This window comes from Neovison vison, chromosome 8 (assembly GCF_020171115.1).
Source record: "Neovison vison isolate M4711 chromosome 8, ASM_NN_V1, whole genome shotgun sequence".
Classification (NCBI taxonomy): Eukaryota; Metazoa; Chordata; class Mammalia; order Carnivora; family Mustelidae; genus Neogale; species Neogale vison.
The window spans coordinates 123,294,112-123,428,867 of record NC_058098.1 but is presented as its reverse complement, the minus strand read 5'-3'; the positions used below and the strand labels follow the sequence as shown (position 1 = coordinate 123,428,867).

The 134,756-nt window shown below is 47.1% G+C and overlaps 2 protein-coding genes across 2 annotated transcripts; both read left to right on the top strand.

The window, feature by feature from the left end:
- Positions 1 to 24,527: 24,527 nt before the first annotated feature.
- Positions 24,528 to 26,019, top strand: LOC122915487 (NEDD4 family-interacting protein 2-like). The gene is given in 3 exon segments (XM_044262250.1): positions 24,528 to 24,535; positions 24,645 to 24,870; positions 24,872 to 26,019. Coding segments are annotated over 3 exon segments (966 nt in total). The 3' UTR covers positions 25,604 to 26,019.
- A 17,848-nt stretch (positions 26,020 to 43,867) lies between these two features.
- DPYSL5 (dihydropyrimidinase like 5) lies at positions 43,868 to 134,473 on the top strand. Its single transcript, XM_044261923.1, has 13 exons — positions 43,868 to 43,928; positions 85,009 to 85,273; positions 112,124 to 112,282; positions 114,367 to 114,546; positions 115,375 to 115,443; positions 116,907 to 116,951; positions 117,632 to 117,707; positions 118,654 to 118,810; positions 123,429 to 123,570; positions 124,964 to 125,106; positions 126,983 to 127,190; positions 132,018 to 132,186; positions 133,956 to 134,473. Exons 2-13 carry the CDS (start codon positions 85,013 to 85,015, stop codon positions 134,039 to 134,041), a joined length of 1,695 nt encoding a protein of 564 aa, XP_044117858.1. The 5' UTR covers positions 43,868 to 43,928; positions 85,009 to 85,012; the 3' UTR covers positions 134,042 to 134,473.
- Positions 134,474 to 134,756: the final 283 nt, after the last annotated feature.

Genomic DNA, 134,756 nt, shown 5'->3' with positions numbered 1-134,756 from the left:
GAAAAGTTACTTCTCCCTTTACTTTAGGAGGCTGAATTAACCTTGATTCTAGAATCTGATCAAGACATTATTAGAAAGGAAAACTCACAGGTCAGTCTCTTTCAAAGAAACAGACGCAAAATTCCTAAACTTAATATCGGCAAACTTGATCCAACAATGTATAAAAAGGATCATGAACAGTGTCACAGACATGTTATATCTGTTTCTGGAATTCACAGTTGGTTTAATACTTTAAAAATTCATTGTCATTCAGCACTTTAATAGAATAAACAAGAAAAATCATATGAACATCTAAATAGAGGCAGAAAAAGTGCTTGATAAAATTCAACACCCATTCATGCTAAAATTCTTAGCAACCAGAAGTAAAAGGGAGCTTTCTTCATCTGCTATACAATATTTACAAAAACCACACAGCAAACATTATGCATAAATGGTGAGTTAAAGAAAACCTTCCTCTACATAAAGAAAAGATAAAAATCCCCACTATCTACTGAACACAGTACTGGGAATCTGTCTCCATGCAATAAAGCAAGGAAAAGAAATAGAAGTCATAGGATTAGAAAGGAAGAAATAAAGTTATCATATGCAGACAATGGGACTGTGTAGGGAATCACAAAATGCCTTTGGAAAAGCATCTACCGATCCATTTTCATGATTGATAAGCAAATTAAGCAAGATATTTAGATAAAAGGTCAATATAGGAAACCCTTTTTTTTTTTTGAAAAGTCCATTTTATTTTGAGGTATTTATTATTATTTTTTAAAGATTTTATTTATGGGTGCCTGGGTGACTCAGTGGGTTACGCCTCTGCCCTCAGCTCAGGTCATGATCTCAGGATCCTGGGATGGTGGCCCACATCGGGCTCTCTGCTTGGCAGGGAGCCTGCTTCTTCTTTCTCTCCCCCTGCCTGCCTCTCTGCCTACTTGTGATCTCTGTCTGTCAAATAAATGAATAAAAAGAAATCTTTAAAGATTTTATTTATTTATTTCAGATAGAGACAGTGAGAGAGAACATGAGAGGAGAGAAGATCAGAGGGAGAAGCAAACTCCCCGTGGAGCCGGTAGCCTGATGCGGGACTCAATTCCGGAACTCCAGGATCATGACCTGAGCCAAACGCAGTTGCTTAACCAACTGAGCCACCCAGGCACTCTATTTTGAAGTGTTGACATAATTTAGAAAATGACATTTTTTTAAGATTTTTTTTTAAATAATCTCTACACCCAGTGTGGGGCTCAAACTTACTATTCCAAGATCAAGAGTCACATGCTCTACTGACTGAGCCAGGCAGGTGCCCCTAGAAAACGGCATTTAAAAGACCAGACAGAATCTCCACACTGTCAAGAAATTAAAAATAGAGCTTCCCTATGACCCTGCAATTGCACTCCTGGGTATTTACCCCAAAGATACAGATGTCATGAAAAGAAGGGCCATCTGTACCCCAATGTTTATAGCAGCAATGGCCACAGTCGCCAAACTATGGAAAGAACCAAGATGCCCTTCAACGGATGAATGGATAAGGAAGATGTGGTCCATATACACTATGGAGTATTATGCCTCCATCAGAAAGGATGAATACCCAACTTTTGTAGCAACATGGACGGGACTGGAAGAGATTATGCTGAGTGAAATAAGTCAAGCAGAGAGAGTCAATTATCTTATGGTTTCACTTATTTGTGGAGCATAACTAATAGCATGGAGGACAAGGGGCGTTAGAGAGGAGTAGGGAATTTGGGTAAATTGGAAGGGGAGGTGAACCATGAGAGACTATGGACTCTGAAAAACAGTCTGAGGGGTTTGAAGTGGCGGGGCGGGGTGGGAGGTTGGGGTACCAGGTGGTGGGTATTATAGAGGGCACGGCTTGCATGGAGCACTGGGTGTGGTGAAAAAATAATGAATACTGTTTTTCTTAAAATAAATAAATTGGAGGGAAAAAAAAAAAACCAGACGGGGGCGCCTGGGTGGCTCAGTGGGTTAAGGCCTCTGCCTTCAGCTCAGGTCATGGTCCCAGGGGCCTGGGATCGAGCCCCGCATCGGGCTCTCTGCTCAGCAGGGAGCCTGCTTCCTCCTCTCTCTCTCTGCCTGCTTCTCTGCCTACTTGTGATCTCTGTCAAATAGATAAATAAAATCTTAAAAAAAAAAAAAAAAGGCCAGACGTTGGGGCACCTGGGTGGCTCAGTGTGTTAAAGCCTCTGCACCTGGGTGGCTCTGTGTGTTAAAGCCTCTGCCTTTGGCTCAGGTCATGATCCTAGGGTCCTGGGATCGAGCCCCACATTGGGCTCTCTGCTCAGCGGGGACCCTGCTTCCCCCTCTCTCTCTCTGTCTGCCTCTCTGCCTACTTGTGATCTCTGTCTGCCAAATAAATAAATAAAATCTTTAAAAAAGTAATAATAATAATAAAATAAAATACCAGAATTGTGTCCCTCCTAATAATTATCATGACCTTTGAAATTGTCTCCCTTCCCTCCAAAGTAATTCTGATAAGTCTTAGATCCAACTTCCCCGTTTAAAGAAATAGAGAAGAAAAATGGAACATATTAAATAACAATATGGGTATTTAATCAGTAAAATCTTGCCTGCAAAACTCTAGAGGACAAACGATCCATTTCTTTAACATATAAATGGAAAGAATAAAAAGAAAGATATGGAGGTAGGGAATCTACAAATTATAAGGAAATTAAACACACCAACCAATCTCAATATGTGAACCTTATTTAGATCTTGAGTCAAACAGACTGTAAAAAATGATTTTTATCATTTATGATACATTTGGTATTTGAATACTGATGGATATTTGATGGTACTCAAAGATTACTGTTAAATTTTTAGGCATATAATGATACTGTGATTAAGTATTTTCTCTTAAAAGAGTCTTTGCCTTTTAGAAACACATGGTTAGTTAAGAATGAAATTATGTTACCTGACATTTGCCTTGTCAAAACAATGTTAGAGTTGAAGCTGGGTTATGGAATCATGAAGATTCATTATGCACTTTTAAAAAAAAGATTTATTTTTTTATTTATTTGACAGACAGAGATCACAAGTAGGCAGAGAGGCAGGCAGGAGTCAGGGCAGGGGGAGCAGGCTCACTGCTGAGCAGACAGCCCGATGCAAGGTTCGATTCCAGGACCCTAAGATCATGACCTAAGCCGAAGGCAGAGGCTTTAACCCACTGAGCCACCCAGGTGCCCCTGGGCCACCGTTTTTGCCTTCAGATGCCCAAGATGAAAAGCAACAGTTACTCCCATGGTTTAAGAACCTAACCCTCTGGGCACTTGGGTGGGTCAGTTGGTTGAGTGTCTCTTGATTTGGGCTCATGTCCTGATCTGAGAGTCATGGGATCAAGCCCCACATTGGGCTCCATGCTCAGTGGGAAACCGACTTGAGGTTTCTCTCTCTCTCTCCCCCTCACTGCCCCTCCCCACTGCTTGCGCACACGCTCTCTCTAAATAAATAAAAATAAAATCTTTGTTTTTTAAAAAAGGACATGACCTTCCACCATTTGGGATAAACTGCAAAAGCTCCAGAATTCCCATAGAGTACAAAGGTTGGGGGAAGAAAAATGGACCCTGGGCTTTTTAGCCAACCTAGGTCATAGGAGGCTTAAAGCAGATTATACTCGATGTAGACAAGGAACTATATTTGCCCTTTCTTACATCTAAGTGTTCTGGAACAATGCACACCTGTTAAAGTCAATGAACTTTCATGCCTCACCTGTTATAGGGGAAAGTGGGCATTCGTCTCTTCCTCTTAAAGATGTTAAAATGAACTTTGCAACTTTAAAAAACATGCTGCTTTAAAATGAAAATATTATATACCTAATGTCACTTATCATGTATTATGAAAAAGAGATAAAGCGATGTATAAATTCCCAAGGGGTTGACAAATTTTGACAACGAAAGTTTTGAGGGTCCGAACTGGCTGGGAAAAGCTGCTGCAGGTGGTGGGGTGCTGAGAGATTTTGTTTGTTGGTTTGGTCAGTTTTGGCGGAGTGACACAGTCAGCCGTGGGACGCTCTGTGCGTGTGGTTTCTCTTCCATAAAGCCAGGGCTATGTTCTATGCTCTAGGCTGGAAAAAGTTGGTAGGAGACCAGCCAGCATACCATAAATAGGTGAAGTCCTAGTGAGGACAGTAATACGCAAGTGGGATTGCTGTGTTTGAGAGATGTTTCTGAGAAGAAAAAACATTGGAAGGAACTTTGTGGCCAAATATGTTGATAACTAGATCTACCTCCAAGATCTAGAGTATAGGCTAAAGCTGTCCAATAGAATTTTCTATGATGATGGAAATATCCAAGATCTGCTCTGTCCAATGTGATAACCTCTAGCCACATGTGATACTTGAAACGTCCACAGTGCAAGTAAGGAACTGAATTTTAAATTGTATGTAATTTTGGTTAATTTAAATTTGAATAGCCCCACGTGGCCAGTGGATACCGGACTGGCACAGGTCTAGACAATTAATTTGAGCGGCAAGGTGAACATGTCCACATAGATTTTACAAGCACTTCAAATGACATGGTTAATATTCAGCCTCCTACCACACAACTTCTGCCTAATGTTTCCTATGTTGTTCAAAATGCCATCATCTTGTCAGTCGACCAGGGTTAAAATTGAAAAGTCATTTATTCATTTCACAAACATCCAGGGAGCACTTACTAAATGTCAGGCAGGATACTAGGCATAGGGAATACAAAGATGAATATAGTCCTTGTAGGAAAACAGTGATAATATTTATAATGAACTCTTGTATTTGAGGCCCGATCAGGAAAAAAAAAAAAACCAGACTCAGTCCCTTCTCTCTCTTTCTGCTTTACTTTTCACATCCAAACTTGTCACAATAGCCCCCTGAGGGCAAAGATTTTCGTCCCTTCCATTTACCGCTGTATCCATAGAGCCTAAAGGACTGCCTTGTACCGGGTGGTGGTGGCTGGTCAACATCTGAGGAACGAATCCGTGCCTCTCCTACCATCCTGCTTTAATTCCCTTAACCTCCTTCCCACTACCTCGTTAACAGCTCCAACTGGCTTAGCTACCCAGACAACTGCCACAGACTCTTACTGGCGTTATTTTAAAGTTTCACTTTCAAACTGTGGTCCTGGGTCAGTAAGGTAACAGTATATAAAATCAATACACAGAAATTCATTGCATTCCTATATACTAATAATGAAGCCATAGAAAGAGAAATTAAAAAAACAATTCCCTTTACAACTTCGCCAAAAATAATAAAGACCTAGAAATAAACTTAACCTAGGAGTAAACACGGAGGTAGAAGACCTGCTGTACTCAGAAAACTAGAAAAGATTGATGAAAAAAACTGAAGATGGCACAAATGGAAAGATATTCCTTTCTCCTGGCTTGGAACAACAAATATTGTTAAAATACCCATATTACCCAAAGCAATCTACAGATTTAATGTGATCCCTTTCCAGAAAAAATCATCAGCATTGTTCACGGAACTAGAACAATCATAAAATTTGTACAGAACCACAAAAGACCCCAAACTGCCAAAACAATCTTGGGGGAGGAAAAAAACACATCTGGAGGTGTCACAATCCCAGATTTCAAGGTATACTACTACAAAGCTATAACAATCAAAATAGTATGGTACTGGCACAAAAACAGACACACAGATCAATGGAACAGAATAGAAAGTTCAGAAATAAACCCAAGATGATATGGTCAATTAATCTTTGACAAAGGAGGAAAGAATATGTGATGGGAAAAAGTCTCTTCAACAAATGGTGTTGAGAACACTGACTAGCTACATGCAAAAGGAAGAGATTGGACTATTTTCTTACAACATACACAAAAATAAACTCAAAATAGGTAAAGGACCTCTATGTGAGACCTGAAACCATAAAAATCCTGGAAGAGAGCACAGGGAGTAAGATCTCTGACATTGGCCACAGCAACATATTTCTAGATATGTCTCCTGAGGCAAGGGAAGGAAAAGCAGAAATAAACTGTTAGGACTACACCAAAACAAGAAGCTTCTGCACAGCACAGGAAGCAACCAACAAAACTAAACACCAACTTACTGAATGGGAGAAGATATTTGCAAATGACATAACCGATAAAGGGTTAGTATTCAACATAGAGAGAGAAATTACACAATTCAACACCCCAAAAACCAAGTAATCCAATTAGAAATGGGCCGAAGAGAGGTGCCTGGGTGGCTCAGTCAGCTAAGTGTCCGACTCTCTATTTCAGCTCAGGTTGTGATCTCAGTCATGAGATCAAACCCCATGGTGGGCTCCACACTCAGGGCTGAGTCTGCTTGAGATTCTCTCCCTCACCCTCTGCCCATCCCCCACACTCATGTTCTCTCTCTCTTTAAAATAAATAAGTAAAATATTTTTAAATATTTAAAATAGAATTATATTATCCAGTAATTGCATTATTGGATATTTACCCAGAAACTTTGAAAACACTAATTCAAAACGATATAGTACCACTATGTATATAGCAGCATTCTTTTTTTTTAAAGATTTTATTTATTCAATTGAGAGAGAGAGCATGGATGAGTGAGGCGGAGGGTCAGAGGGAGAGAGAGAAGCAGGCTCCCCCTGAGCAGGGAGCCTGCCGCGGGGCTTGATCCAGGACCCCAGATTCATAACCTGAGCCGAAGGCAGACACTTAACCAATTAAGCCACCCAGGTGTCCCCAGAGCAGCATTATTTACAAAAGCCAAATATTGGAAGGACTCCAAGTGTCCGCTGATAGATGAATAAATAAAGAATATGTGATACACACACATACACACACACAAACACACACACACACACACACACACACTGGAATATTATTCAGTCATACAAATGAATGAAATCTTGAAAAAATTGAATGAAACCTTGTCATTTGCAAAAACTAGATAATATAACGCTAGGTGAAATAAGCTGGTCAGAGAAAGACAAATTCCCTGGGATTTCACTCACATGTGGAATTTAAGAAACAAAACAAATGAACAAAGGAAAAATAAAGAGAGAAATCAAAAGAGAGACTCAAGTACGGAGAACAACATGGTTATCAGAGGTGGGGGTGGGGGATGGGGGAACGGGATTAAGAGTACACTTATCTTCATAAGCACTGAGTGATGTATAGAATTGCTGAATTACTATATAGTACACCTGCAACTAATATAACACTGTATGTTAACTATATGGCAATTAAAATTTTAAAATAATAAAATAATATAAAAACTTCCCTTCTTAAAAAAAAATGTGACGGGGCACCTGGGTGGCTCAGTGAGATAAAGCCTCTGCCTTCAGCTCAGGTCATGATCCCAGGATCGGGGGATCGAGCCCCCCATCAGGCTCTGCTCAGCAGGGAGCATGCTTCCCCCTCTATCTCTGCCTGCCTCTCTCCCTGCTTGTGATCTCTGTATGTCAAATAAATAAATAAAATCTTAAAAAAAAAAAAAAAACCTTGGACATCTTTTTTTTCTTTAAGATTTATTTATATTTGAGAGAGAGTGAGAGCGTGGAGCAGGGGGAGGGGAAGGAGAGAGGAGGAAGGGAGAGATCCAGACTCCCTGCTGAGCGCAAAGTAGGACACAGGGCCTGATCTCACAATCCTGAGATTATGACCTGAGCCTAAATCAAGAGTCACAGACCAACAGAGCTACCCAGGAGCCCCTGACATCTTTCCATTGCATATAGAATGAATATATACATATATATGTATGTACAAACGCTTCAGCCTGGCATTGAAAGCCCTCTACAATGTCACCTCTGTCAATTTTCCAGATTTTTCTGTCACTGACCTACCTATACTTCTACATTCCAACCACATAGGTGTCCTCTCTTCAAACATATCCAACACTCTTCAGTTTCCCCTGCTTTTCCCAATCCATTTCTTCCAACTGGAAAGTCTTCCCTACTTTCTTCCATCCACCCTATCCATGTCCAAAGCCCTTCCCTTCTTCTGAAGCACAATTCAATCCTGAGCTCCCCCAGAGGCATTTTCTAGATCCCCCTGCTTCAAAAGACTGCCGTCTTCAGCAGTATTTATACTTCTATTAACTCTTATCATTTTCTCTTTCATTATGTATATAGCCATCTGTCTCCCCAGGTTCGCCTAGAGCTCCTAGAGGGTGGGGTTGGGGTTTTATTTTTCCTCAATGTCTAGTGCGCCACCATATACAATAGGAGCTTAAGGTTTGCTGAAAGAAACAGAAAGGAACAGGACTGAGCATGATTTACACTTATAGGAAGACATCCATAGGCACTGTCTCAACTCCCCTCTTCCCCCACCCAGTTCCTCCCCTGGCCCAAGAGGTAGGCGTTTCCAGTGCTTCAGAGGCAGGGACGGGGAGCAGTGGATTTCCAGGGAAGGTTGCATCACATACCTCTGAGGCTCTCTTGGCTGCCACCTGCTCCCTGCTCTGTCTTCCAGAGAAGAGCAGCCAAAGCCTCCAAAGGAGTAAACCAAGTAGTAGTAGAAGGCTGACACATGACGGAGGAGGTATGGCCACCCCCCACATCGGTGCCATTTCTCAACCCCCTGCCTCTCTCAGCCAAACAATATTACCCCTCAAGGTTGTGACTCCATATGACAGCACAATGGTCATTGCAAGGTCAACCTGACAGGGCCCAGCCAATGTGCGAGCTGCTTGGGTCTCTTCTCTGAGATGTGTCCACCAGAGGCCCCTTCCTGCGGCTGCCCATGGGCTCTGCCTTGGCAGCCAATGCTCAGGGAAGACCTCCTTTAGCATTCTACTAGGATTGGGTTGGCCAAGTTGGCATAGAGAGTATGGAGGGAAGATTTCAAAGGAGCAGTCCCTCCAAAGGGCTTGTCTTGTCCTATAAGCATCTTCTCTGGAACCTTTCACTCTCTAGAGGTCCAGGTCTGCTGTCAGATATTCCCAATCACAAATCAGAATACTGAGGCAAGTACATTTAGGAAAGCTAGGCTATCTTAAGTACAGATACTCTCAGGAAATGTGATTATATATGGTTTCCTAACTCCAAAGTTTGACACATTTCTTAGTTGCTATAGCATTGAAACAGAGATGAGACGTCACTTAGGGAAATTACATGATCTTAGAGGATCACTCAGCTCTAAAAACCATAGTCTGATTTTCTAGAAGATTTATTATGTCATTACACCCAGAGTTAACTGGATTCTCTATGGTTAATTCCCTGTAAACAAAATTTACAAAGAATCAAATTATGCTATACTAAAGATGAATAAAATTGACCAGGGTATTTTTTTTCTTGTAGGAATGTTAATTGGAAGATCAATTCAATTAAATAACTATTGAATAGCAGGCACTGTTTTTGAAAAAGACAATGATGATATCTCACCTCACAGAATTTTCAATCCACTGGGGAAGCCAAAGTACTATTCCCAGTAAGCCCATCATCAAGGAAGTGGTTAAAAAACACATGATATGTCCATATTATGAAAGACTGTGCAGTCATATAAAGATTATAAAGAATGATACTTGATAGGCTGAGCACACCTTCCTTGGCAGATTACTAGTATATGCCAGCCTGGAGTTCTAAGGTTAGGGGTGGAGGTACAGTTTTGGTTCTTAGAACACGTGTGTACAATTTGACAAACACTTTTAAAAAGGATTTTATTTATTTATTGACGGAGTGAGAGAGAGAGAAGTCTCTAAGCAGGGGGAGGGGCAAAGAGAGAGGGTAGAAGCAGGCTTCCCACTGAGCAGAGAGCCAGACACAGGGCTTAATCCCAGGACCCCAGGATGGTGACCTGAGCCAAAGTCAGTCACTTAAGCAACTGAGCCACCCAGGTGCCCCACTTTTTTCCTCTATGTGTTTAAAAATGTATTCTTTCAGGGTATCTGGGTGGCTCAGTGGATTAAGCCTCTGCCTTCAGTTCAGGTCATGATCCCAGGATCGGGGGATCGAGCCCCGCATCGGGCTCTCTGCTCAGCAGGGAGCATGCTTCCCCCTCTATCTCTGCCTGCCTCTCTCCCTGCTTGTGATCTCTGTATGTCAAATAAATAAATAAAATCTTAAAAAAAAAACAAAAACCTTGGACATCTTTTTTTTCTTTAAGATTTATTTATATTTGAGAGAGAGAGAGAGCGTCGAGCAGGGGGAGGGGAGGGAGAAAGGAGGAAGGGAGAGATCCAGACTCCCTGCTGAGGGCAAGGCAGGACACAGGGCTTGATCTCACAATCCTGAGATTATGACCTGAGCCTAAATCAAGAGTCACAGACCAACAGAGCTACCCAGGAGCCCCTGACATCTTTTCATTGCATATAGAATGAATATATATATATGTATGTGTATATATATACACATATATATATGTATGTACAAACGCTTCAGCCTGGCATTGAAAGCCCTCTACAATGTCACCTCTGTCAATTTTCCAGATTTTTCTGTCACTGACCTACCTATACTTCTACATTCCAACCACATAGGTGTCCTCTCTTCAAACATATCCAACACTCTTCAGTTTCCCCTGCTTTTCCCAATCCATTTCTTCCAACTGGAAAGTCTTCCCTACTTTCTTCCACCCACCCTATCCATGTCCAAAGCCCTTCCCTTCTTCTGAAGCACAATTCAATCCTGAGCTCCCCCAGAGGCATTTTCTAGATCCCCCTGCTTCAAAAGACTGCCGTCTTCAGCAGTATTTATACTTCTATTAACTCTTATCATTTTCTCTTTCATTATGTATATAGCCATCTGTCTCCCCAGGTTCGCCTAGAGCTCCTAGAGGGTGGGGTTGGGGTTTTATTTTTCCTCAATGTCTAGTACGCCACCATATATAATAGGAGCTCAAGGTTTGCTGAAAGAAACAGAAAGGAACAGGACTGAGCATGATTTACACTTATAGGAAGACATCCATAGGCACTGCCTCAACTCCCCTCTTCCCCCACCCAGTTCCTCCCCTGGCCCAAGAGGTAGGCGTTTCCAGTGCTTCAGAGGCAGGGACGGGGAGCAGTGGATTTCCAGGGAAGGTTGCATCACATACCTCTGAGGCTCTCTTGGCTGCCACCTGCTCCCTGCTCTGTCTTCCAGAGAAGAGCAGCCAAAGCCTCCAAAGGAGTAAACCAAGTAGTAGTAGAAGGCTGACACATGACGGAGGAGGTATGGCCACCCCCCACATCGGTGCCATTTCTCAACCCCCTGCCTCTCTCAGCCAAACAATATTACCCCTCAAGGTTGTGACTCCATATGACAGCACAATGGTCATTGCAAGGTCAACCTGACAGGGCCCAGCCAATGTGCGAGCTGCTTGGGTCTCTTCTCTGAGATGTGTCCACCAGAGGCCCCTTCCTGCGGCTGCCCATGGGCTCTGCCTTGGCAGCCAATGCTCAGGGAAGACCTCCTTTAGCATTCTACTAGGATTGGGTTGGCCAAGTTGGCATAGAGAGTATGGAGGGAAGATTTCAAAGGAGCAGTCCCTCCAAAGGGCTTGTCTTGTCCTATAAGCATCTTCTCTGGAACCTTTCACTCTCTAGAGGTCCAGGTCTGCTGTCATATGTTCCCAACCACAAATTAGAATACTGAGGCAAGTGCATTTAGGAAAGCTAGGCTATCTTAAGTACAGATACTCTCAGGAAATGTGATTATATATGGTTTCCTAACTCCAAAGTTTCACACATTTCTTAGTTGCTATAGCATTGAAACAGAGATGAGATGTCACTTAGGGAAATTACATGATCTTAGAGGATCACTCAGCTCTAAAATCCAGTCTGATTTTCTAGAAGATTTATTATGTCATTACACCCAGAGTTAACTGGATTCTCTATGGTTAATTCCCTGTAAACAAAATTTACAAAGAATCAAATTATGCTATACTAAAGATGAATAAAATTGACCAGGGTATTTTTTTTCTTGTAGGAATGTTAATTGGAAGATCAATTCAATTAAATAACTATTGAATAGCAGGCACTGTTTTTGAAAAAGACAATGATGATATCTCACCTCACAGAATTTTCAATCCACTGGGGAAGCCAAAGTACTATTCCCAGTAAGCCCATCATCAAGGAAGTGGTTAAAAAACACATGATATGTCCATATTATGAAAGACTGTGCAGTCATATAAAGATTATAAAAAATGATACTTGATAAGCTGAGCACACACCTTCCTTGGCAGATTACTAGTATATGCCAGCCTGGAGTTCTAAGGTTAGGGGTGGAGGTACAGTTTTGGTTCTTAGAACACGTGTGTACAATTTGACAAACACTTTTAAAAAGGTTTTATTTATTTATTGACAGAGTGAGAGAGAGAGAAGTCTCTAAGCAGGGGGAGGGGCAAAGGTAGAGGGAGAAGCAGGCTTCCCACTGAGCAGAGAGCCAGACACAGGGCTTAATCCCAGGACCCCAGGATGGTGACCTGAGCCAAAGTCAGTCACTTAAGCAACTGAGCCACCCAGGTGCCCCACTTTTTTCCTCTATGTGTTTAAAAATATATTCTTTCAGGGTATCTGGGTGGCTCAGTGGATTAAGCTTCTGCCTTCAGCTCAGGTCATGAGCTCAGGGTCCGGGGATTGAGCCCCGCACCAAGCTCCCTGCTCACTGGGGAGCCTACTTCCCTCCCTCTCTCCCTGCCTCTCTGCCTGCTTGCGATCTCTTTCAAATAAAGAAATAAAATCTTTAAAAAAAAAAAAGTATATTCCTTGTGTCTTGAATATTCACTCACCATTATGTTTGAGTTTTGTGATCTCTGTCAAATAAATAAATAAAATCTTTTTTTAAAATGATGATATGGATATATTTGTACCGAAAAGTGTTCTTATTTTTCAGTGAAGAGAAGCAAGTTAAAAACAGCATGGCAAAGAGGGTCCTATTTTTGTATATTTACATACTTAACACATGCATAAAAAAGCCTACAGGGACATTTTCCAAAATCTGTATGTGGTTTTTTGGAAGAAGGGTGGGTTTTTTTGTTTTTTGTTTTAAACAGATTTTATTTATTTGACAGAGAGATCACAAGTATGCAGGGAGACAGGCAGAGAGAGAGACAGGAGGCAGCAGGCTTCCTGTGGAGCAGAGAGCCAGATGCGGGACTCTATCCCAGGACCCTGAGATCATGACCTGAGCCAAAGGCAGAGGCTTTAACCCACTCAGCCACCCAGGCACCCCAGTCTAAGGATATGTTTTTAAAATGGGAAACTGGGTGTTTTGTTTTCATAACATTAAAAAAAAAGGATTTGTATCTGAGGTTTATTCTTCTCCTTGGCACAGTCAAGGTTGAATTTAAGAAATATAAGGGATCCCTTAGAACCTCTAGTCTCCTGAGAACACTGGGGCTCAGTGAGCCTATTGAGCCACCCAGACGCCCCTGGAAGAAGGTTATTATGGATGCTTTTCTCCTTTTGATTTCTGTATTTTCCAAAGTGTTTACAATAAAAATATTGCTACTATAATTATAATTTTCTTTAAAAACACAGATATTTTTCAAAGAACACAGGTTAACATTCCCTACTATATCCCCTATCCCTGGAATAGGACCAGGCATGTGATAGGTACATAATGAATGAATGAGTAAAAGAATCTGGCTCAATTCATGGATGTGGTTGAAATTTGTACTGTAAAGTGAAATAAACCTCAGACTTAGAGTCACAAGGCCAGGGTTCGAGTCCTGGCTCCTGCTTTAGCCGTATGGCTGTCATTACAATGCTTTAATCTCTTAGTTTCAGCTTCCTTATCTGAGATGGGGGGAAAACCTACATCCCTTAGGAACCCATTATGAGAAATGATATTATAAATGAAATAGTTTGTAAAGTACAGAGTCCTACATGTGTATTACGTATCATGACAGCACAGTGGAAGCTGGAAGAGGTATCTCACATCAAGGAGGGTTCTAGACAATGTGGGATTCATTGGAGAAGACTTCTCAGAAGATGTGGGATGTCAAAGGAGACAACGAATGTGGAAAGTACGCCAAAAAAGTAGAGCTGTGACCAATGAACACCATTTGGAAGGGAAGACAAAGGTACGCACTGGAAGGAGCATAGACCCCCTGGCTCAGGGGGAAGGGCTTCCTTTGAGTTCTGAGTGCAGGTAAGAAAGCATGGCAGCTGTTTGGTCAAGTCAGGAAGCTTCCTGGAAGAGGTGATCTGAATAATGGATGAGACCACATCTCTCCAGCGCGACCCTTCAGGGCCCTGGTTGTGCCCTGTGGATGGTGGGCAAGAGTTAGGTGAGAAAACCGAGGAAACACAGATGCAAAACCGCTTTCTTTCTTGGGCCACAAAGCACAGCTGAACTAATATTCAGATGTCCCAATGCCCTCTCCAGACCAAAATGCAAAGTATATCCAAATTGATAATTATTTCTATGATTATTTTCAGTGTTTATACTGATAATGTCTTGCTAAAGCATTATCAGTGCATCAGTAGTGAAATTATAATTAGTCAAATTATAATTACAATTATTATAATCAATTATAATTAGTGAAACTAGTGAAATTATCATTTCATTATATTACAGACAATATCAGTAATTTTGTCTGCAGTGAATTCAGCATAGTGAACTTGCAAGGATATACCTTAAAGACTTTTGTATAGTGAGGATGACTATAACATCAACAATGAACCTGAAACAAGGGACAAATGAGTATCTGTCAGGTGACTGGTGGCCTGGCCTGTCTTTTTCATATATTCCTGGAGAGAACTGAGCCATTACCTTGGAAACACTGACCAGTGACCCGGTAACACAAGAACTTGCCCAGCTGGCTTTCTGGGAGTCCAGCAAAGCTTTCCACCCTCCAGCCTTGAGGTTTGTTTGGTTGGTTTTTTTGTTGTTGTTTTGTTTTGTTTTTAGATTTTATTTATTTATTTGCCAGACAGAGATAGATCACAAGTAGGTAGGGGTAGGGGGCAGCAGGCTCTCTGCTGAGGAGAGAGCCTGATACAGAACTCAATCCCAGGAGCCTGAGATCATGACCTGAGCCAAGGCAGAGGCTTAACCCACCGAGCCACGCAGGCACCCCAGCCTTGACTTTTCTAATTTCTGGAACCCTTCAGCTTCTGAGTCCCTCAGCACAGAGAATACCCTCTCATTCCCCATACCTGGATAAAGTTCCCTTCGTATTCGAAGAAAAGCAGTGGCCACGTGATGCTGATGATGGAGGGAGGAGCTTCCTCAGAGGGGTCTGGAGAAACAGAGAGAGAATGAGCCAGAGCAGCATCCCCAGGAAGGCCTTGCTGTAACTGCCACCCCAGGTTCTGTCCCCAAGGCTGGACCCTCACCGGCAGGGTCTGCCCCACAGTGCTATGCGCCAGGGCCTGGATGTGGGCCGTCTTCTCCTTCACCTGCTCCACCAGCGCCTGCACCTCCGTGAGGTTGTCTAGGAGAGGGGAAGGGCGCCAGAGATGAAAGCTGTTCTTCCTGTTCCCTGCGGTCCAGTCAGGACACGCGCCCCTCTCCCTCCCTCGGAGCAGGTGCTTTAAGACCCAGAAAAATGGCAGCTCCCCCGAGTCACTCCCCTGCCTCCCTCTGCTCACCCCACCACTCCTGCCTTCCCTCTCACCATCCAGGGTGAAAATGAAGACCACGGTGTCGATTTCTGTGAGGGATGGCAAGATGGAAGTCAGGAGGTCCTCTTGGGAGAACTGGGGACCCTGGGCAGGAGAAGATGGGGGGACCCCTCCCATGAAAAACTCCCGCACACAGATCTGGGGACCATAGAGAGCCTCACAGGACCTCTCACACAGCGTGTTTGTACACAGATGGAAGAACCAAGGTTCAACGAGGTCAAGTGTTTTGTCCAAGATGATGCAGCAAGTTGAGGGAAGAGCCCTGGACTAGAGCCAGCTTTAGAGGGAGAATCCAGAGCCTTCCGCCCTCCCTGTGCTACCCCAAAGCCTCCCGACCTCTAACCCATATTCCCTTCCCTGGACTGTCTGCCTGCTCTCCTCCCCCACCTGTCCCCAGCTCCCCTCACCTCCCACTCCCTGCACACCTGTCACCTTTACAACCTCCCCCATATCCCGTCACCCCCCCCCCAGTGGAGGAGCTCAGTCCTCTGGTTAAACATATCACTGTGATCACCAGTGAGAAAGCCGTGGACATCTCGGTAGTCTGGAACGTTTAAGGACAGGGAGAAAGGAGTCATGGGCTTTATAGGAAAGATTGATTCTAGGCTTGGGGGAATGTTCATGGTCTTGGAGGAAAGTGCCAAGAGGGGTGTAGGGTGAGGTGTCACACACATGGGAGGCCACAGCTAAGCGGGGCTGGGAGTTGAGGGACCAAGGCCTGAGTAGGGGTTCACAGCAAGGAGCATTTGACTGAAATGCCTACTCAGAACAGGACAGTCTGGACATCGAATGAGGAACCCCCATGGGCTGGGGATGGGGGGAGGAAATCGGTTTGCATTCAGGAGGAGCCAGGAAGAAAGTCTGGACTGGGGTCCCACCGGCACCAAAGCTGTGGATACACTCCACTCCATCCATGATGGCCATGATGCCCAGGGTCTGCCAGCCAGCCAGGTACACGCGGCTTTTTTTCTCCAGGCTGAGCACGGGCCTGACGTCAGGACACGAGAGGAAATATGGCAGTGAGAAAAGATCAGGGATCAGAGAAAGATGCACACGGCCAAGCACAGGTGCAAACCAACAGAAAGGTTACTGCGCCCTCCACCACGCAGACCTGCTCCCCTCACCGTGTTAAGGAGTCCTGAGGGTCTCCGCTGTTCTCAGGACAGTCCCCCATCCACGCGACTTCCCACTCCTAACACGTTTCCACACACCTGGTATTGGCTTGCTTCGTCAGGGCTAGATCTTCGGGCTTTGACTCTAGGTCACCTGATGAGCCCGCTCTAATGTCCGCAGGATTTCCAGAAGGCACTTGGGAGAAAGGCCACCAGCTCCCGGGGTGGGCCCAGGGCCCCCTCTAGACAGCATGGGTACCCAGCCCTGCCCAGGGGAAGGCACAATTCCCTGGAAACTAAGTTCTGCTGGTCCCTAGCGGAGGTGTGGGGAGTCCTGTCCGAACGCAGGGCAGAGGACAGAAAGGACTTCCATGAACAGAACACAAAGATCCAACAGAGGCCGAAGGACATGAAGAGAGCGGGGCGAGGAGGACGGGATGGGAGCGGATGAGGAGGTCAGTGGGGATTCTGGGAGCCAGGCCATAGACACAGGCCCCCGCAGAAGGAGTTCTTCCTGCACGACCTGGACCCTCCCCAAGCCAAAGACTCGCTGAAACGAGGTGTCCCAGGTGGGCTCAGGGATTAGGTGTCCCAGGTGGGCACAGAGATCAGTGGGACCTGAGGAGCCCAGGGTCCGCTGGAAACAAGTGAGACTTTGTGCGCTAAGAAACCCAGGCCAGCTCATTTCCCACAGGGCCCAGGGTGCGGTGGGGGTGGGACTGGCCCTGAAATTAGCATCCACTGCAGCACTTACATTTTTGGTGAAGGAGAGTCCTCCATTAAAAGGAGCAGGGTTAAAAGTATCTCAGACTCCTTCCTATCGTCACATGAATTACGCTACAAGCCTGGAATCTGGGAGTTGAGAAAAGGACCTCAGAAAGCACCCAGCCGCCCCTCCCCCCAGGACCACCACTGCATGTGCAGAGCGGCTCTTGAGGAATCCACAAGCCTTACCTGGAACATTCCAGCGACAGGAAGCCTTCAGCTTCATCAAGAGGCCCACGCCAATGGTGAAGTCAGCAGAGCTCCCCGCACCTGGCCGGGCACCAGCATCTCCAGGGATGGTCTCAAAAAATAAGGGATTTCAGGGCCTCACCCCAAATGGATAACATCCGAGCTCTCGCACAAGGGCCTACGAATCTACTTTCTTCTTGCTTTAACACTCCTGAGGCTCGACATCCAGGGAACCACACCTGAGCACTAATGGTTTCACATGCTGATCTGGGATCAAAGCGGCCATCTACATAGAGAATAAGGCGGAGGTGATTGGGTGGCACAGAGTCCTCAGGAAAGGGGGCAGGGTGGGGGTTTGAGTAGCCAGAGGGGGACCCAAGGGGAGCCTAGGATGACAAAGGAGAATGGTTGCTACAATAAGGGAGCTGGGCAAAGGGGAATCAGAGGCCACTCAGCTCCTTTGAACAGATGCTTCTCTTTGGAGTACGCATCGTCCAGACCCTATTCTATCTTCTGGCCCTTGTTTTCCTTGTCTCTTCATTCCTGTTTTGAATGTCTGCTTTCTGGTATTTTATATGGCCTTTGTAAGCTGCCTTCAATCCTTCGCGAAACCCGAGACTACATCAACCAGTGGATCAAAAAAACGAAACAAAAACAGAAACAAAACAAAACAATAACCCACCAAAAACAAAATCCTCATAAGCTCAGGGACAGTCCGTATTTACTTTAATGTTCTGAGATGCGGTGAGTAAGACCATAGCCACCATGCCCTCCTCTTCGTGGCTGTACTGTAGATTTTGTTTTTGTTTGTTTGTTTGTTTTGTTTTGTTTTAAAGATTTTTATTTATTTATTTGACAGACAGAGATCACAAGCAGGCAGAGAAGAGAGGGGGACGCAGGCTCTCTGCTGAGCAGAGAGCCCGATGCGGGGCTCATGACCTGAGCCAAAGGCAGAGGCTTTAACCCACTGAGCGAGCCACCCAGGTGCCCCTGTACTGTAGATTTTGACAGGTTTCCTCTCAGCCTCCCCAAGGGGCCTGGCCTGTCACTGCCTTTCATTACCGTGGGCTCACCTGGCCATGTTCACGGGGCTGAAACCAACCAGGACTGGCAAGAAGGTGGCTGGGCTGTCCATGCCAGAGTCCATCTGGCCTGCCACAAAGGGAGCCTGATGGTAGGGGGAGTAAAAGGATATGATGAGAGCGCAGGGGTTATTCTAGTGTTTCCTGAGGCCCAAGAGCATCAGAATCCCCCGGTGTGCTTGTTAGAAATGCACAGTCCCGGGACTCCTGGGTGGCTCAGTTGGTTAAGCAGCTGCCTTCGGCTCAGGTCTGATCCCAGCGTCCTGAGATCGAGTCCTGCATTGGGCTACTTGCTCAGCAGGAAGCCTGCTTCTCCCTCTGCCTCTGCCTGCCTCAGCCTACAACTCTGTCTGCCTGTGCTCACTCTCTGACCAAAAAAAAAAACAAGAAAGAAAGAAAGAAATGCACAGTCCCAGGCCCAGGTAAGATCTACTAGATCTGCCTTGGAAGGGGACAGCCCCAGGCCTGTATTTTTAACAAGTTCCCCCAAGGAAATCCTCTGTATGGTAAAGTTTCAAAACTACTGAACTAAATTGTATGCTCCTTAAGGTCGGTGTCCTGCCCTCCTTGTGTACCTCCTTCCGCATCTAGCATTGCTGGACCTGTTTCTGCTTAGTGAATTGTTAGAATCAGTACACAGCAGTGGTGAGAGAAAATTGGGGTCACCAAATCCAGTGCTTGGAATCTTGTTAAAATGCAGATTCAGACTCAGTAGGTCTTGGTGGGGGATGAGATTCTACATTACTATCAAGTCCTAGGAGATACTCATGTTGCTAAGCAAGGGCAGTTATGCCCCAATAATGGGTCCGTGATTAAAGGAGCGAGACTGATATAAAGCGAAGGTCAAGCAAAGCTTTATTTCGCGCCAAGCATCAAGAATCTAAGCAAACGATCGGGGAGGAACCTCGACCCTTCTCTGTTTCACAGACTAGCTTTTAAGGGCAAAGGCCATGCAGTCGGGCCTGGCCACGCACAAGTGACCAATTAGATTGTAACACACACAGGAAACTCCACAGTGATGCTAGGTGACCAATTGAGTTACAATTTACCCTAGCAGACATTTGAACCAGCCTATTACACCTTGATTAGGACTGGCCCCAAAAATGCTACTAAAGGGCCGGGGTGGGGGTGGGGGGGCAATACTCCTTGGTAGCTAGGGAAACAGTATGCAACCCTCCACTGACTGACGTCTCCACCTAGCTTGACCCACCCTTGTATCTGGGCTTTGTTACCTGGAACGGGTTTCCAGGACTTGTTTGTTTTTTGTTTTTTAAAGATTTTATTTTTATTTGTCAGAGAAAGGGAGGGAGAGAGAGCGAGCACAGGCAGGCAGAGTGGTAGGCAGAGACAGAGGAAGAAGCAGGCTCCCTGCCGAGCAAGGAGCCCGATGTGGGACTCGATCCCAGGATGCTGGGATCATGACCTGAGCCGAAGGCAGCTGCTTAACCAACTGAGCCACCCAGGTGCCCCCCGGGACTTGTTTTTAAGTGAATCCCATGGGAGAAGGGGAACAGGGACAGTTTAAGGGTTAAACAACAAGGTTTCTGTTTAACCTCAATGGAAGCCTCTTGCTAATATATAAAAATATAAAATAGGTCCTTACAAAGGTCAAAATTGTTCAGGGGGGAATGATGAGGGAGCAGGAGGCTGGCTGAGGACAAAGCAAAAGCTGGCACCTTGACCCCCTCTCCACCTGCTCCCCTCCCGTCGGTAATACATGTGACATTCCTCAGGCAGCCCTGACTGCCATAAATGAGAAACAAATAGTTAACTTGTAGTGATCACAATCCTGCCAGACAGGAGTCTCCCTTGGTTTACAAATACCCTAGAGATCTACAAACAAAGAAGTTACCTTATCAATAATAGCACAATTTCCAGAAGCAAATAACTCAGTTCCTCAAACCCTAATGTCCCTTTTCCTCCAAAAACAAAACTGAAGGAGGCTGGGGTAGAAGGAAATGTAAGTAAAGTTAAGTTTCTTCTATACTTAAATCTCACTAACAAAGATGCTTGATAGCAGGGTTGTGACATCCCACTAGGAATCTCCCAACTATCTTGATGTTAATGGATTGCCAAAAGACAACATTGATCAGGCCACAAGACTTCTGGTATCCCTGCACCTAGTAGAGCTCTTTAGCATATGAAAGCTCCATGGAAACCCCCCTTTTCCCTCACCTTCCCCCAACCGCAGGGTACATAACCTGCCATCCTTCACAACCCAGGGCAGCAGCTCTTCCTGCCCACGGGTCCTTTAATAAACCACCATTTTGCACCAAAGACGTCTCAAGAATTCTTTCTTGTTCATCGGCTCCGGACCTCACCCCACCGAACCTCACCTAGATTCTAGAACTTCATCAATTAACATACAGTGTATTATCAGTTTCAGAGGTAGAGTTTAGTGATTCATCAGTTGCATGTAACACCCAGTGCTCATTACATCGCTTGCCCTCCTTAAGGCCCATCCCCCGGTTAACCCTCCTCACCCCATCCCCCTCCTCTTCAGCAATCCTGCATTTGTTTCCTAGAGTTAAGAGTCTCTTATGGTTTGTCTCCCACCAGTAATTAATATTTAAGGCCCAAGCTATTTGCTGAGTTACTTGTGCAATAAAAGATGGTCCGTTGTCTTTGTAGGGACTGAGGGAGTCCAAATCTAAAGATAATTTCCCTTAGCAAAGTTTTTAATACCTTAGTGGCCTTTTCCGTTCTGCAAGGAAAGACCTCTATCCATCCCGTAAAGGTGTCTGTTTAAACCAGGAAGTATTTATATCCTTTCCATGATGGTATCTGCATAAAATCTAATTGCTGTTCCTCCCCAGGATATGTTCCCCACCTTTGGACTGGCCTTAAAAGCCAGGGGGGAAGGGGGAGGCACCAATAGCTCCGTCGGGATTTGGATGTACGCAAATAGCACAGGATTGAGAAACGCATTCAATGGTAGTGATGAAGCAAATCCCATCAAAGTTGTTTTTAACCATTTGTTCCAGGCCTTTCTACCCAAATGAATAGTCTGATGTATACCCTGCATTAATTTCCATTGGTTGTCTTTGAGTATAAAGACTTTCCCTCCGTCAGTTATAAACTAGTCCTGTGCATTTTTTTAAAATCCCCGTTCCTGGGCTACTCAGGTTTCTTGATCTGAATAGACTGTGGATATACATTAGTTGGCAGCAGGACTGGTAGGAGACGCGGTACTAGCAGGCTTTGAGCAGCCTCCCGGGCTGCACGTCTGCTGTGTTACTCCCTTCTGATTCCAGGGACCTGTCCTTTTGATGTCGCCTGAGATGAACTACAGCCACCTCTTTGGGTTCATGCACAGCCTCTAGGACATCTGTTATTTCAGGTCCATATTTAATGGGAGAGTTAGGACTTGATAATAGACCCCTCTCTTTCCAGGTTGCTCCGTGTACCTGTAGGACCAGAAAGGCATATTTAATAGTCAGTATAGATACTGATTCTGAGGTCCTTTGCCAATGGTAAAGCACAAGTGAATGCTACGAACTGTTTTTGGGGCAGATGTATTTGCTGGGAAAGCTTTGGCTTCAGTAGTCTGAGTTAGACTGACGACTGCATACCCAGCTTTTCTTATCCTCTTTTCCATAAAACTACCATCACCACTGAACACTGTCATCTGCTTTATCAAGAGGAGAATATTTTAAATCTGGCTAGAATGAACGAGATCAATAACCCCAGAACAGTTATGTTCTATAGAAAGAAGTACAAGGGTCAGGTCTAGACATAGTGACAAGTTTCTTTTTGTTTTTTCTTTTAAGATTGCATTTATGTATTTGAGAGAGAGAGATAACAAGCAGGGGGAGTAGCAGCAGACGGAGAAGGAGAAGCAGACTGCCCACTGAGCAGAGAGCCTAATGCAGGGCTTAATCCGATGACCTGAGCCAAAGGTAGATGCTTAACTGACTGAGCCACCCAGGAGCCCCTAAGTCTGACAGGTCTTTTTTTTTTTTTTTTTTTTTTTTTTTTGACAGACAGAGATCACAAGTAGGCAGAGAGGCAGGCAGAGAGAGAGGTAGGAAGCAGGCTCCCCGCTGAGCAGAGAGCCCGATGCGGGGCTTGATCCCAGGACCCTGAGATCATGACCTGAGCCAAAGGCAGAGGCTTTAACCCACTGAGCCACCCAGGAGCCACTAAGTCTGACAGGTCTTAAGGACCACTTCAGGTATGTTTAAAAGCACAGCCTGGTGTTTAGTAAGTTGCACACACCCGCACCCCCCCCCCGCTGTCCCAGTCATTCATTGCTAATCTTTAGTTCCTAAAACACTGTGGACCTGGTGTGAGATCATCACAGTTTGGGACTGTCCCATACTAAGGTTTGAGGCTTCCTCTACCAGGAGGGCAGTTGCAGCCACTGCTCGGAGACAAGCTGGCCACCCTCGTGCTACACTGTCCAGTGACTTAGAAAAATAGCCCACTGGTCTTGTTTCACCTCCTATTTTGGGGTGATAACTCCCAAAGCTTGGCCCCTCTGCATGTATAAAGTAAAACATTTTTCTAAATTTGGTAGAACCAAGGCTGGGACTGATAGGAGTTTAGTTTTCTGTTTTTTTTTTTTTTTAAGATTTTATTTATTTATTTGACAGAGAGAGATCACAAGTAGACAGAGAGGCAGACAGAGAGAGGAAGGGAAGCGGGCTCCCCGCTGAGCAGAGAGCCCAATGTGGGGCTCGATCCCAGGACCCTGAGATCATGACCCGAGCTGAAGGCAGAGGCTTTAACCCACTGAGCCACTCAGGCACCCCAGGACTTTAGTTTTTAACGTTCTGAAGGCTGTCTGCTGGGCTTCAGTCCCAAGTAAAGGCTCTTCATCAAGACCTTTAATTGAATCATACAAAGCTTGGCTATGAGCCCCAATCCAGGGATTCCCTAGGCAGCAAATGCCTGCCACGCCCAGGAAAGTTCAGAGTTGTTTCTTAGTAGTTGGGGGCTCAAGATCTAATAGATCAGTAGATAGAGTATAGTGATGTGGTGTTAGTTCATATCCCAAGTATCATACTTTCTGCTCAGATATTTGCACCTTTTTAGGAGAGACATGATACCCTCTGTCTGCCAAGAAATTAAGTAAGGTTATAGAATTTTTATCAGATTTCCTCTGTTGGACCACAGATTAAAATATCCCCCACATACTGAATTACAGGTCTTTGACGCAGAGTGATATCACGGAGGTCTTTGCTAAGTGCAGCCCAGAATAAGTGAGGAGTGTCTTTAAACTCCCATGGCAAGACTGTCCAGGCTCATTCAACAGGCTGGAAGGGGAGGCCCATTCAAAGGGGTGCAAAAGAAGGTGTCTTTTTTTTTTTCCAGATTTTATTTATTTATTTGACAGAGAAAGATCACACGTAGGCAAAGAAGCAGGCAGAGACAGAGGGGGAAGCAGGCTCCCCGCTGAGTGGAGAGCCCCATGCAGCGCTAGATCCCAGGACCCTGAGATCATGACCCCAGCCAAAGGCAGACACTTTAACCCACTGAGCCACCCAGGCGCCCTAAGAAGGGATCTTTTAAGTCAAGTGCAGTAAACCAGCTGGCATCCCCAGGGACCAGGGTGAGAATAGTATATGGGTTTGGCACTCTGGGATGAATACGTATGACTGAGTCATTTATGGCCCTTAGGTCTTGTACCACTCGATATTCTCCATTTGATTTTTCTTTTCTTTTTTAAAGAAATCATTTATTTATTAGAGAGAGATTAAGAGACAGAGACAGAGAACCATCATGAGCAGGGGAGAAGGGCAGAGGGCGAAGCAGGCTCCCCACTGAGCAAGGAACCAGACGTGGGACTCGATCCCAGGACCACACAACCCGAGCCAAAGGCAGACGCTTAACCAACTGAGCCCACCCACTGGCTTTTTTACTGGTAAAACTGGAGTGTTATAAATGGTTTTAAAATACCATGTGTGAGAAATGTATCAGTAAGTGGTTGTAATCCAGCCTTTGTCTCACAGCCTTTGAGGCATACTGTCTTCTATAAGGCATAGCAACTGGGCCTTTTAAGGTCACTTTAACTGGTTGTGCTTTCAGAGCCCTTCTGGGGACGGTTCCGGGGCTTCACCTCGCGGTGGCGGACGCGGAGGTTTCCGCGGCTGCTGCGGGAGCGGCAGGAAGTGAAGCGGCCCGGCCGGGCAACCGCGGCGGCAGAGACAGAGGCGGAAGGGGCGCTGCGGCCACGACGTCGGCGACGGGGCTGGACGAGGGGGTCGAGCACCGAGAGGACTCGCCCGCTCGGAAGCCGGATCCCGAGCCGGGCGGGATTGGATCCTCACCAGCCAGGAACTGGCCGCTACCTGGTGCTTCACGATGAAGAGGATAATTCCGAATCATCTGCTGCAGAGCAACGATCAACGTCAAACGCAGCGCCGCAGAGCGTTCCGACGGCTCCTTCAGCATCAGTCCTTGAAACGGACTCTTCTCCTCCACCTGACAGTAGTATTACTGTGGAAGTACCTACAACTTCAGATACAGAAGTTCACAGTGACTTTTATCCTGTGCCACCTCCCTGCAGTGTTGCTACCTCCCTTCCTACAGACGATGAAGCGGAGAAGGCCAAAGCTGTTGCCATGGCAACCGCCGCCGCAGAGACAGCCCAGAGAATTCAGGAGGAAGAGTGTCGACCGAGAGATGACTTTAGTGATGCAGACCAGCTCAGAGTGGGGAATGTTGCGATTTTCATGCTGGCGTTTTTCATGGCATTTATTTTCAACTGGCTTGGATTTTGTTTATCCTTCTGTGTCGCCAATACCATAGCTGGAAGGTCGGGTGCCATCTGTGGACTTGGACTTTCATTGATCAAATGGATCCTTATTGTTAGGTTTTCTGATTATTTTACTGGCTATTTCAATGGACAGTATTGGCTTTGGTGGATATTTCTTGTACTTGGCCTGCTGCTTTTCTTCAGAGGATTTGCTAATTATCTAAAAGTCAGAAACATGTCTGAAGGTATGACAGCTGCTCATAGAACAAGATATTTCTTCTTATTATAGAGACTGCATCGACCAGACATTCTTATCTTAAACCAATGTGAAAATTCCAAATCATCTGTAAACCTACAACTTTAATAGGATAGAAGGTGACTAAAAGCAGAAGACAAATTAGTGAAGAGAAGATAGATCTTCAGAATTGAATGGTAGGCAGGATGGTTTATGCTTAAAAGCCATTTCTGTTCATTCTCTTAAATATTTAAATTTCATTTGTTTTGCACATTTGCATATGTGCCCATGTAAAAGATTTGCGTATACTTGAAAGAAACTATAAAGTTGTAGCAGTAAAGTCCAGTCATGTTTGCTTAATCAGTGTTTGATATAATTGAAAGGGGTGAATGAGAAACAGTCTTCCAGCATGTAAATGCCATTGACTTCTGACCTGACATTTAGTATAATAAAAATGAAATTATTAACCACGTCAGATGCTTTAGTTTCTGGCTTCTAGAGTCATCTAGTGACTGTACACATGAAATGCCCTTTGTTATATATAGTTTTTTTGAAAACTGCAGTGCTGATTATAGAAAACCTTTGTCAGGTTTTTGAACATGATATTTACATTATTATTTAGCAAACTCTTTCTGTAAATAACCATGCATAAATTACTTTCTGCATTGTTTTCTTAGAAACTATCTTTTCAATTAACTTAAAATTAAGTGAACTTAACATGTAGAGAAAATCTGGATGTTAAAGATAGTTTGTTTTAGGACAGATTTTAAGAAGATATGGATATTCCACATGTCCTTTAAGAGAACATCTTTTTGTTGTTTTCTTTGTTGTTGTTGTTGTTGTTGTTGTTTTCTTTTTAAGGGAAATGCCAGATTTAGGGATTCTCAGTCGAGAACCTTGGTTTTTAAGATTGCCATCTTAGAGAGTCTTGCAGGAAGAGATTGTATTAGATATTATATTTATTTCCTTTAAGACACTTTTGAAAATTAATTTTCTGAATAAGATATTCTCATTGGCATTTGTCTTTTAAAAAGCCAATAAAAGTATCTTTCAATTTTCATTGTAATAATTTTTTCTTTAGATGTTTAGTTTGTTAAATGAAACAAATCAGAACTTGTACTAATAGCTTCTTGCTTTATGATTGTAGAATTAACAAAGTCATATCTTGAATTAAGATATGCAAAATAATCTGTTTTCAAGTTACAGAAATGTGTCTGTGGAATATGGGAGTGTGGTGTGTGTGTGTGCGTGTGGCAAGAGAATGCGTGTATGTGACCATTACTACAGCTGGAATCTACATTCACAAGCTACTACATTTTGCAAATCATTTTATGTCTCATCTGTTTTCTTTTCAGTTCTATTTTTGTTTTTGAATGCCAACATTAAAAATGATGGGAATTACATCATCTTTTAAACTTAAAAATAATTTAATACAGCTATAGAGACATATAAAATTGGTTGGTTGTTTATAATTAGATACTGACTACTACTAAAAGATACATCTAAAACTATTCAGGAACATTGTTCCATCTGAAAAAATAAATTATGCTTTATAACTTCTTCTGTATTTCTCTGTATTTTCTGATTTCATTGTCTTTGATAAATAAAACATGCAGTTTTGTTTTGCTATTAAAAAAAAAAAAAAAGGGACGCCTGGGTGGCTCAGTGGGTTAAGCCGCTGCCTTTGGCTCAGGTCATGATCCCAGGGTTCTGGGATCAAGTCCCACATTGGGCTCCTTGCTCGGCAGGGAGCCTGCTTCTCCTTCTGCCTCTGCCTGCCTCTCTGTCTGCCTGTGCTCACTCGCTCTCTCTCCCTCTGTCTCTGACAAATAAATAAATAAAATATTAAAAAAAAAAAAAAAAAAGGAGCCCTTCTGGGGACATCACAATCCCAGACCTGTGGGTTAACTTCCTTCCAATATCAAAAGGGATATCAGGGTAAGGGTTTTGTACTCCAAGTGTTAAAGAGAACATACCATCCTCTTCTTTTGTAAGAGCAAAACTGCTGGGGCGCCTGGGTGGCTCAGTGGGTTAAAACCTCTGCTTTCGGCTCAGGTCATGATCCCAAGGTCATGGGATTGAGCTCCTCATTGGACTCTCTGCGCAGCAGGGAGCCCGCTTCCTCCTCTCTCTCTCTGGCTGCTTCTCTGCCTACTTGTGATCTCCCTCTGTCAAATAAATAAATAAAATCTTTAAAAAAAAAAAAAAGAGCAAAACTGCTTCCTAATTTATAGGTCAAACCTTGCTCGAGTAATGGAGTGGGACAAGACAGAAGGGCCAGAAAACCATGAGTAAGCAATTGGCTTTTGTATTTACAAATTAGAGTCACAGTCTGATGGCACGTTTCAGTTTCCCCTTCTATACGGACAACTCTATGGCTAGAAAGACAAGTAGGGCCAGAGGGCTGAACAAGGACAGAGTAAGTGGCACCTGTATCCATAAGAAAATTGATAAACTCAACTCCCACTTCTAGGGCAACCCGGGATTCAATCATCTTGACATCAAAAGAGCCAGACCAACCAGCCTCAGGGTCCTGTCATGGAGGACCCTCCAGTTCTGCTTCCTCTCTGGCAGGATGTGAGTGTCTGACCTCCTCTCTCTCTAGAGACAGGACAGTCTCTCTTCCAACGTCCTTCTTTTTTACATTCTGGACGTGGCCCAGGGGTAGAGCCCTTCTTGGGACACTTACTGCTCCAACTGAAGTGGGAGAGCAGGTTCTTGTCACGCAGAGTCAAAGAATGAATCTCACAGACATTCATTCTTGTGAGTAAAGTGATAGAGTTTTTATTAAGCAAGGGCACAGAAAGAAAAGCTCTCAGGAGTGAGAGGGGTCCCGACAGGGGAGCCACTGAGAGCTTTTGGGGTTGGTCTTTTATTGAAACTTAACCAGGGAACCTGTATCTTTTTGACTTCTCTCCTGGCAACTCCATTGATTAAGGGCTAGTGATAACATCTTTAATGGCTTACTTCTTTTCAGGCTTCTGGTTATTTTCTTTTGACCGCAGGATACTGTCATAAATAAAGATTTTAGGGGCGCCTGGGTGGCTCAGTGGGTTAAGCCGCTGCCTTCGGCTCAGGTCATGATCTCAGGGTTCTGGGATCGAGTCCCGCATCGGGCTCTCTGCTCAGCAGGGAGCCTGCTTCCCTCTCTCTCTCTCTGCCTGCCTCTCTGTCTACTTGTAATCTCTCTCTGTCAAATAAATAAATAAAATCTTTTTAAAAAATAAATAAATAAATAAATAAATAAAGATTTTATTCATTTATTTGGCAGAGAGAGAGATCACAAGTAGGCAGAGAGGCAAGTGGGGGGGTAGTGGGCTCCCCACTGAGCAGATAGCCCAATGCGGGGCTTGATGCTAGGACCATGAGATCATGACCTGAGCCATAGGCAGAGGCTTAACCCACTGAGCCACCCAGACGCCCCGAGACCGCCATAAATAAGACTTCCCCCTCGGACACCTAAGGCAGGGTGCTCTGGAGCATTCCCTTGTCTCTGGTTTCCTTACACCTCCGCATTTGGGAGATTTCTATGAACCTGATCATGTAGCCCCTTACCTATCTCTCCCTCCCTAGCCCCGCCTGCCCCTTTCTCACCATGTCCAATCTGGCCGCATCGGAAGCATGGGGTCTCACCCGACCTTTCATCCAGAAGCGGCCCTTGCCTCCTTCTGGGTTAGCCGGGTGTCGTGGGAAGTTCTCAATCCTGGCAGCCAGTATTCGAGCTGGTATCTCACCCTCCAATTTAGCCCTCTGGTCGTTTTCCTGTTTTAATATCATGTCCCGATTACTAAAAACTCCTGTGGCCACCTCCAAGAGATGTTGAGTTGGGTGTTTGAGGGCCTAAAGCCATTTTAGGTAGATGCCCGGTACAGACAGATTTATAAACTGCCTGTTTAAAATAGTTATTCCCTCAGATGTCCCTGCGTCCAGGTTTCCATACTTGCCGAGAGCTTCCTCTACTAGGTGACTCCAAAATTAGAGCAGGATTTTTATCAGCTCTTAGTGTGACTGCCTGAATTTTGTTAAAATGTATACCTTTAGTAAAGCCTTTTCTCGTTTCTTCTCTCAGGCAGGTGATCATACGATCTTGTTCCTCTCTTCCCTGACTAGCCTCCTGATAGTACCAGTGTGACTCAGTGTTTGGGACAGCAGCCCCCCCACCGGATAATGTTCTCTGTCCCTTGTTGTCACCAGCAAACTCTTGGGCGCCTACCCAGATGTGGTTGTTTTTCCCATCAGGGGTGCAGCAGCGAGTTAGTACGATTGAGACAGATAGATAGATAGATGGATGGATGCAATATTATATATATATAAGTATATGTATTTCTATCTTATTATATATGAATTATTATACTATTTATATAATATTTTATATATACACACACATATATATGGCCAGATCAAATCATACATAATGGATATTTGTTGAAAACCCTCAATAAATGGAGAAGGGTTTTCAGAATATTGTCCTAATTGTTGTTTTGACCCTAGTCTGCCCTGGAGAATGGGACGTGGACTCATCTAGTGCCCATTTCTCCGTTGGCAACCTTCCAAGGAGGATATAACGCTGATTCAGGGGGAGCTCCAGGGAGGTAAGGAGTCTGCTCCTCGTGTGCTCAGCTGGGCTGGATAGAGAAGGGCCTTCAGGCTCATAAGGAGAAGTGACAGGACCGAAGTCCTCTTCATTCGGAGAGGCTTGTGCTTCCTCTGACAACTCAGATTCATTAGTGTTCAGACAATCATTATCCAATACATCAGGAGGGGATTTGCTGGTCTGATTAGTGGCCGAACACATTCTGCAACAGGCCCTTAGGTCCGGAACCCAATCTAGAGGCAAGAAAGCCCGAACATAGAGCATCTCTGTCCATTTGCCCTGTTTCTTGAGATAGAGACCTAGATCATGTTAAAGTTTACTGTCCCGTTAATGGGCCATTTTTCCTTGTCTCCTAAGGAGTACCGAGGTCATGCATTGTTACAGAAGAAGATTAGTTTCTTTTTCCTTAGATCTTTTTTTTTTTTTAATATTTTATTTATTTAGGGTGCCTGGGTGGCTCAGTGGGTTAAAGCCTCTGTCTTCGGCTCAGGTCATGATCCCAGGGTGCTGGGATCGAGCCCCGCATCGGGCTCTCTGCTCAGCAGGAAGCCTGCTTCCTCCTCTCTCTCTGCCTGCCTCTCTGCCTACTTGTACTCTCTGTCAAATAAATAAATAAAATCTTCAAAAAAAAATTTTAATTATTTATTTGACAGAGATAGATCACAAGTAGGCAGAGAGGCAGGCAGAGAGAGAGGAAGGGAGCAGGCTCCCCGCTGAGCAGAGAGCCCAATGTGGGACTCGATCCCAGGACCCTGAGATCATGACCTGAGCCGAGAGCAGCAGCTTAACCCACTGAGCCACCCGGGCACCCCACTTTTTCCTTAGATCTTACAATCCAAATTGTTTTCAGTGGGTTAGGCCAACCCAAGGGAGATGAAGCTGAAGAGGAAACGGCCATGTTCCTGGAAAAGTAGAAACGGTTCATTACCAAGAAAATCACTCAAACCCGACTCCTGGGTGCTGTCCCACCCCCACTCCTGTGTGGTGTTCCCACGTGCCTGGAGTCAAGGCAACCAGAGGCATCCCTTGAACGAAATCACTATGATCACTCCCTGCCATAAAAGGCCTGTAGGAGGGAGACCTGCCTTCCCCCAACTTCCCCATAGCATTCTAGGCTATGCAGGGTGCCGGCAGATGAACTGCCTTTTTGCCTTGCTGTGAAGGCCCCATTGTGTCTTGGCTTGCCTTTCCTTGCCATGAAGGCCTTGCCATGAAGGCCACAGAGAACCCACTGTTTTTAACCCATTTATATTAACTAGTAGAAGACATAGGCAGAAAACAGGCTCAGGTGGTTAAGCATCTGCCTTTGGCTCAGGTCATGATCCCACAGTTCTGGGATGGAGCCTTACATGGGGGGTCCCTGTTCCACAGGGAGTCTGCTTCTCTCCCTCTTCTTCTGCTCCTCCCCTCACCCCCACTTGCATTCTCTCTCTAAAAGAAATAAATAAATCTTTTTAAAAAATTTAAAATCATCCCAGTATACAAAATGAGGTTAACCCAGGAAAGGGCCAGGGAAAACCAGAAGCTATGGCATCTTGGGAGCTCCTGAACCTCCCAGCATACGCCAAAAAGCAAAGTGTTGGCCTCACCTCTGCTCAGAGCCTTGATCTTCTCCCAAGTCCAAACACTCTGACAGTGTATAGAACTTAAACCCCTTCCTGAACTGACTTCTCCTGAGTTTCAATTCTCTCATCTGAAAATATAATTAAGTTATTGAAAGGATTAAATGGGGTAATGTGTATAAAGCACTTAGCACACTTCCTGGGACCTCCCTCGGGAAGTGGGGGCCACTGTCTTTACATGAGACCAAAATACACCCCAGCCATGGTCCTTACCCCCTACACCTCCTGCTTCGGCCTGGGAGACTCCTTTGCTGCAGGAAGGGCAGACGTGGCTCCTCAGGAGTCATCAGCGAGGGGAGAGCACGTGACAGAAAGCACGTGCTTTAGGGCGCCTGGGTGGCTCAGTGGGTTAAGCCTCTGCCTTCAGCTCCGGTCATGATCTCAGGGTCTTGGGATCAAGCCCCGCATCAGGCTCTCTGCTCAGCAGGGAGCTTGCTTTCCCCTCTCCCTCTGCCTGATTCTCTGCTTACTCATGATTTCTCTCTCTCTCTCTCTCTCTCTGTCAAATAAATTTAAAAAAAAGAAAGAAACCTTAAGTGTCAAGGGGAGATCAAACACTACTTACGTGGGAGGCAATCCCAGGCAACAGGAGAAGCAGCAAAGCCTCAATCACAGGAGCAGAGAACAGCCCCTTTCTCCTCATGGCTGTGGTGCGGGCTGAACCTGGTGGCTCCCTTTTATATATAGGTTAAAGGGAAGAGTTTGGGGGTGGGGTTTGGCGGGGCAAGTACAGCCTCCCGTGTGAGGAGCTGGACATTTTTCCACCCCGATGCTTTCAGGGGCCCAGCCCTGCCAGGCTCCCTCCTCCTCATCCGAGCTAACTGTGGCCAACCAGTAAGCATCTAGCCTGGATATGAGGACAGGACAGGGCTCACCCCTGGGTGAGAGAGTGACACAGGGCATTTATTCGTGACTGGTTTTCTTTCATTCATTTCATGCTTCAGTTTAATGACATTATTCTAGTGGATATGAGTTAGGAGGAGCTCCAAACTACATAATGAAGAATTACAATGCAACAGTTGATCCGCAAGTCTGGGAGAAAGGGCCAGGGATGGAAGGGAGATAGCATTCCAGCTGGCCTGCACCCACATGCATGCGCGCGCATACACACACACACACACAGAAATGAGTCTTATTAAGATGAATTCTGGGGTAATAAACATGCTGTAGGGAGACGGGCTCATAAACAGACTGCAGGTGAGAATATAATTGGAGGGCTTCAGAATACATCACCCCAAAATATGCCACTTGGACGTATTGATTATTTTGAATTAAAGGTACTTAAGAGGGGTGCCTGGGTGGCTCGGTGGATTAAGCCTCTGCCTTCAGCTCAGGTCAGGATCTCATGGTCTCATGGTCTCAAGGTTTCAGGGTCCTGGGGTCGAGCCCCGCATTGGCTCTCTGCTCAGCGGGGAGTCTGCCTCTCTGCTTACTTGTGATCTCTGTCTGTCAAATAAATAAATCTTTTAAAAAAATAAATAAAGGTACTTAAGAAATAGCAGGTACAAGAAGGATAATCTGACCCTCGTTTACCCTCCTGAAAGCAGCTAAACATCCAATGTGAAAGGGACCTTCCTTGGCCAGAGGGTAGAAGGCATCCTTATCAACAGAGACAGAAAATTTAGGGTGGAGAAGGCTGTATATAAACAAACTTTGTTAAATTAACCCTTATCTTCCTAGTTTCTTCACCATCTCTTACCCCTACCCCCAACCCCTCCATCTTGTCAATACTTCACAAATTTCTTGTTTCTTTGTCTCAAAGGTATAAGAGCTTCCTACTCCGGTCACATCTTAGGGTCTTCGTTCTCTTGTGAAGACCCCCATGTTCATGTAAAACTTCAAATGTGTGTGTTTTTCTCCTGTTCATCTGTCTGGTTATCAGTTTAATCCTTGGGCCCAGCCAGAGACCCAGAGAGTAAAGGAGAATCTTCTCTCCCTTACAATATTTAATATTTTCTGTATCAAAACCCTTAAAAGTATGAGTCCCCCAACAATTCTACCATTTGGTTTTCCTTAATGAGATAATTAGACAAGGATACCAAGTTAGCTCTTTAGATGTGTTTGTTCTGGACTGTTTATAATAACCCAAACCCACAAACAATCTGGAAGTTCGAAAATAGTCTAGTCTAGGATAGACTAGGGTAGGGTCCCTAGTTGCAAGCAACAGAAAGCGTTTCTGACTGATCTAGGTGGGTAAGGGATTTATTAGATTTATTATCATGTAGCTTTAGTTTTGCAGCTGGGAGTGGAGGGTACCTGCGCCATGGGCAGGGCTGGTGCAACGGGCTCACCACCATGTTGGTGTGCACTTCCAACCCCACCAATGCCCAGCGCTAGTCATCACCACCAGCTCCGCCCGGCCGCGGGTTTCTCTAGCAGTGCGCCATCTTGCTGCACCAGCTGCCCCTACCAGAGGGCCTCCAGGGTTTCTCTGCTTTCAGGCCACCAGCTTCTAGCTGGAAACGTGGGGTATGCGGGCCATGGGCAGACTCTGGATCCCATGCCTGTGCCCCACCGTCAAGGGAGCCCAGGAACCGGCTGGGGACTTTTGGTTTCTATAAAGGGAGGCTGGCTCTGCTTCTCCTTGTGCTGGAAGGGAATTTGGATGCTGAGAGGCCAAAAAGATTGTCAAATGTGCACCAGATTAGGAAATAGGTAAAATGAGTGATGATACCTGAATAGAAGCGGGATGCTCTTGTAAGGGGGCTGAATCTGAAACTGTGAACCTGATTTTCCTAGCTGAACTTGATTCTTACCACAAGCGCCCATTCAGCCGGAGGTGGGGTAGCGGGGAGAAGCAGTGGTAAATTAATCTCAGAGAATTTGTGGTTCCTCTCCTGTGGGGTGTATCTAAATTCCGGGGGAGGGGGGTCCTACCTAGAGTAACAGCAAACACTCTCTGCTCTAGATTTCTCTGCCGCTTGGGCAGTCTCTCGTCCCACCCACCACAATTTGGCTCTGGGCAGGGGGAATGGACACAGCTATGTTCAGCCCTCCTCACCCCGCCCTCTGTCACTCTGTTGGGTCCAAGTCTGGAAATATTAATCTGACCTCCAGAGCATCAAAAGACTTTCTCAGGGGCACCTGGGTGGCTCAGTCATTAAGCGTCTGCCTTTGGCTCAGGTCATGATCCCAGGGTCCTGGATTGAATCCCAGGTCGGGCTCCTGGCTACCCCGGAGGTCTGCTTCTTCCTCTCCTACTGCCCCTGCTTGTGTTCCTGCTTTCTCACTCTCTCTCTCTGTCGAATAAACAAATAAAATCTGAAAGAAAAAAAAAAAGACTTAACTCAGATTCCTATATTCTTCCAACTTCCAAATCTATGGATTATGCTTGAGTTCCTTCAGCTCTCCCTAAGGGTTAGGCTTTGAAAACACTGAGGAGAGGAATCAACTCCCTTTTCTCTCTGCTTTCTGCCTCTCCTGAGGCAGTGAATGATGAATACTCTAGCTGACTGAATGGAGAAACAACCAAGGGAAAATGAAGAAATATCAGTAGACATTTCGAAATATTATCCCCTTACACTCTGTACCTAGATGGTATCTTTTTCAGAATAGTAAAGTTAAGGTTTTAAGTTCAAGCCCCATGGTGGGTGTAGAGATCTTAAAAGGGGATCTTAAAAATAAATAAATAGGGTCCCCTGGGTGGCTTAGTGGGTTAAGCTTCTGCCTTCCACTCAGGTCATAATCTCAGGGTCCTGGGATCAAGCCACACATCCAGCTCTCTGCTCAGCAGGGAGCCTGCTCCCCGCTCTCTGCCTGCCTCTCTACCTACTTGTGATCTCTGTCTGTCAAATAAATAAATAAAATCTTAAATAAATAAATAAATAAGTGAAATTGTAAAAAAAAGAAAGAAAGAAATGTAAATTCATGACATGCTAATATAAAATAAAGACATGTTAAAAGTTTTATTTGATTCATTTATTACTGAGAGAACCAGTAAGATATAAAAATTATTAACAAGGAGAATCCAAATAACAAGCACATATACAAACACTCAGGATACTGAGATGAATTTGCTGATCATAGAGGCAAGACTGGTCTCTTTCACCGGATGAAATTAATTGCATCTTTACTGGAGAAAATGCATTTACATGTCTGTAAACAGGAATCATTTACAATTGCCATCAATTCTCCATATTACATTTTATCCTAGAGTTACAACATGATTAAAGATGGTGAAAGACACTGAATAGAGATCAGGTAAGCCCAGGAAGGTGCAAGCTTGGCCTTCCACAGAAAGAGTACCATATTTGTCTCCTAGGGTTGAGGACCACAATACTAAATGGGTGTTATAAAACAATGGAAATGGATATTTTCCCAGTTTTTTTTTTTTAAGATTTTATTTGTTTATTTGACAGAAATCACAAGCAGGCAGAGGCAGGCAGAGAGAGGAAGGGAAGCAGGCCCCCGCCCAGCAGAGAGCCCGATGTGGGGCTTGATGTGGGGCTCGATGCAGGGGCTCGATCCCAGGACCCTGGGATCACGACCTGAGCCAAAGGCAGAGGCTTTAACTCACTGAGCCACCCAGGCGCCCCTTATTTTCCCAGTTTTGAAGCTAAAGGTCCAGATCAAGTTGTCTGTAAGGCTATGTTCTCTGCTACTAGCAAAGAATCCTTCCTTGCCTCTTCCTACTTCTTGCTCCTGGCAAGCCTTGGAGGTCATTGGCTTGTAGACATCCCTCAGCCTCCATTGTCACATGGCATTTTCCCTGTGTATCTGTGCCTAAATTTCTCCCTTCATATGAGGACACCAGTCATATTGGATTAAAGCCTGCCCTAATAGCCTCATCTTAATTTGACTAAATCTGCAAAGTTTCTATTTCTCACCATTCTGGAAATGGGAAGTCCAAGATCAATGTGCCAGTATGGTCATGGTCTAGTGAGGGCCTTTGTCCTGCTGTCCTGGGCCTCTTTTATAAGGTAGTAATCTCATTCATGAAGGCTCTGACCTGATGACTTAATCAGCTCCCAAACACCACACTCCCTAACACCATCACATTGGGCATTAGGATTTCATAATATGAAATTGGGCAAACATTCAGCCTATAGCAGAGCCCAGTCTTAGAAGGGCCCTTATCATTTCTTGGGTTTTCTCTCCAGGAACCCCACCAAGTTCTCAATGGTAAAGACTAAAGAGGATTCCCCTTATGTTTCTGGAATGGTAACCACTTTGAAATAAGTCCAGAGGGTTCTCCAAAATAAGGTCCCTGCAGGGGGCCTCTTCTTTCCTGAAGGAAGAGCTATTAGCCAGTTCTGACACTGTCTTGCCTCTGTGTCTGATGTAAGAGAAGGGAGAAAAAAGGCTGAGAAATGCTTCTAAAGGTCACAGCCCAGGGACATGGGGCTGCTAAAAAATAAGATTTAATCAGAAGATTATGGAACACTTCCCTTCCCAACATCTTTCTACCACATCAATAGGCTCTTAGATAGTAACAGCGGATTATAACTGGGAAAGCTGCAAATCGGAGAGTCTATTTAAGAAGGAATCCTTAGGGAAACCCAAAGATAACAAAGGAAGGAAAAACAAGGAAATTAGAGGAAACAAGACGTTGGCACTCACAGCTATACCAATTATTAAATACAGCCCAGCTGCCACAGATTAACACAAAGCCTTATACTAGACACCTGTTTGCCTCAGTTTTTCTTATCCAATCCATCATGTCTGGCTTTCAACAAAATTTGCAAGGCATGTTAAAAAAGCTCAAAAGAAGGATGCCTGGCTGGCTCTGTTGGTGGAGCATGTGACTCTTGATCTTGAGGTCACGAGTTCAAGCCCCATGATGGGTGCAGAGATTACTTAAATCAATAAAACTTCTTTAAAAAGCATGGAAGAATATTGTCTGAGGAAACAAAGCAAGCATCAGAACTACAATCAGCTATGGCATACATGTGGAATGATGAGATAGGGAATTTGAAAATAACAATGATTGTGATGTTAGGACTCTAATGGAAAAAGTAAACCTGCGGGAACAGACGGGGGCTGCACGTAGAAAATGGAAACTCTAAGAATCAAAAAGAAGTACTAGGAACAAACAGTGCAACAGAAGTGAAGAATATCTTTGATGGGCTCATCAGCAAACCTAACACAGCTGAGGAAAAATCAGTGTGCTTGAAAATATACCAACAGCAATTTCTCAAACTAAATGCAAAGAGAAAAAAAATGAAAAAACAAAACAGAATATGCAAGCATGTGGGACAATTCCAAGTGCTCTGAGACTCTGTGACTTTGACACGTGGCTCTCTGGATCCCTCATAGCACTCCCACATGGGGTTTTCATTGGGAAGGGAAGAAGAGAAACTACTCAAAGTCAATCACAAGCTGGACGGGATGGCCGCCACTCTGAAAATTACGCTATGAATCCCCAAAACCACTACAGATTTGAGAAAAGGGCAAATGTAAATAGTATAATGTTCAAGAACGGACGGTATGGTCTAAATAAACAAATATGGATTCTGGAGTCAGACTTGGGTTTTGACTTGGGCTCTGACCCTTGGAGTTGTTTGACCTTGGGCAAGTTACTTGCCTTTGAGATCCTGTTTCCCTTTTTCATAAAGTGGTTATTATGATAACTTTCTCACACATCTGCTGCGGGAATTAATTGAATCATGTACGTAAAGTATGCAAGAAATAATAAATACTTGCTTTGATTCTTATTGAAATAAATTCTGAGTAATGCAACTAAAGAGGAAAAAATTAGCTGAACTGTAGGGTTGGCTTCATAAAATAATATGAGAAAAAATCAGGTAAAGGCAGTGATGGGTAATTTTCAGTGTTGTGTTTCTTTTCCTTTCTTTTCTTTCTTTCTTTCTTTCTTTTTTTTTTTTTTAAGAGATTTTATTTATTTGACAGACAGAGATCACAAGTAGGCAGAGAGGCAGGTAGAGAGAGGGGGAAGCAGGCTCCCTGCTGAGCAGAGAGCCCAATGCAGTGCTGATCCCTGGACTCTGGGATCATGACCTGAGCCAGAGGCTTTAACCCACTGAGCCACCCAGGCGCCCCTCAGTGTTGTATTTCTTTGGACTCATTTCGTAAATGAAAATCCAGCTTGGTGGCAGGGTGTGGGGATTCTTTCCAATATTCTCAGCTCTTCAGCATTCATCAGGGGTTTAATAAAGCATTGTGCTGTGGAGTGTGACAGGTGGGGAACAAAAAGATGATTTAAAGATCTGGCTCTTAGAGTAACTGTTTTGTTCTCTGAAGGTGGTTCTATATATTTAAGTTGTTCCATGTTGTCACTATTATTCTTGCTAATGCCCAGATTAAGTTGATTTGTTAAAGGAGAATCTGGCTTAAAACAAAACCTCCTTATCCTTCTCTGTATAACCTTGCAGTTCAGAGGTTCCTTCCCTGGGTGTGAAATAAATGTAAATTTCACATTGTAGATTTCTGCTATGGGGCTGGGGTAGCTGGAGTCACCCAGCAATTCTTGCTTTATGTTGGCTTGTGGCTATTCTAGTTCCAAGACAAGACACACTTTTATTTTAAAATTAAACTTTGAAATTTAAAAATAAAAGCAGAAAAAAAATAAGTTTCCTAGACCAAAAGGAAGGATTTAAATTTTTAGAGAGCTCATCAGCATTTCAAGAGCAGTGATAAGCCCCTGGAATTTACTTTGATGTTTTCAGCTCAAACACAGCCACCCCAGTCTGAGGGTGGGGTCCCCTCCCCTGTGTCTCAGTGCCACAGCTCTAGAATGTGACACTCTCTTAGTCTTATTCCCCACTGCCCCTGTTTGTGTATCTATTTAGCCCTATGCCTTTTTTTTTTTTAAAGATTTTATTTATTTATTTGACAGAGAGAAATCACAAGTAGATGGAGAGGCAGGCAGAGAGAGAGAGGGAAGCAGGCTTCCTGCTGAGCAGAGAGCCCGATGCGGGCCTTGATCCCAGGACCCTGAGATCATGACCTGAGCTGAAGGCAGCGGCTTAACCCACTGAGCCACCCAGGCGCCCATCCTTTTTTTTTTTTAAAGATTATTTATTTATTTATTTGACCGAGAGAGAGTGATCACAAGTAGGCAGAGAGGCAGGTAGAGAGAGAGAGGAGGAAGCAAGCTCCCCGCAGACCAGAGAGCCCGATGTGGGGGCTTGATCCCAGGACCCTGAAATCATGACGTGAGCCGAAGGCAGAGGCTTTAACCCACTGAGCCACCCAGGTGGCCCATCACAATTGTTTTAAGGCTAAGCAGACTTCACAATGTGTTCTCCATGCTATGCTACCGCTACCATTGTCATTGACTTATGGAGGATGGGGAAGGTGAAGAGAAGGTCGAGGAAGAAATCTAATACAAACCACCTTGGGAATGCTGGAGAACATCCTTTCTCTGAAGAAACAGGGTGAACCTGCAGAGGAAGGAACATGACTCCTCCTGAGTCATTCTTGGACATCCCAGTCCCTGCACTGGAAAGTCAGCCTTCTGGAAGACTTGGAGGGTAGAGCATGCTGGGGCAGGAAGGGCTCTCTGCTCTGCATCAGGCAGATGTGGTTTGGAGCCCTGGTAATGCCACTGTAGCAGGGTGACTTTCTGGGCAAGTCACTTGACTTCTCTAAGTCTGGACCTCCTCATCGATACAAAATAAGGAAAGCTATCTGTCATGTGGTGTAAGGATCCTATGTCTTCCCAAAACACCTACTAGTCCTACGCCCCTTCCCCACTTTGATACCCCTTTACTCGCCGATTATTCAGAAGCTTGTGGTTAAGGCGATTTGGAACCCCAAACACATTTACTGATAAAAGCCAGTAGCCCTCAGCTTTTATTTATTTATTTATTTTAAATATTTTATTTATTTGACAGAGAGAAATCACAACTAGGCAGAGAGGCAGGCAGAGAGAGAAGGAAGCAGGCCCCCCAGCTAAGCAGAGAGCCCAATGCGGGGCTCAATCCCAGGACCCTGGGATCATGACCCGAGCTGAAGGCAGAGGCTTCAACCCACTGAGCCACCCAGGCGCCTCTAGCCCTCAGCTTTTAAAGAGTGGCCCCAGCACCAGCTTATATACTATCTGCTTTCTCTTCTCACCATCCCCATTCACGGACTTGACTTTCAAGTCATGATGGGTTCCTCTACTGCCTTCCAAACACTTCCCATCTTCCCTACCCACAAACTTTCACTCCTTCATCCTGGAATCTCAAACCTCCTCTTAGAATCATCTAGCAAATCATCTAGCAAATCAATATCCAGTTGAAATCCAAATCCAGCTTCTCTGTTCCATGAAGATCTGCTCAGAATTAACTTCTCTCTCATCTGAATTTCTTGTGTACTTCATCTAAGCTAGTCATATGAGCTTTAAGAGTTTATTTATTTATTTATTTATTTATTTGACAGAGATCACAGGTAGGCAGAAAGGCAGGCAGAGAGAGGAGGAAGCAGGCTCCCCACCTAGCAGAGAGCCCCATGTGGGGCTTGTTCCCAGTACCCTGAGATCATGACCTGAGCTGAAGGCAGGGACTTTAACCCACTGAACTTACCCACACGGAGCCCTGTCATATGAGCTTTATAATAAAAGTCACAACAAAGTGCTTTTTGTAGTTGTTATAATGAGAACGTCTTTTTTTTTTTAAGAGAGAGAACTTATGCACATGTGAGCGGGGGTGGGGGGTGGTGGAGGGAAGCAGAGGGAGAGGGAGAATCTGAAGCAGGCTCCACACCCCGCACAGAGCCAAAGGTTGGGCTCCATCTCACGACCCTGAGATCATGACCCGGCTGAAATCAAGATCTGGACACTTAACTAGCTGAGCCACCTAGATGTCCCAGCAATGTCATATTCTTATATCCCTCACACTGTTCCATAAAAGTTTGTTGTTGAATAAATGAACCATCACAGCTCCATTTGTTGAGTGTGTGCTGTATGCCAGGCAGTGTGCTATGCCCTTTATAGGTATTTCCTTGTGTTATCAACAAGGCAACGTTTTTTAAAAAATGTTATGATCCTTGTGTTCTGAGCTAAGGCTCAGATGGCATAAGTAACTTTCCCAACGTCAGTTACCCAGAAAACAGAGTAATGATTCCAGCATAGAGATGTATGATTCCCTGCCCTATGCCCTTTATGCTTCCCAGGAGAGACAACCTAAAGCTAAAATCACATAGTGAAAAAAAAAAAAATCACATAGTGGGCACATTCTAAACCACAGGTTTGGGTGCGACTTTCATCAATGTCCCAGGCAGACAGATGACCTCAAGGCTGCCCTTTCTCTTACCAGGGCGGGTAGGCCCAGGAAAGGAAAGAAGGAAGAGTCCAAGTTTGAGATCCCCTAAATACTGCAGAAAACGTTTCCTCCACTAGAGGACTCCCTCCCCCTTAGGCAGAAAGTGCAGCTTCCAAGAAGGTGGTAGCCAGGGATCCGCTATTGCCAGCCTGTAGGGGGCTTCAGGCCACCTCCCTGAGGCTCAACCCATTTTGCCTAAATCCCTGGGTCGCTACAGAGCCTGGCCAGTTCGTGAATCCCTAGGGCAGTGCCCCAAGCTGGAGCAGTGGGAGGGACAAGCCACTCTCCCGCGAAGTTTTCACAGGCGCATCCTGGGCTCCCCGATCAGGGATGCTTTGATGTCGCCCCTAGGCTCATTTAGGGGCTCACTGCATAAGTTCAAGATGTTTGGGGCAGAGGGCAGAATAGTAAACCTTCCTCCTCGAAGAAGCAGAGACTCCGCGTGGGTAAGGCAGCAGTAAGCCTTCTCCTACTGGCAGCCTGGCCTGTCCAGACCATGAGCCCACCACAAAGGATGGCAGTGGATGTGCTCCAATGACCCCCGCACTTTGGCAGGTTCTGTGCGTCTGCCACCCGGGTTGGTTTTGCTGAGTGGAGGAGGAGGGCATCCTGGAGGAGTAGTGAAGCACCATTTTGGTTGAAAATAACTTGTGTAGAGGTGTGAACTACCTCTCTGGGCATGGCTGTGCAGCGGAGACAGCTGGGAACTCCCTCACCTTGGCCGCTTCTCTCAGAGAGGGGTTTCTGCAGTAACCCGTAAGCGTTTCCCTAGAGGGACCCTGGGCTGGGGTTGAAGGTGAGGACTCAATGGTGCATTTTAATCAATAGGAATGCCTTTGAAGTGACATTAAGTGAAAAGAGGCAAATTACTAACCGTATCTGAGCTATTATTACCACTACATAAAATATTACAGTAAAGGCTTGAGAGGGTTTTAGGTACTTGGTACAAAGGCCTGACGATCCTCCCTCTCCTCTTTTAGATTTGTTGATTTAAATTGTGTTTAAAACGTGAAGGGAAAAAAAGTGAGTATAAATTGAGTTCTAAAACATTTCCAGAGACTTCACCATGCTCTGAAAGGTGGTGTCAGAAATAGGGCAGGCAGCTGGGTCTGAGGGCTCCGGATGGAGAAGCTCTAGCTCACAGCAGCCCAGAGAATGAACGCCGGGTTCATTGAGGGGACCCAGAGGGCACAGTTGCAAACTTAGTCGGCCCTGAGTGGCCGTCCACTATATAGTGTACGTCAGAACATTTTGCTATAACGACCACCCCGCCCTCCATCCTGCGGTTCCGCCGAGCGCCCACTTCGAAGGCGTCGTACTGGGTCTCGGAGGGAACCAGGCGCAAAGGGCAGGCCCGGGAGCAGCCGGGTGAGGCTGCCGGGGCATTGTTTCAGGCCCTCGGGTGGGGTCCTGCAGGGGGAGGGGAGGCGGTGTGTCCTTGGGACCCGCCCCGTAGCCCTCCCAGGGGACTCGTGCATCCGCGCATCCCAGCGCCGGGGCTTTGTGAAGTGCCGTCAGTCACCAGGGAAACCCAAAGGAACGCGGAGAAGGACGCTAGGGGGGTCGGCGGGTTCTCTGGCCTCTCTCCTTCCCCTCTCGGACCCCAGCCCTACAGCAGGGCCTGTCGGGAGTTGTAGTCCCAAGGCGGCGGCCGCGCGCGGCGGTGAAGATGCGGGGCGCCGCCTGTCCCCGCCTCCCCTTAACCTGCTAGCGAGAGGTGGGGAGCATTGGGGAGGAGGCGTCGGGTCGGTGATTGGCGGAGGCCGCCTCCAGCCCCCACCTACGTCCCCTCCCCAGCTCCCGGCTTCCGACTCCAGCGCCCCGCGCGCCAAGGCGGCGATCGAGCGAGCGCGCGTGCAGCCGCCGCCGCCCCGAGCACCCGCAGCTCCCGCGCCGCGGCGAGACCGAGGAGAGACGGATCGACCGACGGACCCTCGCAGCCGCAGCATCCCGGAGGAGTGCGTGATGGCGGGGTGGGCGGTGGGCTTATTCTCCCCGGGCTGGGACATCGTTCTCATGGCCTCTGTTTCTCTGGGAGGCGCACAAAAGGGCAGGGATAGGGTTGCGCCCAGGGGCCCGGCCTCAGGGGACGCGGCGGGAGGTGTGGTTTGGGACTGGGGCGGCCATCGGGGCTAAACTGGGGCCCGAATCCTGTGCTCTTTGTACGCCCACGGAACGCCGTGCAGTGCCTTGCTCATAGTAGGCGTTTCAGGTGTGCTCGTGGGATTGCAAAGAACTGGGGTGAGGAGATGGCTTGGTCGAAGGGGGTTCACTCTCGGCACACAGTAGGCGCCCGACCTGGCTTGTCGAGGTGCAGTGAATGGCTGGAAGGTTGGGCGGGGGCTTCTCTGGCTAAGGGCCCGTCCTCCCCGAGTCCCTAGATCGTCGCTGCCTCTGGCCTCCCACTCCCACCAGTACACACACCCTGAGTTCGTCTTGGCTTCGGGTTGAGATTTGCCCAGCCTGGACCGGACCCGACGGCCCGTTCCACCGGTCTGGCTAACGCAGCAGTCGCCTAAGGACGATTCGCCTGCAGTCTCCGGGGCACCTGCCTGAACCACAAAGGCCGCCTGTAGCTGCCCGGCCCAGAGCGAGCGCCGAGCTGGGTCCCTTCACTGGAGCCCAGTGCGGGAGCTCTCCCCGCAGCGTAGATCTTGGCGGGCGACAGACACCGACGCCCCAGGCCTGGGGAGGGGCAAGAGCCCAAGCCAGAGAGAAGCTGGGATGGGGAGAGGCAGACGCGAGGTCTGAGCAAAGATGGGGAGATGGGGAAGCTGGGTGGGGACAGGTGGTCTGGGGGTCTGGGTGGAGGGGGAAGTGGAGACCAGGGTTTGAGGAGGAAAGAGAGGGGGCGGGGGGCGGGTCTGAGGAGGGAGGGGAGGAGTGCAGTGCAGGTGGCGCGAGGCGGGGCGAGTCTGGGGCTGATGAAGAATGAGGATGGGAGGAGAGATGCTGGAGGGTGGAGACCGCCGGGGTTTGAGGAGGGTAGACGCCCGGGAGGAGGAGACCCGCGCGGGTTGGGGGAGGGTCTCTCTGGGGAGGGAGGTCTCCCAGGGGAGGGAGGTCTCCAGGCAAGGGAGGGGCGGACGGCTGGGAGGCGGGTCTCGGGCCTGAAGACCCTCGGCTCCAGAGTTGGAGCGTGGCGGTCCAGGTGGCCCGCTGGGCGTGGCCCTCGGACAGGCGACAAACCCGGGGAGGCGGATCCGCGACCGGGCTGCGCTGTCCCCACCAGGAGCTTTGTCTCCCGGCCTGACACAGCCCTTAGGGACTCGCTTCAGGTTTTGCGATAATCCGCAGCGCCGCAGGCACACACCCCTTTCTTCTCGGAGCTGAAAGGCTTGGTCCAGTGGCAGATGCTGGCTGGGAGGCGGGATGGGGGACGTCTCCCGCCGGAGAGACCGGGAGAACAATAGCCGGCACTGGTAGCCACCCGACCCCGAACTAGGGCTGCCCGGCTCCCGAACTCAAGTGTGCGGTTTTCTGGTGCAGAAAAAGCTTCCGTAGAAATCTTAGGGCATGCTCTCGTCTTTTGGGTTCTGTGTTGGGGCATCAAGGCCTGCTGTTAATTCCCTAGTGTGAGTCGCGCGTCCCCCCAGACTGGGGGGCAGGCAGAAAGCCGCGGCCACGGGCTTTGGTGCCTGGTGGCCTCGGCGCCGCCCGTCTCCCGCCCCTTGCTGTTGACCATCAAGCAGCCCAGACGCGGCGGCGTGGTGGCCCGGCGGCGACCTGGAGGTTGCCTCGGTGCAGAGTGGCTCTCTGAGCAGTCGGCTTTGTCTGCCGAGGCTGGTCGCGTCTAAGGGCGGCTGTGTGTTCATAGAGGGAGCAGTCAGGGTTGGTGCGGATTGTGTGCTAAAATCCAGAGAAGTGGTTTTGGAGATTACCCGCCAAGGGTGCGGCTCCTGGCTTTTAGAGCCCGCATCCCGGGGACCAAAGCTTCCCATTGCCAGTGACCACACCCAAGCCAACGTGTCCATCCTTTGCAGATTTTGCCCATATTGTCTACTGACCTAAGATGGGGATGGCTCTGTGATAGGAGGTGGCTGCTTGCCCGTGGAAAGCAGATGAACAGAAATGGAAGCACAAAACAGGGATTCAGCAGAGCTCTCCATGCACTTGCTGGAGTGTAAGCATCTTTCATGCCGGCATCCAGCATCTTGACATGTGAAAAGATTGCCTAATACTCAAATTTGGTTTTCGAGGTTTTCTTTCATCATGGTTTGGGTTATATTAAAGGTGACTCTTCAGCATAAGGTTTATACTTTTAGTATATGTGCTGCCGAAGCGAGCACAGGTTTATACTTTTAAATTGCCATTCATTTAACAGAAAGGTGGGGAGGGAGGGCAAGGCAGAGTGTTTTTATTCCAAGACTGAAGGAAGCGTGGATAAAAGACAGAGCATCACAGGACTAATCATTGTGACTTATATTTGCCAGTAAGTTAACTGGATGAGCCTTTGGCTCTGTCTAGCCTTGAAACCCAGGATTTTCTTTCTTAACCAGGTTGATGCACAAGGCTGTGATGTCACTGTTAGCTCTTGCTCAGAACGTTTGATAGTTGCCGACCTCAAGTCCTCTTATCTGGGCTATACCGAGTGGCCACAGGAAAGCAAGTAGACTGTATCTTGCTGGTTTTCAGGGATGTTGCTTTGAGGCGGTGCCTCTCAGAATTTACAAAACTGGTCTTGAAAGGATTAGCTGGAATGTTGTTCATTGGATGTTTGAAGCTAAGTTAATAGACTAGGCCTATCTCTAGACACAAACCAGGGATCTCCGTATTAGAAAACCCAAAATCTGACGTGAAGGGTTTTTTCTTATGAAAAAACTCCAGTAGAAAATGTTTTTCTGTCATTACCCAAGGGGAAAGTTTCAGAAAGGAATGTTTGTTGGTTTATTCTTTTTGAATGAATTTTATGGATTTGTTTAAGGGTGGGATCCTGTCGAGCCCAGTGTGAACATCCATCCCAATATTTTCCGGTGGGAAATGACTCCAACCTGGGGAGTCCAGAGATGTGGAATGCCAGTATGATCAGCCCTTTCCTACAGGGAAGATGGAGAGAAAGCAGCATCCCCTTCCTACCTCCTCTGAAAATGTCTGGGAGACAGCCCAGAAGGGAGAGGCAGGTGACCCCAGAATTCTGGGGTGCCATTGTTAACTCCCATCTCCCTGACCCTGGCGACCTCAACTAGGTGTATACAAGATGTTCATAGGGGCGCCTGGGTGTCTTAGTTGGTTGAGGATCTGACTTCTACTTTTGCTCAGATCGTGCTCTTCATGGGATCAAGTCCAGCATCAGGCCACATGCTTAGCACAAGTCTGCTTGAGATTCTTTCCCCCACCCTTTTCCTCCCCCTCTTCCATCTCCTACCTGCGCATGCATTCTCTCTCTCTCTTTGTCTCTTTCTAAAATAAATAAAATCTTTTTCTAAAAAATGCTCATAGGACATGAAGACCTGGCTGTTTTCAGCATAGCCTCTCCAAAATGGAGATGTAAGCCAGGATAGTTTCAATATGCTAAATGCCCTGGGAGTTTCCACCTATGGGAACAGCTCCACAGCAAGGCAAGCATACACAACTGGCCACAGTTAAGTTAATGTAGGCTTCATCTGTGGTATTTCCACCTCTCTCTGTTCTTCTACCATGGATGTCTGGGAATTTTCCCTCCTTCATAACAGCTACTCTGACCCAGGATTTAGCATGATCTTACGTAGCTCCAGAGAACTGTAGGCCAAAGGCCATCACAACTAGATACCTCTCAGGGTAAATTGGATTTAGATCATTATACAGAGCCAGAGATGTCAGTATTATTAGAAAAAAAGTATCTAAGAAGTAGTAATAAAGTACTATTAGAAAAAAGTATTTAAGACCCTAGGGTGTCTGGATGGCTCAGTCAGTAGAGCCTGTGACTCTTGAACTTGGGATGAGTTCACTTTGGGTATAATAAAAAATGTAATTTTTAAATTTTTAAATGTAAATTTAATTACATTTAAAAAATCTTAGATTCTATCTTTCTGCTGTAAAAATTAACCAAATTCTTTTTTTTTAAAGAATTTATTTATTTATTTGACAGATAGAGATCACGAGTAGGCAGAGAGGCAGGCAGAGAGAGAGAGAGGAGGAAGCAGGCTCCCTGCCGAGCAGAGAGCCCGATGTGGGGCTAGATCCCAGGACCCTGAGATCATGACCTGAGCCGAAGGCAGAGGCTTAAACCCGCTGAACCACCCAGGCACCCAAAATTAACCAAATTCTGATAGAATCTGATCCTGTTCTTTTTTGTTTTCTGAACTATAAGAAAAGAATTTCAGAAAAGTCTTCTAAGACTTAGTTCACAGGATCCTATAGGAAAACAATAATACAGAAAATCTCTGGCAGGGTGAAAACCTGTAGGAAGAGGTTGACGTAACATGAAATCAAGTGAGAATAACAAGTAAGGTGTTTGATTTTGCACTGCTGGTGAATAAATGAGAAATAACTTCAGGATCACTTTGCCTTAAACGTGTTTGTTTGTTTTTTAAGATTTTATTTATTTATTTGACAGAGACAGAGACCACAAGTAGGCAGAGAGGCAGGCAGAGAGAGAGGAGGAAGCAGGTTCCCCACTGAGCAGAGAGCCCGATGTGGGGCTCGATCCTAGGACCCTGGGATCATGACCTGAGCCCAAGGCAGAGGCTTTAACCCACTGAGCCATCCAGGAGCCCCTGTTTGTTTGTTTGTTTATTTTAAACATACCTTTTTTTTAAGGATTTTATTTATTTGACAGAGAGATTATAAGTAGACAGAGAGGCAGGCAGAGAGAGAGAGAGAGAGAAAGAGAAGCAGGCTCCCCACTGAGCAGAGAGCCCGATGTGGGACTCGATCCCAGGACCCTGAGATCATGACCTGAGCTGAAGGCAGCGGCTTAACCCACTGAGCTACCCAGGCGCCCGTTTGTTTGTTTGTTTTTTATGAATTAATATATATCCAAGAGAGCTTGAGATTGAGTGGGGGAGGAGCAGAGGGAGAGCATCTCAAGCAGAGTCTGTGCTGAGCCCGGAGCCCCAGGCGGGGCAGATCTCACAGCCGTGAGATCAGACCATGACCTGAACCAAAACCAAGAGTTGGTCACTTAACTGACAGAGCCACCACCCAGGCGCAGCTGCCTTAAAGTTTTTATATGAAGATGAAAGAAAGGTTCAAATACTGTGATAGGAATCTTTAATGAAATTTGGTATTTGTGTATAAAGCAAACACATTGTAGAATTTTTTTTTAATGATTTTGTTTATTTATTTGACAGAGAGAGACACAGCGAGAGAGGGAACATAAGCAGGGAGACTGGGAGAGGGAGAAGCAGGCTTCTTGCAGAGCAGGGAGCCCAATGTGGGGCTCGATCCCAGGACTCTGGGATCATGACCTGAGCAGAAGGCAGACATTTAACGACTGAGCCACCCAGGCACCCCATATTATAGACTTTAACAAGAGAAATTCATGAAGGGATATTTACGATTTCTTCTATTTCAGTCTTTGAAACTTGTTTAACTTAAATAAATTTAACTATAGAATCCCCTGAGCCCTCATACCCTCCTGTTTTTAAAAAAGATTGTATTTATTTATTTGAGAGAGAGAGAAAGAGAGCGCTCCCATGCGTAGGAGCCAGGAGGAGGGAGGGATGAGCAGACTCTCCACTGAGCTTGGAGGCCCGAAGCCAGGCTGGATCCCAGGACCTTGAGATGGGGACCTGAACAGAAGTCAGACTGAGCCACTCAGGTGCCCCCCTCATGCCCTGACATCAATCAGCGTAGTTTGATGCTTGCTCCTGTGTTCCTGCCTGGATCCCCTCCTTGTAGTCCAGACTCAGAGGCAATGTGCCCAGGAGGAAGAGCCTGGGTCTGAGCCAGAAATCCAGGGGTCAAATCCCCACTCTGCCACTTTTTGTCTGTCTATCCTTGGGTGAATTACTTTCCTCTTGGGGACTCCGTATCTTCGTCTATACAACAAGCATTATACAAGTCAGTGTTTACCTAGCACTGGGAGTGCCCAGCACCTACCAAATGAACATTGTTATAACAATCATCACAGTCTCCCCCAGAAGATGCCCACAAAAAACAACATTTCGATTCCCCATTTAATCTCTTTTTTTTTTCTGATTTTTTTTTTTTTTTAAGTAATCTCTACCCAACACGGGAGCTCAAATCACAATTCTGAGATTAAGAGTCGCATGCTCTACTGACTGAGCCAGCCAGGTGCCCCTTTTTTTGTTACTTTTTTTCTCCATTTAATCTTTAATTGCAAGGGGCTGGACAGGCTGCTGTAGGGGTATCAACAGTGGGAACCGAAAGAATGATTCGGACCCCTTTACGAACTCCCACCCTTGCAAATAGTAGGAATAGCTCTGTGCTCAATCTGAGCCTCTTTAAGCACAGCTGTCGTCGGCAGCTGAGAACTTGCAGTTAAGAATGTTCCAGAAGTGCTCTGATTCTGACTTTGCCAAATCAGCACCATGTGTGGGGCTGGCCTGGCATCTCACCTGCTCCTACACCATCTAAAAGAATCAGACACCTGTAACTGGTCGGGTGCTGCTGCCTGGAGGTTGTTCTGGTTTTCGTGTGGGAAAGAGCACTCTAAGGTTGATGGCAATTTGTTGGGAATTAAAATAGCTCAGGTTTTTCAGCTAAGAAATAAACTCAGCACCACAGCATCACTTATTTAACAAACACTTTCAAAGCATTTACTCCGTGTTAGGGGTTGTTCTAGTTTCTATGAGTTCAGTGCTATTATTATCCCCAGTTTACAGTTGAAATAACAGAGGCGCAGAAAGGACCCAGCTAGAGAAGTGGCAGAGCCAAGTTTCAAACCCAGGGAGTCTGCTTAGAGTGTGTAAGTCGGGGCTCTCCAGAGAAACAGAACCAGTAAGGATTGGCCTATGTGATTGTGGAGTCTGGCAAATCTGTTACATACACGGTAGGCCAGCCAGCTGGAAACTCTCAGCCAGGAGCTGATGTTGAGGTCTTTTTTTTAAGAAGGAGGGGAGGGGCAGAGGGAGAGAGAGAATCCTAAATAGGTTCCACACTGAGCTCGGAGCCTGATGTGGGGCTCCATCTCACGACCTGAGATCATGACCTGAGCTGAAATCAAGAGTTGGGCTCTTCACTGACTGAGCCATCCAGGTGCCCCTGATGTTGAGGTCTCAAGGCAGAATTTCTTCTTCTTCAGCGAAATCTCAGTTTTTTCTCTTAAGGCCTTTCAACTGATTGTATGAGGCCCACCCATATTAGTAAGAAAAATCTCTTTTACTTAAAGCCAACTGTTTATAGATGTTAACCACATCTACAAAATTGTTCCCAGCAACATCGATAGATGAGTGTTTGATCATATAACCGGGCATTATAGCTGAGCCAACGTGACATAAAAAACAACCATCACAGAGTCTATGCTTTTGTTTTTTAATTTTTTTAAAATATTTTGTTTATTTGACAGAGACACAGGGAGAGAGGGAACACAAGCAGGGGGAGTGGGAGAGGGAGAAGCAGGCTTCCTGTTGAGCAGGGAGCCTGATGTGGGGCTCGATCCCAGGATCCTGGGATCATGACCTGAGCCAAAGGCAGATGCTTAATGACTGAGCCACCCAGGGACCCCTATGCTTTTGAACATGACTCCAAGCTAAGAACCTTACCTGGTGAGTGTACAGTTTCCAGTAAATGAAAGAACTTTTAATGGGCTGTTCCATTATAAATTGGTTCTCCTTACCTTGTTTCAAATAATATTTGGACCTGTTTTTTGGTTCATGTAGCTTCCAGCACGGAGTACTGTTCACAGTAAGCATTCAATAATATTTATAGAACGACTAGATGATTTTGAGGATATTTTACAGGACTTTTCAGTCATTGATACCTCTGGCTACCCATTTACATTTAAAATTATTTGGCTCAAGTGCAGTTGAAGTTCTATGAATGACTAGATTCTCTTGGGAGAAGAAGAGTATCTGCATTCATTCAGCATTGAGCAGGGTGTCACTCCCCACACCCAACACCTGTGCATTCTCATCGGCTCGGCAAAGTTTTTCAAGTCTGTCGCTGCCTTAGTTCCCTGTGAATGTGTCTCCCACACATCAGCAGTGCCCCATACTCAGCTACAGCATCTTTCTGTCCCCTCCCTGTCCATTGATAGGCAGCCCTTTGTTGATTTCAGATCCATCATGGGCTCCCTCTAATTTCTCAGGCTTTGGGTCTTTATTCTCTCTGCTTTTATCTGGTCCTGTCCTTGCCTTTGTCCCTCTGCAGGGCATGACCCACCATTAATGGAGAAGCCCTCTCCTTTCTCATTTTTACTACTTCATCCAGATTTCTGTCTTTGCAGACTGATAGGTTCATTCTGTCATAAAATTCAAACACAGTCTCTGATTTTTTTCATTTAATGTTTCTTAAGCTCTGTTTCCAACACATGGGAAACTCAACTTTAATGAAGTTACTTGGATTATTCTAAGGTTGCCCTATTACCATGTGTGTGAGCAATACATATGCATAAGATGGTGACTTTTGCGGGGGATGGGGGGGATAGGTGAGGGTGTATTTTAAAAATATTTTTATTTTTAAACTCTTTAGTGAAATATAATGGAAATAAAGAAAATATACAAATCATACATGTGTAACTTAATGAATTTTTGCAACTAAACATATCCATGTAATCAGCACTAGACAAGAAACAGATTACCAGTACCCCAAAGCCTCCCCCTCCCCCCTTCAATCTCTGCACCCAACATGGGGCTCAAATCTACAACCCGGAGATTGAGTCGTATGCTCCACCTACTGAGCCAGCCAGGCGCCCCCCCAGAGCAACCCCCTTCAGTCCCCTCCCAGTCACTGATCTTCCTCCAGTGTCAGCAATCACCATCCAGACTTCTACAGCGTAGATAAGCCTTGCCTGTTCTTGAACTTTCATAGATGGATTCATAGTGGATAGTCTTTCGTGAGTGGCTGCTTTTGCTCAATGTTACATTTGTTGGATTTAATCTGCTCATTTTCATGGCTACGTATTGTTGCATTGTACCATACATAGTTCCTTTACCCTTTATGTTGTTCATGGGTGTTTGGGTCGTTTCCAATTTGGGGCTATCCTGAGTAGTGCTGTTGTGTCTATTCCAGTACATGTTTTGTTTGTGAACATATGTGTGTTTCTGTTGGGTATATCCTTAGGGGTAGAATTACTGGGTCAAGGGTTTGCATATGTTTTGGTTTTTTTTTTTTAAGATTTTATTTATTTATTTGAGAGAGAGACCGTGAGAGAGAACATGAGAGGGGAGAAGGTCAGAAGGAGAAGCAGACTCCCCGTGGAGCTGCGAGCCCAATGCGGGACTCGATCCTGGGACTCCGGGATCATGACCTAAGCCGACAGCAGTTGTTCAACCAACTGAGCCACCCAGGCGCCCTGCATATGTTATTTTTTAGTAGACTGTGCCAAATAAGTAAGATTAATGGTGACTTAAAAACATTTTTTAAAAGATTTTTTTAAAAAAAGACACTCTTAGGGATGCACTGCTGTGATTAAACCATTTTTAGAAACCCAAGAGGCTGGCATCATGTCGTGGCTTGATCAGAGATTGGTTTCCAATTCTTATTCTTCAGCAAAAAATAGAACTTGAAGCTGTGTCTGATTCCACAGTAGCTGAAATGAACATTTTTAAACTAATGGTTGTGGTTCAGCCATAGTCTTGCTACAGCAATTTCCTTACTCCTGTTCCTTAAGGAAAAGACGAGAATCAGGTTATAATTGCAACATGGGTCCAAAGTTCATTCCAGAGACGTCCTATCAGCCTTGAACAAGATTAACAAGTGATTTTTTTCTGTTAACTACTTTGCATTTCTTGTATCGAGTCAAATACATCAGTCAAATACATGTAATTTTGCATTGTGTCATTTCTGAGGCTTACAAAAATCTCTCAAAAGGCAGCAGCTTGGAACCACAGAATTAAGATTTCTTATTTGGGGGATTAGAATTATAGCATATATCCTTTTAATTTATTTAATTATTTTTTGCGGGTTTCTAGAAAGATTTTAAATGGACATGATTTTTACAACTGGACTATAATGGAAAAAAGCCTCTGCAACTACTGAAAACCAATAGAGATGAGGCACAAAGAGCAGTAGCCTTCAGATGGTGGAGATAAGGCAAACCCATCTCATCAACAAAGATCCATGAGAGATGGCAGCGTTAAGCATGGCCAGTGTAGATCAGAGGCAGCAGTTTAGGCGTGATGCGGGATGATGATAATGAAGCCTGGACCATAAAGGGAACAGGACAAGGCAGGCATGAATTCCTAACTCCACAGGTTTTTTTCATATGGGACCCATTCAGAGCCCAGGTTGTCCCTAAGAAAGACTTTTTTCCTGTGATGTGACCCACCATGTTTGTATGGGTCCTTATACAAGCAAGTGAATGTGACAAGATTTATCACTGCTTTAAAACCTAGGTTTATTGCTTGGACTCTGAGTCCTTTAAGCCTGGGTGGCACAGTGGGTTAAAGCCTCTGCCTTCGGCTCAGGTCATGATCCCAGCGTGCTGGGATCCCCGCATCGGACTCTCTGCTCAGTGGGGAGCCTGCATCCTTCTCTCTCTGCCTGCCTCTCTGCCTACTAGTGATCTGTGTCAAATAAATAAAATCTTAAAAAAAAAAAAAAGCTCTTAGATATAGTACAGGATTTAATTTGTACTTTAAAAATGTATAATATTCTGGGACACCTGGAGGCTCAGTTGATTAAGCATCTCCCTTTGGCTCAGGTCATGATCTCAGGGTCCTGGGATCAAGCCTCCCGTGGGGCTTCCTGTTCAGCAGGGAGCCTGCTTCTCCCTCTCCAGACTCTGCCTCTCCCCACTGCTCATGCTCTCTTAAAGAAATAAGTAAATAAATAAAGTCTTTTAAAATAAATAAAATGCATAATATTCCAATATTTAATCACCTATAGACCATTTTGCTAATAAAGCTAATGCAATGATTGCTAGTTCCATCAAACCTCTGTCCTTATGTTCACATAATTTTTACCGAGCTGTAACAGCAACATGGATACTATTTCATATTGTTTCTTCATTTGACATTAAAAAAGAACTTTTTTATGTTTCTAATTTAGAAATGTAAACTTTTAAATGGCTGCCTGCCATTCAATTTGAAGGTTCAGTATTGTATTATTATTTTTTTAAGATCTTATTTATTTATTTGATGGACAGAGAAAGCACACGCAGGGGGAGTGGCAGGCAGAGGTAGAGGGAGATGCATGCTCCCCACTGAGCAGGAAGCAAGATGTGGAACTTCATCCCAGGAGCCCAGGATCACGACCCGAGCTAAAGGCAGACCCTTAACCAACTGAGCCACCCAGGCACCTGGGTACACTATTGTATTTAACCATTTACTTATTGGTAAACATTTAGATTATGTCCAATTCTTTTCTATTATTTTAAATACTGTTCACATCTTTGTGAAATCACATACATGATTTTATCACCCAGCTGGTATTTTTTGAGAACTGAAATTCTCATTTTTTTTTTTTTAGATTTTATTTGTTTGCCAGAGAGAGAGAGAGAAAGTGGGAGCACAGGCTGGCAGGGTGGCAGCAGAGGCAGAGGGAGAAACAGGTTCCCTGCCGAGCAAGGAGCCTGATGTGGGACTAGATCCCAGGACGCTGGGATTATGACCTGAACGGAAGGCAGCGGCTTAACCAACTGAGCCTCCCAGGCATCCCAGAACTGAAATTCTCTTAAAGAGTTTTTGGAGTGCCATTTTAAAAATACAATTTAAAAAAATTTTTTTCTAAATATTTTATTTATTTATTTGAGTGAGTGAGAATGAGTATGAGAGAGGAGCTGATCAGAGGGAAAAAGCAGACTCCCCAAGGAGCTAGTAGGCCGAGGCGGGACTCGATCCTCGAAGTCCGGGATCATGACCTGAGCCGAAGGCAGTCGTTCAACCAACTGAGCCACCCAGGCGCCCTTAATAATACAATTTTAATCATAGTACCTGATAGTTTGCCCTTAAAGACAAACGCATAAATGTATGTAAGTCCCTTGATTCAAGGACCAACTTCACAAAGTTCCCCAATTGCTTTCTAATCAGTCTTAGCAAGTTAGCCATCAAAGAATTTGTGTAAATGTAGGCATAAAATCGTCTGAGATGACCGGTCATTAAAAAACAGGACTGCAGTACTAATTTGGGAGGCGAAGGACCCCAAGTAAAGCCGATTTTTATCAATAAATCCTATAGAACTGTGCTGTTTCTTAATAGCAAATAGCACCCATAGTTGGCCACTGCGAAAGACAGGACATGGTCTCCAAGGTCGTGGAGCGATCACACAGTTATAGGGAGCACTCCATACTAAATTAAATTCTAGTTTGGGAGTAGAATGCAGAGACCCAGGAACCGGAAATGAATGTTGGAGCAGCCGGGCAAGCGAGAGGTTTACTAACCTGGGACTACCAGACTCCGCTGGCCCTGAGCTGTTATTCCAGAGGAAGCGCGGACGTCTGATCTCGCGTTATTTCCTGAGTCCGCGCGAGGCTCAGAGCCATTTCCCGGAAGGAGCTCGCCCTGGGGAGAGAGGTGGGTTTGAGTCCCGGCTCTGCTGCTTTCTAGGGGTGAGAGGTAGGCACAGTCAACCTTCCCGAGCCTCGATTTTCTCGTGATTTATTTTTTTTTTTATTTGACAGAGAGAGGTCACAAGTAGGCAGAGAGGCAGGCAGAGAGCCCAATGCGGGCCTTGATCCCAGGACCCTGACCTGAGCCGAAGGCAGAGGCTTAACCCACTGAGCCACTCAGGCACCCCAATTTTCTAGTGATTTAAAAGAGCGTGTGTTTGTGAGGACTAGGGCCTACGTGCCTGGAGTGTGGTGGGTGCGTGGTGAGCACTCAGCAAGCAGAGCTGCTGGAAGTCTCTAGGTGCTGGGTTCGGTGCTCTGAGATATTAAAAAGCATACTCAAAGCTCTGTGCTTGTCACATGAACAGACTGGACGATGTGATCATGGATGCAGAGGTACAAGAAGCCACATAGGAAATCCGTTCAAAATGGTGTGTTCCCAATGTACAGTGAGGACATGGAGCCTAGATGCTGACTGACAGCTTTGATGTTCTGTGACAGCCGTGCTGTGTCTCTGCTGGGAGTGCCATGATGGCTTACCCGCTGAAACCTGCTGGCTGTGGTTGGGCACTATGCAGCAGAATTAAAACAGCACATACCCTTTCACCCGGCGAGACCACTTCTAGGAATTGATCCCAAAGATCTACAAGCATAGGTGCGGGATGAGAACTAAAGAGGACTATTATTGCGGCATTATTTGTACTAGCGAGAAATTAGACCCAACCTCGATTCCCATCATTGGAGTGCTAGTTAAATACATTCCGATACATCCTTACAAAGAAGTATTATGCAGCCATTAAGAAAACAAGGCAGATATTTCTGTTCTCATATACAACCACCTCCAATTTATATCATGATGGAAAGAAAGCAGGCAGAGCAGTATTTAATGAGTGCTGCTTTTTGTGCAAACAAAATAGATACATAGATGCTTAAATATGTATGGATTGTCCGTGCAAAGAAACCTATGATGGTGCTGACCTCTAGAGGAGGGGACTGTTTATATGGTCTTAAATATTTGTCATTATTTTTTACCTGTTCAAACAATAATAATTTGGCAGCCCTTGCTGGCTCTGGCTCACCCTGTTAGGGACTCATGAAAACATGAACAAGTTTTAGTTCTTGGCCCCGTGCTCATGGCTTCTTTTCTCAAATGGGCCCCCATGTGGAGGAGCCCCCCAAAATAAGACACGAGCATGCAGAGTAGGGCTTTCAAGCCACTGAAGAGACAGAATGTGTAACCCTTTCAAAAAAGAGAGGTGCTGGGACCAGGAAGTGAGGATGACCCATTCCTGCAATTAACACGTAGCATTTCTAATATTTCCCCTTTTCATCATTTTTATTCAGGAAAATGTGGTGTAAATCTTAGGACGTTGAAGATGAGAAGCTCTAACTGGGCCTCATGAACCTCCCACCATCATGTGTGCGAGTGCTCATTCCTTCATCCCTTCCTTTATGGAACAGGTGCTATTGAACACCTATAAGGGGCCAGGTGGTATCATAGGACATGGGGGCTGAGAAGAAATTTGGCAGCATTTCATCATTTCACAGAGAAGGAACGTCAGGGCAGTTTAACTTCCAATGAGCTATTTCAGTGCAGAGAGAGCATCTGGTGATTTTTGCCCTCTTTGGTCGCAAATGACAGATTAAGAAGCCCCCAGATCATCCCGTAGAGTTCATTCCATTCTGCTTAATGTTTTGGTTACTTGTGGGGATGTTTTCTCTGTAAGGACTGTGAAGATAGACTCTTGGTGTGTCCCGTCCCAGGATCCCCAACTCCTGGTGTCTGTACCTCTGTGTAATCTCTTCCTACAGCTTGCTTTTAACCGATAGAAGATGGCAAAGGTGATGATGTCATTGCCATGACTATGTAATGTACAAGAACCGGTCTTGCTAGCATACTTACTCTGGAGATTCTCTTTGCTCGCTTGATGAAGTGTATCTGTTGGGGAAGCCCACTTGGCAAGAAATTAGGTGACCTCTCGGAGCTTAGAGTGGCCTTTAGCTGAAAGCCTGCAACCATAAGGAAATGAATTCTGTCAACAACCTGAGGGAGCTCAAGGCAGGTTCCCACATGTCCCCTGAATGTCCCTTTACGTTCACACCAAGCCAGCCACCTGCATTGCCCTTGGCCCATCCCACAGGGATGGCTTTCCCTCTGGAAAGCCACAGCTCTGACAAAGGCTACAGATCGGCTTCCAGAATCAGGCTTTGCACCTTTGATATCTTCCCTGTCCTGGTTGACACTGGTTCAGTTCCAGCTGTTGATCAGGAGCCGTTGGGACACTCTAGATGCCCTCCTGGGAACCTGTTTCTTGACTTGCAGACCAGCCTTGAATTTCCATTCTTCCCCTATTACTGCTTCTTAAAGCTTGTCCTGTGGACTTAGCCTGCAGCTCCGGGATGCAAGTTTGAAATCTTTGAAGGCTTATTGACAGCTTTATTGAGGTAGAATTTACATGCTATAAAGTTCATGCCTGGAAAGGATACAATGCAGCGGTTTTTAGTGTATTCACAGAGTTGTATTCTCACCATGCTCTACCCTTAGAACATTTTCATCGCCCCAGAAAGGACCCCTTACGCATTAGCAGTCACTCCCCATTCCCTCCAACCCCCTGCTCCTGGCAGCCACTAATCCACTTTCTACAGATTTGCCTGTTCCAGATGTTTCAAATGAATGGTATCATGTATGACCTTTTCATGACTGCTCATTTTTTAATCTGAAGAAAAATGGATGCAGTGTCTACACTCTTAATTCACAATATACCCTTTCCTTGTGTTGACATGAAGTTATAAAGAATTTTGGAAATTACATAGTGTTAAAACGTTCAGTCCCACCAAAGCACTCCGGGAAGAGGTGCCCTGTGGGCCCTGGGGCTCACTCATGCTGCTCTCTTTGGGCCCTCATCTGAAAGAGCAGGCCTAGATAATTCTGACCTCATCGAGATCTTTCTGTCTAGAACAGATAAAAATCCCAAAGTTGGATTATTTGGGTAGATGGTTAAAGGGGAAGAGGAACGTTCTCTGTGCCTCTGTACTGTGGGAAGAAAAAGATGGAGGGAGACCGGGGCGCCTGGGTGGCTCAGTGGGTTAAGCCGCTGCCTTCGGCTCAGGTCATGATCTCAGGGTCCTGGGATCGAGTCCCTCGTCGGGCTCTCTGCTCAGCAGGGAGCCTGCTTCCCTCTCTCTCTCTGCCTGCCTCTCCATCTACTTGTGATTTCTCTCTGTCAAATAAATAAATAAAATCTTAAAAAAAAAAAAAAAAAAGATGGAGGGAGACCTGGCCTTGCAGATTGTGTACTGTCTGCGGAAGTGGCAGAGTGTAGCTAACGTCACCCTGGGGCTGAGAGAGTGATCTGGCTGTTAGGTTACATCAAAGACCTTTTCTGACAAGGTGTTGGCGCAGGATTTGGGGAAGAGGTTGGGGCCAAGGAGGTGGAGGGGATGTGTATGGCCGGTATCCCAGGGGAGGCTTGGGCAGCAGGGGGAGGGGCAGACTGAAGGTTGTTTGGGCAACTGAGCACATCCCTACCCCCACACTTCTGTCCCTTACTGGCTCTTCCCTTCTGGGGCACTGTGTGCTCAGGGGAGTGACAAAGAGGGGGCCCAGAGGGTGGAAAATGAGGCCTTTATCTGCCTGAGTTTACACAGTCTGACCAGTTCCCTGGGCCTCCAGACCACCCTCAGCGATTTTTCTTTCCTAATGAAAACCAGTGACAATACAATGATAAGGTTGAAAATATATTACGCTTAATGTGCGTGTTTGTAAAGGAAGAAAATCATGTGAATAAACGCTACGCCTTTTCTCCTCTTAAGGTTGGGTTAAAAGGCCAGTCTCTTGTTCCTCCTTTCTTTGACCACCTTTTGTGTATGTCTTTCATGCTCCAAATAGTCAGTACATAGCACGGAAAATACGCTCTTTTCTCCCAATTGTGGAATCCTCTGTTCTCAGCTAAGATGTGTAAATAGGTTTATGTTTTTCTTTTTAATTTTATGGTGAGCTTGGAGTAATCCCGAGTATTTCCTTATATAAGAATTTAAGGTTGGGGGCACCGGGCTGGCTCAGTCAGTAGAGCATGAGACTTGTGATCTCAGAGTCGCCCCACGTGCGGCGTGAGCCTACTTTAAAAAAAAGAAAAAGAGAATTTAAAGTACTCAGTATGGCCCATGCGGAAGAACCCTGTGGGCAAAGAGAACTTCAAGAGCCTGGATAACATAGCTCAGGGCTTCTCTGTGTTTTTAACTCTTAAGTAGTAGTGAATATGGACAGGGCCTTGTGCCCAGTAGGAACCCGGCTGTTGACATGGAAATATCTGGATTGCCCAGGCCTGGACCCTCCAGCAGCCCCAGGCTGAAATGCTAACACGGAGCTAGACTTGAGACTCTCAGAGGCAGAAATTCTGCTGTGCCCAAGTTGCAGCTGCCCTTGAGGATAGGAGCAAGAGGGTGGGGGGTTGGCACATGCATTGGCCAGACTCCAAGTAGATGTCCTGTGACCCGCAGAGCCCACACTTTGAGTGCAGTGCAGAGGAGGGTGAGAGAACATCTGTGAGTTAAATCTGGGTGCGGATCTTACCTTCCAGACTTGCTGGTGATCTGCGTGATACCAGGCAAGCCTCCCAGCCTTGCCGAGCCCCTTTGTCCTGAGTCCTTGAGTCCTTGCGGTGTGGCTGCGAGGCTTAGACATGAAGGGTCTGGTACAGTGCAGGGCACAGCAGGGGCTCTGTACATTTGACCAGCCTTGAAGGTCAGATAGGTAGGTTCCGCTTCAGTGACGGTGGTTTTATTGCTTTCTTCTCCCCTTGGTTTTCTAAATAATACATATTCACCGTGAAAAATTTAAACAATAATTAAATGTAAGTGAAATAAAGTAAAAGTCACCTGAAGTCCCACCACCTTAAGACAGCCACCGTTCACGTTTTTGGGGACTGTCTTCATCACGCACACACACATCCTGTCTTAATTGTTGACATTTTTTTCTTTCTTCTTTTTTTTATTTTAATAGACTCTTCCCCCTACTCTTTTCCACCCTCTTCAACTAAATGCCACCTTTCACCCTCTCATAATCGGTATAAACAAATGGGTATTTTCACCTGTACTTTGCTCCCTACACATTATTGTGTATAAATAAGATACAAAGATATTTTTTGTTCTTGTACATTTTATCAAAATGGGATCCTATTATGTCTGTGTCTGTGGATGTGGATGTATGGGTACATGCATTGGAGTTCCAGTTTGGTAAATTATATTACCTCTAAGACTTGTCTTATCATTACAATTTGGAAGAAGCTTTTTTTTTTTTTAAAGATTTGATTTTGAAGTAATCTCTGTACCCAACGTGGGCTTGAACTTAAAACCCCAAGATCAAGAGTCACATGCTCTAATGACTGAGCCAGCCACACACCCCTGGGAGAGGGTTTTGGGTTTGTTTTGTCTTGTTTCAATTTTATTTATTTATTTATTTATTTGAGAGAGAACGCAAGCAGGGTGTGGGCAGAGGGGACAGGCAGACTGCACTGGGCGTGGAGCCCGACACTGGGCTTAGTCCTAGGTCCCTGAGATCAAGAGCTAAGATAAAACCAAGAGACGAAACCAAGAGACAAAACCAAGAGTTGGACACTAACCCACTGGGCCTACCTCAGTGCACCAGCCATGGAAGAAGCTTTAAGGCAATTGGTATTGATCTGACTTTTTTAGAGTCGCATGATAGTTAAGGCATGGATGATGTGATCCCGTGATATCATAGGAAATCTGTATTTAGTCTTCATCCCCAGTTCCTGCCCTGGAGCTCCTAAAGCCCTTATAACTTCCTGGGTGACAAGGGTGAAAGGAGCATCTTTTGTTATTCATAATCCCCCTTCCCCAAACCTGAGTTATGCTAATTGAGGCGACTGTGGTGGAGAATGGGCGCTGGTTGCCATGAGAACCAGCAAGGTGATTAGAGGGTTGGAACTTTCAGCCTGCATCCCCTACCCCTCCTCCTGGGAGGGGGAGAAGAGCTGGAGATTGAGTTCCTCACCAATGGCCAATGAATGAACCAAACCTGTCTTTATGTAGTGGAATCCCTATAAAAACCCAAACAGAGGCGTTTGGAGAACTTCCAGATTGGATGCTGGGTGGGTGGTGCCCCTAGGGAGGGCATGGATGCTCGTGCTCTGTCCTTTCCTGGCCCCCATGCATCTCTTCTGGTTGGATGTTCCTGACTTTTTCCAGTCATAGTAAATGAAGTGCTTCTCTGAGCTTTGTGAGCTGTGCTAGCAGGTTTTCAACCTTGAGGATGAAGGGATGGGAACACCCGATTTATAGTCAGGTGGTCAGAAGTACAGGTGACAGTCTGGTCCAGACAACTGGCTTCTGCAGCTGGGAGAGCAGTCTCAGCAGGGACTGAGCCTGCAGCGGGGGAGGGGAGAGAGGGTTTTCTGCCCTAACTCCCGGTGGTTAGACTCCGAAGTGCTCTGGGAGGGGCACCTGAGTGGCTCAGTTGGTTGAGCATCTGACTCTTGATTTCAGCTCAGGTCATCATCTCAGGCTCATGAGATCGAGACCCATGTTCAGCTCTACGGTCAGTGCGGAGTCTGCTTGAGATTCTCTCCCTCTGTGTGTGCCCCCCCAACTCATGTTCTCTAAATAAAAAAATAAATAAATCTTATAAAAAAAAAAAAAGAAGAAGAAATGTTGTGAGTGGAGGAGTAGTCTTCCTTTAGATAGTAACATTCACTGCCCCCTCCCCCCATTGATGGGCATTCAGTTTGTTTCCAGGTTTTTGGCGGCTTCTTGTCCTACCCACATTGCTGCCATGAACCTCTCTCTACCCATCTCCTTATGTTCTCTTGCTTCTATTCTGATGGATAGAGTCCTGGGAATGGAATGGCCAAGTCAGAGAGCTTTTTAAAATTTTAATAAAGAACTTTTCAGACTCTTCTCTAAAAGCCTTGGATAATTCATGTTTTCATTAGCATTTCATTAGCAACACCCTTCTCCCCCCTGCCCCCACCAGTCCTGCCAAGGTCAGATGTCACCCTGGAATTGTTGCCAGCCTGATGGATGTGGAAGCACACCTCGTTGTGACTTTATTTGCATCTTCTTGATCAGTGGAAAGGTTGGGCATCTTTTCCTATGTTGTGGGTCATTTTGATGTGCTCTTCTCTGTAGCACTTAGTGATATTGTGAGCCCCTCTTTCTCTTGGTTGTATTTTTCCTATCAGTTTGTTAGCATTCATTGCTGTCAAGCCCTGCATGTTTTCTCAGAATATTTATTGTTTCTCTATTGACATTTTCTATTTCCGTGGTATCATTTACTTTACCAAATTTTTAATGTGTGTAAAGCCAGAAATGTGATCCTTCTTTTATGACTTTTGGGTTTCCAGACTGAGTTAAAAAAGGGCTCCCCCACTCTTAAATTGTGCATGTCGTTTCCTGGGCTTACTTCTAATATTTTTATTGCTTTATATTTTACATTTAAATAAATTCCAGATGGATTACAGATTACATGCTGGAAGGTAGGGGGCTGTCTTAATTTTCTTCCAGATAAATTGCCACTGATGCCGCCCCATCTATTAAGTAAATCATTTCATCTTCACTGAATTGAAGTATCGCTTTTGTTAGATTTAATTGAAATCGCTACCAAGCATCTTATTCTGCTCCTTTCATTCATTTGTCTAATCATATGCTGACACCATAGTTTTAATTATAGTAATTGCATATAGCATCTTTTAATATTCCTAGGATAGTCCTTTCCCTATCCCACAGTATTCCTTTTCATAATTTTCTTGACTCTCTTCAATTCCATTATTATCCATTTCAAAATAAATACATTAAGAACTCTAATAAGATCTGTATTACATTTCTATATTAATCTTGGGAAAATTCACATTTTATGATATTAGCTTTTCCCATCTAAGAATATATTTATTTCATTTTGTTTAGATCCTATTTTATGTACTGTGAGTGTGTGTGTGTGTGTGTGTGTGTGTGTGTGTGTTTGTGTGTGAGAATGCTATGTATGTATTTTTTTAAGATTTTACATATTTGACAGAGAACACAAGCAGAGGGAACAGAAGAGGAAGAAGCAGGCTCCCCACTAAGCAGGGAACCTGATGTGGCAGCTCAGTGGGGAGGCTGGATCCCAGGACCCTGGATTCATGACCTGAGCTTGAAGGCAGGTGCTTAAACCGACTGAGCCCCCCAGGCGCCCCTGTGAATCTGTATTGAGGTGTAATTTACATACAATGAAATTCATCCACTTTATACAATTCACTGATCATTATTTAAGGAGTTGTGCAATTTAATTTTAGAAAATTTCCACTACCTCAAAAAGAAAACTTAAGCCCATTTACAGTCATTCCCATTGCCAGCCCCAGTTCCAAGCAGCCACTACACAAAATCTATCAAAATAGAGAAAATATTTTATATTTAGATTTGCCTTTTCTGAGCCCTTCTTAGTGTTTTACTGTTTATGCTTAAGTGTTTCATAGTGTTTTTCACTATTGTGAACACATTTTTTTTTCCTGTTTCTATTTCTAGCTGGCTGACTGCTAGTATAGGAAAAAATACTAATTTTATTACATTTATCTTATTACTATTACCTTACCAATTTTCTTGGGTTTTCTAGGTATATCATCATAACACATTTTATGTCCTTTTTTCCCATGTTTATCTTGAGGATTTAATTTTCTTACTGCATTTTTTAAGGAAATTGCAAACACTGCTTAATAATTATGATTAGAGAAGGCATCCATGCTTTATTTCTGATTATGATGACAATGACTTGCATGAAAATGTATTGACAACTCTTCATGAGATGGTAGAGGCAGAGAAAGTAAAAAAAGGTTGAGGGGGAGTTATCTTTCTTTCTTTCTTTTTTTTTTTTTTTAAGATTTTATCCATTTATTTGACAGACAGAGATCACAAGCAGGCAGAAAGGCAGGCAGAGGTGGGGGGTAGGGCTCGATCCCAGGACCCCAGGAACCGGGGGATCATGACCTGAGCTGAAGGCAGAGGCCCAACCCACTGCAGCCACCCAGGCGCACCAGGAGTTAATCTTTCCATTGATGTTTGTCTTTTAAGACTGGAATGGAATATGCACTTCCTTAATCACTGGCTGGAGCTGAACTGTGTAGTGCCTTAACAACTTAAAAATAAAGACATTTAGGGGCACCTGGGTGGCTCAGTCTTTAAGCATCTGCCTTCTTCTCAGGTCATGATCCCAGGGTCCTGAGATCAAGCCCCGCATCGGGCTCCCTGCTTAGCGGGAAGACTGCTTCTCCCTCTACCACTGCCCCTGCTTGTGTTCCCTCTCTTCCTGTGTCTCTATCTGCCAAATAAATAAATAAGATCTTAAAAAAAAATAAATAAAAACAATTAAAACTTCAGTTCCTTAGTCATACTGGCCATGCTCAGTGGCCACACAGAGCTAGTGGCCACCTCATCTGACAACTCAGCTCCAGCATCTGGGTGGGCAAACCCTGATTGTAACCCACAAAGCCTAAAACTTTTACTCTTTGGCCCTTTACAGAAAAAGTTTGGTGACCCTTGGTCAAGGGCATTGTCTCTTCACCTGAGTCATTTACATATACCCTCTTTCCATTTTTCATGCCATCTACAAGCTGATGCTTAATCTTTTTCTTCAAATAGCTCACATTTTTTGCTTACATATTTAAGAGAAACATTATATCAATACCATAAATGGGAACATTTGCCATTAATAAATAGCTAAAAGAGAAATACAATGAAAGCCAATCAATGTTATTAAATTCCAGTAGCAAACTAGACCTTGCTCTTCCCCTTGTTAAAAAAAAGAAAATTAACAAGTGCTAGGTATTAGCAGAGGCACACCCACCCACTGAGAGGTTTTCCTTGATGTAATCAGAATTATAGAAAGAGAACTTGTGATTCAATGCCATTTATGTCCAAGTAGTATACCTCTTAAAGTCACCTGTACACATTTTCCTCAATTTTGGAATATGAGGCTGAGGGGAGAAGAAATCAAGGAGCATGAATTTGGCTTAGGTATGGCTGAGGTTGCGGTGGCCCCACTAGAGGGGTAATTTTTTTTTTAAGGTTTTATTTATTTATTTATTTATTTATTTTTTAAAGATTTTATTTATTTATTTGACAGAGAGAAATCACAAGTAGATGGAGAGGCAGGCAGAGAGAGAGAGAGAGAGGGAAGCAGGCTCCCCGCTGAGCAGAGAGCCCGATGCGGGACTCGATCCCAGGACCCTGAGATCACGACCCGGGCCGAAGGCAGCGGCCTAACCCACTGAGCCACCCAGGTTTTATTTTTATTTTTATTTTTTTTAAGATTTTATTTATTTATTTGACAGAGATCACAAGTAGGCAGAGAGGCAGGTGGAGAGAGAGGAGGAAGCAGGCTCCCCCGCTGAGCAGGGAGCCTGATGTGGGGCTCGATCCCAGGACTCTGGGACCGTGACCTGAGCCGAAGGCAGTTGCTTAACCAACTGAGCCACCCAGGCGCCCCTGTTTCTAAATAATCTGTACACCCAAAGTGGGACTCCTACCCACAACCCTGAGGTCAAGAGTCACACGCTCTACCGACTGAGCCTGCCAGGTGCCCCTAGTGGAGTAATACTGAGATACCTTTCTAACTATTACCAGTTAAAGGATGAACAAGACATATTTGCATTCTCTTTATAGTACAGGTTAGAGCACCAAATATAAACTGATAATTGGACTATATTACTTTAACACCCTGTAGAAATATCATCACTAAGTAAAAATTTAGTGTTATTTCCTCAACCTTTTATTGTTGTTTGCTCTATATTAAAAATAGTCACTGGAGAATATTTCTGCTCCTTCTGCAAAATTGCAGTCAAATATATCTGGCATGTTTCTTACTCCTTAAAAAGTAATCTAGTAAATCCCTTCTGGAATTACCTACTTAGAGAGCAAACCTGCTTTTTCTAAAACATTCTGACTGATGCCTTCTCTTAAATGGTCAGTTGGATGGAGGGCAGTAATGAGTTCTTTGGAATTCAAAAGGCTTTTCCTGGGTAATCAGAGCTTCCCTTTTATCCAGCAATAGGAAGTTGTCCTTCCCAAACCATTTACTCTTCTGCTTGGACTGCCAGGAAGCTTAGTGCTAAATGTAATTCCTACTAAATTCTGTCTCGTTTTTTTTCTGGTCTGCCTTTAGCAATTCTTTTTTGTTGTTGTTGTTAAGATTTTATTTATTTATTTGACATAGAGAGCGAGCACAAGCAGGCAGAGGGAGAACCACGCTCCCCGCTGAGCAGAGAGCCCAGTGGGGGACTGGATCCCAGGATCCTGGGATCATGACTCTAGCGGAAGGCAGATGCGTAACCAATTGAGCCTCCCAGGTGCCTTAGCAATCCTCTTTCTAAAATGTGCTTTGTTTTTTGTTGTTGGTTTTTGTTTGTTTGTTTTAAGATTTTTTAATTCATTTTATTTGACAGAGATCACAAGCGGGCAGAGAGGCAGGCAGAGAGAGAGGAGGAGGCAGGCTCCCTGCTGAGCAGAGAGCCCGACGCAGGGCTCCATCCCAGGACCCTGAGATCATGACCCGAGCCGAAGGCAGCGGCTTAACCCACTGAGCCTCCCAGGCGCCCCTGTTTGTTTTTTTTTAAAGTAAGCTCTACACCCAGTGTGGGGCTTGAACTCACCACCCTCAGATCAAGAGCTGCATGCTCTATGGACTGAGCCCGCCACACACCCCTTTTTTTTGTTGTTAAGTCATTCTTGTTTACATACAGTAGATGCAAGGATTGTCCGTGTACAGCTCAAAAGGGTTTGGACATACTTACATACCCGAGTAACCCAGTGACGGGGGTGTGGGTAAGAGGAGGCAGCTGCTGTCAGGAGAATGTGCCAGCAGGTGGAGAGGCCTCGGATGTGGATGGGCAGGCCTCCACGACCAGGAAGCGTGTGCCAGCCTCCTGGCAAAGAGATAGTAGGCCCTTGATCAAACGAGGTGTGGATGCAGGGCATCAGTTCCCAATGTGGAGTCCGGGGAAGATCTGGAGCACAGTACCAGGTGTCCTAACCTCCAGCTTCAGCATATTGGACTCTAGTCTTTAGATTTGCCTTCAGGGTTAAGTCCCTGGCCTGGGCTGGAGGTGGGGATGAGGCTGCCAGGGACTGCGAACCAAGGGAATCTGGCCAGCTCTTCTGAAAAGTAGAAGGGGAAGAAATCGTATTTATCAGAGTCATTGGTGTCTGTCGTCAGTTCCAACCCCACCTCTCTTCTAGCAAAAGCAGGTGAACAAGAAGAAAAGGAAATACCGGCATCCGGGATGAACTAGGTGGGCAGACGACCATTTACTCCCATTTACTTGTTTCCAGAGAAGCTGACCTTGTCCCTTTTCTTGGCAGTCACTCAGCAAGTGCTCCCTGCCTAGCGAGCGCTCCAGGGAAGGGCTCATTACCTCTTTTTGTTTAAGTGAATGAATTATCTCCCCGTTTTCAGACTCAACTGCCAGGAAGAGCCTTTTGAGCCCAGTCAGTCAATTGCTCCGTGTCTCCAACCATTCATTCAAGGAAGGCAGCAGCCAGATGGGCCGTGGTGAAGGAGGTGTTCTGCCCCTTTATGCAGCCATTTGAGAAGACGCTGCCTGGTCTGGAGCACCAGGGGACAAAGAGGAAGAAGGGGGCTCTATCCTATCGGCAGAGGAGCTATCCCTTGTGCTCCTCATCGGAAATGATGCCCTTGCAGGGCACCTGGGTGGCTCCGTTGGTTAAGTGTCCAACTCCTGGTGTCAGCTCAGGTCATGATCTCAGGGTCGTGGGATCGAGCCCCCTGTCAGGTTGAGATTCTTTCCCCCACCCTCTCCTTCCCCCTGTTACTGCTCCCCTTGCTCCCACTCTTTCTCTCAAATAAATAAATAAAATTTTTTTTAAAAAAGGGAAGGAAGGAAGGAAGGAAGGAGAAAAGAAAAGGAAAGGAAAAAAAGAAAAAGAAAGAAAATGATGCTTGGTCCTGGCGTGGGAGGTAGTGTGTCTTCCACTGAGATGGGGGACAGCAGAAGAGGAGCTGAGTGCAGACGGAGTGTAATGAGGTCAGTTTTAGATGTGATCATTTTGAAGGGCCAGTGAGACGTTAAAGGAGAAGGATCTAATAGGCCATTAGGTATACACATTGATGGTTAAATAAATGGCCAAGTGATGTTAACTTGCTAGTGAATTGCCTGCGCTGGGGCGGGCTTCCTCAGAGTCCACTCTGTGTACTCTGGTGCTCCCGCCCCCCTGACCAGAGCTACTGTGGACTCTACAGCTGGTCTATTATATGCATATTTTTTACAGTCAAACACTGCAGAGAGATTGAGTCCTGCTGCAATTTACAGTTCTTCGAGACTACTGTGGTTAACAGTTTAGAGAATAACCTTCCCAGTGTTTTATGCCAAGACTCATTTTTATATATAAGTGAGTTGTCATATATAGATGAAAGGTTTATATATAAGTGAGATTTCATATTCATATATATTCAGCTATATATATCTCACTTATGTATACAGAAGTAGATACACAACACATACCATGAGTCCCGTTCTGTAATCTGTTTTCTTCACTTAGTACTGTCTGGTGGATAACATCCCATGTCAGTACTTAAAGATCTATGTGAGGGGCCTCTGGGTGGTCAAGCATCTGCCTAGGACTCAGGCTCAGGTCAGGTGGGCTCAGACTCCGGTCAGGTCAGTTCAGGTTATCATCTCCAGGTTCTGGAATCAAAGCCATTAAGTCCAGTCCCCACTCAGCAGGGAGTCTGCCTCTCCTCCTGCCCCTCCCCCCTGTTTGTGCTCTCTCTGTCTCTCTCAAATGAGTAAATAAAAAAATCTTTTAAAAAAGTAAAGATCTACTTTTGCAACGGCTGCATAGCCTTCTATTGTGTGAATATACCGTTATTTATTTAAACAGCCCTCGCACTGACACACCTTAAGCTTGTTCTCAAAGTATTTGCTATTATAAACAACACCGCAACAAAATACCCTCATGATACATTTTCGGGCAATGGTCCAATTATTTCCTAGAAGAAATTCTTAGATGTAAAACCCAGATTTTAAGTTTTCATGTAGATTTGTAGATTTCCTCCCGCTGAGCTTGCATCAGTTCGAACTCCTAGGAACAGGGTATGGGAGGCTTGCTTTTCTCCCTCTGGGCATTGTTCTTTTTTTCTGTGCCATTACATAGGTGAAACATGTAATCTCATTGTTTTCATTTGCGTTTCTTTGATTATTAATAAAGACAAACATCTTTTCATTTGCGTCTTAGCTGTTTGTGTCCTGCCCATCCCCAGGGTTGCCTGTTTACATCCTTTGCCTATTTTTTCTGGAGTCCTTGTCTTTCTCTTAAGATTTATAAACGTTGTTACATACTATAGCTATATAGTCCTTGGTTGGATGCTGTAAGCATGTCCTAACCAGCTTTTGTCTTTATTAAATGTATTTTGCAGCATCTTTGGATATATTACGGTTTTTCTTGGTTAATGTAGTCCTACCCGTACCGATCTTTTCTTTTCTGGTGTCTGGCTTTGGATTATGCTTAAAAAGCCACAACCCATCCAAATTTATAAACATATCTTTCTATGTTTTCTTCTAGTACTTTACCCTTTGAATTTTTATGTAAAATGCAAATCTACTGATGTCACTTCTTGGCTTGCCCTCCTTGCAATCCTTCTGGTCCCTGCTGGGAGCACCTCCCCTCAGGCCTTGAATGGCTTGGGCTCCCTTCAGCTCATCAGACACACCAGCCATCCTGAAGGCCCCCAGCTAGACCACACTGCTCTGCTTCCTGCTTCCGCTTCCTGCTTCCGCTTCCTGCTTCTGGCTTGAATGCTCAGGTGTGACTTCCCTCTCTCCAGCAAGGTAAACTCCTAAACAACTGTCAGGGCTCTTCTCAAAGGCACTTCCTCTGAGAAGCAGTCCTCCATCCCCGTGTGTGTTAAGTGCCGCCCCCTGCCCCCCTTCCTGATACTGACACAGGCTTCTCCTAACTCACAGATTTTGGGTTTATGCCTCTCTTTCCACTCCAACCCTCTGAGCTCCCTAAGGCGTGGTGCGGTATCTGGCGCTTAGTATAGTGCGGGTGCTAAGCCCACCTCTGTGACCCGACTGGTGTCTTAGCAAACTCAAGGATTCCACAGTGTGGAATCTGGGAGACCAGGTAGAAGCCTCCAGGCAAGAGTGATAGCTAAATGCAGGTAGATAGTAAGGCCGGAACTGAGGCAGTCTGTCTGGAGAAAAGAGGGTGGGTAAGAAACAGATTTAGTAAGTAGGACAGATAGTGCTCGAGTAGTGTTTTGTCTGAGGCGTCTCCTAAGTGTTCAACACACAAAATCAGAACATCAGCCTATCAGCACAGTCCAGACCTTTTGATCTTTGTATTATTTGGTGTTTAGAATAAACTGCTGCTGCTGTTCCCTCCCATGAAGCTGTGTGACCTTGGCTGGTCATGACCTCCAGTCATCATCTGTCAAGTAGAGACGGCCCACCATCTCCAAGGGCAATGGTGAGGTGGTTTCAATTAAATGTCACAGTGATAAGAGCCTTCACTGGCCCCTGGCGCTTACTACCATTTAGTAGGTGTTCTCTCTCCAGTCCTGCCATCCCCTTCGTGGGTGACTGGGTCAGTTGCCGTCATCTGACTGATCTGAAGCGTTCCTCAAGAGAGAAGCTGAAATCGGCTTTCATCACTGGGTTTCTGTCAACCCCAGGCATGCCCTGACAGCTGGTCTCCATCTGTCTCCGCCAGCTCTCTGCTCTGCTCACCCGTGCTTCCATTCTTCCCGTCTCTCCCAGTCTGTTTCCCCTTCCTCCAGGCAGCCTACCAGCATTCAGCCTTTTCTCGGCCCTGCCTTCCTCTTCTATTCCCTTGGCACCATCCGTTTAACCCACTGCAGCCTCCTGCCTGGATTACCACCGTGGCTGTTCTCCCAGCCTTCATCCAGCCTGCGTGAGTAAAAAGGCAGGAAGCCCAGCCCCCAGATCATGTGCCCATCCCCTGACCAGCCTCGGGGTCCCTCTCTGAGTGCTCCAGGTCATCCTGTGCCCAGTGGGTCTCATTCAGAGGGCTGGGCCTCTTGCTCTGCACTCCTAGACCTCATATCCTGGCTCCCCAAGCTGCTTGCTCAGTCCATTCTAGTCTCTTGGCCTTTCCCAGCCTGTACCTGCTTATTCTGCCATTTTTTTTTCCAACCCAGACATGCCCAACTTTGATCCTCTGCCCTAGGCTTTGCACCAGACCCTCTCAACAGCCAGCATGGAGCTCTCTTTGGAGAAGCCTTCCGTCCCATTGCTCACAGCCCATTACTATGGCTAACACTCTGTAACACTCTTAGCCTGCTATCTCCTTCGGCCAGTCCTCGCTTCCTTCAGCTAGCATTTTGGGAGCCCCTCTGTGTGCCACGGACTTACAAGGGTAAAATGAAGCCTAGCTCTGCCGTCGAGGAGCCCCAGTCTAATATGGATGGATTCCAACGAAGTTTCCTCAGCCATAAAATGGGGATTATCCTGTCGAACTACCTCACTGGGGTGCTCTAAGCTTTCTTTGAAACTGCATCAGAGTCTGTCACACAGAGCTCAGTGATGACAATGTGGTGTTGATGGTGTTGACATCCACTTGACAGCTGAGAACATGCTGCGTGGGGCAGTCAGTCATGTGGCTAGAGGGGCAAAGCCAAGTTCAGTGCTCAGGGCACTGCTCCTCCCCTCAGCAGCTCCGTATCCTCCCCTTACCCCCTCGCACCCTTTCCTGCCCCATCTGCTCTCTAAAATAGGCCGCTGGGATACAGACACAATCAGGCTAGTGGCCTTACTCCCCAGGTGGAGGAAGCTGCCCATTCTCCCCAAAGGCCTGCCTTCAAGTCTCTGGAGAGTGTCCACTTGATCTGCCACTCCCGGTGAGCACCGTGCTTCTCACATGTGCCTGGGGGGTGTCGCCCATGAGAACGCATCTCCTGTAGGAGGTGACAGAGTTCACAGTGTTCCCCCACTTGGTGCCCAGCTCCCCAAAGCTGGATTCCATCAGTCATGTATTATTGCAAACACTGGTGAGATTTGCTCTTCAGGTTCCAGAATTCTGGGTTAAAGTAAAAATACCTATTTGCTTTAGTGATGGAGGTGAGCCAGGTTCATAAGAAGGCAGCTGGCAGACGCAGGCACAGTAAAGGGGATGACATTGACCAGGCGGAAGCATTCTGGGTATAAAGTCAATGGCAGGTAAAAACACTGCATCTGGGAGGGAGAGGTGGAAACACATTTTTAGCCCAAGATGAGGTGTCCAGAGTCTTACATCACAGGGGAAAAAAAGTCTGTGTCCTTCTGAAATCTATTTGAGTCGAAATAAGGAAGGAAATTAGTTTGTCCTAAAGCCCAGTCCTTTTAGGAAATTTTCCAGGAGATGGCAGGAGGATAGCAAGATTTCCTGAAAAGAAGATAGAACGTTTTCCACCTTATTTCAGTTTTTGTTTTTTTTCCGAACAGGATAAAGCTATTTGGGTGGCTTTAAATTACTGTAGTTATTTTACATTATAAAATCAATATAATATGATACAGAAAATTTTGAAAAATTAGAGGAGTGAAATCACCTATTATCCCAATCAACACAGACCTCATTATTTATTCCCACCTGGTCTGTTCTTTGTGTGCAATGTTTTTACATAATTATAGCAACACCTAGCATATCATTTCCGTGTACTGACATGCAATTCTTCTTTTAAAATTTTTAAGTGTTTTATGAGATACATACAGAAGAGTGCAGAAAGTATGTCTAATTTAAAGAGTAATTTAAAGCAAACACTTGTGTAAGTCCCATCCTTTTCAAGGAAGAGACTTGAATATTTGCCATTCTCAAGAAGCTTCCCACCATGTGCCCCTTCCCAAACACAGCCCTGCCTTGGCCGCCCAGAGATAACCAACCACCCTGACTTCCCTGATTTTCTTGGTTTTTTCTTCCTATGACTATATACCTCCTAAACACTGTAGTTCAGTTTTGCCTGGTTTTGAATGTTCTATGGACCTGTCCTGTATTTACTATTTTGTGACTTCAGTTTTTTGTGAGATGTTATATGTAGCTGTCGTTAGTTCATACTCATTTTTAGTTTAAAAGAGAAAATGTAGAATTTTTATGTATTTCCACTCAGTCTCTATCCCAAATCTTGACCTTATCGGGTAGCCCAGGTATGAGACACTTTTCTTTTGATTTTATTTTTAAGTAACCTCTATACCCAATGTGGGACTCAAACTCACAACCTGAGATCAAGAGTCACGTGCTCCACGACTGAGCCAACCGAGCAGCCCTGGGACACTTCCATAGTCAGTCTCAGTCTCATAGTTAGGACAATGCGTTCTCTTCCCCAAATTGTGACTTTCCCCACCCCCGACCTGAGAATGGGGCTGGGTGGGACGGGGTGGGGGATGGGTCTCAGACCTAGAAGCATGGCTGCCCCTCCCTCTTGCTGGCAGTGGGCGCTGGCCGCTCCGCCCTTTGGCTGGCATTCTACGAAGCAGCCACTCTGGGCCGCCGGAGTCCTGGAGCTGCAGCTGCTGTCCTTCCAAGAGGGCTGACGGAATTATTTCTGGGGCCTACAGACAGCTGGCGAGAGTGGGGAAAGCACAGCGGGGCTGAGGAATCCGCCAGAAGGTCCGTCCGCCTGCGGAAGGGTTATGGTGGTGACAGTGACTACCAGTCCCAAAAGCCTGGTGCTTTCTGGCTGAGGCCTCGGTTGCAGGCCGGGCTTCTCATCTCCAGGGTGTGTACACCTCCCTGCCCTGGGCTTACAGAAAGGGATTTACTCCCCTTGACTGTTTTTTGCTGGTACTCAGTCTCCCCCAGCCTCAAACATAAAGCCTCCAGGGCCGGGGAGCACTTGAAAGGAGCAAAGTTTCTGGCCAGACCCAAAGGCCTCTTCGATCCCGACGCCACACACGCTCGCCCTTACTGTCAGCCTGGCCTTCCCACAGCGGTCGGTTTCTCTCACGGCTAATCTCGAACAGATGGTCTGCGGCTCCATTTCTTACCACTCTCTTGGGCTAATCCCTTGGAATCTCACTCTTCCCCTCTGTGCCCTGTTGGTGGAGTCCCACCAGGCTGGGCCAGGCCAGGCCCGGTGAAGCCATGGGATTAAGACTCTTCTTACTCCGTCTTAGCCTAAGGACTCGGCCCACTTGGGTCCACAGACGCCTTCCCAGAAGCCAGGTCCGCCCGCCTCTCCGGCTTTACTGATAGCAGCTCCTTTGTCCTTGTTTCTTTACGCTTCTTCAAGAACAATCCCTTGTTCTCCACATTCACGTCCATCCCATGGCCAGATCGGGTCACCTTTGCAGGCCGGTCCTCTTAGTGTGGGCTTGGTGCTGGCCCTTGTGGCTTATGGCTGCAGGACGAAGGGTCCAGTGTATCTCCTGGGGGTGTAACATCGACTGACCCCAGCCCGTGGAGCGTCCGCCCCCTCATGTGGGACCCCTTGGCTTGATAGGTGCTTTTTTCTGCCTCTGGATCTTCAGAAGACGCCTGAGCTCCACATGAAAGACAGACCTGCCCTTTTACCTTCCCCAGTTCTCTCCCCACGGCTAGGTTCTACCTCCAGAATCTCTCCAAACATTTTGTACAAAACTCCTGGGTGACCCAAACCAGGCCCACCATTCAGATCAGCCCTCAGTGCCAAGGCTGGCCTGGTTGGAGAGGACACTAGGGAGAGTCTCGGGCTTCTGGGTGGGTGACAAGGGATGGCGCAAGCTGGTTTTGGACAGGCTGCGTGTTTGTGCCCGTGGACCATTCCCATGGAATGGTCTATGGGCATTTGGGTGTGAAATGCCCTCACACCCTCATTAGCATAGAATAGTTTCCGGATTCCTGCTTACCCCGGAAAGCAGGGTCCCAGGTACTGAAGAAGTCTGTCATAAGGCAGGTGAAGTGTGATCTTGGGACGTGGTTAGAGGTCGTGCAGCGGAAATGACTGTGAGCTTGTCTTTTTTATTTTTACTTGACACCTAATTGTTATTTTCATGAGTTCCTACAAATTGACTAGGTCAGTGGTTGTGTCTGCAGGTGGGGATGGGCTGGAACGAAAGAGGTGCGGGACTGCAGGGTTAGAGACGATGGCGAGTCCACAGGTGTCTGTCATTTTGCTTTATACCCGACATGGATGTTATAAATACCATTTTAAATCGACTCAAGAATTGATAAAGCCAATTAAGAATTATGAAATTATATTTGCTTTAATATTAGTTAAGAATTGCTTAGTGTTTTACTGTTTCGAAAGGCAGTTCACTTTATTAAAAAAATTATATGTATTAACTTAAAGCCTTCGCTGTTGCCCACTCACCTCAAACTTCCCTTCTTGGCTCTTGTGTTCCGGGCAGCCTTTCATCTGTTCTCATTTTTCACCTCGGGGGAATCACTGGATGCTACAAGCACAAGCACTCCCTTCTCCCCACGCCCACAACCCCCTTCAGGGTCGGCTCTCCCAGTTCCGTTCTGTTACCCTTTCCTATATATTGATCGGAGGAAGAAAAATAGCTGCATGTTTTGGTTTTCTTTTACTAACCGCTGCCAATATTGCCTTTCGGTCCTTTGGCAAATGTTACCTGCTTGGAGCAAAGGAAAAGCCACACCGTTCAGTGTGTCGCCAGCCACCAGAGCTGGCTTCCCCTGCCCTATGAGTTAGCAGCCCCTCGGCCATTAGGGTTGGCTTACCCGCTGTGGATCCTTCGTACCCAAGGGCAGTTGTGTGCGCTTGCCATGTATGTGCCTTGATATCACAATGACCGAACCGATTGTCTGTAAAATCACACCTCCTTCTGCAGGCTGGACTGGAAGAGGAAATGGGAGTCTTAAACCAGCCCCTATTCAAAAGGAAATCCGTCCCATGCAGACCCGATTCCTATCAAGTTTGTTTTAAGGTCTCTCTGCAGGAAGCATCCCTTTCGCACCATTCTGGCCCTACGAGTCTTTGTGGAGCCCCGGAGTCCCTGGCCCCCTCCAGTTGAGCTGCGGGCAGGAGGCAGCTGTTGCGGGCCAGACTGCAGGCTCTCTGCGTCTCACACCTCACTGCAGGCACAGGGGAGCTGGGGAATGTGATGACAGAAGCAGGCAAATGCAAGACGCAGTGTTCGGGTTGGCATTTCCTTGGCAGGACCATGCTGTGTGCCTTCTAAGAGCCTGGGCTTGTGTGCGTTTCACGAATGAGAAGCAGCAGCTGCCATGACCTTGACCGTCCAGCCGGCAAGGTGTCCCCTGTGCAGTTTTGCATTGGAACGGCTCACTGCGGTAAGCAGCAGGAGGGTGGGCAGTATGGGAAATTGTCCTTTATCCAGCAAGACAGTTATTAGATAGCAAACAGCAGTCACTGTCACTGTTTTAAACATAAAAAGGCTTTCTCGGGAGACACTTCACTCCTGGGTCATACAGTGCTGCTCCCCCAGCTCGTGTATCACCTTGGCTTTCACCCAGCAGGGGTTTGGGAACATAAGGACTGCATGCCACAGAATTAGGAAATGGGGGAATATATACCGCGTACAGTTGGTTAAATCTTGGCATATCAAAGATACCCATCTTGCTGTGGAAGGCATCATTGCTTCCCCACATAAATTGTAGAATTCTTAAGATCTGCACATTTGCAGTGTACCTGCATCTTCTCAGTCCTGACTGCCTCTCCTTTTCAAGGTCACTGTTGGTGACCAAGGACTGAAGGAGTGATCAGGGTAGATTTGAGGAATCTCCGCAGCTCTAGAATTCCATAGTTCTGAGTTATTCCTTCTAATGCCATTTAACTCCCTGGCATGCTTCCATTTCTGCCTGGGAGGACAGCCATGTGGTTTGAATTCTTTGATTTGCATAGACGAAATAGCTGGGTGATCAAAGTTTTGGATTAGACAAATGGGGATGTGGGATACAGCCAGAAGTCCTTAAAGGAGGTGACATTTATTTTAAGGCACAGTTGTTACTTAATGATGATTTGATTATAATGTTCACTTCTGTCTAATGTAGTATCTTAGCTCGTGCTGCTGTAATAAAAATACCATAGACTGGGTAGCTTAAACCATAGAAAATTACTCCTCACAGCTCTGAAGGCTGAGAAGTCCAAGATCAAGGCGCTGGCTAATTCACTTGTTGGCGAGGACTCTCCGCCTGGCTTGCAGATGACTGCCTTCTCTCTGTATCCTCACAGGGGGTGGGAGCTACGGGGGAGCGGAGTAGAGGGAGAGAAGGAGGTGGGGGGGGTGTCAGAGATCACCTGTCACTTCTTCTAAGGGCGCTAATCCCGCTTTTGAGGACTCTGCCCTCATGACCTAGTTCCCTCCCAAGACCCAGCTCCAAATACTATCACACTGTGACTAGGACTTCAACATAGGAATTTGGGGGCTGATACAAACGTTCAGTTAGTAAACCAATGGGCCGATATTGGCTCTGTCTACACAGTACCTGTGTTTGGAATAAATGAGTGATTTGAAGCACCATAAATTAGTAAAACGGATACCAACGGTGACCACCTGACAAGAACGTTTTCTGAATATGGAGGGAGAGACAGTCCTAGCTAGTGGCATTTAAGGAGCTCATGAGTATGTATTTCGTGTATTTCAACAACGTGCTCAAATCTTTTCCCTCCCGAGGGCCTCTCTAAGAGGGCCAAGGTGTCTTCCCCACTCACCGCCCCCTCACCGCATTATGTTCACAAACGTACGTACACAGACAGAAGGCTCGCTGCAGAAAACGATGCCAGGAACATCTTTTCTTCATTTAGTTTAGCGAAGACTAGCAGGAGAGCTGGAGGACTGTGTGCTAATGAGGTTACCGGGGGAGGTGAGCAGCGTAATGAATGCCAACCTCACCGGTGAGGGGGACTGGGCAGGATGAGACTTCTTGGCCAGCCAGACAATTTGGAAATCCAGAGAAGCGTGGGGGCGGGTATACTGGTGTCGCGAGGCCAGCATCCCACCGTCGCCAAACCACTCCCGCTCTCTTGAGAGTGACGCTCTGGCGTCTGGTACTACGTGAGACACCCCCGGTTTAAACCAGTCCCTGGTAACTTAGTGTTTAGGCAAGAAGCGTCCCATTACCCGTCGGTCACTTTGTAACACAGTTTGGGTCTCTGTCACCCACGAGACTGAAGCTCTTGAGAGCAAGGCCTGTGTCTTCCTCAGGGCTGGGTCTGGTGCTTGACGCTGGAAGAGAGTGAGGTTCCAGACTATTTTAGGGCACAAAGATGTTCATTTTTGTTCACACGTAACCCTAGCGTGTTCTGAAGCTAGACGTCTGCCAGAGAGTGGGGCTGGAGGTCCCAGCACCCACAGAACTGGCTCCACCGGGGGGCGCCCCTCCATGTTGGCAATATGGCCCGTGGCTAGGAGCATGAGCTCTTTTCCGCTAAGGCTGCCATAACAAAATACCACAGACCGGGGGGGCTGATAAAACAATGTATTTTCTCACCGTTCTGAGGCTGGCGGTCTGACATGAGGGTGTCAATGTGGTCCGTTTCCTGGGAGAACTCTCTTCCTGGCTGGTAGATGGCTCCGTTCGCACTTGGCCTTTTTTCAGTCCTTATGAAAAGGCCTAGTGGTGGGTGGGGGTCCGAGCCCTACGGCATCTCTCCTTAGAAGGATGCTAATCCTGTGGGATCCGGTCCCCACCCTGTGATCTCGTTTAACCTGAGAAACCTCCTCAGCGGCCTCACCTCCACATGCGGCCACACTGGAGGTCAGGGCTTCCCGGTGTGGTTTTGGAAGAACAAAACATTCAGTTCACAACAGCTCTGGGCATCCTCTGGCTTTCGGTCCCTCCTTTGTTGCAAACTTGCTGTGTGACCTTGAGGATGGTTCCTTTAACTTTTCTAAGCCTCAGCCATCCCAGGGCGATCATGGCACAATCATGGCTGCGTATCTCAAGGCAAATGATGGGTTTAGTGAGGACCCCAGTAGACAGTCGGTGTGCACTGATTTTTAACATTAATAGGGTCCCCTAAGTTATGAGAAGGAGTTCCCTCTGAGGTTATCCTGGGAATCTAGTCTCTTCAGAGCTAGGTTAACTGTCAGGGATTTCTGCAAGAAAGAAGAAAAAGATAGTTTGGGTGGGGGACCCAATTTTATCCTATTATAATTTGAAAATACAGAAAACCACGAAGAAGATAAAAATCCCCTGTAACTCTTCTACCCAGAACCAGCTCTGATAACCTTTCTGTTAACTTAGACATGACTATGAATCTGACCCTTCTTGCGGAGTTGCGTGGTCTTTCATTTCCAAAACTTCTGTTTCCGCCTCTTTAAAAAGGAGACTAAGGTTCCTACTTCTCCAGGTTAGTTGGCGCGTGGCTGAACGCGTGTGAAGTGTGCCAGGCACGGGGTGTTAGCTTACTAAGAGCGATTGCTCTCATTTCTATTGAAGAAGACACCCTCGGGGTTTGATACCAGCATCAAAGCTCAGATGGGAATTCCCAGTAATTCATTATCCCATCACCCTTCAAGGACCCCCCTGCCCCTGCCCTTCAGGTGTGCGCTCTAAAGCAAATCAATATTCCCTTTACAACACTGACATAAACAATAAGCGGTTTCCCAGCATGAATACTGCTCTTTTTCCTCTTGCCCTAGAGCAGTTTTAAAAGGTGAGGATTATATATTTGCACAGGGGGCTGGAAGTGGGGGTATCTTCTTTCGGCCACCCCTGCCACCACCACCATCACTTCCCTATAGTGAGAACTGAGAAGTCTCCTTTCATGGTCACCCTTGGCCTTGGCTGTGTAATGGGAGAGAGGGAGATTGCATCTGTCAGCCTTTCTGGGCTTCCTTTGGCCAGGATGGTTGTGTCCCTCACCTGTGAAGATATTCATTTCCTAATTGCATATTAAATTAAAACTCCAGTTTTCAGATTTTAGGACAAAAGATCAAATATGCTCAGCTTCATCTGACTTCAGACAATGAGCTTGTGGCAGCGACTGTCCTATCTTCCCATCTCTGTCACCTGACTCCCCACGGCCTCTTTGCTCACCACCTTCCTCACTAGGGGAAGGGCCCCTTCTCCCCAGAGGTTGGACTGACACCTATGGGGAGGGGAGCAGGTATTCCTGGGAAACAGCTGTTGCTGTGTAAGGGAACAGGGTTCACTGTCAGCACCTGTCCTGTTCCCCAGCGCCACCCCCAGCAGCAGCCCCACAAGGGACTGGCCTCTCCTAACAGCAGGAGAGCCTCAGGGTATACCCTGAATGGTCCCAGCCAACTTTCTTGGTGTCGGGATTTCCATGCATTCCAGCCTGGTCAGCTTGACAAAAATTGCTTAACCAGGTGTGTCCAGGAAAGCAGGCTAAGATCACCATTTAGCTGACCCATCTCTTTACAAGAGATATTCCTTCAACAGGTTCTAAGGCCTTTTCATCCTGGGAGACAGCCTCCTCACAGCTTACCTGGTGGCAGGCAAATGGAATGCCAGGAATAAGAGGAAATCTCTTGGGTCCTCTGCTCTGTCCACAGTAATTTCCGGTACTGGAAAAGGGATGAAAGCTGAGCATTGTCCTGGACATACCCAGAAAACTAATACGTAACGGCTTACTACCACTACTCATTGCTTGAAGCCTTTCGATTGTGTTGGGGTACAACAAGTAGATGAGGCCATTCTTTCATTCGTTCACTGGTTTCAGGTATCCTGTACTGGAGGCTGGGGCTGAAGAGGGAGCAGAAACAATGATCACTAATAAGGCTTTTGACCTTGAGAACCTTAGCACACAGGTGGGGAGAGACTCCAGGACCATAAAGTCCATGAAGGGGCAGAGAGTCAGGGAAGGCTTCTTAGAAAGGGGGATAATTGGACTAGGTCCTGGAGAATCAGCTCCAAGAGGAAGAGAATAGTTAGTGGTCAAAGAGGTCCGCTTAGGGGATGATCCATTTTGAGTTGATTTTTGTGTAAGATAACATCATTTGCTGAAAAGACTTATCTCTTCTGCATTGAAGTTTTTTGCACGTCTGTCAAAAATCAGTTGCCCATACTGACATGAGCTATTTCTGGATCTTTATTCTGTTCCAGTGCTTTTGTATCTATCCCCCATTCGTACCACCCAGCTTTGATTACTGTAGCTATGTAATAAGTCTTGAAATCAGGTAGACTAATTACTCCCATTTTATTCTTCAAAATTATTTTTATTTTTTTTTAAAGATTTTATTTATTTATTTAACAGACAGAGATCACAAGTAGGCAGAGAGGCAGGCAGAGAGAGAGGAGGAAGCAGGCTCCCTGCTGAGCAAAGAGCCCGATGCGGGGCTCGATCCCAGGACCCCGGGATCATGACCTGAGCCGAAGGCAGAGGCCTCAAACCACTGAGCCACCCAGGTGCCCCTCAAAATTATTTTTTAATTTTTATTTATTTGAGAGAGAGAGAAAGACACCCAGCAGAGGGAGAGGCAGAGAGAGAGGGAGAAGCAGATTCCCCACCGAGCGAGGAGCCAGACATAGGCCTAAGGATCATGACTTGAGCTGAAGGCTTACACTTAGCCAATGAACCACCCAGCGCCTCTGTCAAAATTATTTTAGCTTTGTCATTTCACATAAACTTTGACAATAAGCTTGCCTCTATCTACAAAAGATTTTTGCATTAAACAGTATATATCAATTTGGGGAAAATTGACATCTTTACTCTGTGGGTGTTCTAATCTATAAATATGGTATGTCTTTCCACTTAGATCTTTGATTTCTTTCATCAGCATTTTGTGGTTTTTAGCACATAAATCCTGTATATGTTTTCTTAGATTTATGTCTAAGCATTTTAATTTTTTTGCATGCACATGTATTCATTGCTAGTATATAGAAAAACTAACTTTTTGTATGTTTGTCTTGTATCTTGCATTCTGGCCAAACTCATTTATTTGTTCTAAGAGGGGTTTGTTTTTTTGTTTTTTTGTTTTTTGTTTTTTTTGGTAGATTCTTTGGAATTTTCTCCGAAGATGATCATGTCATCTGCAAACAGGGACAGTTTTATTTTTTCCCTTTTTGATCTATATGCCTTTTATTTCATTTCTTTTTTTTTTTTTAATTTGAGAGAGAGAGAGAGAGCACGAGAGGGGAGAGGGTTAGAGGAAGAAGCAGACTCCCCATTGAGCAGGGAGCCCCATGTGGGACTCGATACCGGGACTCCAGGATCATGACCTGAGCTGAAGGCAGACACTTAACAGACTGAACCAACCAGGCACCCTCATTTCATTTTTTTAATAGCTGGCTAAAACTCCCTTTGTTGAACAGCAGTGAAAACAGTGGACATCCTTGCCTTGTTCCCAGTTGTAAGGGGAAAGCATTCAGTCTTTAAGCATTAAGTCTGATGTTAGCTAACTAGGTAAGAACATCATGGATGTTATTTATTAAGTTGAGGAAGTTAACTTTTATTCCTACTTTTCTGAGAGCTTTTATCATGAATAGATGTTTGGATTTTGTCAAATGTTTTTTCTGCATCAAGCGGTACGATTATGTGATTTTTCTTCTTTAGCCTGTTAATATGGTGGATTACATTGATTAAATTTTCAAATATTGAACCGACACTGCGTGCCTGGAATAAACCCCATTTGCATGGTGTAAAATTCTTTTTACATATTGCTGAACTCCACTTGCCAATATGTCGTTAAGAATTTCTGTATCTATATTCATGAGGGATATTACTCTATAGTTTTCTTTTTTGGGTACTGTCTTTGTCTGGCTTTGGTATCCGAGTAATACTGGTTTTACAAAATGAGTTGGGAACGTTTCCTTCTCCTTTCTGCGAGAGATTGGCATTCGTTCTTTAAGCATATGGTAAAGTTCTCTAGCTTTTTTAAAAATAGTGGTTCTGGGGGACCCAATCTGGAGCAAGTAAAGCTAAATCTTGGGGTTGGGGCTTGAGTGAAGGTGCTTTTCCAAAGCTCTACAGATGAGCTAATTAAGTGTGCAGCCAGCTGTGGGGTTCGGTGTGGTAGTAGCCTTGAGGAAGGATGGGAGGGTGAGCTGAAGCAGAATCCGTTTGAAGAATGACATGAATTAAACAACGGGAAGGCTTAGAGAATTTGGCTCACAGAGACATGCTCCCGGAGCCCCTGCTATCTTTGGGACCATATGGTGTAATGGGGACATTGGTCATACAAAGCATCTGGGTTGACTTGGCTGCTTAGAAGCCATTGATTCCTTACTTAGCAATTTTCGCTTTCTCATTGGTAAAATGCAGCTCCTCGGGTTGTTTCGAGAATAAAACAACCCAGTGGGTATGGAAATGCTTTTGAACCTACATTGATGTTTCTTTGGGCCCCAGATTCCTCCTCACTGCCACTGTGTCATGCTTCCCAGTAAATCCCAATGGGAGAGTTGGGACCCCAGTCGACTGCAGAAACGATGTTCTTAGGCTATGGAGAAACTTCCTCCCCTTCCCTGCTCACTTACTCTACCCATGGAGTTTGGGCTCTGAAGGGAAGAAGTGGAACCTTGGTTACAGTGAAACGGGACTCTGACCTTGACCAGTGCCTCCCTCTCACCTTTCTTAGGAACATGCTTGCCAATTCAGGCAGCGTGAGGATTCTCATCAAGGGAGGCAAGGTGGTGAACGATGACTGCACCCACGAGGCTGATGTCTACATAGAGAATGGCATCATCCAGCAGGTGGGCCGTGAGCTCATGATCCCTGGCGGGGCCAAGGTGATCGATGCCACTGGGAAGCTGGTGATCCCTGGAGGCATTGACACCAGCACCCACTTCCATCAGACCTTCATGAATGCTACGTGTGTGGACGACTTCTACCATGGGACCAAGGTAATGCTCCTGTTTGCTGAAGGTGCCTTCCCTTTGGCTTCTTCCGTTTGTGGGGCTGCTCCAGCCTAGACCCATGTGAACAGGATGGACCCCTCTGTGTTGCTAAAAGGAGAAGGGGGCTCTCCCAGGGCCACTGTGGCAACTGGCATAGGGAATTCCAGGCTAGATGTCCTAGATCTCCATGACTACCAAAAAGCAGTCGGGCTGAAAAATGCGGTTCTGTTTTACTGATCCCATCACTTACTACCTATGAACTGAGGCTGGACACTGATTTTACGTTTACGTTTCTGTGTCATGTCATGCCGGCCTAGAAGAAGAGAATTCGCTGGTGTTTGTTATTGTGCATGTGTGTGACGGGAGTGAGGTATGGATCTGATGGACTCTCTTATGAGTGATAAGCTAAATAAATTCCCCAAAGATGGAGACAAAGAGATATGCCTCTTCTAGATGGTTTTAGTGGCAGTTAATTATGAAACAGACATAGCTAGCTACCTTGTATTATCTCTCCTAGCTTGTTCATTATTTTTAAAAACAGCTGGAAAAAAAAAAAAACTGGTGGTGGGCCTCTTTTCGAGTGGTCATGGACCAATATTTACAATTATTGAGCTGGGCCTGAGCTGCTGGACTTTACTGAATGCAAAACACAAAAATTCAGGCCTGTGAAACAAATGAATTAGGAGGAAATTACAGTTTGCGAAAAGAGTCACATGTGGGTTCTTTTATCCTTATTTTGTGCCCATAACCTGTTATCGCTGCCATTCCTCTGCGTTGTGATTATCTGTCCCATGCCAGACTCTCCGTGAACACTGAACTTCTTAAGGTCTTCTTAAGACCTGACCATATTGTTCTGCCTTCCCAGAGCCTGGCCTTGACCAGGAACCAGAGTAGCTACCGTCAATGTTTGTTGAGTGAATCAGTGAATGATGCTTATCTATTTGGGTCTCTGTACCCAGCTATGCATCAGAGTCACCTACAAAGATTTCTTTTTAAAGAGTTTATTTATTTGAGAGAGAGTCCAAGACTGAGAGAGCATAAGCTGGGGAAGAGGCAGACGGAGAGGGACAAGCAGCCTCCCTGCCAAGGAGGGAGCCTGACATGAGGCTCGAGCCCAGACCCCAAGATCACGACCCCAGCCAAAGTCAGAGAGTCAACTGACTGAGCCACTCAGTCAGTTAAATGCAAAATGCAGAATTAAATCAGAATCTCAAGGACTGTAAGTCCCTGATCCCGGAGGCAGCCCCTTACGCTGTCTAACTTCCAAAGGCTTTGGCCTCTAACACTCCCCAGGACTAACTATACTATAGTTAGCCCTCTGTCCTACTTTGGCCCACAGCCTCAAATCCCCAGTGGCTCTGCACCCTAAATTCCCACTTCTGTTCTACCTGGAGTTCTCAGGGAGCCCTTCTTCCATGCTATTAGGATCCCTTTTTCTGGGGGTTCAGTCTCCAGCGACTGACAAGGCTCTCCAAACCCACCCTCAGGGAGCCTGGCTGGGGCAAGCAGATGCTGGCCTTGGGGTCACTGTTCTAGGGCTGGCCCATCTCGGGCAGCTAGCCATTTAGGTCTCCTTGAAGACATCCCCCCTTCCCGAGTCCAGGAGCAACAGACCAGATCCTTGAAAGACTGGGCTGGGAGGAGTCACAGTGGCCGTGGCCTAGCCTGTTCTGAGACAAGGATGCTCTCAGGACTAGTATTCTAGCATGTGGGGCCAAATCCACCTGCTCTGGCGGAGCCCAGAGAAGAGAGGCCGTAGGCAAATCCTTCCTACTTTCTCTTCTGAGAATTCCCCAGGACCTGTGGGTGATGCTTCACTGATGAAACGGGGCATCCCATCCCTATCAGCTTTTACAGGCTCCTCTCACAGGATATGCTAGAGCAGGATGGTTCCAGAGGGAATGAGCATATCCAGTTGCCCCTCCCCGTGTCCTGGAGCCAGGCCAGGCCTGTTTGGTTTGTGGCCATTGTCATTGCTATTTTTGTTGAGGCATAGCCCGAGTACCAAGCTGTGCACAAATTCTGAGTATCTGGAATGGTCACACTGGACACACCCTCGTAACCAGTGCCCAGATCGAGAGGCCACACATTGGCAGACCAAAGTCCCTTCTTATGCCACCTCCCAGTCACTGCACCCTACCAAGGATAACCACTACCCTGACTTGTAATACCACAGTTTAAAAAGCAGAAACCAAAACAGCTTTGTTGAGCTATAATTCACACACCATACAATTTACCCATTTAAAGTGTAGAAGTCAATAGTTTTTAGTATATTCAACATAGATGGGTTCTGACTGTTTACTTTATGTAAATGAAATTAGGTGGTTTGTACCTTTGCATTAGCTTCCTTAGCTCAACGTTAATTTTGTGCAGTTCATTCATGTTGTACTTTTACTCTCTTTTAGTGCTTTGCAGTTTGATGTCCCACATGGTACCTACCAATGGGTGTTGGGGGTTGCTAGTCACAGTTGCTGTGAATGTTCCTGTCCTTCTTTCCCCAAATGGACGCACCCATTTCGGGGTGGGGGGGTTTATTTATTTGAGACAGAGCATGAGCAAGGAGAAGGTCAGAGGGAAAAGCAGATTCCCCGTGAAACTTGGAGCCCAATGTGGGACTTGATTCTAGGACTCCGGGATTATGACCTGAGCCGAAGGCAGTTGCTTAACCGACTGAGCCACTCAGGCACCTGGGGGCTATTCTGTAGTGCGCTCAGACCTGGCACCCTAAGTTGTGGCTTTGTCCCCACCCGGGAGACCTTTAGTCCAAGGTCAGAAGCCACGCTGTCACCATGCTGTCTACTAGCTTCTCAGAGGGCACACTGGCCTTCTTCATCTTATTTTTTCCCATCGTCATCTGTTGGGACCTCATTAGGCAGCAGTGACAGCTTTTCCCCAGAGAGCCTTTAGCTCTTTATAGCTGATGGAAACCTCAGCACGTGCATCTCCTCCGGAAAACTCAGAAAAGCCCCTGTACGGTGTCAGGCTCTAGTTGTGGAGTGTTTAAGGGCCCACAGGTCCCAAGCCATGCTCCTGGCCACCGGTGTCACTTAAACCTATCCTTTGTTCTCTCCATCCCCGAAGCAAGACTGGATCGTGATGTCCTTGTGCCCCAGCCCTCAGATTGAGCGTGGTTTCTCCCACAGTTTCCCCTGGACTCGGTTTCCCCTGGATCCCATCTGTAGACCCTGCCCCAAGTTCTGCCTCTGTTTCCTGGCCTCCCAAGAGCTGGTTTCCTGCTGTGGTACTCCCACCCCTCCACTGCCGATCTCCCCTTCTCCTGGTGCTCCCACAGCCCAGCACTTGGGCACCCTCTTTCCTTGGGGCACCCACAGTCTCCTGGGGACAGAAAACGTGCTCCTGTTGCAGTGCCACTTCAGGGGCCCGTGTCCATTTAATTATTCACAGAGCCTGTGGCGCTCGTTCAGAGGCTGTGCTCCCTGCCAGACTGACGCTGACCTACTTTGTGTACATTAGAAGGAAAGTAGCGGTTGATTCACTTTAAGCATCTGGGTTTATAATAGAATATTAATCCTAAGGAACGGCTCACCCTAGTGATTAGCCTAGAGAGAAAGAGAGATCAAGTTGCATCTTTTTGTTCTTGTCCAACAGATCTGCGGAGCCTTGAACCTTGCACCCCCTGAGCTATTGCGTGCCTGTCAATTTGGCAGCGGCAGCCGGGGCTGGGAAAACAAAACAGTTGAAAGCCTGGCTCTTCCGAGAGCATCTGGGTCTCCATTGTACTGGGTCTAAAGGGATTTCTCTAGCACTTTAATAAACGCCTTGACTGCTTTCAGAGGCTGTGGCAGGCTCTGCCTGGCTCCCCGGGCTCTGCACCCCGTGCTTACAGCCGGGCCCTTGATCCTCCTCCCCGCCTTCTTATACCCTCCCAACCTGCAGGCCCTGCCCTCCCCCAGCCCAGAACCTGCGTCTCCTGGAAGCAAAGCGTCAAGACCACCTGCTTGTTAATAACACAGACCCCATTGACGAAGGCGTTTATCCCCGGCAGGGGGGGGGCGGTAGGCAGGGGGCAGGAAGGAGGAGGGAGGCCAAGTAACACAACTGTGTCTATAAAGGTCCAGGATTTCAGTGGGGTCATGAGGTCTTTTATTATTATTCTGCTTAAGATACTTGTAAGTTACATTTATTCTCTTGTGTGGAGCTGATGTTACATAACAAAGAATGTTAATGCGGGCCCTGGAAGCTCCACCACACCAATGACTCCGCCGCAGCGAGGTGGAAGATCAGAATCAGGCTTTTTAACCTGTAGGTACAGCCCCTTCACTAAGATGCTGATGGAGGGGGCAGGCATGGGCAATTGGGAAAAGCTTCCCAGGTACCTTTTCTGCCTCCTTTTCCTCCAAAAATATATTAAGAACCACTCTCTAGGCCAGTGGTTTTCAACCCTTGGAAACAAACTACATTAGAACAACACAGGGAGGGGCACCTGGGTGGTTCAGTGGGTTAAAGCCTCTGCCTTCAGCTCAGGTCATGATCTCAGGGTCTAGGGATCGAGCCCTGGCATTGGGCTCTCTGCTCAGCAGGGAGCCTGCTTCCTCCTCTCTCTCAGCCTGCCGCTCTGCCTACTTGTGATCTCTGTCAAATAAATAAATAAAATATTTTAAAAAAAAAGAAAAAGAAAAACACGGGGATGGGCGCCTGGGTGGCTCAGTCTGTTAAGCATCTGCCTTTTCAGCTTAGGTCATGATCCTGGAGTCCTAGGATCGAGCCCCGCATCGGGCTCCCTCCTGAGTGGGGAGTCTGCTTCTCCTTCTCCCTCTGTTCCTCCCCCTCCTTGGGCTCTCTCTCTCTCTCTCTCAAATAAATAAAATCTTAAAAAAATAATAATGACTTGGGGGATTTTTTTTTTAAGACACCAGTGTCCAGGACCCATGCCAGATCGGTGAAATCTGTGTCTCTAGGTCTGCCTCTTCCCCCATCGATACTGTTTTTCTTAAGATTTATTTATTTTAGAAAGGGAGGGCGCAAATGGGGGAAGGGGCTGAGGGAGAGAGAGAAACCCAAGCAGACTCCCCGCTGAGTGCAGAGCCCAATAGGGGGTCAATCCCATGACTCTGAGATCCTGACTTGAGCTGAAATGCAGAGCTGGCTGCCCAACCAACTGAACCACCCAGGTGCCCCTTTGTCATTTTTTTTTTTTTTTTCCGGAAAGCATCCCTGCTGATTCTAACCCGGGCAGGTGGATTAATAAGGAACTTTCTTCCCTCCTAAAAGCACATGGTCCTGGCTGTGACTCCTGCAGGCCTGACCCTCACCTTGTATGTCAAACTGACATCTGAATCCCATTTGAAAGCTCGGGCTACTTTGCCTTGTCCTTGCCAGTCTTATTTATTTGCTTCTCTCCTTCTATTCACAGTCCAGGGTCTGATCAACGAGCTCCCAGATCCCAGCCTGGGTCCAGGAGCCCCTGTACTTGCTAGATTTCCCTGGCCCTGTATTCTCCCCTCCTGTCTGGATCCCACTGACATCATCAGGGAGTAAGAAGTTGGCCATGGTAGAGGTGTCATTAAATAGAAGTCCGGCTGGGTCTGTCCCTCTTCGTTGAGGGCCCAGAGACTCCCTCTCATCTGTGCCAGGGCCATCTGTCACAGAGACAGCCGCCCATTAACTCAAAATCAGCATCAGCAGGACATCTATTCCTCCCTACAAGGGAAGCCAAATCCAAGAAGAGTGCTTGGCCAGCATGAGATCAAGCCCAGGGGCTGTTCTGTGGCACGGGTTTGGATAGCTGCCGCATCCTGCCCCCAGTGGAGGGTCCTGACCCTCCCTCCCCTTCTCTCACTGCAGAGGATTGGGTCCTGTCTGGCAGAGTCCTGAGATAGGACAGGCTGGGACATAAATAAATTCCCTTCGCTGTCCAGCCTGCCAGCGTCCGTACCAAGGAACCCATTTATCCATTGGGCAGATTGTTTTTCTACTTTGCCTTTGAAATGTACTCTTTTGGAATTAACCCTTTAAATGCTTCTCACTTCCCCCCCCCCTTTTTTTTAATTTTAGTACTCTGTACCTTTCTGTTTAATTCTGGCCAAAATGTCTTTACAGTCTTTTATCTCTCCAAAAATTTTCAGGACTCAGTCTCCTATGGTCTTACTTTTTTTTTTTTAAGTAGTCTCCATGCCCAGCATGGAAACCAGGTCCTGAGATCATGACCTGAGCCAAGACCAAGAGTCGGATGCTTAACTGACTGAGCCACCCAGACGCCTCTGTGGTCTTGCTTATTCACCAGTGTTCTCAAGTTCACTCGTGTCTTCATTCCTGTAAAAAGCTGGAAGGGACCTTAGAAATCGAGTTCCACCCTCCCACTGATGAAAAATGAATGAGTTGCCCCAGGTCCCGGTGATCATTGGACCTGAATGCAGGTTTCTCTGTGAGGGTCTTTTCACCATGCCCCTCAGGGATTCTGAAAACCCAGAGCAGGACAGTCACCCCTTTCAGACAGCCTGTGACCTCTCGGTGGGCTGCATGTGGGGTCTCCTTAACACCACAGCTCTACACTTGCCTGGACCAGGTGAAGTCATTCCAGAACTGACATGCACTGGGCAGACAATAGAGCGAGCTCTTTGCCTCCCTGAAATGGTGGTGTTAGCAGAGACTGCTTTTTGCAGGAGGAATAACATCCTTCTTAGATGTTGACAGTTTTTGCCATTTACAAATGGGTGTTGTGGGGATTAAGTAAGGATACATGAAAAACGTTTCTCAGTATGCCCAGCACAGAGTATGCCTATGATCTGTGTCGGTCCCCAGACTGTGATGACCCACATCCACCCTGGGCCCACCCGTGGCTCTGTCTATAGGCTCTCAGATCCACCCACTTTGGCTTTGCAATGCAATTATTCTACTGTCCATCTAGTGCCCGTGCTGCCTGTGTCCCTGGCTTTGCCAGCAGGCCACCCTGGTGTACCTTCTCTCAGAATCTACCCTCCTCCCAGCTTGTTTTCCTGGTCCGGCTGCTGCCACACCATGCCTGCCCGTCCCGAAGACCCGCCACCCCTCCTGCACTGTGCTGCTTGCAGGGATCCACACAGCTAGGCTCCTCTCCCCTTTCAGAATCACCACAGTCCCAGGGCACCTGGGTGGCTCAGTGGGTTAAGCCTGTGCCTTCGGCTCAGGTCATGATCTCAGGATCCTGGGATCGGGCCCCACATCGGGCTCTCTGCTCAGCAGGAGGCCTGCTTCCTCCTCTCTCTCTGCCTGCCTCTCTGCCTACTTGTGATCTCTGTCTGTCAAATAAATAAAATCTTAAAAAAAAAAAAGAATCACCACAGTCCCACTGAAGATGTCTGTGGGCTCCTCATGGAGTGGCTTCCCTGGAGGTTGTCCCTTTTCCTGCCTCTCCCAGGGGGACCCAACACCTGTGCAGGGCTGTATTCATCTTCTGCTGCTTCCGTACAAATTAAGACAATACCCACGTGCTAGCTCCCGGTTCTGTAGGTCAGAAGTCCGGGCACAGTGGGACTGGGTTCTCTGCTCCGGGTCTCACAAGGTCTACAGTCAAGGTGTTGGCTGGGCTGCTTCCTCATGGAGTTTACAGTCCTCTGCCAAGCTCATGTGCTCGTGGCAGAATTCAGTTGCTGGCCGCTGGAGTGCTGAGGACCCCCATTCCTGCTGGCTATCTGCTGAGGTCCCATCTCAGCTCCTGAGGCTGTCATCATTCCTTGCCATGTGCCCCCTCCATCATCAAAGCCGCCACAGAGGCTCTTTCACTTTGAACCCCTCTTCTGTTTCAAATCCCTTGGACGTAGAATCTCTTTTGCCAGAAAGAAAGAACCCCGTCCCTTCAAGAGCTCATCTGATGAGCCTCAGCTCCACGGAGATCATCTCCCTTTCTTAAAGTCAACTGGATCGTATAACAAAACACCCTGGTGATGGTGCCCCATCGTATTCACAGGGCCCCTTCCACACTCATGGGAGGGGACTGTATGGGGCGTGGTTCCCTGGGAGTCATGTGCCTACCATTGGGCTGGGGGTATCCCGTGCTAAAACTATGGCCAGTGTATAGACATTTTGCCCTGGTCTGTATCCACTCCACCAATTTTGCTTCAACTACTTAAATCTTTTGAAGGCTCCATATTTACAATTTTTTTTAAGATTTTATTTATTTATTTATTTGACAGAGAGAGAGATCACAAGCAGGCAGAGAGGCAGGCAGAGAGAGAAGGAAGCGGGCTCCCTGCCGAGCAGAGAGCCCAATGCGGGACTCCATCCCAGGACCCTGAGATCATGACCTGAGCCGAAGGCAGCGGCTCAACCCACTGAGCCACCCAGGCGCCCTCCATATTTACAATTATTAAATTGAAAATCACCTTGGCCATCCTTCACTTCACAGCTCTCCACGCTTCCTGTTGTTTTCCTGCCTGAAAACCTGTCTCAACTCCCTGTTGTTTAAGACGTTAAGTTGGGATTTCTGGGTCATCACCCTGGACAGCTCCTCAGACGACCTTGCCTCTCCCTCCAGTCCTCATTCCCAACACTTGCACAGGCATCCGCAAGGGGGTTTTCTCTCCCTGTGAACGTCCCCGCTCCTGTGGCCGTCCCTTTCCACCACCCGAGGGCACGCTTCAAGGCTACCCTACTGAGCCTACACCATGTTCTCCCTGCAGCTAATTCAAATCCAGGATCCTGCTTTCTCTTCGCCAGCTGAAATAATTTGTCTTCTTGGGGCTTTCAGATTGTTTCCTGCATAGTTTGTCTTTCGGCCAAATTGAAGAGTATTTGTGGAGCACAGACCATAATTTACATTTAACTCATGACCCACCACAGACCCACGTAGCTTGAAACATGGAGTAGATGTTCAAGAAACAGGTGGATGTCAGCACAGTGTGGTGGTGATGGGCACAGACCAGAGGAGACCACTATAGAATCTGAATTTTAGCTCCATATTGACTGTGTGATTTGGACAAATTAATCTCTCTCTGTCTCTCAATTTCTTCCCTGGGAAATGGAGATTATAATAGTGTCTTATGTGTGTTCATCGAGTTACTATTTGTAAAGAACTTAAAATAATACTTGGTGCTTACCAGGCCCTATATGAGGGTTCATTAAATCAATCAATCACTTGATCGTGCTCCCAAGCCCTGGAAAACACATTTGTACCATTTTCTCATGAGCCTACATATTAAACTGTTAGGCATCAAATAGGAACTAAAAAGTTGGATTCTCTTCCTACTGTTAAGTCGACTGTATGTGTTTTAGATTTCAGAGTCTAATAGTAATGGTGATGATTTCTAGATAATTTTCTCTCCTCTCTCTTTCTCTTAAAAGCAGAAATAGCCAGTCATAAACTCTGCAGGCATCAGGAGCTATTTAAAGATGCCCCGCTTCAAATCAGTTACTTTAACAATACCTTGCCAGCAACTTTCATTCTACACCTACATTAATTGGCCAGGCAAAATGTAGGCCAGGTTGACCCTTCTTAGAACAAATGTAAGAGGAGATCAATTGTTTCTTATAAATTTTACATCTACTATTGGAAAAAAGTCTCCTATGGTGACCAAGTAGCTTGTCAATTTCTAGAAGAGTGTTTGCAAAAAATTCATCTCTGCAGAGATTATCGCTTCTTAAAATCTTTGGTTCAAGAATAGAAAGGAACGCCCCCTCTGTGATCCCAGACATACTGAAAACCTTTCATACCTTGTATAAGAAGTTCTGCTTTCATACTCTCATCCTTTAGGGTTTAAAAAGAGAAAATAAAGAAGAAAAAACACATGTACTGCGTGTATATTTCAGTGATACATATAGTACATGAATGATGGATCTTTCTTCCTTTTCTTTTGCCTTTTTCTTAAAAAAAAATCTTTTTTAATAGTTCAAGAAATATTTGAACATAACCGTGTGGAATTCCTCAAAAATCTTAATTGTGAATATCTCTTCTCTCAAACCTTGCTTCCGTTGCTCTGATGTGAAGCTGTCATAGTCTTGTGTTGAGTGTAAGGTACACGTCTTAGAATGACGTCCGGTCGGACAGGTAGGAATGTGTGTAGATGCTGAATCTTTTCCCCCTGGTGGTTTCAGCCTCGTGATTCCCTCAAGTGATCAGCACAGCCAAGCACATTTTTTTTTCCTCCTTCGGATCCTTTTATACTTCTTGTTAATTAAAAATTAGGAGCTATAATGATCCTTAATTAGTGACTACACAAAGACAAAACTGTGACCCAACAATAGTAAGAACTTGCTCACTGATGAGTTTTTGTCTCTCATACTCACACACTTTCACATTCTCACACTCACGTGCTCAAACACACACACAATTTTAGAGCTGGAAGTACCGCTAAAGATTAATGAATCCAACTCCTAATCCATAAATGGCTTTTGAACTCTCCACAGTATTCTCAATTAATATTTAGAAATAGAATTAGGGGCACCTTGGTGGCTCAGTCAGTTAAGCATCTGCCTTTGGTTCAGGTTGTGATCCCAAGGTCCCAGGATCGAGTCCAGGTCCGGCTCCCCTGCTCAGTGGGGAGTCTGCTTCTCCCTCGCCCTGCTTGTTCTCTCTCTCTGTCTCCCTCTCAAATAAATAACTAAAATCTTTAAAAAAAAAAAATTAAACAATATATGTTGGTGAACTTTGTTTTGGGGGAGGAGTGTGAATGGAATGAAGAGGGTCATGATTTGGTAATCTAGAAAACCACCTTTTTTTTGTTTTAATCCATGTAATTTTTCTTTCTCAACAAATTGATGAAGGTGTAGTTGACATACAGTAAATCGTGCGTATTTACGGCATATAGTTTGAGGGGTGCCTGGCTCGTTCAGGTGGTGGAGTGTGCGACTGACTTTTGATCTCAGGGTTATAAGTTGGAGGCCCACGTTGGGTGTAGAGATTACTTAAAAAATAAAATCTTGGGCATCTGGGTAGCTCAATTAGGTGTGTCTGCCTTTGGCTCAGGTCTTGATCTCAGGGTCCTGGGATCGAGCACCACGTTGGGGTCCCTGCACGGCAGGGGGACAGCTTCTCCCTCTCCTCCCCACCTGTGTTCTCTCTTGCTATCTTTGTCTCTGTCTCTCAAATAAATAAATAAAATCTTTTAAAAGATAAAATAAAATAAAATCTTAAAGTGTGTAGTTTGATCCATCTTGACCTATGTATACACTGTGAAGCCATCATCGTTAACAGCCATATTCGTCACCCCCAAAAGTTTTTTTGTGTTATCATCATTCTCTACCCCTGATAACCGCTGATCTATTTTCTTTCACAATAGATTAGTCTGCATTTTCTGACATTTTTACATAAATGGAATAATCCAGTATGTATTCCTTTTATGGCCCAGTTTCTTCCACTCAGCATTATTAAGTTTTTGGTTATTGCAGATAAAGCTACTATGAACATTTGGGTACAAGCCTTTGTGAAGACATATGTTTATTTCCCCAAGGTAATTACCTAAGAATGGAATGTCTAGGTCACATGGCAGGTGTATATTGAGCTTTTTAAGAAATTGCCAAGCTGGTTTCCAAAGTGGTTGTAATATTTTATGTTCCTTCCCACTTCCACATCTTTGCCATCACTTGTTAGGATCAGTCTTTTTAATTTTAGCCATTCTAACAGGTGTATAGAGGCACTTCATTGTGTGTGTGTGTGTTTTTGGTTTTGGGTTTTTTTACTAGATCACTGCTTTACTATAAAAGGATATGATTCAGGAACAAGTAGATGGAAGAGATGCACAGGGCGAAGTGGGGGTGAAGTGGAGCCTGCGTGCCCCTCTCCAGATGCACCACTGCCCCCCATCTCCACGTGCTCACCAACCCGGAAGCTCTCTATGTGGTTTTCATTTGAATTTCCCTTAATGGCTAATGCTGAATGTCTTTATGTATGTAGACCCTGTATATCTTTGGAGAAGTGTTCACATCTTTCGTCCATTTTCTATTTGAGTTAAGTTTTTTTTAATTGATTTTTTTAAGTAATGTCTACACCCAGCACGGGGCTTGAACTCACAACCCGGAGATCAAAGAGTTGCATGTTTCTTTTTTTTTTTTAAATTAAATTAAATTAATTTATTTATTTGACAGAGAGATCACAAGTAGACAGGCAGGCAGAGAGGTAGGGGAAGCAGGCTCCCTACTGAGCAGAGAGCCCGATGTGGGTCTTGATCCCAGGACCCCAAGATATTGACCTGAGCCAAAGGCAGAGGCCTAACCCACTGAGCCACCCAGGCACCCAAAGAGTTGCATGTTTCATGGACTAAGACTCAAGCCAGGCATCTGTACCCCAAGTTGTTAGTCCTTTTAATGGTTTTATATATTCTAGTTATAAGTTGTTTATATATTCTCTATATATTCTAGTTATATATTCTAGTTATAAGTTGTTTATATATTCTAGTTATAAGTCATATACTGTGTAAATGTTTTGCAAATACTTTCCCCCAGTCTGTGATTCACCTCTTCGTTTTCTTAACAGTGTTTTTTGAAGAGCAACAGTTTAAAATTTCGAAGTCCAGTTTATTGATTTTTTTTTCATAATTTGTTTTTTGCCCTCTGACCAAGAAATTTTTTATGAAATCCAGGGTCACTAAGATTTATGCCTATATTTTCCAAGTTTTATGATCTTGGCCCTTACATGTAGGTCTGTGATCCATTTTAAGTTAGTTTTTGTGTATGGTGTATGGTAAAGGTTAAGGGTCAGGTTTTTTGTGTATGGCTGTCCAGTTGTCAGCCCCATTTGTTGACAAGATTATCCCTTGTAGAAAAGCTGTTGACCATCTATGCATGAGTCTATTTCTGGACTCGCTTTTCTTTTGATCTATTTGTCTGTCTTCATACCAATACCAGCATGTCTTGATTTTCATAGCTTTACAATAAGACTTGAAAGAAGGTAGTATAAGCCCTCCGGCTTTGTTCTTCCTTTTTAAAAAAGATTTTATTTATTTACTTGGCCCAGGTAGGGAGAAGCAGTGAGCAGTGGGGAGGGGCAGAGGGAGAGAAGAGAGAACATCTCAAGCCAAATCCATGCCAAGGACAGAGCTCAAAGCAGGACTCGATTTCACAACCCTGAGATCAGGACCTGAGCTGGAATCAAGAGTTGGACGTTCAACCAAATGAGCCACCCAGGTCCTCCTGTTCTTCCTTTTCTTTTCTTTTCTTTCTTCTTCTTTTTTTTTTTTTTTTAAGATTTTATTTATTTGACAGAGAAATAGAGAGGCAGCTAGAGAGGGAACACAAGCAGGGGGAGTGGGAGAGGGAGAAACAGGCTTCCTGTTGAGCAGAGAGCCTGATGCAGGACTCGATCCCAGGACCCTGGGATCATGACCTGAGCCGAAGGCAGACGCTTAACGACTGAGCCACCCAGGCGCCCCTGTTCATCTTTTTCAAAGTTGTTTTGGCTATTTCGTCTTTGGGAGCTAACTTTTTGTAGTGTAGGCTATAAGCCAGAAACTTAAGGGAACTGTCAACTGAGTGCATGAACTAAACCCTTGGTAAATATTCTCTGCCCTTAGCGTGGTCCCTTTCTGCTAGATAAAAGTTAAGACTTTTCTTTAAAATTTTCTCAAGTTATTTGGAGGGGGGAAATAAAAGGGGTGTGTGTGTGTGTATTTTAAAAGAAACTTTGTTGGATGTTGGGGGTTCGGGAGTCCTTGAGGATATTGTCCTCCTGCACAACGCCAGGCTACACACTGATGTGACTGTTCTGTCTTCACGGGGCCTGTGTCTCACTCTACAGTAAACTGTGAGGACGTCGTGGGGAAGAGCCCACCTGCTCCGTTTCTGCCTGACACTTCGTCCCTGGCGAATAGGGTGGCCTGGGCGAGCTGAGGGACCTAGAGGATGATAAAGGTTTTGTGGACTGGAATTCTAACCGCTGAGCCATTGCCATCCTCTCCTGGCTCCTCTGTCAGGTTTCCTTTTTTTTTTTTTTTGTATCCCCTGTTACCACCAGGCTTGGGCTGCATCTCTCCCAGGCTGGTGCCCCAAGTCACTTGGCAGGCTTAAGATTCTCTAGAAACCATGTTTGAGAGCGCACAGTGGTTCCAAAGCTCTACACGCTAGACTCAGTGGCCCATCAAAGAGTATGTTTTTCCTGCCGCGTGGAAAGTTCAGGGTTCAGAATGGAGCATACTGAGCCTCTGACGGCCTCTGGGATCCCAGTCCCCTAGGTGGCTCCTACCGGCGCAGTGGCTCTGCAGATGAGTTTCTGTCCCCTGCCTCCTACAAGCGCGGTGTATGGAGCTGTCCAGGCCCATTGGTCAGAGCACCTCTATATCCATTATTCATTTATTTGGATCTTTAAACCATCCCCCTTGGACAAGTTTTTCTGTTCTCTTATTATCTTTTCTTTCCAGGTGGGGAAAAAAGTGAATACTTGCCACGCTAATCAGTGCAGGGACAGGTCTGCCTGCCTCCTGGCCTTGATTCAAGCCCATTCTTGTATCCAGGGAGACCCCAGGGCCCCGTCCCTCGGCAGTTTGGTGTATTGTTATCACTTAGCTTTGGGACGAACATGAGGACTCGCCCACGGCAGGGTAGACAGGAGGGCAAGTTGGGTTACACAGGGTTTATTTCTGGATGGTTGATAAATCCCTCCTCGCTGGCATCCATGGGCAGCCTGGGCTTTTAATAAAGACGGTCCTGCCCCGCTCGCCTGTAGACTTTTCCGCTTTGGGCTTGGAAGGGGCTTTGCTAAGGAGGACGATGACAAAGAGCCCCTCTGTGTGGCTCTGTTTTGAGAATGGTTTCCCCAGGCCCCTTGGCTTCTTAGAAGCTGGCAGCCACGTTCTCTCCGCCACATAACCCCCTTTGAGGATCATCTCCAGTCTCCATGGTAACTGCATGTCGGAGACAGCCTGCTCTCTACTGTGGCTTTGTATTAAACACAATGAATTTAAATTGGATGCTCGGTAGCAAAGATAATCATTCTGGATTAGAGAGAAGCCTGGAGCTCCTCATTTCATAATTTTGGATGTTGGCACAATTCTCAGATTTAGCCCTGTAATTCAAGCTCAAGTCATACCTACCCCCCTGTTTCCAAACTGCAGTTAGGTCCGATTTCAGTGGGGCTTTTCTCCATCGTTTTGTAGTAGAATCTTGGAAACAGGAGGCGCCTCTGTCAGGCCAGGACTATCCTGAGCTCTAGAAAGGGCAGCGTATACTATAAAGGAAACGTGGGGGCTCTAGAAGCAGATGGACCCTTTTTCATTCTGGCTGTGCGATTCCTTCTGAGTCCCTTTTCTTATCTATTAAAGGAGCAGAGTAACCTCCACCCTATAGAATCATATTTTAAAAAACAATTTTAATGGCCTAAAATATAACATAACATTTGCCATTTGAGCCATTTTTAAGTGTATAGGTCGATGACATTAAGTACATACACAATGTTGTCGCTGCAGTAATCCATCTCCGGGGTGCCTGGGTGGCTCAGTCATTAGGCGTCTGTCTTTGGCGTCTGTCATCTTGGGGATGCTGGGATTGAGCCCCATGTCAGGCTCTGCACTCAGCCAGGAGTCTGCTTCTCCCTCTCCCCCTCCCCCTGCTCATTCTCCCTCAAATATATTTTAAAAATCTTTTAAAAATCCATCTCTAGAATTTTTTCATCTTAACTAGCTGAAACTTAGTACCCATTAAGTAGGACTTCCCCATTTCCCTTCCCCCCCTGCCCCCCTACCCCTGGCAGTCATCACTCCATCTTTTGTCACGGTGAACTTGACCACCCTAGGAACTTCATCTATGTGGACTCAGACAGTATTTGTTCATTTGTGACTGGCTTATTTCATTGAGCATAATGTTCTCAAGTTTCAACTACGTGGTCACATAGGTCAGAATTTCCTTTGTTTTTAAGGCTGGATAACATGCAGATATGCCACAATTTATTTACCTATCTGTGCATCCCCGGCCCCCCGGGGTGGCTTCCACCTTTTGGCTGTTAGGAATAATTTTGTTAAGGACACACATATCTGTCTGAATCCTTCTTTCAATGACAGACTCAGTTCGAGCATCAAACAAGATAGGAAATGTTAAGAACACGGCCCGTACGTAGTAGGCCATCAGCGAATGTGACTTCCTGTCGTGACATTGCGTTCAGCCCGGGAATGAACTGCCCCAGCGGCCTCTGCTGGCTTCAGTGAGAGTGATGTCACTTTCTTCTGAGAGAGCTGCTTCTCTGTCCCCGCAGCACACCCATCTGCCAGGCCTGGGAATTAACACAATTCATTCCAGGATTTAAAGAAATGTCTTAACCGTGAAAATGTGCATCGCCTCATGCATGCTTTAACGTTCTCCCTCCAGTTGCTATGCATGTATTCCTTGTTCCAGAAGCCAGAGAATGTTAGGGCTGATGTATATACTTCCTCATCAGTTGTCTATTTTAAGTATTCCGTGCAGGAGCTCCTGAAGCCAGGCGAGATCACCGCAGGCAATGAGGTTCTGGGCTTAGTTACTATTTCATAGGTATCAGATGTGTTCTTAGCATTAACAGAAGAGAATGGGATCTGGAGAAAATCTATCTAGCCCCTAGTTTTGGTCCGGCTCTAAGACACTGAGATAGGCAGACCACTGTCCCACGTGGTGGTCATGAAGACTGACCCACTCCTAGAGCACTCTGTGAATTGAGGCAGAGAGGGACCAGGTCCCTGGGCTGGGGTGCAGCTCTCCAGGAATTCTTTTTGGGTCTCGTTTCATCCAGAGTCCCTAATGTAGGGGTGACTCTGTGCTGCCTAGTGCGCCTCCAGGGGTGAGGACCCCGGAGCTCAGGAACCATCCTTCCCTGCAGGGTCCTCTGCGCGAGCAGCCCCCCGAGAGACTCAGCAAGCACCCCTTTGTACTTAGGAATTTGAGACAGAAGGGAAGGAGGAGGCGAGCTCTTGCCAGCCTCCTGACCTGTGCGTCCCCCACCTGCTCCGAGTAGAACCGTCGGGCTGTTGGGAGGAGGGGGACAAGGACTTCACACACACGGAGGCTCAGACCCTTCTTGGCCTTCTCTGCAGGGCTGCTCCAGGGGTGCTGTGTGTGCCCTGAGTCCACCTGTTGAGTGAGCCCCAGACAGGCTTACGTCAGGGCTTCGGGAGCAGATGTGTCTGTTTGCTGTCCCTGAGACCCCAAAACTGCCCTGGTTTGTTCACTGCTGGGGAGGGGGCGCTTAGGCCTCCGGAGGTGGGAGGAATCATAACCTCTAGGCCAGCGCCCTCTTCTTGGAACTGTTGACCCAGGGAGTTTTGTGCTGTGGTAGGAGGATTTGTTGGGCTGCTTCCTTCCTCTTGGCTGTCTTTCCTAATGTCCTTCCTGATCTTGTCTCCGTCTTCATCCTCTCTGTGCGTCTCCCCCAAACTCAGCACACCCGCCACAACCCTGCTTCCCTATCAGGGATCCCACCTTTTGGGAACGGCACCCCCATCCTCTCAGGCGGGAGCTCGCTCACCCGAGACCACAGGACTCAGCAATACGGATCCAGGTCTGCGGGGCTCCAGAATTCAGGCTTCTCCCACCCGAGAGCCTGCCTGCACTCACTGCTAACAAGCTAAAAATGCAAATGTCACCCTAAGCCCCAGCCAAACTCTGGGCCAGCCTGAGATGCCCCCCCCTTTATTGCCATGCTGGCTCTCTGCCTGGACCCTTTTGTGATCCATCCCTCCCCCACGACCCCCCACCCCAGGCTCCCCACTGCCTCAGCTCTCCCGGGCTGCTTGCTCTGGCCTTGCTGCCAGCTTCCCCCGGCCCCTCATGCATGATTCTACATGCAGCTCCCTTAGGAGTGTTGGCTCAGCGCCACCCTCCTCTAATTTTTCCAAACCTTGCCCCTGGGAATTTGACTCCATTTCCTGTTTGGCTAAGCAGTCTGGGATCAAGGGTGCAGGCACCCTCTGGTTATTTCCTCCTTTCTCCATGCTCCACCCCTCTTGAATGGATGGGAAGAGGGGGCCCCTCCCAGCCTAATAAATATAAAGATCAACCCTCAGTTTCCTCATCGGAGCAATGGGACAGTAACATCCCTCTTTCGGAGGGTCATTGTGAGAGTTAAAGGGGCACAGAGCACATGTTTGGGGGCGTTGGTTATCGTTAGTGATGTTCATCTCTACTTGGATGTCTTTCAATCAGATCCCTCTTACGAGGAACAAAAGATCCCTTCCTTCTCCTCATACTGTTTTCTTAGCCGCACAAGCATGAAACCTCCCTCATCATTGACATCACCACCCCTTCTAGCATCCAACTTGGCTGCAGCCCCTTCTTCCAAGAGAGCTTTCACATTTGTCCCTTCCATCCCCAGCCCCCGATTCAGGGCCATGACCCTGCAGCTGGCACTCCACAGCCAGAGTATCGGCAGTCAGCCCTCATCATCTCCCCCTGCCCCGCAGCCCGCTATGACTACAGATCTGTTGGGGGCTGGGGGTGTGACAGCGTCCTCTCTGTAAGTGTGCTCCCACAAACGCCACACTCCCTCAGCGCCCTCAGGACCACCGCCTCTGCATCACACAAGGTGCTCAGCTTTGCTGACCTGTTGGAATCCAGTCTGGTCCTAACTAGACCTGCCTCGGCCCAAACCAGACAGGTCTACCATCTGTCCTCTGGCTGTGCCCCCGACTTCGCCCATGCTGTCCTGCCCACCTTCCAGCTCTTAGCCTGCCTATACACTATATCCTTGCCTTCCTTTGGCCTTTTGTACCTGATGCTGCCGCCAAGAAGAATGTCCCCCCCCTTTTTTTTTAAAGATTTTATTTATTTATTTGAGAGAGAGCATGAGCCGGGAAAGGAGCAGAGGGAGGGAGAAAAGCAGACTCCCCCATGAGCAGGGAGCCTGCCTAGGACCCGGGATCATGACCTGAGCCCAAAGGCAGTTGCTTAACTGCCTGAGCCACCCAGGTGCCCCAAGAGGAATGTTACTTTTGATGACTTGTACTCTCAAAGTACTTCGAAGTCTACTACTAGTGAACCTTTTTCTTGTCCTGTTTGCCAGCCACGTTTCTTGCTTACCTTTCTTGCTCCTTCTGGATCATCTGATATGTGTCATAGAGGGCACGTAGTGTGTGTATTAATGCTACCTACAAATTTTACTTACTGGCCATAAACACTGTTGGGCTCCTACTATGTGCAGACACTGTGCTAAGGGTTTTCAATGCATTTTCTCATCTAATCAGAGTAACCCCATGAGTATATGCTATCTTCATTTTACATTTGAGGAAAAGGAGCTCAGAGATTAAACAACTTGCCAAGTTCTTACACGTAAGTGATGGAGCTAGGATTTAAACCTGGATCTGCCTGCCTTAAAGTCCGATTCTTGTCACTATACTATTTGCCTCTAAATATAACATTAAAATGCCTGTAAACAGCAGGCAGAGTAAGTGTGGGTGAGAATGCCCTTTTCCCAAAATATGTTGTGGATTGAAGGTTGCCTGCTTCTTCTACAGAAAATTCAAAGGATAAAATATGAGTTTTAGGGTAATGCTTAGAGTAAGAGCATTGCAAGGTCAGACGTGGAACCAGCCGCCCCCAACCCCCACCCAGAAGGTGTGGGAGACACTATGGACACAGAAGGTAGGAGTGGAAAGTAAAAGGAGTTTGGGAGTGCAATTAATTGCAAATGTACAATTTAGAGAAAACCAATCAGCTGCAGGATGAGCTCCACAGGCTGTAAATTATGGGTCAAGAAAAGGCTTGAGAGCTGGCTGCAGCCATAGGGACAGAAAGGGTAGCCCCAGGGAACTGATCACACATCAGTCAGGTGCCCTGCAGAAAAGCTAGGGGGTTTTGGGTTTGGTTTTTTGTTTTTGTTTTGTTTTGGTTTTTTCAGAGAAAGGAGGCATTTAATAGAAAGGGGTTGGGGTCACTGCCAAAGAGACTGGAGTAGGGGTCAGCCCTCAAGTGGCCCGGAAGGGAATTGTCAGATCAAGAGTCCATGTCCTGAGACCCCAGTGGGAGCTGGCTGAGTTGGTGGTGAAGCTTAGTGTAAACCCATCAGAGCCGGATAACCCCCATCAGGCGAGTGTAGCTAATAAAAATGTGGGACTCCTTGTTCTAACATTAGGAAGAATTTTAAGATGATGACAGCAAAAATTTAAATACCAAGCAGAGGGACGCCTGGGTGGCGCAGTTGGTTGGACGACTGCCTCCGGCTCAGGGCGTGATCCTGGAGTCCCGGGATCGAGTCCCACATCAGGCTCCCAGCTCCATGGGGAGTCTGCTTCGCTCTCTGACCTTCTCCTCACTCATTCTCTCTCTCACTGTCTCTCTCTCTCAAATAAATAAAATAAAATCTTTAAAAATAAAAAAAAAATAAAAAAAAAAAATACCAAGCAGAGAGCCTCTCTACATGCAAGGCACTGTTGGACCGCTTAGGCCACGGAAGGTTTAGACTGAGTGCCAGCCATCGTTCTAAGGACCGTACATACATGTGTCATCTCACTTGACGAAATGCTCAGGTCCTTCTTTTGGAGAGTTTCTCGAGTCCCAACACGTGGTGCTTAAGAGCTGGCCTTCCAGGGACCTGTAAGCCCCCAACAGATTCCTGATGGTGAAGGAAGTTACTCAGAGCAAGAGAGAAACCACCGAGCTAGTGATTTTTTTTTTTCTCTTGTACTTTGGGAGATTGTGAGTAAAAGATAGATGATCATTTTAATGTGCAAAGAAAAAGAACTGGTTCAGCAATTCCAAGAGAAGCAGATCTAGCTGAACCGATGCTGCCTTTCCCAGCTGCATCAGGAAATGGAGAAATGTGTGCATCCATGCTCACTAGTCAACAAAACACATCCAAATACTTGTTTTTTGGTTTTTGGTTTTTTGGTGTTTTTTTTTTTTAAGATTTTATTATTTATTTGACAGAAATCACAAGTAGGCAGAGAGAGAGAGAGAGGAGGAAGCAGGCACCCCACTGAGCAGACAGCCTGATGCGGGGCTAGATCCCAGGACCTTGAGATCATGACCTGAGCCAAAGGCAGAGGTTTAAGCCACTGAGCCACCCAGGCGCCCCACATCCAAATACTTGTTATTTGACTCTCCGTGCTGGAGCATTCCCTCAAAGACTGTGTTGCCCTTGATCTTATAGGTCTAAGCAGTAGCAGATCCTCGTTTTCTGATTCCAGTCACCTCCCTGAAAACAAACCCCCTTTTCTATGCACTGTATAGAACGTTCGATACTCTCCTGGAAGCCCTTCACCCTTACTCAGTGAAAAACCCCACAGATTACCTCTAGCCCCAAGTGCCTTCTCAACAGCAAAGCACAAAGGTTGTGCCTTGACCTATTGGTTCAGCCTTGGAACAACCCCCTTCTTTGGGGGAAAGATTATGGGGTGGGGGCAGGGAGGCGTGTGGAATTGGAAAATTAAAAAAAACATTGCTACTGGGATCCCAGAAAAACATGATTCGAGTTGCAGCAATGCAGAAGACAAAGAGTGACTCTCCAAAGAACTTTGTCCTGGGAGAGGCAGGAAGGGCCAATACACTGTTCTCTCCAACGCTCTAATGCCAGTAAATGAATCGTATTTTTTCTGAAATTTCTTTCCAACTCGCTGAGCTTGGATCTGGTCCACATGGAGACTCGGTGTGCCCCGTAGTCATCTGATGAACTTCTGAAGCATAAAGACGACATTTCTATCAGGTTTAGTTCTAGTTTCAGTGCAAGCTCTAGCCCAGTGTATGCCTGGAAAGTGGGTCATAAAGTGGATTACCATTAAGTATATTGGGTTTTATTAGGAAACAAATGGAATTAACATTACTGAGCATCAAATAATTCCAGATTTACCCCCACAGAATATCAAAATGTCGAAAACAAATCACGGTGGCACCTGGGTGGCTTAGTTGGTTAAGGGGCTGCCTTGAGCTCAGGTCATGATTTTGGGGTCCTGGGATCAAGCCCCACGTGGGGCTCCTTGCTCAGCGGGAAGTCTGCAGCTCCCTCTGTCCCTGCCCCTCCCCCGTGCTCATGCTCACTCTCAAGTAAATAAATAAAAATCATTAAAACATTTCTTAAAAATTAAAAATAAATTCACCGGTAGCCCTGTGAAGTACTCAAGTTATGTTTCCTCTCCTGCCAAATGTGTATCATGATGCTGTGTCTGTCGGTTAAACAAATGGTCCCAATATCCATATTAACTTAACAGTGAGAGATGTGAAGTCCCACATTCACAATAAAACATTTGTCAAAGACTCGGTAGAGCTGCTTGGCTGGAGAGCAGTTTAGGTAAAAACTCAAGGACCAGTGTAGGTAAATGTGCAGTTTTGGTCAGCCATGAGGCCCCAGGACACCTGGTCCCTGGACCAGGCCAGTAGAATTGGAGGTGCGCATGCGCCGCGAAGCTACACCGCCACTTCTGGATAACATCTGCCCGGACGGTGGGGACTGTGCCCGTGTGAGCGGAAATACTCAAGCGTTGTAACTGTCCCTGAACTCGGAATTGAATACCGCCCTGGAGGAGTATTCATACCATTCATTGGAGGGAGTGAAATAGATCTTAAAGATGTTGAGTTTTTAAAAAGCAAGTTTCAAGAAGCTGTGGACAGTCCAATGCCATTGGTGTAAATTTTTTAAATTCACAAAACAAACATAGTCTAAAGCATAAAAACATAGATGGTAGCAATTTATATCAACCTCAGGGGAGAGGGATGGAGGGCTTTGGTTGGATTGCTCATAGTCCATTTGCTTAATGTTTTTTTAAAAACAGCAAAAAGTGTTAAATCTGTTGCATTTGACTAGCAGGCTCATGCCTGTGTGTTGTATTATTATCTATACTTTTACTGTACATTTGAAATGTTTTGTAATTTTAGAAGAAAGTATTTTGAACACAGAAGCATGGTTAACTTTTTTTTTTTTAAGATTTTATTTATTTATTTGACAGAGATCACAAGTAGGCAGAGAGGCAGGCAGAGAGAGAGAGAGAGAGAGAGAGAGGAGGAAGCAAGCTCCCTGCTGAGCAGAGAGCCCGATGCGGGACTCGATCCCAGGACCCTGAGATTATGACCCAGCCGAAGGCAGCGGCTCAACCCACTGAGCCACCCAGGTGCCCCATGGTCAACTATTTTTAAGGATTTATTTCTTTGAGAGGGAGAGAGCTTGGAGGGGAGTTGGGAAAGGGCAGAGGGAGAGGAAGAAAGAGAATCTCAAGCAGACTCTCCACTGAGCAGGGAGCCCCATGGGGCTTGATCCCAGGCCCCCCAGATCATGACCTGAGCTGAAACCAAGAGTCGGACACCTAAACGAGTGAGCCACCCAGGCGCCCCACATGGTTAACTAATTTTTAAATAATTTTTAGCTTTCCCTAAATTTATGTTTAAAAAAAGATATTATAACTAAGTAATATAATCTATTAAGTAGATTTCATAAAACTAGAAAAAATAAGTAACTCAGACTCTCATCACTCAAAAACAGTCCTTGTTAATGTTTTGGTCTATTTCCTCCCATGTTTTTCCTTGTGTGGGTGCCTGTGTGTTTAAACATACTTCTCAGCATCTTGGGTACACATATTGAATTCTGCCTTTTTCGCTCATTATAGTATCACCCTTTTTCCATGTTATGACTTAGATTCCATGAACGTCATTTCTGTTGACTTCCATTAAGCATCATCCACAGCTTGCTTAACCAACACCATTTTTTGCCTCGAACCAGGAACATTCAGCAGTCACACAGCCCCATATTCATAAACATAATCCCTTTGAAAGGCTCAGGAGCAGGAGTGAGTCGTGCTCTCTGTTGATTTCTACAAGGCTGTTTTGTGTGGGATGACAGTAAAAAGGTCTGTCACATCCATGACACCACACTCCCAGGAATCGGAGCTTGTGGGCGTTCATCCCGTGGGTTGGAACTGTACATATTTTCAAAGCCAGCTCTGTGTCTGTCTTGCCTGAGAGGAAACAAGTGCTCGTACATCCTGGTACATCCAGCATCTGGGCCGGACTCCTGAGCCTGCAGCTGGGGGAGTATTTGCTGATCCTGTTAAACTCGTGTTTTAGACCGGAGGTTTTAGCAGAAATAATTAGTCCAGATATTTATGTGCCCCTTCCCAGCTTGCAGATGCTCTCACACCGTTGCCCCCAGATAATCTCTGGGCCCCCACGAGGTGAGGTGCAGCGCGGGCACACAGCTGGCCTGGGATTCCAGCCAGTAAGTGGGAAAGTCAGCACCACCGTCCAGAGACACCTACCAGAACCCTTCAGTTACTGTCCTTAGACTCAGGCAAGAGGGACCATGTCTGCCCAGAGCCCACTGGCCTCTTCTAGACTCAGGGTCCCTGGGATTCCCTAACGAATGGTCCTGAGCACTTCCAGGACCAAGCTTGATTCTGTCCTCCTGGGGGCCAGACTACCAGTGTGTGTGTGCCTGATCCAAGGGCAGCATTTTGCAGGGAGTGAGAAGACCTTCAACTCACAGGCTGCAGGACAAACCCAGGGTCACGGGTGTGAGCTGCAGGTGGGTGCAAAGGCTGAAGGCCAGCATCCCCTACAGTGTAGCTCAGTGTAGCTCAGAGCTGCAAGGATTCCCAAGAGCTCTAAATTCAGACCTGGCCTTCTCTGCTATTTATTTGTCAGAGTAGGAGGAGGATAGAATGTATTGCGCGTAACAGCTTGCTCTGTAACTTTTAACTGTTTAGAGGTTCAGCACATGGACCTCCTTTTCTACTCTCGGTGTGGGACCCTCAGATCTTAGGAAGAGTCTTGGCTCTCTTATCAGACTGTGCTGTTTCCAGGTCCCCCTTTTTCTGTTCAAGGCCACAGACATACTGGGGGAAGTGCAAAGGAAAGAAACCTAGAACCAATAAGATAATTAAGTGTATAAAATAAAACAATTTAGTATATGAAGTCCCAATATTCGACACACCCCATGTCCACATGTAGAGGCAAGAAATGCATTTCAGGGCAGAATAGAGTACAACCAGCTGCCGTAAGGGTGAATCAGCCTGGCAGACCCAGCTGGATCACAAATAGAAGCCAGCTAGTAAAGCTACAATCTGCTGCTCTTCCCCTTCTCTCATTTCCCTGCCCCCCCCCACCCGCCCATCCCTGTTCCCCCTTTGTGTATTGCAAAACTACTGCCCTCTATTGGTTGCTTTAAGCCGTGCAAAAAGTGGGACCCCTGACTTTTCAAAACATGAGTTGTCTCCCTGGCCCAGCCAGGGTCAGCGTGGGAAATCTGTGTTGCAAGAGTTTTTATTTTAATTGTTTGGCCACTGAACTAATTATTTTTTTTTTCAGTTCCCCATTCCCCAGCAATGTTTCTGATTTGTGATCAAGGATTTGACTGACTAGAGAAGCATGAAATCATTAAGACAATTTCATTGTCCTGTTTTTCTCCCCTACAGAAAACGGAGATAGATGGTCAAAGTCTGGATAGTTAAGCACACATTAGGACAGACTTCACTCAGTCCATTTTATTCGAGATGTTTCACTTGACTTTCCCAACTACCTGGCAAGGAAGCCAATTTAGGTAAAGCTTAGAGAGGATAAGTAGTTACTATAGTAGCTATTATAGGTAAAGCATCCCAGGGAGGTTAAGTAATGTGACTGAGGTTATCCAGCTGGGAGGTGGAGAGGGCAGGCTCAAATTTGGGCCCAAATAGAAGGACGGGTTTTGTCCAAACTTTTACTCATTGGAAAGAGAGAGTCATCGTCTATCAGAACACTCACAGAGTAGTGGAGCCCTCTCTTAATTATTCTATTTTGATGAAGTTTTGTTTGGGAACAACACATTAGCCTGGAACAGCCTTTGGTCAGTGCTAGTTCTGGAAGCTTGTGCAGGTCACCCAACCAAATTGGTTTTTAAAAAAAGCATATGTGGGGAAGGTGGATCTTTAATATAGATTTAGTAATTATTTCTGGAGGTATGCTTTTTAAAATTATTATTATTATAACAAGTGAGGCTTTTTAAAGATTTCTCTTTAAGTGGTACCTTGTAGAGGTTGTGAATAGAGTAATTTTTCATTGATAAATCATACAGGGACCTAGAAACTGCCTTATCTCAAACAAGAGAAATGGAAATGAACTCAGTGTGCTTGGAAAAACTGAAGACAAAGCCCCATGTGGAAGGTGCATATGAAAACTTTGGATAAAATTGTTTTATGAAGGGGCACCTGGGTGGCTCAGTCGGTTAAGCATCAGCCTTCGGCTCAGGTCATGATCCCGGGTCCTGGGATCGAGCCCCACGTGGGGCTTCCTGTTCAATGGGGGAGTCTGTTTCTTCCTCTGCCCCTCCCCGCTGCTTGCACTCTCTATTAAATAAATGAGAAGTTTTTATTTTATTTTATTTATTTATTTGACAGACAGAGATCACAAGTAGGCAGAGAGGCAGGCAGGGAGAGAGAGGAGGAAGCAGGCTCCCTGCAGAGCAGAGAGCCCGATGTGGGGCTCCATCCCAGGACCCTAGGATCATGACCTGAGCCGAAGGCAGAGGCTTCAACCTACTGAGCCACCAAGGCCCCCCAATGAGAACTATTTTAAATAAATAAATAAAATTGTTTCATGAGATATGAGAGAATAAAACAAAATGATATATCCAAATTAAGCTTTCCTTCAGTAGGATTTAAATATGTCCAGTGACTAAATAAATATTATAAATAGACGTACAACATGAAACATTTGGTTGTGTCATCTATAGATTCAGGTTGGCCAGAATCGTTGGGGGTGGAGGGACTCTGCTCTTTGGAAAGGAGAGGTTAGCCTTGGGCTCAGGTAACACCAAGTGGTTTTTCCAAAGCCCCGAGCCACAACCCCAGATGAGGAAGAAGCAGGTTCGTGCTCTAGATCCTAAGTGGTGATGAGTTACCCACCGGCCCCTGCTCGTCCAGCTCCTTCCAGCTTCCCGTGTGTTGCTGCACTGAGGATTCACAGCCTATTGCTTGTTAGGGTCTGTGGTTGGCCCGAATGTCTACCCAATGTCTGCCTGCATCGGGAAATCGGCTATGGCAAGGGATGTGACAAGACTGCTCTTCCTGTCCCCCACAGGCGGCCCTTGTTGGAGGCACCACCATGGTCATTGGCCACGTCCTGCCCGATAAGGAGACCTCCCTCGTGGAGGCGTACGAGAAGTGCCGGGGTCTGGCCGACCCCAAGGTCTGCTGTGACTACGCCTTGCACGTGGGGATCACCTGGTGGGCACCCAAGGTAACGGGGCTGGCTGGAATCCCCCAAAAAAGAATGAATGCTCTTTGAGGCAGAGGGGCCATTTGGTCGGAGTCGGCTAGGATTAAGGATACCCCCCCATCCCATGCCATTCTAAACCCCTCCAAAATGCTAAAAGAAAACACATGATTCCACAAGGGGATGAGAAGGCTTGTTCTGCATAATTTAAAGGGCCAGTTTTCCAGCAGACAGAGAGGGCCTAAGGCAGAGGTGTGGGGAGCCCTGAGTAGTGGGGTTGGCTATAATCAGGCTCCAAGGGTCGTGTCATTTTCACACTGGAAGGGACGACAGGGCCCTGTGGGCTCAGAACAGAACAGAGGTTGCTGTCTTGACTCGGTGCTGCCTCCAGGGTCCCTTCTTCCCTCTGGGGGCCCAGCCCCCATTCTGAGAGCTCAGAGGCTGGCCCTCACTCATGGCTTTCCCATCCTCCCCCTGCCCCAGGTCCCGGATTCCCACCTCCTGGCTCTTCCTAAAAACATAGATAAGCCTTCAGATTTTGCTTGTTACTAGAGTTTTCGTGCTTATTACCCCAGGGAAGCAGGCTGGGTGTTCGTTCTTTCATCAATTCCGTGTTAACCACCGTGTGCCAACACTCACGTGTGTGCCCTGGAGTCATGAAAATGAACAAGCATTGGGGCGCCAGGCTGGCCCCGTCGGAGGAGCACGAAGCTCTTGATCTCAAGGCCGTGAGATCAGACTCCGCATTGGGCATGGAGTCTACTCTAAAGCAAAACAAAACAAAACAACAAGCATTAAGACGTTTTACAAAGTTCTTCAGCTGTGGAGCCTGGCCTAAAGGGCCTGACTCCCTTCTCAGATGGAAGTAAAAGCCCCCTGCACTTCTGCCCTTGGGTTTTAGCTGGGAGCATGGGAGTCACCGAGCCTCCTCCGTTATGGCCCTCAGGAAAGGCCTCGGAGCCCCCCAAGCCTCGCACCATGGAACCCTCCCTTCTGCTCTTGGGCAAAGGTGCAGACCACCCTGAAGGTCAGCCAGCCATTGCCACAAGTGGGGGTTTTGTGTTGGACACCCTTCTGGATGGACGACCCTACCCCGAGCCTCTCTCTTCCCTCCCACGGGAGTTGGCCTGGAATAGAGCGTCCACTCCAATTCTCAGCCACACTGAGGCCAGGCCAGCCATCTCTAGGTCCCTGGAGGTTGTGGGGACCTCCGCACTTCTCAAATTCTTTTTTGTTAGTATCAAATCATTTCTTTCTCGCTGTGGATTTTAAAAGTAGGAAAGACGCCCATTATCTGGTCACCGCCCCCCAACACAGCCACTGTTGTTTTAGCTTATTTCCTTCCAGTCTTTTTTTTTTCGTAAGTGCTTTTGACATATCAACTCTTTCATTTAAGTGAGAAGATGTTTGATTTGGCTACGTGGTCTTCGTGGAGATAAACTTCAATTTATTTTCCATTGTCAAACCGATGTTGCTTCCATTTTCTCCTGATATAAATAATGTTGGGATGAAACTCCTTATTCATATAAGCTTTGTTCATATTCCTAATTTGGATTTTCCCCAGGGCCTCAGTATTTTTTTTATTTTATTTTATTTTAAATGTTATTTTTAGGTTATCTCCATGCCCAACCTGGGGCTCAAACCCACAACCCCAAGAGCAAGAGTCACATGCTCCACTGACTGAGCCAGCCAGGCGCCCCGGCGCTCAGGATTTTTAGCATTATTGTGACTTCTCTGTAATGCCACTTTCATTAGGGAAGCAGGGGGCACAAGCCGTGGGAGTAAAAGCTGTTAATGCTTTTACCGAGAAGGCTTACTTAGAGTCAGAAACACAGGACAAGCCTCTAGGGTAGCAGAAACACACCTGGATGGTAACAATATAACCTATATTTGTGTCACGCTTGACAGTTTTCCAAGTACTTCTGCCTTGGTTTGCTCACGTGACCTCCCAGCAGCCTATGGGAAAGTGAGATTCTGCAAGGTGGCAGGTAGTCATATGGTCACTCTGCCGACTGGCCCACGTCCCCTCCATCCTCGGCTGGCACCCGCCAGCAAGCCCCTCGAACATCTGTACTCACATGGCATTGCCTTTGCATTTTGTCCTCCAGGTGAAAGCAGAAATGGAGACACTGGTAAGGGAGAAGGGTGTCAACTCGTTCCAGATGTTCATGACCTACAAAGACTTGTATATGCTTCGGGACAGTGAGCTGTACCAGGTGTTGCATGCTTGCAAGGACATTGGAGCAATCCCCCGAGTCCATGCTGAGAATGGGGAGCTCGTGGCCGAGGCAAGGCAATAGAGAATATTGGTGGGGGGGAGGCTGGGGCACCCGTCCAGGCAGTTCTCGGGGGGATCCCCGACCCACCCCCATCACGGTGCATCCCACGATTTTGTTCAGATAAAATAAATTATAAAAGAAAGTGTGATATGTTGACACACCAGATGAAAATCCAGAAAATCCAAACTTGTCTACTGCCTGTGAAACAAAAATCTCTTTACAGTCCAAAATGGTTTCTGAGTCTTAGATAATGATGTCTTAGTCCTAACGATAGGATATTCAAATTCCATTACAGCGCAAGAATTTAGAGCACCTCTAAGAAATGGTTTTAATGAGATTTGACATCAGAATAAATGAGAGTCAGCTCTGCTTTCCTGTTACCCCCCACACACCCCGCCAGAGGAGCCGAGATATTATTAGCGATTTCCTCACTGACAGATGAGCCCCTTTGCACTCCTGGAAATTAAATAGGATATTTGGGAAGCCTTCATCTAGGTGTTTCTGGATGCTGGAGATTGGACTAGACTTTGAGTGGGGGCAATTCTGACTTTCAGACTTTCAGACCAATTGTCTTGGATGTCCCCAGCCTCTGGGCTAGTTACAGAACTATAATTTTAAGAGGAAAAAATGTGTCCAGTCCTCATGAAGTGAGGCTCGAGAGAGCCCTACTGCAAGGGAACCCTGTGCTGATTTTGCCTTCTTTGGGGAGAATACTGCAGCAGTGAAAAAAGTAGCAAGCCTATTGGGATGGGCTGTGTCCAGCGTATTTTAGTGTCCCTGGGGTTTGTGATTTGCTTGTATCTGCATGGTTCTCTCAGTTTTCTGTCTTTTATTCAGGGTGCCAAGGAAGCACTAGATTTGGGTATCACAGGCCCAGAAGGAATCGAGATCAGCCGCCCAGAGGAGGTGAGGCAAACTTTCCCTGCCTCTTGTTCACCTCTTTCCTATGGATTCACAGGACCTTTAGGATGGAAGAGACATCAGTAAATCCAAGTTGTATATTTTCACTTTCTCCATGGGTGAAATTCTCGTCTGGAAGCTTTTCAGATTCCTCCTCACTGCTGAAGCTAACACGGCCTTGAGCTTCCTTGGGAAAGACAATTTGGGGGAAACCAGACCCACAATTTGATTCTGATTTCAGGGATCCGAGGGAGACAATGTGAGAATAGTGGGAAATGCTTTCCCCAGAATTGAACGGGGGCCGGGGGGACGGGGAGGCAGCGTGAAATGGCCTTCAGGTGTTAGAAGAAATTCCAGACTGTAAGTCAGTGAGTAAGCATTTTCGGAACAAGATCCCTTTCAGCATCTGAGGAAACCTTTGGACCCTTCCCACCAGAAACGGGAGGCACACCCATGTCTCCGCTCTCCGCCCTTTACTACCCCGTGACCCCTGGTGACAGGAATGAAAGGCCATGCCATCCTTGCCCTGTGGTTTTGTCCTTGCTCAGCGTTGCACGGCGTCCACACACATCCCCGGTAGTCCCTCTCCCTGCTAGAGAATTCTGCTCTGCAGGGACCACATCAGACAAATAACGCCTTCTTGTCCTGTGACCCTATTCAGACATCCTCCGCCATTTGTGAGGAGAAAGCTATTTCCGTTTCTTCAAAGCTGTCAGTGCAGAGTGGTGGCTGCATGTCTGTGAGGGACGAGGAGCCGGAGACAGGATGCGAGGGCTCTGCCATCAGATAGACAAGGCCCTGAGCGTGCCTGTGAGAACAAGAGTGGGCGGGTGGGCACAGGACTGGGCTTTGTTCGGTTATAGGAGGGCAAGAGCAAGGCTTTAACTGGACAATATTAATAGCATGAGTCATCACTATCATCGTCTAGCAGTGAAAGGCTCCACACCAAGGGAGAGTGCTCTCTGGAAGAACTTCAGCAACGTCTAGCGATGTTTTTGGTTGTCCCACATCGGGGTGATGCTGCTGTCATCTCATGGGTAGAGGTGACAGAGGCTGCTTCAGGACCCTATGGTGCCCAGCAGCCCCCACTGCAAAGAATTACCTCAGAATGTCCACAGTGCCGAGGTTCAGAAATCCTGCTGAGGTGGCTGTGGAGAGACCACACCAGAAAACACAGAGAGATAGGACTCTAGGTTTCCATTAGCTTTTGTTTTGTTGCCTTTTCTTTTAAGGCCTGAGGAGCAGCCAGTGAGGCTATGCCTGGCGTCCTAAGTGCTCGGATTCTCTTGGGGAGCAGAGTGGTTGGAGCTCGGTGTTCCTGGGAGGCAGCCCCTAGGGGTTACAGTGGACCCTTCCAGCTCTGTGTTGGATATTCCAGCATTCTCTACAGAGTGGACTGTTGAGCAGATGTGGGCTTGCTTGGGAAAGAGGGTGAAGCTTGTTTTCTTTCTGTCCTTTGTTTCTAACAGCTGGAAGCTGAAGCCACTCACCGAGTCATCACCATTGCAAACAGAGTAAGTAGACCCCGGCTTCCCCTCAACCCATTCTTGACTCCGGGATCAGAAGCCAGACTCTTCCATCTACACGGCAGAGTCCCATTCTGCCCTGGCTGTCAACCCCATGCCTGACTTTGCAGGACCCCAGAACCTTCTTCTGGGTGAATGTTGGTATTCCCACAGACCTGGCCGAATCCTTGCTGCCAGCTCTCTGTACCCCCCCAAGCTTGCTGAGCCTGCCTTCACTGCTCGAGCGGAAATGGCTCCCACGGGAGTCAGGTGGTTCCAGGGGCCACAGAGCCTTCCTGCAATTGAACTCTGTTTCCTGTAGAGGAACTCGGTAGATGTTTGTTTAAACCTCCGCCTCTGGACCCCTTAGAAGTTTTCCTTGGAATTGCTCAGGGTCTGGGGTGCAGGTGCGGTGTGCTGATGGGAACCGAGCAAGGGATGTGAGGCCTTGACCAAACACAAGCTCAGCATATGCAAGTCACTCAACTGCTCTGATCCGCTCTTCTGGTACCTAGAATTGGAGTGGTAAGAGCACTCCTCACGGCGTGGCTGAGAGGCTGAAAGGAGGCAGCAAGGAGGCAGCCAGCCCAGCCTCCTGGGGCCAGCGCTTGCGTGGCGGGGGCCGTGCTCGTGCTTGGCTGGTTCACCGGACTGAAGTGCTCTCCTTCCCGCTGGGTTTCCTTATCTAGACTCACTGCCCGATCTACCTGGTCAACGTGTCCAGCATCTCGGCCGGTGATGTTATCGCAGCTGCTAAGATGCAAGGTGAGTCCTGGGGCCGGAATGGACAGTGCGCATGTGTGGTGGGATTGCCACCCTACGGGGCTGCCAGCCCAGTGTATGCGCTGTTCTCTCCTGGCACCCTTGGAAGTACTCCGCTCTGGCGTCGGTTCAGTGCCTTAGAACCAGTGTTTTCCTCTGCACCTTTGTCTGCGTAACAGCTTTACGGAAGTGTCTCTCACCCCCCCCGGGTCTGGTCAAATTTTCCAAGTTTTCAGGCAACTCATTAATTGCTGTCTTTTTTGGCCTCTTGGGTTTTACTAGCAGTTGCCTGGGTAACCGACATAAAATCGTGGACCAGTTCCAATGGACCTTTCAGGGGATGCTTGGGAAGTGCCTGGAGGGATAACAGCATCTGAGCCTAACCTCCCTTCCAGCCCCCCAGTATAAGAGCCCCGGGCCACCTGTGTGTCTGCTGTGGCTGAGCACCAGGTAGCATCCGGAGGATTCTATATGTGCTTGTGGTCTCGGCAGGCTCAGGGTGCCGGCGAGGTCCTGATGACAGGAGAAACAAAGGCATGGTCACCGACTTGGGAATATAAATCAGAGCAAGGGCCGCCAGGCTTCCGGGATCCGGCCTCTGCTCTTGCGGGAGCCCGGGCACGTCTCACCTGCACTGCTGCCTCTCTGCCCTGCCGTCAGTGCCCCGCAGCACAGCACCTGTGGTCCAGCCGAGCCCAAGCGTCGAGCCCAAGCGCTGCACACCACTGCCCCCCTCCCCTCGGTGCCCCTGCCCTTCCATTCTTCTTGCCTGGAGCCAGCCTGGCAAGAGGTAGCGCTCTGACCTTAAACCCAACTGTCAAACATGCTCGTGAGCTAGGGCAAGTCCCTTCCTCTCTCTGACTTCAGCTCCTTCACATAGGGCCATTCGGACCAATGGTCTCTCAGGTCAGTGGCTTCCTCCTTTAAGGTCTGGCCTTTCTGCTTGCAGGGAAGGTGGTGCTGGCCGAGACCACCACGGCACATGCCACGTTGACCGGCTTACACTACTACCACCAGGACTGGTCCCACGCGGCCGCCTACGTCACGGTGCCTCCACTGAGACTGGACACCAACACCTCAACCTACCTCATGAGCCTGCTGGCCAAGTAAGGCGCTTCAGCGGAACCCCATGGCCCCAGAGCGCACCATTAACTCGTAATAGGCGCCTTCCCGGGAATTTACACGTCCTCATGGTGATGTCCTAGCGGCCCCGAACCTGACCTAATTTCACTGTGCCCGTGGGATGACTTGGCTTTGGTGACCTTCTCTGGAGCCCGTCAGATAATTGGCAACCCCTGGGGCTTCTCTGACCACTGGATTTGGAGTGAGCATTTCTGAAGGGTGAGAGGCAGGATATATGGTAAAGTGTGAACAGTGGTGATTCAGAATTTCAAGGGACATTCCTTTTTTACACTGAAGACCACGGCAGGGCTGTGGGATGTGTCCTCTGACAGGACCTACAATATTCGTGGGCCTTTCTGTCTCTTTGTTCTTCACTTCTCCCTCCTCTCATTGTTTTGCATGTGGTTCTTCTCCCCCACGTGTCTCCCTTCTTTCTTTCCTCTTCTCCCTCTGCCTTCTGGCCTCTCCCCATCATCCCCCTCATCCTACCCTTCCAGATCCCCTTTTCTCCAGCTCCTCTTTTTCTAGCACCTTTTCCCATGTGATCCGAATCTAAAGGCAAAGGTTTAACCAACAGGCCGAATTCAGAGAGACACAAACACGAAAAGCTTTTGTTTCATCCCAAACTTTTTGCAGCTTCTTTCTTTCCTTTAGTAACATCTTAGGTAGAGTCCGTTGCTTTCTCTCCCTTTTAGTTACCGAAATCCAGTCTAATTTAAATGTCCATCTCCTTCCTTCCCCGTGCCCAGTTCGGGTTGGGGATTCGTCTCCGTTCCCAAGCACCAACCTGTACTCCTGCTTCTCAGGCAGAAAGTGACTGGCCTTTGGGGCCCTCCCTGGGCAGGGCATATGCCCCGTGCGGGCTCTCTTGTGCCTCCCCTGCTCCGGGAGATGGAGTCCAGCCTGACCTCTTCCTCCTGCACCTTTCTAGCTTCCAGAGCTAGCGGTGTCTCTGCAGGCTGGGACCCTGGAAGCCCGCTCAAGGGTGGCCACCTTCTACAGTGTCTGGGGCCCAACGAAAGCTCACCCAGCTTTGCCACTATCCATAGTGGGAGGGAAGGCTGTCCCCATCCCACGGGCTCTCCTGACCCAGAGGCTCAGGCACAACCACTAACCCACCTCCCAGGCAAAGGCCCACTGCAATCGCCTCTGTTCTCTGTGGGTGAGCCTGTTGAGATGTGCCCTCCTTGGCTGCTAGGAGCGAGCGTAGGGAAGCCCACTCAAACCATGGAGAGAAGGAGGGAGGACAGATGACAGACTCTTCATTCTGTAACACCTTGGTCTCCCTGCCTGTTGTCCTCCGGCTTTACACACCTGGTGGTGGGCGGGGGCGGGGGCGGGGGGGGGGATTGATAAGCTTCTTCTCTTCTAGGGCGATGGTGGGGATGATTGAGGGACATGGCCAGCCCCAACTAAAGGTGTCTGTCTTTACATAATGGGGCCCTTATTTTATCTACCTCCTTACTTTTCCATCCTGGTTGCCAACAATTGGAAAATTCCCACTCAACATCCTGCTGTGTTAATAATACCTTAAAGATGTGCGTGGGGTACAGTCAATAAGGTCTCAGGGGGAAGGAGGCCCCTGGAGGGGTGGTCTATGCTCAGCATTGTACAGTGATTATTTTCCATCCCTGATAAAGTAGGGAGCACACAGGAGGAGAAATGCCAGATTAGCTCATACTTCTAAAAATGCTTTTCAGGGGTGCCTGGGCGGTTCAGTTGGTTAAGCGTCCTACTCTTGATCTCCGAGTCATGAGTTCAAGCCCCGCATTGGACTCCACACTGGGCGTAGAGCCTAGTTTACAAAAAAAAAAAAGCTTTTCATTGGGAAAAACCAGCCTCCTTTTCATCATTATCAACACAACAAAAACAAACAAGTATCAAGGGCCCACTGTAATACTTGGGGCCCAGTTCCAAGGTCAAAGAATCTTTCAAAACACCTCTGTTTGCCACAGGCAATTTTACTGAAAGAACAGAAAGGTGGTAATTGCCCCCACACACCCAAATTCAAATAGGCTGGGGGGTAAAAGAGTATTATTAATTGAATAATTTAAGTTTTTATGTCTAGCCTATTTTTAATTTCAATTATGTAAATAAATTCACTCAAGTCGAATTGTAATTTCATGTGAACTATTGTGAGAGAAGTTTGAGTCCTTTTTTAAAATCAGCGCATATTGTAAAAATGTGCAATTTTATAGAATTTGGAGCATTGTTTTAACATCTCCGTGATTTGCAGGAGTTTATGGTTACTTTTTTGCCTTTAGGATGCATTGCTGGTGCTAACTGACATTGCACAGAATACTTGATTAGAAACACAGACACCGATTGTCATATTCCTATAAGAGAATCCGTGCGGCTTCCTCAGGATCTACTCTAGGATGTGATTTCTTACATGTGTGGGTAAAAGGCACAATCTATGGGTGGAAGGATTTATCCTTTATTTAAAATCTAATTTATTTTCTTTTTTCTTTTTTTATTGAAGTGTAGTTGACACGGGATGTGACATTACTTTCGGGTGTGTCACAGTGAGTCGACAGCTCTGTGGGTTACGCTGGGCTCACAGGTGTAGCTATGATCTGTCACCCTACAACACTGTTGCAGTGCACGGACTAGACCCCCTGTGCTGTGCCTTTCGTCCCGGTGACTTACTCATTCCAGAACTGGAAGCCTGTACCGCCCCCTCCCCTTTACCCATTGTGCCCCTCAGGCCACCCCCCTCCCTTCTGGCAACAACCAGTTTGTTCTCTGTGCAAAATCTAATTTCTTAAAAAAAAATCTAATTTCTTAAAGGGGCCAGAAGGTTTTTTGGTTTTCTTTTTTTTCATTTGACTATGGAGAATTTTTAAAGGACTTCACAAAGCCAGTCATGTTTTAAATTTTATGGTTGGGTGTGTCATATCTCCTAGACATTTAGGGGACCTCAAAAGCCTTTCTGGAGGGGGCGCCAGTCTGCCTTCACCTCAGGTCATGATCCCAGGGCCCTGGGATGGAGCCGTGCGTCCTCAGGCTCCCAGCTCAGAGGGGAGCCTGCTTCTCCCTCTCCTTCTGGCCGTTCTCCCCAACCCCTGCTCTCTGAAATAAATACAGAAGAAATCTTAAAAAAAAAAAAAAAAGCCCTTCTGGAATGTGACCACATTCATTCACACCTGCCCCAGGGGCACCTACTTGTGTAGGAGTCTTTTTATTGAAGTGGGTACTCAGTAAGACCTGGTTAAAGAATGGGAGTTGAGGTCCCTAACCCTCTGTTGGTGACTCTAACGGTCTTCTGATCCGATCCCTACCTGGGTGTCTGGAAGGCCCCTGAGGAGAAGGTGAAACTCTATTGGGTTCTGCAGGCCCAGGGAATGTGGGCAACCCCAGGGCCCTAGAACAAACCATCCACTGTGTGGGGAGTCCCTCCCGCAGGCTCTGAGGAGGCCCAGAGCAGGAGCTTTGACTCAGGAAGAGCTAAGTCATCTCACTGGGGATCTGGCCAAGGACAGTAGTCATTTGGCAACAGCTGTGACTGATGAGCCCCGCCAGGGCTCAGTGTATAGCCCAGTGCCCCATGTGCTGCCTGACCCCAAGTCATCTGAGGGCCTTACAGATCTGGTCACCAAGCCAGAGAATGCCATCTGCTCCCAGGTCCCCCTCGGATGCGGGCAGCCATCAGGTACTGCCAAGGCTTTATCACTTCCTACAAATAAACTAGATTCTCAGGGCTCCTGCTGTGTGGTCCCAGCGGTTGTCCCCCTCTCTCACATGACTTTCATCCTTCAACTCGGACCCTGCCTGCCTTCCAACAGTGTTTCTTCCTGAGGCTGCCCCAGCCTGGGCAATGTGGCACCCTTCCCCCTCCGCCCCTCACCACCTCTGAGCCCTCGGCTGCAGAGATCTCAGAATGTGGCCTGGCTCTACCACCTTCATTTGGCAGAGTCTGGCGTCTCACCATCCTGAGTCTCTGCCCTAAGTTCCTAGCGAGCCCTGAAGAGCTGCACCACACCGTAGCCTCCCACAGCCTCACATGGAGGCCAGCCTCAGTAACCTTCTGATGCTCATGGAGGGCAGAGGTGATGAACGGGTTGACTTGTACATCGTTTATGTCAATGGTTTATGAAGGCAGACTTCTCTTCTGTCTTGTCCCTCCTTTCCCCTTCGGTGCTGTTAGAGCGCCACATCCAAGAAAGGCGACGGCTGCAAGTTGTTTAGCAAAACTGAGCATTGAACCTGTAAATGTTTTGCCCAGCCCAGGCTTGTCACCAGCAGGGACTGGTAGGGGTTGAGGAAGGCGATGAGCGGAAACTGGCATCTGGGCCTCACATGAGCAAAATGCTAAGTTCAGTCTTTATTCACCTGCAGTCTTCGCTCTTAAAAGATGATGTCCCAAAAGCTCTCCTCCGTGTCTCCTGTGACGCTGACAGGCGGTGTCACACTCTACCCATATTCCCATTCTGCAGATGAGTCAACTGAGGTTCACACAGATGAAGTAACTTGTTTGAGATCATACTTCAGAGATCAGCTTGGCCTGGGTCCCAAAGGAAGGCTTTTCCCCTGCATCTGTCCCCGCCGTCTGGGACCCTAGCCTCTCTCCCTTAGCGGTCACATCCTTCTCTCTCTCTCCAGTGATACTCTGAACATTGTGGCATCAGATCACCGGCCTTTCACTACGAAGCAGAAAGCTATGGGCAAGGAGGACTTCACCAAGATCCCGCACGGAGTGAGTGGCGTGCAGGACCGCCTGAGTGTCATCTGGGAGAGAGGAGTGGTATGTTCCGGGGCCCGTCTCCGCTCCAGTCCTAGCAGGAGTTTTCACTCATGGCTCCCTGTTTCATTCAAAAACGAAACCAAAAAGGTCTTCCCAACCCCCACCCACTCCCCCAAACAGAAAGGTAGTACAGCCTATTCTAGAAATTGGGAAAATACAGAAAATTATTGGGGGGGGAAATCCCCATAATTTCATACTGAGAAATTAAATGATTAATATTTTGATATATTTCTTCCCAGTTCTATGTGTGTGCTACATATTATTTTAATAACTGGGTTCATTTTCTTTTTATGTAACAGTCTAGAGTGTTTGCCTATATCGGTAAAAATTCTTTTTAAAACATCTTTTTGAGGGGCACCTGGGTGGCTCAGTGGGTTAAGCCTCTCTCTGCCTTCGGCTCAGGTCATGATTGCAGGGTCCTGGGATCGAGCCCCACATCAGATTCTCTGCTCAGTGGGAAGCCTGTTTCCCCCTCTCTCTTTCTCTGCCTGCCTCTCTGCCTACTTGTGATCTCTGTCTGTCAAATAAAAAAATAAAATCTTTAAAAACAAGTAAATAATAAAACATCTTTTTGAATAGATAAATAACATTTCCTCCGATGGTACCACATTTGTTCATCCTTCTCTGAGGTTTGGAACTTTGAGCTGTTTCAAATCTGTGCACTCCCAAAGAATGCTGCAGAGAATTTCTTTGTTAATGAGTATATATATTGTCAGCATTTCTAATTATTTCCTTAGGATAGGTTCCTAGAAGCAAATTTCTGGCCCAAAGGACATGAACATTTTTAAGGCTCTTCATATATTTCGCCTAATTGCTTTTCAGAAAAGATAGGGACTAGGACTTCATTTAAATACCATCTGTTCTCCCCATGAAGGATAAGTATCTTTGGTCTTGACCTATCACAGAGGAGCTACAGCAAAGTAGGAGCCGAAGGAGATTTGACCTTCGCAAGATGAGGCCACCAGCTCAGGGGGACACAGGAGTGGCCAAGGAATCCCCCTTGAAGGGAGTCCACGGTGCTCTCGCTGGTGGCTGGGGCAGGATGTTTTTGGAGAGACCAGAATATATGTCCCTTCATGGGGGAAGGGAGGCTACCGACCCCTCTGTAGTGAGCGCCTGAGGAGAGCTGGTTGTATAACAGGAGGTCGGTTTCCACCGGGTTAGACACCTTTTGCAAAGGGCCCACTCACCGTTGTTGCTGGATGAAGGAGCGAGGAGTGAGCAAGGGGACCGAGCCGACTAGGTTGGCTCGTCTGCCATGGTGCCCACGTCGTTGTCCTTCTTGGTTCCATTGTTCTGACCCACTAAAAGTCCACCGGCCAGAGGCAAGGGTAACCAGGAGTTTGAGGCACACATAGTGTTGGGTTGACTTGGCACTTCTGCAATGTTTCAGGTTGGCGGAAAGATGGACGAGAACCGTTTTGTGGCCGTTACCAGTTCCAATGCAGCGAAGCTTCTCAACCTGTATCCCCGCAAAGGCCGCATCATCCCCGGAGCCGACGCCGATGTGGTGGTGTGGGACCCCGAAGCCACAAAGTAAACCCCGCTGCTAGCTTCCAGCCCTGGAGGGATATGGGGTTTGAAGGAACTTATGTTACCAAATTCTGCAAGCTTCTCGTCTTTGCCCGCGTCTAGCGTAGAGAAGTCCACCCCTGAGGTGTGACTGCATTCAACAGCTATTTAAAGATCTGCCATGGTCTGGGCACTAGGAATGTGGCAATGAACAAGACCATCTTTTTTTTTTTTTTTTTTTGAAAGAGAGAGGGAGAGGGAGGGAGCAAGCAGGGAGGGGCAGAGGGAGAAGGAGAGAGAAGATCTTAAGCAGACTTCCCACGCGGCGCAGAGCCCCACGCAGGGCTCGATCTCACGACCCTGAGATCCTGACCAGAGCCAAAATCAAGAGTCAGATGATGAACTGACTGAGCCCCCCAGGCGCCCCGCACGAGACAGTCTTAAGACCAGCTACAGAGCCTCGCTCTTCACGGCGTTTCAGAGCGGCTTCACGTCAATGAGCTCATTTGATATCCATCCCCCAAAAACACTCGTGCTGGAGTTTTTATTTCCATTTTCCTATTGAAGAAACTAACACCAGAGAGTAGCGAGCTCCCCACATCACATAGCTAAGAAGCAGCTGAACGGGACAGATACCCTGACGTTCTGGGCTCTCCCACCCGCCCCCTGCTTCCCTCTGGGAGGGTGTTGGGTACTCCAGAGAGCACAGTGCTCGACAGCCACACACTAGTGACCACGAGCCGAGTGATTGTACGAAGTGTATCGGGAGTCACCACACCGCAGGATACAGAGCGTAATTTTTACTCCGAGATCCGGGCAGGGGAGTTGGAAACCATTTTTTCATTTTAAATTTCATTCAATCACTCAACAGATTTTTAAGTGCCCCTTTTGCCAGGCGGTTTGCCAGGGGCACAAGCCAGAAGTGAGCCAGACAGGCAAACATTGAACGGAAATCTGAAAATTAAACGTTGAAATGAAAAGAAGATCCCCCCTTGTACCACCACCCACCCTGGTGCCAGGATACCTACACTCTCTTCTCCAAAGAGCATTCGAGAAGCCGTGTTCTGCCTCCTAAGGCCGGGGGGCAGGTCCCTGCTGCTGTAGAGGTGTGGCTGTCATGGATCACTATTGGCAGAAAAATCCCTAGAGTTTAGGGGCGCATGGGCGGCGCAGTTGGTCAAGTGTCAGACTCTTGGTTTCAGCTCAGGTCATGATCTCAGGGTTGTGAGATTGAGCCCCGCGTCGGGCTCTGTGCTCAGCACAGAGTTTGCTTGAGATTCTCCCTCTCCCTCTGCCCTTCCTGCTCATGCTCTCACTCTCCTTCTCTCTCAAAAACAGATAAATCTAAAAGCAAAAACAAAACAATGCTAGAGTTTAGTCCAGTTGATTAATTTCCTGGGACTGCCCTAACCCTACCACAGACGGGGCGGGAGGAGGGCTCACACACCAAAAATTTATATTCTCACAGTTCTGGAGGCTTAATGTCCAAGATCAAGGTGTCCGCAGGGCTCAGGAGAGTTGCTTTCATCTAGGGCCTCTCCCCTTGGGTTGTAAATGACTGTCTTTCCCTTCTGTCTTCATATGGTCGTTGCTCTGAGTGTCCATGTCTGCTGTCTGAATTTCTTCTTATAAAGAACATCAGTCAGATTGGTTTAGGGTCCACCTGTATGACCTCATTTTACTTTTATTAGCTCTTTTAGAGCCCTGTCTGTAAATGCAGGCACATTCAGAGACTGGGGGTGAGGGCTTCGGCGTATAAATTTGGGGGGTAATACAATTCAGCCTGCAACCACCAGCTTTGGGGGTTATTCCTTCCCACTGAGCATCCGCCCCTCCCACTGAGCCGAGACCTCTTTACCTTGTCTCAGAGCTTTCTCTCCCACCGCTGCCTCTCCCCCAGGACCATCTCAGCCAGCACCCAGGTGCAGGGAGGAGACTTCAACCTGTATGAGAACATGCGCTGCCATGGCGTCCCCCTGGTCACCATCAGCCGGGGCCGAGTCGTGTACGAGAACGGTGTCTTCATGTGTGCGGAGGGCACTGGCAAGTTCTATCCCCTGAGGTCCTTCCCGGACACTGTCTACAAGAAGCTAGTCCAGAGAGAAAAGGTAAGATGAGGGAAGGAGAAGGGTATGGGACAAGGTAGTAGCCCCCTTTTGGGGAATTCTGTAATGGCTGTATTAAATCTCAGACATGTTCTCTCTCTCTTCTCCCACTGAGTCCTAGTGTCTGGAATGGTCACTTGGGAACAGTGGAAAGAGCACAGTCGCTAATTCCCCTGGAGCTAAGGGAATACTTACTACAAGGTGCTCACAGATGTCCCCAACATCTAGCGTCTGGAAGATTCTTGCCGATCCTCCCATGGGATTCCTGGCTTGGCCTAGGTTACTGGAGTTGCTCTTTCCCTGAGACCTCCCCCTCCCTTGTGACTGTAGTAAGGAGGGTGGGATTTGCCAGTGGTTCGGACTGCCCTGGCCCCCCCCCACCCCGCCAACACTGCTAATGGTCAGGCCAGGTCTGGAATAGTTCATATCTCAAGGGTCCCGCCCAGTCCTTGGAGTCCATAAGCACCCTGTTCACCAAAATTTTGGGCTTCTCCTCGTTCCCAGGGGTTCTGTCCTCTGAGGAGACAGAGTCACCCTAAGGAAGACTGCCTGTGCTCTGATTGCTCAAGGGTTGACTGTCCAGCCTTATGTTTGAGAGCTGGCCTGGAGAATCTGGCCCAAATTCTTGCTGACCGCTCCAGGTCCTGGGAAGCAGGTCTGACCTCTGGGCGGAGATCGCAGATCATCAGGAGAGAACAGCTCTGACACTGTGACAACTGGAAGCATCGAGCGGTTTCCTCTCCCCTTCCTGTGGCCTAAAGCAGCATTAGTGTGACCTCAGAGGCTGCTATCTAGATAGGGCAAGCGTTCTCTCACGACTGAGGGTCCAGCAGCTCCTGCCTAGACTCTGGGATGCTGGGGTTGGAATCATGGCACACTTGAAAGATGGTGATGTTTTTGTTGTTTTTTTTTTTAATTTCCTCACCCAGCTTCTCCTGTTCTTCTGTTCTTTTTGCCCAGTACATCCCAGTCCTCTGTACACAGCAGGTGCTCACTGTGTGTTCTGAAGGTGGTTCCCTGCAGATTTCTGGTAAACTGCCCAGCCCAGCCTTGTCTGTCAGCTGCTGGTCTGTGCAGGGATGAGACCCAGTGAAATGGTCTGTGTGTTTTTCAGCCAGAGACCCTAAGTAGCCGCTGGGCGGGGGGGCGCCTTTTCTGGACACTTCCAGGTGACCTCCCCACCCCCCTGCCCCCCCCCATTGTGGTCACTGTCCCAGACCAGCATCAACTTCCTACTCACAGGCCCCGTGCTCTCCACTCATCATCAGCTCTGGCTTCCAGCAGGGACCAGAGGTATGAAGGACCCTGACTGAGAAATAGACTCAGCTGCCATGTGACTATTCTAGAAATCTGCTCCGTAGTGTCTCAGGAACAGGCCTTTGAAGAGCCGCCTGGGGCTTGGTGCACTTGCCATGAAATGATCATATGACCTCTCTCCTGGATCAGCCAAACTTTCTTAGTCTCTTGGTTCTCTAGTCCTTTATGCAAAACCCAAGCTTCTTTACTTGGTGCCTCAGGCCTCCCCTCCTTGCTCCCCTTCTCATTCCTTCCTGGAACCACCCAAAGGCTTCCAGGAGCAGCTGCCGCAGCCTGTGCCCTCCCAGCTGTTCCCTGGACACCCACTCCTCTGGCTGGCCCACGAGGCCCCATCCCCAGAAGGAAGGTTCCACCAGGTGGGATGGGAGGCCAGTAGGCCTTCCCGAACTCTCAGGGTCGTCACCAAGACTTCGTTATTCAGTAGAGGCTGTCTGTACAAGTTCATTTACAAAAATCACAGCTTGCTTTCACAAACTATGGTGCCGCCCTCGTGGGCTGGGAGGTGGGTGTGTGAGGGGACAAGGGAAATGCCAGACAGAGCAGGGTAGTGCAAGTTTCCATTCCCCATCTTTGATTATCAGATAGAAGTTTTGTGTGTTTTTTTCTTTTTCTTTTTTCTTTTTTTTTTTTTTAGTTTTATTTATTTAAGTAATCTCTGCACCCCATGTGGGGCTCAAACTCACATCCCCAAGATCAAAAGTCACATGTTGCTTTGACCGAACCAGCCAGGCGCCCCTGATTTCCAGATAGAATTTTAAGTGATCCAGCAAACAGGGAGCTCTAGGTTCTCGAAGGCCCAAGAGCGTGTCCGTGACCGCTGGGTTCCTCTTGATTTGCTGGCTGGCAGGCCTTCGAGGTTCCACCATTGCCTGATTCCTTCCCAGTCTCGATGAAGTACGAGTGACCTCAGTTATCACAGTGTTCATTCCAAAAGCAAACTCAGGGTCTGTCAGGAGGTGAATGGTCCCATCTCCATTCTGCTCCTCGGATGTGGATAATGGCGGAGGCCTCAGCCAGCCTCTGGAGAGTGTACCGGCAGGAGCAGGAAGAGGGAGGCATTCATACCCTGGAATGTCTGACAAAGGGTGGCTGTCATTTTAAGAAGGAAACTGGAAAATAACGTGTTGGTTAGGCCGTGGAGAAATTGGAACGCTTATCCTTTGCTGGCGGGAATGTAAAATGGTGCAGCCACTTGGGAAACAGACTGGCAGGTCCCCAAAAGTTAGATACTAGAGTTACCAAATAAGCCAGCAGTTCTACTCCTGGGTATATCCTCAAGGGAAATAAAAATATATATCTACACGAATTTTTATTTGTAGAGCCCAAGAAGTGGATACAGCTCAAATGTCCATCAGCTGTTGAGTGGATAAACAGAATGAGGTGTATCCATCCGTGTTCCTGAGCCAGAATAGGAAACAGTACTAACAAATAGTCACCCCACATACCAAAGCCTTAAAAACCTGATACTAAGTGAAAGGATCGAGTCACAGAAGACCACATATTTTAGGATTCCATTTATAGGAAATATCCAGAAGAAGGAAATCCTTAGCTAGAAAATCTTATAAGTGGTTACTCAGGGCTGAGGGGTGGGGAGGGGGTGTGGGATTGCTTTTGGGGTGATGAAAAAGTTTGGGAATGAGATGGTTGTAGGGGCCGCCCAATGTTGGGAATATACACCACTGAAACACCACTGAATTATCTACTTGTTTGATCGATTGATTTTTGAAGAAGAGAGAGAGAGTGTGAGTGGCAGGGGGAGTCAGGGAGAGATTGGGAGAGAATCAGGCAGACTCGGTGCTGAGCCACGAGCCCGACATGGGGCTCGATCTCATGACCCCAGAGATCAGGACCTGAGCTGAAATCAAGCGTTGGACACTTAACTGACTGAGCCACCCACGCACCCCTGAATACTTTAAAATGACAAGTTTCATAGTTGATGAATTATGTTGCAATTTGGGGGAGAGGGAGAATATCTGATGACAGTTTTGTGGTCTTTCCAAAAAGGATATTTTAGTCAGGAAATAGGGTCAGCAGAGGGCAGAGCAAGTACTGTAAGGCCCTCTAAAAGCCAAGCTCACAAAGACGTAAGATGAACACCAGTTCACAGCATTCCGATCCTTAGGCCAGTGGCCCTGGAGTAACGCCAGCTACCAGAACTGATGTAAATTCAACCCCCCCCCCCACTCTCTTTATCTGAAGCACTTATTACAATGACAATGTAAGTTTCCCAAGTGAAAGCCTGTTCTGTTGCCTGTTGTCACAGACTTTCTGTAAAAGAATGCATGCATGCAGAAAAAGAAAACCAACAAAAAATCTCCTTTTCCCAAATGATGGGCCCCTAAAGAGCTTGGGCCTCCAGGGGGAAAAAAGCACCTCCGGGTGAGGGTTGGATGTGCAGCCGGCACCGAGGGGGCTGCCGGAAGCCGGAAGCCGGGGTGTAGCCTGCCAGGGTCACTGGCTCAGGATTCAGCCACCCCGAGCTGCCACCCTTCCCCCCTTCCCTGCCCCGCCCCCACCCTGGTCTCCGAAGCCAGGATGCCAAAGTGAAGCCCGTAGAATACACACGTAGGCTGAAGTTCCTTCGGGAAATTCCCTGTATGTTTCAACAAGATTTCCAGTAAGCAGCCAGCAGCAAGGAGGTGGAGGTTGTGTCCCTGGTGGGTGCCTGGGGTGTAGACCATCTATAGTGTTGCTTCAGACCCTGTGTACACACTCCAACTCCCTCGGTCCTCCTCACAGTAGCACCTTTTAACGTGAACGGCCACACGGAAAGGACATCTGCCATGATTAGGGCTGCTGGTCCTTATGTCCCTTGCATCGGGCCAGAGCAGTTCCGAGAGCTCTGTGTGTATTCATCCGTTTGACCGCATAACAGTTCTATATGTAATCGGTGATGTCACCATCCTAATTTGACAAATAAGGAAACTGACACAGGTTAGGTAACTTGCATAAAGTCACAGAGTTTCAACGAAGCAAAACTGGGATTGGAGCCGGTACCGTCTGGACGCAGAACGTGGGCTCTTAGCGTGACTGCCTTTGTGAGCACAAAACCGACCAGTATTGTCATTGGGGCGGGGGTGGGGGGTGGGGGGTGTCTCATCTCCAAATCGGCTTTATTTTGCTTCGTTCCTCACAAAGTGGATCGGGTCACGGTAAAAGTCATGGCCTCTTGAGAGTCTGGCGGGTGAGGGGTTAGCTTTGCTCCAGGTGAGCGCAGTACCCCAGAAATCTGCCTGCTACCCTGTTACCCTACCAACACTGAGAGGGAGCAGGCAGGGGCCCCCGTGTGCAAGCGTGTGCTCACACACACACACATTGTTGAGGAGGTAAGAGAATCCCCCACTCCCTGAGCTCCAGATGTAGGACGTTTTCATCACAGCCTGTCATCTGGCCCCTGAGCAGAGTGGTGACATCCAGCCTCCTCTCAGCTGTGGAGGGGGCTCTGGTGGCCCTGGCATCCGGGCTCTGACGGTGTCCTTTTTCCACGTTTTCTCCTTCTCCATCCTTCACTAGACCTTAAAGGTTAAGGGAGTGGACCGTACTCCCTACCTGGGAGATGTCGCCGTCGTGGTGCATCCTGGGAAGAAGGAGATGGGAACGCCCCTTGCAGACACTCCCACCCGGCCTGTTACCCGACACGGGGGCATGAGAGACCTTCATGAGTCCAGCTTCAGCCTCTCTGGTAAGAACAGGGGCCGCTCTGCCAGGGACCTCTGTCTCTCCCCCAGTGGGGTAGCGGGAGCAGAGACCCGCCCAGGCAGGGGCTCTCGGCAGCTTCTCCTCTCCATCTCCCCCCCCCACCACTCCTTGTCTAGAGATGAGTGCCGTGTCCCGCAGTACAGACACAGCAACATTAGGAGGGGTGGGAAGGGTCTCCCGGTCTCTGGGCACCAGCCACCCCAAGAGGCCGTAGCTGATTGGGTGCTCTCCCCATGGCTTCTAAGTCCAGATGTTTTTTTTTTCCCCTTGAAACCTCTTGAGGGCTGTGCACCCCCACTGCACTCTCTCCATCCCCATCCCTGCTCCCCAGCAACCTCTGAAAGAGGTGTTTCCCTTATTCCCTTTCCTCCCTCACCTCAGCCCCATGTTTGCCCCCTTTTCTGCCAGCAGTTTTAATATATGTAATATCACGTATGATACATTGGGTGTGTCTGTGCTCTGGGACTTTGTTTATCCCAGGAGCTCTGCGGTAGTGAAAGGTGGGGGTCGGTGCCACCAAAACGGTAGCGCCCCCCCCATCGGGGAATGAGCGAGGCTATGATGTGGCCTGGTCCTGCGGGCAGCTCTGATGGGTGCTAGGAGCCCCGCTCGAAGGTGGGAGGACCCTCCTCAAACACGCCGAGCGGCCTTCAGAACCCGACCAGGTGGAGGCCTGGCATCACTCCGCGAGGGCCACACTGGGACCTGAACAGTGAAAGGAGCAAGATCCAGAACTTTCCACACAGGGCGTGGCATTTATCAGCACCTACAGGCTCTCCTAATACGAGGGGCCGAGGGGTACTGAGGGCGAGGGGCTGCCCGCTGAGCTTCCCCTGTGCCCCCCATGTGCTGGGGGCAGCTTGGGTCAAAGGACATATGCTTCCTGTTCTGAGGGCCTTGTAGTCTGGGGGAGGGGGGTCCTCTCCCTCCTCAGAGCCAGTCTTGTTGCCCACCTTGAGGGCCACGGCTGCTTGCACCAGTGACAAGACATGTGCTGGGAGTCAGCACCGGATCTGCGGTATAGAGTGCCGTCCCGGGAGCCGTCGGTTCCCACCGCTGCCTGGGCAAGGCCCTTCCCGCAGCAGCCAGCCCCACGGGAAGCCTCAGGGCTCCCAGAGCTGTGGGCCCCCTGGCCAGTGGCTTCTGCTCCCAGCACACCTCAGGGCACCGCCCCTCTCAGATTCAGCAAATAGCAGGCGTCCTCTCACTTTCCTTCCTCGCAACCTTGTCTGTTCTGGATGGGCTGGACTGAAGAATGTCCCACTCCCTCCCCGAGACACCAAGCCTCTTTTTCTAAGTCTTGGGATTTCAAGATGCTGGGCCTTTGGGGTGTGGTCCTTTGATTTTCCAGAACAATGGAATGCCCAGCCTCCTCCCCGTCTTACTCAGCGAGGCGTGTCTGCAGAGGTCCACATGCTGACGGGCTGATTCGTGGTCTGTGGTCTGTGTGCACCACGAGAGCCCACGTGCTCAGGCTAGAGCATAGTAGGGTCGTTCGGCACAGAGGCCCTGAAGCAGAAAGCCCCAGGTTGAAATCCAGGCTCTACCGCTGACACACACTGCAACCCTGGGCCAGCCACTCGACTTCCCTGAGCCTCGATTTCCTCATCTGGAAAATGGGGTGGAGCTGTGAGGGTTCAGTTAGATCACACCCACGGAGGGCTTACCAGCTCCCCCAGCTAAATGGTGGCTGTGCCTTTACAGCCCAGACGAGAGCCCCCCCAAGCTCACCCTCTGTGTCCTTCCCCGCAGGTTCTCAAATCGATGACCATGTTCCAAAGCGAGCTTCGGCTCGGATCCTCGCTCCCCCTGGAGGCAGGTCAAGCGGCATTTGGTAAAGGCACTGACCAGCCCCCCAAGTGAGGACGCACCGCTGCCACCAGCCCGCACACCCTCCGGCCACGGCTGCAGGGGGCAGGAGAGGCTGGGCTGGGCTGCGCACCACCTGAGGGGGGCCACGGGACCCGGGGGGAGGCCCCTCCCCATGTCTGACACGTGATTCACTGTGCTTCGAGCCAACCCCTAACAGGCACTTTGAGATGTGTTCCTCCCGCTGCAGTCCTTTCCTGCCTTGGCCCCGGCAGGCTTTTGGGGGCCCAGCAAACCCACACTATGCACAGAGCCCAATGCATAGAGCCCGGCCCAGCCCCTCCTCTCACACCCGCCTCCACCTGCTGGCCTTGGGAAAGCCCAGCCTTGAGTGCCCCGCCCCCTGGCCCACCCGCCAGCTGTCCGGAGCACTTTAGCAGATGTGTGTTGGAGGAAGAGGACCCCCTCCCCCTAAGGAGGCCCTGTGGTCACTTCTCCCAAGTCAGACAGGTGTTGGCTTCCCAGCCATGCCCAGGGTGTCCTGTTTCTCCTGACTCTGCGCTGGCCCCTGTGTGGGTGTGGCAGGGACACTGCACCCTTGGCCAGCTTCTTCCTCCTCCCACCCCAGCCTCGGGTCTGGGGGGGGCGGGGCACGGGCCCCGAGAGGCTCACTGGGCGGGGCACAGGGCTGGTGCCAGGCGCGTGTACATGATTTTGTTTTGCACGTTTGGTTTGCGCAGTGGT

Coding starts and splice junctions, on each gene's coding strand:
- DPYSL5 (XM_044261923.1), top strand. CDS start 85,013: ATGCTTGCCAATTCAGGCAGCGTGAGGATTCTCATCAAGGGAGGCAAG. Junction 127,191..132,017: donor AGCTAGTCCAGAGAGAAAAG/GTAAGATGAGGG, acceptor ATCCTTCACTAG/ACCTTAAAGGTTAAGGGAGT. Junction 132,187..133,955: donor GTCCAGCTTCAGCCTCTCTG/GTAAGAACAGGG, acceptor CCTTCCCCGCAG/GTTCTCAAATCGATGACCAT.